General features: G+C 42.4%; 10 protein-coding genes across 16 annotated transcripts; 6 read left to right on the plus strand and 4 right to left on the minus strand.

Moving 5' to 3' along the window:
- Nucleotides 1–1249: 1249 nt before the first annotated feature.
- Dlat (dihydrolipoamide S-acetyltransferase) lies at nucleotides 1250–28463 on the plus strand. Its single transcript, XM_042682750.1, has 14 exons — nucleotides 1250–1629; nucleotides 1988–2089; nucleotides 2702–2826; nucleotides 2975–3125; nucleotides 5958–6084; nucleotides 8812–8999; nucleotides 9939–10098; nucleotides 16758–16825; nucleotides 17502–17594; nucleotides 17926–18033; nucleotides 20543–20658; nucleotides 23250–23412; nucleotides 24483–24619; nucleotides 26941–28463. Exons 1-14 carry the CDS (start codon nucleotides 1348–1350, stop codon nucleotides 27068–27070), a joined length of 1950 nt encoding a protein of 649 aa, XP_042538684.1. The 5' UTR covers nucleotides 1250–1347; the 3' UTR covers nucleotides 27071–28463.
- Nucleotides 28464–30823: 2360 nt separating this feature from the next.
- Pih1d2 (PIH1 domain containing 2) lies at nucleotides 30824–38563 on the minus strand. 2 transcript variants are annotated; one of them, XM_042682751.1, is made up of 6 exons: nucleotides 38497–38563; nucleotides 36995–37189; nucleotides 35710–35833; nucleotides 35112–35360; nucleotides 34143–34402; nucleotides 30824–31878 (listed from the first exon to the last, which is right to left on the minus strand). In XM_042682751.1, exons 2-6 carry the CDS (start codon nucleotides 37169–37171, stop codon nucleotides 31735–31737), a joined length of 954 nt encoding a protein of 317 aa, XP_042538685.1. In that variant the 5' UTR covers nucleotides 37172–37189; nucleotides 38497–38563; the 3' UTR covers nucleotides 30824–31734. The 2 variants fall into 2 exon arrangements, with proteins under 2 accessions (XP_042538685.1, XP_042538686.1); XM_042682752.1 differs by lacking the exon at nucleotides 38497–38563 and adding an exon at nucleotides 37924–38180 and having other exon boundaries at nucleotides 36995–37192.
- Nucleotides 38234–47750, plus strand: Nkapd1 (NKAP domain containing 1). 2 transcript variants are annotated; one of them, XM_042682754.1, is made up of 6 exons: nucleotides 38234–38305; nucleotides 39784–39860; nucleotides 41723–41823; nucleotides 42621–42770; nucleotides 43810–43863; nucleotides 45409–47750. In XM_042682754.1, exons 2-6 carry the CDS (start codon nucleotides 39792–39794, stop codon nucleotides 45911–45913), a joined length of 879 nt encoding a protein of 292 aa, XP_042538688.1. In that variant the 5' UTR covers nucleotides 38234–38305; nucleotides 39784–39791; the 3' UTR covers nucleotides 45914–47750. The 2 variants fall into 2 exon arrangements, with proteins under 2 accessions (XP_042538688.1, XP_042538687.1); XM_042682753.1 differs by lacking the exon at nucleotides 38234–38305 and adding an exon at nucleotides 38624–38838.
- A 200-nt stretch (nucleotides 47751–47950) lies between these two features.
- Timm8b (translocase of inner mitochondrial membrane 8 homolog B) lies at nucleotides 47951–50080 on the minus strand. Its single transcript, XM_042682760.1, has 2 exons — nucleotides 49933–50080; nucleotides 47951–48328 (listed from the first exon to the last, which is right to left on the minus strand). The coding sequence occupies exons 1-2, from the start codon at nucleotides 50014–50016 to the stop codon at nucleotides 48161–48163; spliced, it is 252 nt and encodes an 83-aa protein (XP_042538694.1). The 5' UTR covers nucleotides 50017–50080; the 3' UTR covers nucleotides 47951–48160.
- An 88-nt stretch (nucleotides 50081–50168) lies between these two features.
- On the plus strand, nucleotides 50169–55045 carry Sdhd (succinate dehydrogenase complex subunit D). Its single transcript, XM_042682759.1, has 4 exons — nucleotides 50169–50277; nucleotides 52320–52436; nucleotides 53015–53159; nucleotides 54103–55045. The coding sequence occupies exons 1-4, from the start codon at nucleotides 50226–50228 to the stop codon at nucleotides 54266–54268; spliced, it is 480 nt and encodes a 159-aa protein (XP_042538693.1). The 5' UTR covers nucleotides 50169–50225; the 3' UTR covers nucleotides 54269–55045.
- Nucleotides 55046–57753: 2708 nt separating this feature from the next.
- Il18 (interleukin 18) lies at nucleotides 57754–73694 on the minus strand. Of its 3 annotated transcripts, none has more exons than XM_042682757.1 (6): nucleotides 73539–73694; nucleotides 66563–66643; nucleotides 65036–65047; nucleotides 64111–64248; nucleotides 61676–61809; nucleotides 57754–57986 (listed from the first exon to the last, which is right to left on the minus strand). In XM_042682757.1, the coding sequence occupies exons 2-6, from the start codon at nucleotides 66639–66641 to the stop codon at nucleotides 57759–57761; spliced, it is 591 nt and encodes a 196-aa protein (XP_042538691.1). In that variant the 5' UTR covers nucleotides 66642–66643; nucleotides 73539–73694; the 3' UTR covers nucleotides 57754–57758. The 3 variants fall into 3 exon arrangements, with proteins under 3 accessions (XP_042538691.1, XP_042538690.1, XP_042538689.1); XM_042682756.1 differs by having other exon boundaries at nucleotides 64111–64245; nucleotides 66563–66647; XM_042682755.1 differs by having other exon boundaries at nucleotides 66563–66647.
- Nucleotides 73695–78954: 5260 nt separating this feature from the next.
- Tex12 (testis expressed 12) lies at nucleotides 78955–84853 on the plus strand. Its single transcript, XM_042682978.1, has 5 exons — nucleotides 78955–78981; nucleotides 81612–81690; nucleotides 82713–82815; nucleotides 82910–82961; nucleotides 84448–84853. The coding sequence occupies exons 1-5, from the start codon at nucleotides 78956–78958 to the stop codon at nucleotides 84602–84604; spliced, it is 417 nt and encodes a 138-aa protein (XP_042538912.1). The 5' UTR covers nucleotide 78955; the 3' UTR covers nucleotides 84605–84853.
- Nucleotides 84854–88735: 3882 nt separating this feature from the next.
- Bco2 (beta-carotene oxygenase 2) lies at nucleotides 88736–109044 on the plus strand. Its single transcript, XM_042682793.1, has 12 exons — nucleotides 88736–88896; nucleotides 92304–92508; nucleotides 95263–95474; nucleotides 95650–95765; nucleotides 97445–97547; nucleotides 101044–101172; nucleotides 102416–102576; nucleotides 103975–104142; nucleotides 105744–105881; nucleotides 106630–106812; nucleotides 107437–107547; nucleotides 108822–109044. The coding sequence occupies exons 1-12, from the start codon at nucleotides 88875–88877 to the stop codon at nucleotides 108933–108935; spliced, it is 1662 nt and encodes a 553-aa protein (XP_042538727.1). The 5' UTR covers nucleotides 88736–88874; the 3' UTR covers nucleotides 108936–109044.
- Nucleotides 109045–114354: 5310 nt separating this feature from the next.
- On the plus strand, nucleotides 114355–121852 carry Pts (6-pyruvoyltetrahydropterin synthase). 3 transcript variants are annotated; one of them, XM_042682833.1, is made up of 7 exons: nucleotides 114355–114515; nucleotides 115572–115651; nucleotides 116793–116815; nucleotides 117233–117289; nucleotides 120828–120898; nucleotides 121063–121208; nucleotides 121370–121852. In XM_042682833.1, the coding sequence occupies exons 1-6, from the start codon at nucleotides 114436–114438 to the stop codon at nucleotides 121184–121186; spliced, it is 435 nt and encodes a 144-aa protein (XP_042538767.1). In that variant the 5' UTR covers nucleotides 114355–114435; the 3' UTR covers nucleotides 121187–121208; nucleotides 121370–121852. The 3 variants fall into 3 exon arrangements, with proteins under 3 accessions (XP_042538767.1, XP_042538768.1, XP_042538771.1); XM_042682834.1 differs by having other exon boundaries at nucleotides 121063–121185; nucleotides 121347–121852; XM_042682837.1 differs by lacking the exon at nucleotides 121370–121852 and adding an exon at nucleotides 121250–121301 and having other exon boundaries at nucleotides 121063–121185.
- Nucleotides 121853–127036: 5184 nt separating this feature from the next.
- Plet1 (placenta expressed transcript 1) lies at nucleotides 127037–136776 on the minus strand. The gene is made up of 4 exons (XM_042682902.1): nucleotides 136552–136776; nucleotides 131318–131537; nucleotides 130920–130978; nucleotides 127037–127891 (listed from the first exon to the last, which is right to left on the minus strand). The coding sequence occupies exons 1-4, from the start codon at nucleotides 136751–136753 to the stop codon at nucleotides 127689–127691; spliced, it is 684 nt and encodes a 227-aa protein (XP_042538836.1). The 5' UTR covers nucleotides 136754–136776; the 3' UTR covers nucleotides 127037–127688.
- Nucleotides 136777–138195: the final 1419 nt, after the last annotated feature.

Raw genomic sequence — 138195 nt, forward strand, 5'->3', positions numbered from 1 at the left:
GTGATAACCAGTTTTAACTGCCTGTACATACTAAATTTGTAAACGAATTAAACACACACACAAACTATGAATAAAATGGAGTTTGCAAACTAAATCCCATTAGTCATTTTCATTTGTGTTTATTGACTGAGATTAATGTACAGTAAGTGAATTACATTTAGGGAAGGTAAATTCCCACAAGTGATCTCCCTGGTAACTGTGTTTACTCACTAGGAGACTGGTGATAAGGGTGGCTTTACTGGCTCAGATGTTTTACTATTGGTATTTCTAATGTAAACACAAGCACCTAAGGATTAATTTCGCATTTCTTTTGAAATTATATATGAATGTACAAAACAATAAACCTAGGAGTACATTATACAACAAAAGTCTAATTTGCAGACACTAACAGTTCCCAAGACTGGATCTTAAGCAAAATAAAGCTTTTGCCTAATTAAAGGTATCTATGGTAACTGGGCAGTAACACATCTATTTGCAAATCTATTGTCTTCGTGGAAGGAGGCCGAGTACACAGCGCCCAGCTTTGGTCTGTCTACTTGGACTCGTGGCTGGAGAACCGCTTACCCTCCGTCCCGAGGGTGCTGAGCAAAACTAACTTGAGATCTTTGTAACCCAAGCCCAGCCTAAGCGGGGCGGGGCCCGGGGATCCTTTTCCTAACTCAGGGGAATGAGATCCGAGGGTCTAAAGTTCGAGGCCAGCTTTAGCAGAAAAGCCTGGAGACTCCTCTCTCCAGTTAGCCACCAGAAAGCCGGTCGTGGGGCTGTGGCTCCAGTGGTGGAGGGATCGCCTTGAGCGAGGAAGCCCAGGGGCAGCGCCCAGGCCCTGAGTTCGAGCCTCAGGACGGACACACAAAGGTGCCAAGGGCAAACCGCTTAGGCCTTTCATTGCCCCGGCCTACAGCTTCGGATGGCTTGGCCCATCCGATGTTCGAGCTCATTTCCGCGCGAAACCCTCGGGGTCCCCAGGCCCCAGCCCCCCCGCCCCCCATTCACCTCGCAGGCCCCGCCCTAGCCTGTAGGGTGCAGCTCCTGACACCCCGCATTCTCTACCCCTCTCCTTTTACACACTTCTCCCGAATTTGGGACGCAGCCCCGTCCCGCGAGGTTCCAGATGAGCCTCCCGTGAGAGCCCCGCCGCCCCGGCCGTGGAGGAGGAGCCGCCGACGCGCGCGCTTCCGGCCGGGGGCGGGGGGGGGGGGGGAGTGTCGTAAACCGTGTCGGCCGGCTTTGCGACAGCGCGCGACAGCGCGGAGTGGCTGACGGCAGAGCCGCGCTGCTCTTGGAGAGGTCACTGCGGAGACACCGCCTAGGTTTTGGGGCGTGCAGGGGTGGGGGGCCCGTGGCACTATGTGGCGCCTCTGTGCGCGACAGGCCCAGAGTGCAGCCCCGAAGATAGGACTTGGGGCTCGCTGGACGGCCTTGAGAGAGGGACCCGGAGCCCCGAGCGCGAGCCGGCGGGCTGGTCCCACTTTGGTCCGTTGCCGCAGCGCGACCACCGGGCATGGCGGGGTCCGGGCCCTGTGTCGCTGGGGCCCCAGCCCCGGGCCCGCTCCTCGGAATCGCCTGCTGCTGCTGCAGCTTTTGGGGTCTCCAGGCCGTCGCTGGTATAGTCTACCCCCGCATCAGAAGGTGAGAGAGCCCCCCTCCCGGGACCCCCGCACCTCTCGGGGCCGTCGGGTACTTGGGCCTCAGTGACCTGTCATCGCCCTTCTTTCCCAACCTCGCTTGGCCGGCGTCCTCGAGCTTGCCCCGAAGTCGTGGTTCTGTCCCATTGAAAGAAGCGGCTCCAGAGCCTGGGGCTCTAGGTAAAATGTCTGGCCAAGTTCGTGCCCTGCCAGAGCTACAGGTTACTGGAAATCGTCCGGGTGCCAGGAATTCTCTTTGTGTCCAATGAGACTTAGTAAACGTCTTCTTCTTCTTCTTTTTTAAATGTTGAGTAGCCCTTTTTAAACTTGGTGCTTTTTTCCCCCCCCTCCTTCTCCTCTAGGTTCCGTTGCCTTCTCTTTCCCCTACTATGCAGGCAGGCACCATAGCCCGTTGGGAGAAAAAAGAAGGGGAGAAAATCAACGAGGGAGACCTAATTGCAGAGGTAAGTTGTACAATCTGTAGGTGGACCTTAAAGGACTGGCTTGGCTAAATGGTTTGCACTTTAGCTTTCTGGAGAGTAGTTAACTCTTTTTTGCTTAAAAAACTGATTTCTCTCGCTGCTTGATGTTGGATATATGTTTATTTATTTTGGTTTGTTTTGGCACTGGGGTTTTTAAGTCAGAGCCTAGGCACAGTCCTTTAGTTTTTTGCTCAAAGCTGGTGCTTTATCATTTGAGTCACCCACTTTTGGTATGTTAGTGTTTAATTGAAGAGAAGAGTCTCATAGACTTTTCCTGCTTGGGGCTGACTTCAATCTTTGAATCATATATCTCAGCCAACTGAAGTATCTAGGATCATAGCTATGAGCTGCTCACTGGTGCTTGGCCTCATAATGGCTTGGTATTAGACATGATTGGTTAGATCAGTTTTCAACACTTGCCAAACTAATTTTTTTTAAACCAAGGTTTTGGGTTTTTTTTTAATATAATTTCTTCTTTGAAATCTGTGATAGTAGCTTTCTCTTCACGTGACTGTTGAAGTGTGTCATTCTGGGTGCATGCTAAGAAACTTCACATTGGCATGACAAACCTAAGATACTGCTTTATGTTAAAAGGTTGAAACAGATAAAGCCACTGTTGGTTTTGAGAGCCTGGAAGAGTGTTATATGGCAAAGATACTTGTTGCTGAAGGCACGAGAGATGTTCCTGTTGGATCCATCATATGTATCACAGTTGGAAAGTGAGTAGAACCCCTGTCGTTTGTGGATGATCAGTGTTCTTTTAATTCTAAATTGAAAAATTAGGACTCAACTACTTCCGAAGACCTGTGTGAAGACCACATCTGCTTTATCACCCTCTCGTATTTATGCATTCTTTCTCTTCCTTAGGCCAGAGGATATTGAGGCCTTTAAAAATTATACATTGGATTCCTCAGCAGCACCGACCCCACAGGCAGCCCCAACTCCATCGCCAGCCGCTGCCTCAGCCCCTGCATCTTCTGCTCAGGCTCCCGGCAGCTCATATCCAACTCATATGCAGGTGAGGCTCAGCTTCTCATAGCTTGCACTTGATGACTGTTTTTCATAAGTGCTATTAGAGCCTGGAAACTGGCTTTAAATCGGGTTGGCTCTTGTCATTTGGGAGTATACAGAGATTTAACCATGAAAACTGACCACTTTACTGCTGCTTGCTGGTTTTTTTTTTTTTTTTTGGCCCGGTTGTGGGGACTGAACTCTGGGCCTGGGCACTGTCCCTCAGCTCTTCAGCTCAAGGCTAGCGCTCTACCACTTGAGCCACAGAGCCACTTCCGGCTTTTTGCTTATGTGGTGCTGAGGAATTGAACCCAGGGCCTCAGGCATGCAAGGCAAGCGCTCTACCACTGGGCCACCTTCCCAGCTGTGCTTGCTGTTTTTAAATGTGTGAATTTGGACAGATCCCCTAATCTTTCCCAGTCTCAGTGTAGTACATAGGCTAATGCTTTAAAATTTCTCACTCAAGGATATTGTGTTACAGAAGATAATTTGTAATTATGTTTTACTCCTGTACACATAGTTTAATCATTGGGTGCCATCCTTTAAAGGAACATTCCCAGTTGGTGTTTGCCTTTCCCTTTGGTAGTACTAGGGATTAAACCAAGAGCCTTATGCTAGGCAAGCATTCAATCACTTGAGCTATGTTCCTATCCCTCCCTCCCTCCCTCCCTCCCTCCCTCCCTTCCTTCCTTCCTTCCTTCCTTCCTTTCTTCTTTCCTTCCCTTTCCCAATCCTGGCACTTGAACTCAGAGCCTGGGCACTGTCCTTGAGCTTCTTTTTGCTCAAGGCTAGCACTCTTATCACTTGAGCCATGGTACCACTTCCTGCTTTTTCTGTTTATGTGGTACTAAGCTTTATGCATGCTAGGCAAGCACTTTACCACTAAGCCACATTCCCAGCCCCCCACCCCTTATTTCCGAGACAGAATCTCACTACTTCTTGCTCAGACTGGCATTGAACTCTTGATCCTTTTGCCTCTTCATCCTGAATAGCTGGAGTTCCTGGTTTGTGCCATGATACCTAGTCTTCCTTTGATATATGGTAGTCTTTTCTAAGAGTAGTGGCAAAATTCTGGTAGTTTATTATTTGTTTTGAAATCTATACCTGGTTGAATAGCTTAATTGAATTAACATGTGTATGTTTTCTACCTTTTTGTTTGATATTTAAAATCATCTCTCTAGCAGTTTTCAGGAAAATACTATTAACTATAATCACCAAGGAATACTATCTGTAGAATGCTAACTAGTCACCAGAGATTTTTTTCCCCTCCAGTGCTAGGCATTGAACCTAGGGCCTCATGCATGCTAAGCAAGTATTCTGCCACTAACCTATTTCCAGCCTGAAGATGACTTCTTTTTTGACAATCCTCGAGTTTGAGATCTGGGCCTTTCACTTGCTAGACAGGCACTGTACCAATGGGCTACTTCCAGCCCATTTTTTGTACTGGTTATTTTAAGATAGGATCTCACTTTTAACCTGAATAGCATCCTATTTTATACTCGCTGCTGTAGCTAAGATGACAGTGTGTGTCAGCATACCCATTTTCCCCCAGTTGTGGGGGAAAACTCTGGCCTGGATGCTGTCCCTGAGCATTTTTGCTCAAGGCTAGCACTCTTACCACTTGAGCCATAGCTCCACTTGTAGCTTTTTGGTGGTGGAATTGGAGATGAGAATCTCAAGGACTTTCTTGCTTAGGCTGGCTTTGAACCACAATTCTCAAATCTCACCCTCCTAAATAGCTAGGATTACAGGCATGAGCCACTGGTGCTCAGCCCATACCCAGCTTTTTATTGGTTTAGATGGGGTTTTGTAGACTTTTTGCCCAGACTGGCCTTGAACTGTTATTCTCCTGATCCCAGCCTGTTGAGTTGCTAGGATTGTGAGTTAGTGGACCAATCAACAAGAGTATGTCTTAATTTAGTTTTTCTCTGTGTGTGTGTGTGTGTGTGTGTATTCTGAGAAGTTTGGAACAAATGTAGCCTCTTACGCATGAAAAGATAATAATGCTATTTGAAGAATTGTGTGGGCCAAGATCATTTTGTGAAACAAATTTCCACATTAAATCTATACTTTTTTTTGTTGTTCCAGTCCTGGGGCTTGAACTTAGGATCTGGATGCTGTCACTTAGCTAAAGCTAGTGCTCTACCACTTGAGCATATAGCTTTGCTTCTGGCTTTTTAGTGGTTAATTGGAAGTAAGAGTCTCACAGACTTTCATGCCTGGCTGGCTTTACATCTTGACCCTCAGATCTCAGCTTCCTGAGTAGCTAGGATTATGGGCGTGAGCCACTAGCACCCAACCTTTTTTTTTTTTTTTTTTTTTTTTTGGTGGATGGGTGGGGGAGGCCTGGGCAGTGTCCCTGAGCTGCTATTGCTCAAGGCTAGCACTCTACCACTTGAGCCACAGTGCCACTTCAAGCTTTTTCTGTGTATATGGTACTGAAGAATCAAACCCAGGGGTTCAGGCATGCTAGGCAAGCAATCTACCACTAAGCCACATTCCCAGCCCTCTAGCACTCAGCCTTTTAATCTGTGTTTTATGAAAAGATGAAAGATGGTTTGGGCCTCAATATATATTCAGGGATTAGTTTTGTCTGGAAGACATCTTTGCCATCCCTCTTTAAACTCCATCTCTGCTTCAAACCTAGAGAGTAGTTCAGCGTATCAGTGATAAGCTTGGGATCTGAAGGGCAGTTTAAGCAGTGGGAAATGACAGAGGCTGCGATGGGCGTATGTGGATTGTCATAGTCACTAGCACTCCCTGAAATTGCACCTGCTTAAGAGCTTTCATGTGTAATGATTCCTAGTATTAAGCAGACCATATGTATTTGTCTCTACAGGTACTTCTTCCTGCCCTCTCTCCCACCATGACCATGGGCACAGTTCAGAGATGGGAAAAAAAAGTGGGTGAGAAGCTAAGTGAAGGAGACTTACTGGCAGAGATAGAGACGGACAAGGCCACTATAGGTGAGATTTGTTTTCAGCTTCTAATAATGAGGCACTGAGTTTCGAGGTTTGCCATCCTGGTCTATACTGGGTGAGTAATAATATGAACATTTTACTGTTCTTAGGATGTACTTCCTGAGATGTTTTACAACAGTGACATGCACCATCAGATTTTTCAATTCCATGTTTTGTACTTATTGAATCAAGGACTTGTCAGTTTAGCAGCTGTTCTTAGGCCAGAATTTTCTTCTTAGTGTATTTTTATGTTCCTAAAAACCTGTGTCAGAATTACCATTGTGAAATCTGGACGAAGGAAGGAAAGGGGAAAAAGAAGAAAAATCACCGACAAGACAGGAAAATACCAAAGGAGTTAACATGATTTTTATCAGAAAACTGAAACTAGGGCTTAGATTGTTCTCATTCTTTGAGCTATACATACATACCAACCTTTTTAGATATATGAAATTTTCATGTACTTCATGTTAAGTGCTTTTTATGTTCTGAAACAACCCTACCCCTCCCCAATCATATATTTATGGTAGTACATAGATAGGTACTCCTAGTATTAGAAGTTTCTTACGGGGGCTGGGAAGGTGGCTCAGTGGTAGAGCGCTTGCCTTGCATGCCTGAGGCCCTGGGTTTGATTCCTCAGCACCACATAAGCAAAAAGAAAAAAGCTGGAAGTGGCGCTATATGGCTCAAGTGGTAGAGCGCTAGCCTTGAGCTGAAGAGCTGAGGGACAGCGCCCAGGCCCAGAGTTCAGGCCCCACGACCGGACCCAAAAAAAAAAAAAAAGTTTCTTACCTCTGCTCCATAATCACCAGTCAAGGGGAAGCCTGTTCATTTCATGGGGAGTTAGCTTAGCAGGAGAACACAGGCATTCTCTCCAGTGGTGGTTTTCAGGGTATGTTCTTCAAGCTCATCTTTCTTGGATAGTACCCTGGAGCAAAGAGGGGTTAAGAGTAGGATCCTGCAATGGCCTGCTCTCCTTCCCCTCTCCACCAGAGCAATTCCTTTAGCTTTTTGTATATCAAACTCCTAAGATTTTTTTTTTGTTGTTGGTCATGGGGCCTGAATTCTGGGCCTGGGCGCTGTCCCTCAGCTCTTCAGCTCAAGGCTAGCGCTCTACCACTTGAGCTACAGCACCACTTCTGGCTTTTTCTGCTTTTGTGGTGCTGAGGAATCGAACCTAGGGTCTCATGCATGCGAGGCAAGTACTCTACCACTGAGCCAGCCCCTGGTTTTTTTGTGGTTTTTTTTTTTTTGAGACAAGGTTTAGAAATTTGTCATTCTCTTTGTCTCAGTCTCCTTAGTATGAGCATTACAGGTGTATGTCACACCCAGCTTTAGTTTTCCTTTTGTGACTCAATGCTTGAATTTCTTGCAAGAAAAGCAGTAGCTGAATACAAGTTGTCAGATCATAAGAATCTAGCAATGCTGAATTTCTTCACATTGAAATATATGGTATAATACCAAATATAACCTCTTTGAAAATATTTGAATATGCTTTTACAGCTGAAATCCCCTATCACTGTCTACCTTGGAAGCTTCCTCGATTTGACTTTATGGGACTCTGATCTTCAGCAATATAGCTGATACCATCTTGAGTTCTGTGAATCTGCATGTGGATTGACCTTAGAGATATTTTCAGCAACTTTCAGAAGTATCTACCATTGGTCATCTCTCACAGTGCAAGATGCACTTTTTCCTCAAGTACCTTCAGTTCCCTGAATTGGAGGGCCAACTGTGTTTATTTACTTTGTACCACGTGCTGTGGTACAATAATAATTCACTTAAATTCTTAACATCCCTGTAAGGTAGATATAGTCATCCTTGGTACCTGTGAGGTTCCAGGACGTTCCTCCACCAAAATCTCTACATATGCAAGTTCTTTTTTTTTTTTTTTGTTTGTTGTTGCTGGAAAGTATGTGTGTGTTTGTATTTATGTGTGTTAAGAGACTGAACCCTGCTCCTGGCAAGATTTCTACCACTGAGCCTTACTCCTACCCTCTCCAGTATGTATATAATTAATATAGATATATACTATATATGTAATATAATGTGTATGTATAGACACATATATGTATATTATATAAATACATATGTGTATATTTATAATTATGTGTGTTTATATGTATAATGTAATATATACATACACATATAATTTATACACATCTATTCTTATATACGTGTGTATGTGAATAAATGTTGTCAGGAGAAGTAGTTTATATCATGTATCAAGTTTTCTAATACTCAAATACACAAAGTTAATTGTATAAATACAATGGCGGTTGTGGGGCCTGAACGCTGGGCCTGGCTGCCGTCCCTTAGCTCTTTAGCTCAAAGCTAGAGCTCTACCACTTGAGCCACAGTGCCATTTCTGGCTTTTTCTGCTTATGTGCTGCTGAGGAATCGAACCCAGTGCTTCATGCATACAAGGCAAGCATTCTACCACTGAGCCACCTTCCCAGCCCCTATATATCTTATCTACTGACATCTCTGACAACATGCCTACCTATTCTGTAACCTATGTTTTGAAAGAGAAACTGTTCAGTTCCACCACTATAGGCAGTTCTAATTCTTGGTGCAACCTAGAAACATGGAGCCTGTGAATGCCAGTCTGACTGTACTGTAATTGCTCTCATTTTGTAGATAAAATGAAACACAGGTTAGATAGTTTATAGAAAAGTGATGTTGTAGGGATAATGGTGTCTCTGAAATCCTTTAATGTATTTCCTTCTATTCAAGGTTTTGAAGTACAGGAAGAAGGTTATCTGGCAAAAATCTTGGTTCCTGAAGGCACAAGAGATGTTCCTCTAGGAACCCCACTTTGTATCATCGTAGAAAAAGAGGCAGATATAGCAGCATTTGCCGACTATAGACCAACTGGAGTAACTGACTTAAAACCACAAGCACCACCACCTGTCTCTCCCCCGGTAGGTATGCCTCTAGAATCAAGAGAATTTGTCCCATCCATGTCTAAATTAAAGGGATTTCATTAGATGACATCCTCGGTTCTTTCAGTTCCAAGAACCTATAAGTAAGAAAGGAGCTAAGTTGTTAATTTTGATGGAGCCTGTAGGGTCTGTTATACTGCACCATCCACCTAATAGTTCATAGTTTGATCCTTGTAGCTTTTTTCTCCTGCTGTCTTGAGCGCTGCTTAGAACAAAGCTTAGGTGACATGTTCGCTTTCTGCTTTGGGTGTAAATGTGCTTATGGAAGGTAAGGTTTTACTCCCTGTTGTCTGTTGATTTTACTACACGATCTTCATTATTTATATATAATTTTAGACCCTGCATATTCTTGGAAAATGTTACGACCATGACATGGCTTGTACAGAATTTAGTTTATTACTGTACTTTGTTCAGCATTCTGTATGCCTGTATTGTGAACTTGTATTAACTCTAAGCATAGATAACCCTTATAATGAAGCTTCTACAGAGGGGAAAATTGTGCATGCTTCTCAAGGACTCATTGTCCTGAGTGTATGGGGAGGGAACTGTCCAGGAGCAGTGTTAGTTTGTTTCTTACGGTACTTTCCCATGTGGAATCTTGTAATGATGAACTTGTTGGTGATGAACTTAATGAGAACTTAATAGGAAGAGATTAAAGTACAGGCAGGCTGTGAAGATTATACTGTAGTTAGCTTACATGTGCTACCATGAAGTAAGATTGTTGGATTTTGTTGGGTCTTTGACAAAAATTATTACTCTTGCTGTTCCTCTGTCATGTAGATATTATGTATTTAAGTAGGAAAAATGTGCATTGTGATATTTGGGGAAAATGTTATTTAAGTTTATGAAGTTTTTAACTTCATAAAATGTAAAAAGTCTTTGCTGTGGTGAATCAGTAATTTATAATTTTTTCAAAAGGTTGCCACTGTTCCTCCAACTCCTCAACCTTTAACCCCTACACCATCCGCCACTCCTGCTGGGCTAGCTGCTCCTTCTGGACCAAAGGGAAGGATATTCGTTAGTCCTCTTGCGAAGAAGTTGGCAGCAGAGAAAGGGATTGACCTTTCACAAGTAAAAGGTAAATCTCTAGGAAATGAGACATGAAGTTAAGATCTAGCTAAACTATAGGTTATGGTGTCAACAAGGATAATAGGGCTTAGAAGGATGAGGGAGGAAAATATTTCCCTTTTGCCTTCACAGAGTACAGAAACTACCGTGTTTTACTTACTCTGCCTCCAGTCTATCTGTATGTAGGATTTAGATGCCTTTCCTTCACTTTGCTCTATTTGTGGGAGCAACCTATTATTGATGAAAGGAAATGTGCTTATTAAGCAAAGTTGTATTATAAGGTTTGCTTGTATAATCTGAAGAACTTTCTGGTAGGACAAGGTTGACTATAAGCAATAAGTGAAATAAAACATGAAGGTGAGGGAATTGGAAATGACTTAAAATAATAAACTCAGCTGGGCGCCAGTGGCTCATGTCTGTAATCCTGGGTACTCAGGAGGCTGAGATCTGAGGATTGCGGTTCAAAGCCCATACAAAGCCAGTCTGAGCAGGAAAGTCTGTAAGACTCTTATCTCCATTTAACCACCAGAAAGCAGGAAGTGACACTGTGGCTCAAGTGGTAGAGGTTCACCTTGAGCTGAAGAGCTCAGTCCCAGAGTTCAAGCCTCATGACTGAGCCCCCCCCCCCCCCAAAAAAAAATATTCAAGTGTTGTAGTACATGCTGATAATACCAGCACTTGGGAGGCTGAGGCAGGAAGATTTTAAGTTTGAACCTAGCCTGGGCTCTAACAAGACCCTCTTTAAGAAAACTAACTAAAATAAAACTAAGCCAAACTAAAACTCCCTAAAGACAATGTCAAATGCCTTATTCATCTCTTTTTTCCCCACAGGAAAAAATGTGGCTCAGTAGTCAGAACATGTGATATGGAATTTTGGCTTTATTGTTTTGTAATATGTCTGAGTGAATTACAGTTTAGCTTATGCATGTCTTCATCTGAAATCTTTTTGTGTTGTGTGTGTTTTTGTGTATATCAGTCTTAGGGCTCGAACTCAGGGCCTGGGTACTGTCCCTGAGCTTTTTTGCTCAAGGCTAGCACCCTTACCACTTGAGCCATACTTCACTGGTAGCTTTTTAGTGGTGAATTGAAGACAAGAGTCTCAAGGACTTTTTTGTCTGGGCTGGCTTTGAACCTTGATCCTCAGATCACAGCCTTCTGAGTAGCTAGAATTACAGGTAGAAGCTACCTGTGCCCAGCTTTCCATCTGAACTCTGTAACTTACCTGTGTTTCCATCTACAAAACTAAAATAATGGTGTGCGTCATATAGAATGATGAGAATTAAATGATCTGTAAAGTAGAAGCTCTTAGAATAGTATCTAGCATATAATTGCACAAAGTATATTACTTGTCATTCATATTGCTATTATTGCCTAGCACTTAAATACTCTTTAAATAAACTTAAACTAATATCTCATGTAGATAATTAAAATACTTTTACTCCTTTGAGGACCTGGTTTGATGGCTGGAACTATATGCTGCTCATTTAATTTGCACAGCATTTCTTGAAGTAGGACTACCATTACATTTTGGATAGGAAGAGAATCTTTAAAAAGTTGTAGTTTGAGACTAGATTTGTTTAGCTATAAATCTGGTTTTCTTCTTCCCCTGTGCTGTTGTCTGTCTTTTTTTTTTTTTTTTTTGGCTGGTGCTAGGGCTTGAACTCAGGGTCTGGGGGCTCTCCTGGGCCTCTTTGTATTCAAGGCTAACACTTTATCACTTGAGCCACAGTGCCACTTCGGGCTTTTTCTGAGTGGTTTATTGGAGATAAGAGTCTCATGGATTTTTCTGCCCAGGCTGACTTGGAACCATGATCCTCAGATCTTAGCCTTCTGAGTAGGTAGGATTACAGGCATGAGCTGCCGGCACCGGCTCTGCTGTTTGTCTTGGTGCACTGCTATCATAATTGCTGAAGAAAAATGTGGTCAGTTCTGCAGTTGTCCACCTGTGGACACTTGGTGCTTGCTATCATCTACCTGCAAGCCATTATTTTCTGGCTAAAAGTTAAGCTGATCCCAGGACACAAAAATAGCTTGTACATTTTTTTTTTCAACCTCTGAGGTTTCTTTTTTTTCTTCCTCCTCTACAGTATGTTATTTCATTCTGTAGGTGATTAGAATTAGGGACTTGGCTTAGAGAGAGGAAGAACTGGTTTAATACTTAAATCTGAAGAATTTAGACATTATTTTACTAAAAAGACAAATTGAAAAGTCCCAGTATTCTTACCATGTAAGCAAAGATAGCTGATTATAGTTGATTCATTTATTATAAAAGCAAATCATTACTGAGTACTCTGTATGTATGAAGTACTTGTTCATAAATTAGTAAGACTTCAGTTTGAATTGCTCACTGTGGCCAGCAAAGAATTAAGTGAGCCAAAAGGGAGTAGTTTAGTACTTCAGAGAAGGCTCTGAAGGTAGGAAGCTTGAGTTTAAATGTCAGCTCTGCCATCTACTAACTGTGTGACCTTTTGTATCTGTCACTTCATTTGTGTATAAAAATAAAACTTAATAGGTTGTGAGCAGTCAACAAGTGCCTACAGAGAAAGAATATTAGTTCCCATGGTAATTCTTTTTAAAAATAAGACAATTTAACAGCTAGGAAAGAAAGAGAGTAATAGTGAACAGCAGGATAGATCTGTGTGCTGTCATGACTACTTTTAGACAGGAGGCTGAGGAAGACCTTCCTGATGAGGTGATGTGTGATCTGATCTGCGAGATGAGTCAGTCAGCTGTGAGTCAATCAAAGACACGGGGAAAGAGCCTTTTGGGCAGAGACTGGCAATATACAGTTTGAGCTTGGAAAAGAGCCTAGCATTTTTGAGGAGCATAAATGGAGGGGTTTAGAGGGAGGCAGGACCTAATGGTAAGAGATAAGGTTGGAAGGATAGAGATTCAAACATCAAGGACCTTATAGATCATGATGAAGAGTTTCATCTGATTTGAAATATAGAAACCTATTGAAAGACTTAAGGAGGTGAAAATAAAATGGTTTATATTTTTGAAGGATCATTTTGATTGCTCTGAGGAAATGGGATAAATGAAAGCTGTGACACTTGTGAAGATTCTGTGGTTAGAGATGATGCTGGTGACTTAGAATGAAAGTGGAAATGAAAAGAAATGCCAGATTCTGAGATTCATTATTTACATAGAACCAACAGAACTTAGTCATGTGTGTCTTTGGGAATTTGACAGCTGTAATTTCAGACGGTGGAGTGTACAAAAGCAAAATGTGGTCAATTCTATACCTGTGTCACCTAATCTTTTTTTTTTTTTTTTTTTTAATTAATCCTGGGGTTTGAACCCAAGGCCTGGGCACTGTCCCTTGAGCTTCTTTGGCTTGAGGCTTGTGTTCTACCACTTGAGCCACAGTACCACTTCTGGCTTTTTCTGAGTAGTTTATTGGAGATAAAATTTGTCACATATATACCCAGGTCTGGCCAGGGTTCACTCAAATTTTGTAGTCTAAATGAAAGACAGCTAAAAGAACAGATGTTAGGTTAGTTACTTGATAGAGCTTAACTGTTCTTGAAACTGACTCACCTCCTCCCCATGTAAAGAATACCCCTTGGAGCCAAGGGCTGATGGCTCACGCCTGTAATCCTAGCTACTCAGGAAGCTGAGATCTGAGGATCCAGCTTGGGTAGGAAAATTTGTTAGACTCTTTATCTCCAATAAACCACCAGAAAACCAGAAGTGGCACTGTGGCTCAAGTGGTAAAGTGCTAGCCTTGAGCTGAAGAGCGCAGGGACAGCACCCAGGCCCAGAGTTCAAGCCCCACAACAACAACAAAAAGTGTCATGGAGCTGGCGTAAAGCCAGGATCCTCATATCTCAGCCTCCTGAGTAGCTAAGATTACAGGTGTGAGCCACTGTGCCCTGCTAATCTTGTCATTTATCATAGGTGGAAAACTGGGTGAAGACCTGGTGATAGCACAGTGAGTAGCTCATTTCATGGTTTGCTATGAAAGAAGCTGTAGAAATGTAGGTATAGTTTTAGGGAAATGTGGACTTTAGGTTTCTGAAGATAAGTGATAATGGGTGAGGCTAGTATAATTTCTCAACTCTGGCCATATGATTCTTGGTTATGGTTATAAGGTGTGTTAAAGGTTTATTATGGGGTGTGCCATTTGCATTGTGGGATGTTGCTGACCACCAAAATGTCTCATGAGACTGTTATAGAGAATCACTAGTTTAACGGAAAGGGATTGGGCAGGATGTTTTTTGGCCAGGAACCAAGTTCTTAAGAATATGAGAGGGCTGGGAAGGTGCCTCAGTGGTAGAGCGCTTGCCTTTCATGCCTGAGGCCCTGGGTTCGATTCCTCAGCACCACATAAGCAAAAAGAAAAAAGCCGGAAGTGGTGCTATGGCTCAAGTGGTAGAGTGCTAGTCTTGAGCTGAAGAGCTGAGGGACAGTGTCCAGGCCCAGAGTTCAGGCCCCATGACCGGACCCCCCCCACACCCCCCCCCCCCAAAAAAAAAAGAATATGAGAATGAGTGGTATTGGCCTTTTTAGGAATTTGGGTTCTTTTTATCTATTCTAATGGATGAGTTTATTAGTTTGGTGGTATAGTTTGGTTAATAGAGCCTGAGGTGAAGGGATCAGCTGGAGACTGAGTCTGGGAAGGAATAGGGTTAGAGAGATTGTAAACAAGTCTTCTTAGAGATTGGAAGGTAAATTTAAAGTAAACAGTTGAATTTCTGGGCAGTTTTTTTTTTTTTTTTTTTTTTGTCAGTCATGAACTCTGAGCCTGAGCGCTGTCCCTCAGCTCTTCAGCTCAAGGCGCTCTGTCACTTGAGCCACAGCACCACTTCTGGCTTTTTCTGCTTATGTGGTACCGAGGAATCGAACCCAAGGCCTCATGCATGCAAGGCAAGCACTCTACCACTGAGCCACCTTCCCACCCTCTCTGGGCAGTTTTTGTCTGTGCATTTTAGGTTTGTGGTTCTGAACATGAGAGTCACCGTGTATGTCATTTATTCCCCCTGGTAACATTAAGCTACCCTGCTTGGTAAGAAGTCAAACATAGTTTTAGAATTTTACCCTAGAGTGATTATAACACCAATCTGTACAAGGTATTTTGGGAAAGGAAGAAAACAAAGACAAGAAGAAGGTCATGATAATGAGAGAACAGTGGAGGAGATTTTGCAGTGATGAGTTAGAGAATAGTCTAGGCTCAACATCTAGGCCTCACTCATCTTACCCACCCAAAACCCCAAGTAACCTTTAGGACTAACATATATTTTTCATTCTTTCTGTCTTTATCCATTTATGAATTGTTTGCAGATTTTTATCTAATTTTCCCGACTCTTCATCTATCCTACCTCATTCTGACACCAAATGTTTTGAGTTGTTATTCTGTATTTTGTTTGTTTGTTTGTTTTTCCTATATAACTCAATTCTTTCCCACCAACTGGGTACAAGCAGTTCAGTCCAATTCTGACATTGACCTAGATTTAGCATCAGACTCGATAGATGTATGAACTCAGTCCCATAGGTGACCCTTTCTTCAGATTCCAGTTGTAAAGCCTGGAGATCCACATCCAGGTATCTAACTCATGTCTAACCTCTCCTTAGGTTTGATAATTTACAGGAATAGCTGACATAACTCAGGAAGGTATTTTAATTAGTGTGTGTGTGTGTGTGTGTGTGTGTGTGTGTGTGTGTAAAGGCAACACCTCAAAAACAGCTAAATGGAAGAGATGCATATGGGCAAGATAGAGTGGGAGGGGTACATAGCTTCTGTTTCTTCTCCAGCACAAATGTGTTTACCACAGAAGCTCTCTGCCTTTCACAATGCAAAACTTGTTTTCCTTTTCCTTCTTTTTTTGTTCCACTGTTACTAGTAGAAGCTTGAACTTAATACCTTGAGATCTTGCTTGACTTTTTCATCCAAGAATAGTGCTAATAGTTCTCTACCACTTGAACCACACCTCTACTTCTGGCTTTTTTGCTGGTTAATTAGAGATGAGAGTCTAGGGATTTTGTCTTCCCTGACTGGCCTCAAACCCCACACCTCTATTTCTGGCTTCTTTGCTGGTTAATTGGAGGTAACAGTATAGAGATTTTGTCTTCCCTGCCTGGCCTGGAACCATGATCTTCAGGTCTCAGCATCCTTAATAGCTAGGATTACAGACATGTAAGCCTAGTGTCCTAGGCTTTCTTTGCTTAGAAGTATCATCACAGACGTGATTGATACAATCAGTGACAGTTGGTCATTGAATTTAATTTTTAGTCTTCTGCAGTAGTGGATCAGAAATTAGAGCAGTGGAGGAGGAAGATGGGAAGATGGAGATGGGAAAGGGGATTGAAACACCCTCCACTCAGGTGTTGGTATTTCAGCTGACCATCCCCTTTTCTGGTAGGGATCCAGGAGCCCCAACCTCAGTTACCTCATGAATATAAAAATTCTGTGGTGTTCAGGATCTTTTTCTGAATAGCAGAAGATACTATGACATAGGAAATGTCAAAGGTTTTAGGAGGTCCATGCCAGGAACCTAGAGCAAGAATCATACCACAATGAGGGCAGTCACAGATATGGTTGCTGTAATTCTAGATTTTGAGACTATTTAACTACCCCCAATAACATGGTCTAGTGGTTTGGTAGCGACCCTTACAGAATTGCAGGTTAGTGATATGTGATGGTTGTGTGATACTTGCTATTTCTTCCAGGGACGGGACCAGAGGGCAGAATCATCAAGAAGGACATTGACTCTTTTGTGCCTTCTAAAGCTGTTCCTGTGAGTTATATTTGAAACTTACCTTTACAAAATTTCTCCCGCAAAGCACTTTGTTTTCTCTATTAACTTTTTTATAAATAATGCATAAATGAAATAATTTAACCAGAACTGGCATTATAGCAGTAAACCTCCATGCCTCACTGGTTTCTTTTCTTTTCTTTTTTTTTTTTTTGTTGATCATGGGGCCTGAACTCTGGGTCTGGGCGCTGTCCCTCAGCTCTTCCGCTCAAGGCTAGTGCTCTACCACTTGAACCACAGTGCCACCTCTGGCTTTTTTCTGCTTATGTGGTACTGAGGAATCGAACTCAGGGCCTCATGCATGCAAGGCAAGCACTCTATCACTGATCTACTTTCTCAGCCCTGTTTTCTTTTCTTTTTGGTTGTTACTTTTGTTTAGTTTTGCAAGAACAAAATTATTTTTATTTAAGCTAGTCATTAAATATATTCTGGCACAAAGAAGATGGGTGGTGATTAAAATGTGACTTCAGATTCTAAGTAATAACAAAAAGTTATTTAAAGTTCTTTAAATATAAGCATTGTAATAATTCCACTATCCCTAGGAATAGAGCTAGCCATTCTGCAAAACTCTGATTTTTCTGTCTGACATGTATATGTAGAGCAGATGTTTACGCTAAGATTGGGGCACAGTTATTAAGAATCTTTTTCTCCCCCATAGGCTGCAGCAGCTGCTATGGCTCCCCCAAGTCCAGGTGTGGCACCAGTTCCTACAGGGGTCTACACAGATATCCCAATCAGCAACATTCGTCGAGTAAGAACATTACCCTTTTCTGGAGCAAGAACTGTTGGGCATCTTCCCTCTCTTTGGGTTCATACTGAAGCAGAGGTCTTTTCAGTTGGGAATATTAGATTATAGGTTTAAGGAAGTTTAGTTTGGTCAGTTAAGCAATGGGTAGACATTTAAATACTGGGAAGGAAGAAAGAAATGTGTGATAGTGAAATCTATTAGAATGTCTGAAGTTGTGCAGTCCTCATCGCTGTGTCTGATAATGTGTGGGTAAGCCTTGCCAGGGAGCAGACTGAATCACGTACAGCCTCCTCTCAGATCACGTTTAGTGACTTTTGGATCTCTTTCTCTGCAGGTTATTGCACAGAGATTAATGCAATCCAAGCAAACTATACCTCATTATTACCTTTCTATTGATGTAAATATGGGAGAAGTTTTATTGGTACGGAAAGAACTTAATAAGGTAAAACTTTTGGCAATTCTAATTTTCTAAATTATAGAAATAGTCTTCCACCACTGAACATTTTATTTTTGACTATAGATTTTGTTACAGTATGCTAGTTGAATATATAGAGAAAAATAACTCATTTTTAACTTTAACTTTGAGAGAGCATCCTGGAGAATTCTCATCTTGCAACCTCATCTTGCAATTCTCATCTTGTTTAAAGCTTATCATTTTAAGTTGACTGAGCCATTGATAGATTTAGTTTAGTGAAATCACTATGATGCTGTACTCAGGTATTCTTTGGTAAGTGAGAATCATGTTTATAGTCAGATGCCATGTACCTAGTTAGGTTTAGTAGTTTACAACACAAGGACATAAGGCATAATCTTCCTTCATTTACAATCTAATTGGAGAGATGATTCATGTACAAAGGAGTGAAGGCAATTGTTATGAAAGTGAAAATAAGTACTCATTTGTGGATCAGTCTCTTTACGGTAATGTGTAATTGTCTGCTGAATGACACTGTAGAGTTTTGTTGAGGTGGAGACAATGGGGGGAGACCTATGAGAGTAGTTGGGAAATTCACAGTAGTATAGGACAGACTTGTTGAGCTAAAGTGTTTGGATTGGCAGAGGTTGAAGAAAGTTTATTGTAAGTATGGAGAATCAGTGCTTTAAAAATGGAAGGAATATAGCGTTTGTGGGGGATAGATTATCTGACATACACCATAAGCCAGTTTAAGGAAAACCTTGATTTATAAGAAAAGTTTGAACTTGATGATTTAGACACTAAGAGTCTATTAATGTGTTTTTTAGTGTTTTTTTTTTTTTTCGGTTGTGGGGCTTGAACTCTGGGCCTGGGCGCTGTCCCTGAGCTCTTCAGTTCAAGGCTAATGTTTTACCACTTGACCCAGAGCGCCACTTGCGTTTTTTTCTGGTGGTTAATTGGAGATAAGAGTCTCATGGACATTCCTGCCTGGGCTGGATCCTCAGATCTCAGCTTCCGGAGTAGCTAGGATTACAGGCATGAGCCACTGGTACCCAGCAATTAATGTGTTTTTGGACAGTAAAGTAACAGGATAGCAGGATTTCAGAAAAGGCTAAAGTGATATATATATATGGACATATAATAGCAAACACTAGTTTTGCTTCATTGTAAATAAAGCATGAAGTTATGTAATAAGTGCCTACATTAACAAGGAAGTAGGAATCTGCGCATGGTAATATATGTGTGCCTGTAGTTCTAGCACTCCGAGGCTAAGGCCAGAGGATTGTGAATTCCCTGTTTCCAGAACAAACAAACAATCCCTGCATTTGATCCCCAGCAATACTGAAAACAGAAATGGATATAGGAAAGATTTTTTTCAAGGAAGTGAAAACTAAAAGCTGAATTTCTTGGAGTAGCCTACATGGAAGAATATGTCTGACCTCTCTGATCTCCTCTCCTACTGTTTTCCCAGTTGCTTTATTCCCCTGTAGGTGCTGTAATTGTCTTGCTGCTCCTCCACACTCTGGCCCCGGGTTCCTTGCACTTGTCTTTTTTTTCTGTGTTGCCTCTAGTATCCACATAGGTTTTCTCCTTCCCCTCCTAAGGGTTTGACTCTATAGCTCTGTCTCTTGTTTCCCCTATTCTAAAATTGCAACTTCTTCCCTCCTCCCTTCCTTAGTTTACCTTCCCTACTTCTTTTTATACTTAGCATGATCTAAAGTATCATGTCTCATTCATTCATTATTTGCCCTCTCTTTCCCCCTGTCCCCCAGCCACAGTTAAATGAGAGTAGGACTTTATCCATTTTGTTCAGTGCTTCATACTTAGAGCTTTGGCATTATATGCCCAGCCTGGAGTCGACACTCACATATGAGTCATGTAACTGAATTCTGTTCCACTCATTTGTTGAGTCCTCCCCTCTCCTCTCCTCCCCTCCATTATTTCCCTTTTTGCCTGCCTGCCCGCCCTCCTTCCTTCCTTCCTTCCCTCCTTCCTTTCCCTCCCTTCCTCCCTTCCCCCTTCTCTCTTTCTTTCTCTTTCTCTCTCTTTTTCTTTTTCTTTCTTTTGCTCAGGGATAGTGCTCTGCCACTTGAAACACAGTTCCACTTTGAGCTTTCTTGGTGCTTAATTGGAGATAAGAGTCTGACAAACTTTCCTTCCCAGGGTGCTGCTTTGAACTGTCATCTTCAGATCTCAGCTTCCTGAGTAGCTAAGATTACAGGTGTAAGCCACTGATTCTCAGCCTCCACCTTTTTTTTTTTTTTGCCTAATTGCTCTGGTTAGCATCTCTTATATAATACTGCACTGAATAGAGTAGCAAGAGTGGATAACCTTGTCTTGTTCTTGATCCTAGTTCGTAACTGTTAAGACTTATATTAAACAAAGTGAAAGAAGCAACTTTAGATTTCATTTTGCTCTTTTTACCTCACAATATTTGTGTATTTTCATTTCCATAGTGTCTTTCTTAGGGTTACGTAGTCTGGTTCATTTCGGGGTGGAGAAAATTTAAGAAAACTATAACCATTTCTTGTCTTCACAGATTTTAGAAGGAAAAAGCAAAATTTCTGTCAATGACTTCATCATAAAAGCTTCAGCTCTGGCATGTTTAAAAGTTCCTGAAGCAAATTCTTCATGGATGGACACAGTTATAAGACAGTAAGTAAAACTGGAGAAGCTACATATCAATCTTTATGTTTTTCATCCCATCTAATGTGTAAGTGGGAGTTAAAGGGAGAGATGACAGTCATTGGTAAAATAGTTTGAAAATAACACAAGAACACTTGTAAGATAGTACTAAGTTTAGTTTGTAAAGACTACAAGTTCTCTGAGTTGAGTGAAGAGAGCAATGTAAAAATAGTCTAATTAAGCTAGTAACAACTCACAAAGCAAGGTTAAATAAATGGGCTTTCAGAGCAATGTTGAATACAGTATTTGTCAATACTATGGTGACATCTGTCATGGTGCTTTGTGTCACATGTTTTCATTTAGTTCTTTTTTTTTTTCTTTTCTTGCCAGTCCCATGGTCTGGGCACTGTCCCTGAGCTTCTTTTGCTCTACCACTTGAGCCACAGCGCCACTTTTGGCTATTTCCGTGTATGTGGTGCTGAGGAATCAACCCAGGGCTTCACGCATGCGAGGCAAGCACTCTACCACTGAGCCACCCTCCCAGCCCCAGCCTGAGTATTTTCTTGTGTGTAGATTAATGCTTTTTAAAGTTTTATCATCATTCTCATCTATTTGGGAAACAACCAAAACCCAAACGAGTTTTCCTTCCTGCTCTACCCTCACATGCTCACGCCGCCTCTGTAGCCAGTTGTGTGCACACGCTGGCGGAGGCCCCTGTGTAGGAACCAGTTCATTTCACTGTCCCTGGAGGAAGTGTGGGAGCCCACACACTGGGGGCTGAGCAGGCTCACGGGACTGCCCTACTTCAGGTCAAACTCTGTCCCCTTTAGGCTAAACTCTGACCAAATGGGCTGCAAACTCAAGTCCCCATGACACTGTCTTTGGGTTTGATTTGTTAGTTAGGACAACTCACAGAACTCAGGAAAACACTAGATGTAGTGAACTGCCTTGCTGTAAAAAATATGGCAAAGGATATAGATGAATTGCAGGTAAAGAGATGGTCAGGGTGAGGGCTGGTGGTTGAACTAATATGTTGTCTCTGGGCATACTACCTGCATTTTAGTAACTTAATGGGATAGAAATTTCTAAAATTGAATATGTTTTTGTAAACCCTGGAGACCATCTATATAAGACCATTTATATAAGACATATTTTGAAGAAAATATGTCATATAAATACAATGGTAATACAACTTTTATTAACTAAATTTTTAATTGTGCTTATGAAAAGACATGTAGTATACCATGGATACAATAACCTGATTTTAATTATTAAGGTAGGAACTATATATATTTACTAAGTAATATTCTAAATTTATGTTTGTATTCTTACAAAAGTTCTACATTATTTCTCAAAGTGGTTGCAGTATTTTACTTTCCCACCTCCAATGGATCAGGATTCCAGTTTGTCCAGTCCTCACCAACACTTGTTTTTTTTTTTTTTAAAGAGCACATTTCTTTTTTTGGGGGTTCAGTCATGGGACCTGAACTTGGCCTGGATGCTGTCCCTCAGCTCTTCAGCTCAAGGCTAGCACTCTACCACTTGAGCCACAGCGCCATTTCCGGCTTTTTTCTTTTTGCTTATGTGGTGCTGAGGAATCGAACCCAGGGCCTCATGCATGCAAGGCAAGCGCTCTACCACTGAGCCACCTTCCTAGCCCCTCACCAACACTTGTTAATGTGTTATGTGTTTTAAATAGCTATTCAGAAGGATACGAATAAGAGCCATCTGCTTTTAGGACTATGCAGTGGGGAAAAAATACTCTTAACAGGAAGGATCAAGGGCATGGCAGGTTCTGTGAACTATTGATTCTTACAAAATGCCTTTCATTCTTACAGCTATTCAACAAATACTGAACACAATGTTTGCTGGATTCAATGGTGAATAAGGCAGGGAACACAATGTTTTATCAGAAGGCAGCTTACTAAAATCTATTGTGGGGCTGGGAAGATGGCTCAGTGGAAGAGTGCTTGCCTTGCATGCATGATGCTCTGGGTCCGATTCCTCAGCACCACATAAGCAGAAAAAGCTGGATGTGGCACTGTGGTTTAAAGTGGTAAAGCACTAGCCTTGAGCTGAAGAGCTCAGGGACGGCGCCCACGTCCAGAGTTCAGGCCCCCACTGACAAAAAAATAAAAATCTATTGTGAAAGGATGATTTTTTGAGCCATATTTTTATTTTCATTTCATAGATAGTTGTACATGTTTATGTGGTACAGTATGGCATTTCTTTTTGTTGAGAATATTCTAGCTATTTTAAAACATCCAATTATTGTGATAATGGTATAGTTTAATAAGAAAGTAGTATTTGCTTGGCACTAGTGCTCATACCTATAATCCTAGCTGTTCAACAGGCTGAGATCCAAAAACTGTAGTTGAAAGCCAGCCTGGGCAGACAAATCCGAGAGACTCCTATCTTCAATTATTAGCAAAAAAACTAGAAGTAGAGTTGTGACTCAAGTGGTAGGGTACGGCTAAGGGAGAGTGAGACTGGTAATTCAAGCCCTACTACCAGCACAAAAAAACAACTCTTTCCCCCTCCCCTGCCCCCCCCCCGCCCCCAAACCTCAGTGTTGATTATTTGATTTATTTTTTCTTTCTTTCTTTCTTTTTTTTAAACAGAAATCATGTTGTTGATGTCAGTGTTGCAGTCAGTACTCCTGTAGGCCTCATCACACCCATCGTGTTTAATGCACACATAAAAGGACTAGAAACCATTGCTAATGATGTTGTTTCTTTAGCCACCAAAGCAAGAGAGGGTAAACTGCAGCCACATGAGTTCCAGGTAAGACACTGGAAGGATTTTTTTTTTGTTGGGGGGAGGGCTTTTTTGTTGGTTTGTGGGACACTGTTCCACTATGTAGCTTAGTCCTGAAAAGAAAGAACAATGAAGTCACACATCAAAAGCTGAAAAAAAGATACTATCCAACTATCAATACAAATAACTGGCTTTTGTTTAGATTGTATTGGTTATTTTCCTTTTTTTTCAGTAATATATATTCTATTCCGGCCTTTCTTAATACACAGTAAAAGATTATCTTAAGGCATTTTCCCAGAACATTTCTTTTTTCTTTTTTTTTTTGGATCTGGTTGTGGGGCCTGAACTTTGGGCCTGGGCGCTGTCCCTCAGCTCTTCAGCTCAAGGCTAGCGCTCTATCACTTGAGCCACAGCGCCACTTCCCGCTTTTTTTCTTTTTGCTTATGTGGTGCTGAGGAATTGAACCTAGGGCCTCATGCATGCAAGGCAAGCGCTCTACCACTGAGCCACCTTCCCAGCCCCTCCCAGAACATTTCTAATGCTTTATAGTTTATTGTGACAAGCAATTAGTATGATCTTTTTTTTTTTTTTTTTTTTTTTGTCGGTTATAGGGCTTGAATTCTGGGCCTGGGCGCGGTCCCTGAGCTCTTCAGCTCAAGGCTAGCGCTCTACCACTTGAGCCACACAGTGCCACTTCCAGTTTTCTGGTGGTTAATTGGAGATAAGAGTCTCATGAACTTTCCTACCCAGGCTGGCTTTGATCAACTATCCGCAGATCTCAGTCTCCTGAGTAGGATTACAGGCGTGAGCCACCAGTGCCTGGCTGATTTTTTTTCTTTTTTTTTTTTTTTCCAGTATCCTAGCCCAACTCAGAGCCTTACTGTTGCTTAGCTTGCCTGCTCATGGCTGATGCTCTACCATGTGAGCAATGCCTGTAGTCCAGGTTTTTACAAGTTTTGTTTGGAGATGACGTTTCATTGTCTTTTCTGCTTGGCTGGTTTTGAACCTTGATCCTTTTATCTAACCCTCCTGAGTAGTTCGGATTACAGTTGTGAGCCACCAATGCCCAGACTAATATTCAATCTTTTTTCCTTTAGGGAGGAACTTTTACAATCTCCAATTTAGGAATGTTTGGAATTAAAAATTTTTCTGCTATTATTAACCCACCTCAAGCGTGTATTTTGGCAATTGGTGCTTCAGAGGATAAACTAGTTCCAGCAGACAATGAAAAAGGGTAGGTGCCTAAATGGAGAGGGAGTTACAAGTTCATTTTCATTACATTATGCTTAGTCTTGTGCATCTGCTTTACCAAGTTACTGGCATGGGTATTGGAATTTCAGGTAGAGTCAAATGTAAATGTGGTTTGATAGTCTGTTGGGTATTGTTTATCTGGGGTCAGATTTTGTTGGGAGCATTTAAATCTAGATTAGAGTTTGGTTGTGTTGAGACGCTGTGATGTTAACACTTGTCTATCAATTGAAAAAAAAAATTGAGATTGCTAGGCAGGGTAGGTTTGGAGAGTACTAGTTTTTCAGAGATAACTATGGGTGAGAGAAATCTAATGTAATAGATTTAGCTGAAGAAGGATGAAAAAGAGAATAAGTAATGGCTGCAAAGAAGGAAACAAATGAGCTGGGTGCCGGTGGCTTATGCCTGTAATCCTAGCTACTGAGGAGGCTGAGATCTGAGGATCTCGGTTCAAAGCCAGCCTGGGCAGGAAGGCCCATGAAACTCTTATCTCCAATAAACACTCAGAAAACCAGAAGTGGTGCTGTAGCTCAAGTGGTAGAGCGCTCGCCTTGAGCTGAAGAGCTGAGGGACAGTGCTCAGGCCCAGAGTTCAAGCCCCATAACAGACAAAAAAAAAAAGAAGGAAACGAATGAGGGTGAGAGACCTTGTAGTCCTTACCAAGAAGAAGAAAATCAAGTTGAGAGTCTATGCATAAGACACCCTAAACATTAATTATTGCCTACTCTTAAAAAGCTTGTCAGTGGTAGGTATTCCCCTGTTTAAATACACCGTTAGTTTCAGGTGGAGAAGGGTGTTGTGATAAAGAAAAGATTAGGTATATTTGTTAACTAATGAGCAATTCAGTTCTAAGAGTCAGTATGAGCCAATGCAAAATAACACTAATGAAAACAAAAGTGCTCAAAAGAAAACCACAAGATAACACAATATAAAGTAAAAAACATAGAACCCTACAGTTTCATACACTTTAGAGGTTTTAAATCATGGATTGGTATTTCCCTATCTAAATTCGTCTCCACTTTTGTTTGGGGAGGGGTATTATGGTGTAGAAAGGAGATTATATCAACTGGTTGATCAATCAAACACAGAGAACAAGCTATTAGTAAGGCTCCCCAAAAAGTTAAACCAAAAGGTTTTCCAAATGGGCAGAATAACCATATAAATGCAAGAAAAATGGCAAGTCAAGAAAGCTTAATTCCCACAGAAAATAACCAGGCAATAGAGTAGACAATGAAGGACTTAGAAGATAGTTCTCAAAATGCTTTAAAAATAGTGCTGATAAAAGTATGATTAATGAGGAGATGGGAAGCCTACACAAGGCAATTTGTGAGGGTGGTGAAACTAAATAGTATTAGAAATCACAGAATTCTTCTAATTCATGTAGAATTCATTCTGTAAACCTAAAGGAATTCCAAGAGAAGGAAAAAGGAGTCTAATGAGGCAATAGTCACTCAGCTAAAGGATATGAGATAAGACTCAGATAAACAAATCAAGGAAATGAAGTCCATACAGGACCTAAAAAAATTCCATAGAGATTGAAACCATTACAAATGACCAATTAGATGGCAGAGAAATAAAAAACAGAGTAGAAAGTCTTGACAGCAGAATAAATGATGTGGAAGACAGTCTCAGGGATCAAAGATAGATTAGATATAATAGAGGAAGAGGAGACAATTTTCTAGAACAAATCCAAGAAATAAGAAGCTTGCAAGAACTTCCAGATTCAGTCAAAAGGCCTAATTTAAGACTAAGAGGTATTAAGGAAGGAGAAGAGCAGGCAATTAAAGGGATAGGACACATTTAACAGAATTCTAACAGAACTTCCCAAACATGCAAATGTAAATAAATGTGGAATGAAATTCCTCAGGGCAACAACTTTTATGAAATGAAGTTAATCCTGTTTGAAGTGGGATTCTCTTTGAGATTTACTTAGATGAGAAGGTAACAGTTTTTTTTTTTAAAGAGATAGTAAATATTTTAGTTTTCTGGACCATGTGGTCTTCATTCCACATACCCCACCATTAAAATATGCAAGCAGGCATGAAAATGGTAAATACTGTGTAAATGAAAGGCTTTCTCTATAAAAAGAGGCAGAAGGCCGGATTGGACCAGGTTGTATAGCTTGTCACATATCTACTTACCTGCTACCTGGTCTGTTTAGCTCTTTGAGCTGAAGATACAGGTAACATTAAAAGTAGGAGGAAAGTAATATTACCTGGGTGGGATTAAGGGCAGGATAAGGATGTGATTAGCTAAAATCCATTCTTTTCAGAAAATCTAATTTATTTATTTTTTTTTTTTTTCTAGATTTGATGTGGCTAGTATGATGTCTGTTACACTCAGCTGTGACCATCGAGTTGTGGATGGAGCAGTTGGTGCCCAGTGGCTTGCTGAGTTTAGAAAATACCTGGAGAAACCTGTAACCATGTTGTTATAATTTACTGAAGAACTTCTAGACTCCCAAGTCACTTTGGTTCATTCTTATCAAGATATTTATATGTTATTAAACAGGTGGTTCTTTGAAAGTTTAACTAGTTATTTTTATTATTGAATCTATCCATATGCATTGTTTGTAATGGGCATTACAGAATGTTTTTTAATGTCAGTTACATACGAATATTGTGTACATTTAATGTCAGATTTTCAGTTGTGCACTCCTAGTCAAGAGAGACACATGGCCTTGTTCTTTGCGCGATATGTATTTGCACTAGAATACAGAATAGATAGGATGTGGCTCCCTAGAGACCAGTATGCGGAGGGAACACAGATGTAAGTAACCTTGCCTTTCAAATTGCGTACATGTGAGAGCAGGAAGTTAGAAAAATTGCTTCTCTTGGGGGAAGGGCTAGGGTTTGAAATTTGGAATTTTACCCTGATTCTTCTATGGTTTGTCACACATGGGAGTGGTAGAGAACTTCAAGGAGAGTGAAATTTTTACGGTCCACATTTTCCTAAGCTTCCTCAATCAACTGTCCTTTAAAATGAGTTTCTACATAAATGATTGTTTTCCTTAAGGTAAGGACAAATGGGAGTGGATATGTGGCTCAAGTGCTAAAGTGCCAGCCATGAGTGAGAAAGCTCAGTAAGGCTGGAGGCTTGAATTCAAGCCCCAGAACTAGCATCAGCAAAAAAAGATAATAAAAATTTAAGTCCACTTCTTGATAGAACACCTTACGTATTTATTTAAGCAGCTTAAGTGTGTGATTCTGAGAGAACTCTATAGTTAATTCCAAATAAAAGGACATGCGTATGGAATTGAAGAGAAGTTCTGGGGGGCAGAGGTATCCAAGATCGACTGAACGTTAGCTGTAAATGAACTTACCAGAATTTATTACTTATATAACCTGAGAACTCTATGAAATAACTGTGGAGTAAATGTACATAATGTAAAATAGGATTACTAGAGTTGGATGTGTGCCAAAGTCGTCTTAGCACCAAATCTTGTTGGCAGTGGGGAACACTGGTAAATGGCTTGGAATTCTAGCGGAACTCCCAAGCCACGCACCAGCACTTGTCCTGTCTCCTTAAGAGCTAGAGTCCAGAGGATCCTGGGCACAGGTGCTCGAGGCCAGCCCAGGCAAGATAGCAAAACTCCATCTCAAAAACAAAGCAAGCATTAAAAACAAATGATGCCCAAAACAAAATGGTAATTTCTTGTTGGAAAAAAAAAATCTTAAAAAATAGTGAAAAGTATATAAAAATCATTCTGTTTCTCTTCCCAAGCATTGCCTTAAATAAGATATCCCTAAAATCCTTTTGGAAAGACAGACTTCTTCCCATTTTACTATGTTTGCCTTTTAGAGGAATGAAGGAGGTGATATCAGGATAATCAGAATGAACTGGGAACATTATCACAATTCCAGACTTTCTACTGAGCTGATATGTTTTAATAAATGTATGGGATTATTTATGACTATTTCAAATAAACCTTGTACATGTACTATATGGAGCTGTCCCCTGCCCTTGCTTTTAAGTGTTTCAGCACAGAATCCATCTTTCTACATGTTCGTTCTCCCAAGTATTCCTCATGTAGTCCACCAATAGTCAGCTTGCTGTGTGACGAACAATTCAGAACATCCATCTGATTTTTTGGTAGTTAGTATTTTTAGGTTGAACTGGAAATTATGAAAAAAGAATTAGCTCATCATGAGAGGGCTGTCCTTATTGTGAGCTATATATGGTCCCAACAAGTCAAACTGCAAATAAAATTCCTTACTAATGTTTATGGCTTTACTATTACCTTGAAAGAAAAATAAAACAGTTGCCATCTAATGCAAATTGTGGAGTTAAGAGTTAATCTCAGCTATGGTTCAAATAAGACTTTAAAACTTACATGTTTTCAATGTGTCTTGAAGAATCTTATTTTTTTCACCTTAAAAAATTAATGTTAAGTGTCACCTTTGTGCTTATAGACTCTCAGTACATACAAATTTTTGGCTGGACTGGTAGGCAGAGACAGGTGGATTGCAGTTCAGCCCCTGTAAAACATCGAGATCCTTTTGCATACGCTGGTTGTGGTGACCCATACCTACAATCTCAGCTACTTAAGAGGTAGGAGTACCGTAATAACTCAAGGAGCCATGGCACTTATTCCCAAAATAGGAGTGATCTAGCTCTGTTAGATATTTAAAGGACTATGAAGTTCCTGGGTCCAAGGGCATGGTTTGCACAACTATTAGGCAATCATGTGAAAGTTGAAAGTAATGGTAGTACAGTTCTCGGACACCTGGGGAAATTGCCACTAGTGACAGGAATATGAAACTGGTTAAATTCAGCCAGGTGCTAGTAGCTCACACCTATAATTCTAGCAGCTCAGGAGGCTGAGATCTGAGGATTGAGGTTCATGGTCATCCTGGGCAGGAAAGTCCTTGAGACTCTAATATACCACCAAAAAGCCTGAAGTGGAGCTATTGCTCAAGTAGTAGAGTACTAAGCCTTGAGAAAAGCCAGACAGTAACCAGGCCCTGATTTCAAGATCCAGCCCCTCCTACCATCACCACAAAAACAAGTTGAAACTTAAAATTAGTATGTACTTCATTTTTAATGTTTTTCCTGGACAGTGTTTTGCTTTTTGTACAGAGGTCATTATTAATGAAAAAAACATTAAAAATAAATACAAGGGGCTGGGAAGGTGGCTCAGTGGTAGAGCGCTTGCCTTGCATGCCTGAGGCCCTGGGTTCGATTCCTCAGCACCATATAAGCAAAAAGAAAAAAGCCGGAAGTGGCGCAGAGGCTCAAGTGGTAGAGCGCTAGCCTTGAGCTGAATAGCTGAGGGACAGTGCCCAGGCCCAGAGTTCAGGCCCCATGACTGGACCAAAATAAATAAACAAATAAATAAATATAAGTGGCTCATGCCTGTAATCCTAGCAACTCAGGAACTTGAGATCTGAGGATTGCCATTCAAAGCCAGCTGGGGCAGGAAAGTCTGAGACTCTTATCTCCAATTAATCCTCAGAAAATCACAAGTGTTGCTGTGGCTCAATGTGGTAGAGCACTAGCCTTTAGTGAAAAAATTCAGAGGAAGTGCCCAGGCCCTGAGTTCAAGGCCCATGACCAACTAATTAAAAAGTATGGATAGGGGCTGGGAATGTGGCACCGTGGTAGAGCGCTTGCCTTGCATGCATGAGGTCCAGGGTTTGATTCTGCAGCACCACATAAGCAGAAAAAGCCAGAAGTGGCGCTGTGGCTCAAGTGGTAGAGCGCTAGCTTTGAGCTCAAGGCGGAAGAGCTGGGGGCCCAGAGGGGGGAGGGAAAGGTGTAGATAATTTGGAAGTTAATCAAAGTTTAACATTGGGGGTGTGTGTGTGTGTGTGCGAGGGTGCAGTATGCTTTTGATTGGCTATTTTGGAAATAGAGCCTAGTGGCCTTTTCTGTTCAGGTTGTCCTCAAATCGATTCCAGTTCTCAGTCTCTAAACTACAATTTCAGGCCTGAGCCACGGGCACCCAGCCTCAAGTTTAACATTATACTGGAAGTATTTTATTAATAAGTACATAAACATAATGGAAACATCTACATATTGAAGGTAAAAGTAGAAATTCAGCTTTATGTGGTCATTATGTAGAGAGATATCTGGGAAATAGAATTTGGCTCTGTTGGTGAAGGCATGCCTGTGTTTCTGAGGAGTGAAACAAGGGTAAGTTTTAGTTTCAGTCTTAAAAAAATAAATTATTGCTAGAAGAATTCAAATGTACGTCAGGTTTAAGATTTTATTTGCTTTTATATATCATAAATTATTCTATTATACATGAACATTACTTCCTAAAGGCTTGATTTATAAATTTTATGTTGAAGTATACATTAATAATTATAAGAAAGTTATTTTTTTAACCTAGAAAAGGCAAAGTGATATTTAAAGTGTGATGTGTATTGTGCTACCCTGGGAGGTAAATTGGATAGATGGTACATTTGTCTTTGACACCTTGCAGGAGATGGAAGCTGAGCAGTGTACCATTAATTTCTCTAGGAGAAAAGTACTTGTCCCAAATTAGCTCAAATTTGCATATGTTGTGCCAAAACATCAATTGCTGTACTGTATCCAGTTCACAGAAAAGTCCTACTGATGTTAAAATCAGACTCATGGCAGAGCTGTCTTATTGAAACGTAGTTTCCTAGAAGCAGATTGGTCCTATGTGTTAAATGCTGGAGGAAGCTTATTGCTACAGCCCATCCTGGTGATAGCAAACTTTCTGTAGGTCTGGGATTTTTTTTCTGATGAAAAATGCTAGAGATCTTTTTTTTTTTTTTTTTTTTTTTTAAGTAGCAAACCAAGAGTTCCCATGTGTTCCTTAAAACAACTTTAGAATTTTTCCAATGACATGTCTTAGGATTGATCGGAGTATATATAAGATAAATAACTAATTTTTTGAAATCCTACTCTTTCAAAGTTTCTGGTTAATATCAAAACTGAGGAGAAAAAGTAGTTAAAAGTAGTTTCAGCTGAAGGGATAAATCTTTCTGTCAAAGGGATCTCTTAGAAAATACGGAATTTGGGCTGGAGTTGTGGTTCAAGTGACAGAGTACTTGCCTTGTAATTTGTATGATCTCATACAGAAAAAATATAAAAGAAATTGCTTAAAATAAAAATTAAAAATCCAAAACATCAAGCTGTTGTTTTCAATGGCATTGTGATGATTAATGTAGACTTGTCTTTGATAAATTTTGCTGTCGTCATTTCAGTATCAACAGATTCTGGAAGATTCAGGTGTAATTGGTATTTCTCCGAGACCATGATTAGTAAATCATCCTAAGAATAACAAGATATTTTCGGAACATGAGAACTGATTTTAAAAAATTTGTGCTATTAAATTTCTGCTTTTTTTTCCCCACAGTAATTACTGAGTTCAAGTTTTCACTTAGGTAGGAGGATCCTGTTTTCTTGTACAAGTTACTGGGGTTTGAGCTCAGGGTCTGGATGCTGTCCCTGAGCTTTTGAGCCACAGCTCCACTTCTGGCTTTTGGTGGTTAATTAGAGATAAAAGTCTCATGGACTTTCCTGTCCAAGGTAGCTTTGAACAATGATCTTCAAATCTCAGCTTCCTGACTAGCTAGGATTACAGGCCTGAGCACTGGCATCCAGCTGTTTTGAGATTTTTATTGCTGCATAACATCAAATGTTAAATGACATTGTTCCAAGAGTAGTGTTGTCATCCTGAATTATGTGGTACAATCGTTGGAGTTAACTAGCAAAAGGACAAGGAAATGGAGTAGGGGCTGAAAGATATTAGGGGATGTGTGATCTGATAAAGCCCCAAGAAACTAACAGTGGTTTGGGAGGCAAATAATGTACTTAGGTAATTTGTGACTGGAGTGTGGAGTGTGAATGGAGTGTCTAGGCGAAGGAGTGGGACATAGAATGTTGCTATTATGTGTGCTTCTGTTGGCTACATTTCCTTTTTCTGAAGTGAGGTTAACTATTATCTTCTCCCTATTCCACAATGTATCACGGATTGGGTTTGGGCACTTGTCATTGATTTGTGGTTGAAAGGACATAGAGGGTTGGGATGTAGCTCAGTGGCAAAGCATTTGCCTAGCAAGTACAATGTCTTAGGTTGAATCCCCAGTACCAAAAAAGAAAAAAATACAGCTAAAAAAAAACCAAACAAATAAAAATACCCTTAGCAGGTATTAGTGGCTCACGCCTGTAATCCTAGCTATTCAGGAGGCTGAGATCTGAGGATCATGGTTTCAAACCAGCCTGGGCAGGAAATACCATGAGATTCTATCTGAAATTAATCATTCTACTCAAGTGGTAGAGTGTTATCCTTGAGCAAAAGTTCAGAGACATTGCTCAGGCCCAGAGTTCAAGCCCCGGGACTGGCAATATATATGTATGTGTGTGTGTATATATATATATTTACACACACACACACATATATATCATATATATATATAATTGGCAAAAATATATTTTAGAGTTTGTTACTGTGATGAGGGGTGCTTCCTTGAGAAAACCAGCAAAATATCTGTAACCAAAAGGACAGACTGTGGCTGACTAGGACTGCTCCCAAATACCTGCTCTTCTGTAAGACAAGAGGATTGCATATCCTTGCTATATGGCTTCCCATGAATACCTGTGAGACTATACTTCCAAGTCCCATTTATATAAGACTTGGCCTTCTCAGAAGTGATATATGCTGTATCTCAGTTGAAGTTTTAGATCCATTGTATGGGCTTGTCATTTCTGTTTTCACTCTACAGTGAGTGAGAAAGACCTATATCTCAGATGTTCAGAACTGTTCCTTCACCTCAGCCTAAGGATCTATAAGACTCATGAAGCAAAGTGGCCTAGCTAGTGTGTAACATGAGTAAATAATTATAAGCCCTAAAGTGTTGGAGTTTATTACTGCTACAGTATAGTAGTGTGTAATGACAGATACAAATTTTCTGTATTGTTAGTCTTCTGTACCTGGAGGTTCCACACTTGTGGGAGGATTTAACTTATTTGGGATTAGAAATGTAGTAATGTTTATAATGGTTGTATCTCTACTGGTGTAAACTTGAAACAGAATTTAAACAACAGTCCAATGTAACTCAGTCTAGTTTGGATCTTAGGTGCCACCCAAAGGTCCATGTGGTAAAGGCTTGCTCTCTGCAGAGGCACTATTACAGGGAGGTGATGGAACTGTTAGGAAGTAGGGTTCACCGGGAGGTCTTTAGGTCATTGGGGAGTGGGACCCTGGTCACTTCCTTTCTCCCTGGCCATGTTGATAAGTGGTTTTGCTTTGCTATGCACTCTTGCCATGATATGTTGCCTCAGATTGGCCTAAAATCAATGGGGCCAACTGACTATGTTAAAATGGAAAGTGAACTAAATAACCATATGTATTGGATTTACATATATAACTAGGCACTATAAAGTGTATGGGTATATGGGCATAGATTATTTGCAAATACTGTGTGGCTTTATATACAAGACTTATGCATCCATGGGTTTTGGTATCTTCAGGGGTTCCTGAAAACAAATCTCCAGGGATACTGGAAGACTACAGTATGGTCTATTCCACTGACCTCAGAAACATGAAGGTCACAGAGAGAGGCTGAATTAACACCAGGTAATTCAACTTTCAATTCAATTTTCAGAGGTTTGTCATTCTGATCCTTTGCAATTTTTAATTTATAGGCTGGAATCTTCATGTCCGCCTGGATTTCAGTGCTAGAAAGCTCCTCTATAAGAGGTTTGCCTGAAACTTGGTCTTTTGGCAGCAACAATTGAGGACAGTGATCTGGACTGCTCACAGCACTGGTTCTTATTTCTCCAAGAGTATTTTCTGTACAGAAAAGAGACAGGAGAGAGCAAATCACAAAATGCTCTGTCTGTGATATAGAAGGATGCACAAGTGTTTCATATGAAATGACAGTATTTGCAAATAACCTTGCCCATTTCCCCATATAATGTATACTGTGTGTATGTGAATATATGTATATATATGTAGATACATTCATACATGTATTTCTATATACATATATAATATGACTTGGAAAATATGCTTGGCTATGGTTACATAAGTTTGGAAATACTAATCAAAAGAGTCCTAAATGAAGCTGGGGATATAGATTAACAGTAGAACTCCTGCCTAGTAGTGGAGGTCCTAGGTTGGATTCATCCCCCAGCACATCAACAAAACACACAAACCCCATCACCACCACCACCACCAAAAAACTCACAAAATATAAAACGGCTTAAAGAATTTGACTGGAAAAAAAACGTTTATGGAGGATTGGGGGCAGGGCTTCAGTGCTAGTGTACCAATTGGGAGTGAAAAAGCTGGGGCACATAGGAGGTCTGAGTTTAAGCACTGGTACTACCAAAAATCAAACTGTTAAAAACAAGATGGGTATTCTTAACACTTCCGAAAACTGAAATTTTATATTTTTCTTAAGTGTCTTATCTTTTGAGAGAGTTCTAGATTGCAAACTTTACATAGGTTACACAATAATGAAACTGGTTTAATTTTGAACTCATATTCAATAACTTACCCTTCCTCATTTTCTCTCTTAAGTCTGTGAAGTCACTAGTCTTTAGTCTCATCAGATTTTGCTTCATTCTTTGAATGCTTCCTTTCATTTTAAATTTGGTAACATGGTAAGAGTGCGAGAGGGTGATCTCGAATCTCTGCTCGATGCATTCCATGGCCATCCTGATTAACTGATCTTTTTGCACTTGGTCCTCTTCTGCTTCCTGTAGAACCCCAGGGTTGTAAGCAACATTGATGACTGTATAAGCATCTGTGTGTAACCCAGAGAGTGTGAAATGAGACCATCTGTTAATGATATTGACAGGTCATATATTAAACCATATTCCTGATGAAGATACAATTCAAAGGCAATGACAGTGGCATTATATACACAAAATTCCAATTAAGGCATGGCTGGTATTTTTACACAGGTTCAAAGCAGCTCATTATTAGAAAAACTGAACAATATTATATTTTGCATGAAGGTAGACCAGTTTGTCATTAACTGTGTTACCACTAAAGAAAATCTTTTACTTGAAATTCAAACCCAACTAAAACCTAATCCATGCTTATTCTAAATAAAATAATAAAAATGTGTTCTCTCCTTTAATTCTTTGTACCTGATGCCTCAGAGATATCTTCTGGTCTGCCAACACTTATAGGTACTGGGTGAGTAGCTGACTGGGGAGCAGGGATCCTTTTCCACTGACACAGGTTGATATAAAGTAGTTTTTCTTTTGGTTTCTGGAAAGTGAATCATTTTAATAGCTCAAAATTCTAGGTTTTTAGAAAAGTTTTAAGATAATATCTTAAAAGCAACTCTTTTTTTCCATTTCCTGGAATTCAGTTCATAAATACATGATCAGAAGAAAAGCAACTCTCTACCGGATGGGAAAAAGGAGAGTTTTGTTTTTTTTAAATTTTATTTTGACTTGTGGTGCTGGTGATTGAAACTAGAGCCTTACAGATGCTAAGCAAGTGCTCTACTACTGAGCTACATTCTCCAACCCAGAAGAGGAGAATTAGAGGTGCTAGATCATTCCAAATACTAAAACCGTGCTTGAGATTCCTCAAGGTAGTTGGCTTATCATCATGAATCTGATTTCTGCCCCTTTCCTCTGGAAAAGACAGGAGAAAGGGTTGCATGTTGTTGTTCTACCAGATATAGCTGACTATTTCACCACTGCATGATCTCTCCAATTCCATGATTCTTTATCAAATCATTATGCCACTTTTCCTTTTCCTTCTACCAGTAAGAAATGACTCATTTTGACATCTTTTTTTTCACCCAGTGCTGGGGCTTAAACCCGGCCTGGGCACTGTCCCTGAGCTTCTTTTGCTCAAAGCTAGTACTCTACCACTTGAGCCTCAGCACCACTTCCAGCTTTTTCTGTTTATGTGGTACTGAGGAATGGAACCAGGGCCTCATGCATGCTAGGCAAGCACTCTACCACTGAGCCACCTTCCCAGCCCCTTGACAAAATATATTCTTACTCTTTCAACAAATCACAAAACACTGAAATTTCATTTTTTTTTTGTCGGTCGTGGGGCTTGAACTCTGGGCCTGGGCGCTGTCCCTCAGCTCTTCAGCTCAAGGCGAGCGCTCTACCACTTGAGCTACAGCGCCACTTCCGGTTTTCTGGTGGTTTATTGGAGATAGGAGTCTCACGGTCTCTCCTGCCCGGGCTGGCTTTGAACCGCGATCCTCAGATCTCAGCCCCCTGAGTAGCTAGGATTATAGGCGTGAGCCACCAGCGCCCGGCTTGAAATTTCATTTTTTTTAACAGAGGCAGTTTCCGCCAAGTTTTCTTGTGTTACAGTAGCAATAGTCGAGGGTCAGATATTCCCCACTTATCCTAGAAGCCCATTCAGTGTCTCCCAATCCCTTAAAGCAATTCTACATACGAGAATCCTGGTCCTTAGACAAAGCTGTGGTTCTGGGCCAGCAGAGAGCTCTTTCCCCTCTTTCAGTTCTTGTTGAATGAAGTTCTTATAACACTCAGGGTCATTTTCAGCTAAATCATCTAGGAGGTTCCAGAATTGAGTAAGCTGGGACAGTAGACCCTTTGAGGATGTCTCCATGATTAGGGGTGCAACAGGCTGCTGTGGAAAGATGTTAATTAGAGGGGGAAAAGTTTATTGATTAGTTTTTTTAGGGGAGGAGGAATGGATGAGGAATTGTGTCTAAAGGATTGGTGTTCTGAACTGCTTTATCTTTATTAATGCTATTCTATAACTAACAACCCTTCTTAAATTACCAAGTTGTCCTCTCAGATGAAGCCTTCACTCTGTTGGAAGCTTCACAAACCCCAAGGGAGCAGAGCAGTGATTTTTAAGTCATCGATTCCTGATGTTTATCTTGTTCAAATACCTGGACATTGGGTAGTAGATGGTGCTTTCCAAATCCTGAAACTGCCAGACTTGTGTATGTGGGTGAGAGTCACAGAGGATTTCCTTAATCCTCAGTATTGTTTAGTAGTTTAAGCACATAGATTCGGAGCCAGCATGCCTTGATTCTGATCTTTGCTCTATCTCCAGCTAACAGTGACACAGTGAGCAAGTCATGTATATATGTGCCTCATATTCAGATGAAAATGAAGATACCTCGTGGGATTATTGGGAGGATCAGGTGATCTAGAGAGGCTGGGACAGTTTGGTAAACATCATTTGTGAGCAATAATCCTGGGGATGACTCTTCTAGTCCCCCATTCCTCTAAAGGAGAGGTGTTCCACACCGTGCACAGAACGAGAGAAAAAGAAGAGGTTTTAGATTCTTCGAATATTCTATCAGGATTAGACTGGACGACAGTCAACTACAAAGTCAGGGGACCCACCTCTGCTCCCGGGTCCCACCGCGACTCCTGTTACCCGGGTAACCAGGGCGGGTTCCTCATCTAAACGAGTCCGGAAGGCCGCGGACAGAAAAGTCTCCTTACATCCCAGTTCCGGAATGTCCTCCCCTATAGCAGGCTTGCTTTGCAGCGGGTCCCGACTCATTTCTCTTCCAGACGAGCTCCTGCTTCCTTTATGAGCGCGCCGGCCTCCAGAATGTCCAGCAAAACTCTCCCACGGGGAGCCTCCGGGTCTCGCGGTCGGAAGGAAGGCTTTCTCGGGAGCACAACTTCCGGTCTGGAGCGGAAGTCTCCCCCCTTTTTTTTCTGCCGGGCCGCGCGCTTCCTTCCCCCCCACCCCCGCCACGCGAGGCTGCGGCGCACGGTATGGGTGTGTTTGTGTGTGTTTGTGTGGGGAGGGCGTTTGGAGGGACGGTGACCGGGAGCTCTGAGGCCGCCGCGGGGCAGGGATCCCGGTGACCAAGATGGGGGTGTGCTTTTTGTCTTCCATTTGGAAGCCCCATCCCCCCCTTCGGACACCCTAGATACTTCCCAGGGCCCAACGGAAGGCCTTACCCGTCCCAGGCGTCCCCGTCCCCCTGTGGGCAGCGAAACCCAACCGCCGGGGCCGCCGCCCCGGCCGGGCGCGCGCGGGGGATGCGCGCGGGGCGTGCGCGCGGCGGCCCGGCCCCCTCGGGCCTCGGTCCGGGCGAGAGCGCTGCCCGTCGGGCTGGGCTGGGCCTCGGGTGAGGGCAGAATAACCGGTGGGAAGGCTGCGTTTTCACGAAGGACTCGGGTGAAGCTGCAGAGCTGCCTTTGAGCCCTGACTCCTTGGCTTCCTGGGTCGGAGGAGATCTTGTAATGGAGTGGTTCTTCGTCTCACACTAACAAGATGCCTGATTTCCTCAGGATCGAGGGGTGAGTGAGTGTTGGGGTGCTCGCACAAAGCCCCTGCCAAGCTTCACGTGTGAATATCTTTGTCATCTAGTGTTTTTTTTTTTTATTTTTTAAACTTCTGTACGAAATAAAGAAAAAAAGAAATGCCCCCGGCTTGAAAATTTTAGGTCCTTTTGCATTTGATGTTTTCAGGCGTCAGTTTTTGTAACTAGTGACGTATGGTTTCTGACACGCGAATCTAGGTATTTGCTTTGTGCACACTGATTTGAGGATTGGAGATTCGATTTCTCATCGGGCTGTGGATGTACACGATTTATCTGGGATTATGTAGGAGTCACGGCTTTAAGCGGGGGAACTTCTGGTATCCCAGGGTTCAACATCTTACGAGTTCAACCCCCGCCCCCCACGCCCCGCCAACCGAAAACATTTGGGGAAACAAATTGCATCTATAGTAGCCATGTACAGACTTGTACTTTTTTTTTTTTTAAATTAAGTCTGCTACCTACTTAAGTAGCATTTGCATTGTATCAGGTATTGTAAATAATGCAGACCTGATTGAAAGGGTATGGGAGGTTGTGTTTTGGTTATATGTGAGGACTTTTTACCATTATAAATGTGAAAGTTGAGCACCCGTGGATTTTGATGTGGGTTTGGGTATGTGTCCCAGCACCACTCTCCTGTGGATACTGAAGGATAGATACTTGCCTCATTAAACACGGAGTTTAAGTAAAATGCTGCTCATGAAAATACTTAGTTTCATGCAATTTTAAGGAGCTTTAGTGTGCCATTATCCCTTTCACCCCTACATTAATTGTGGTCAGGCATTTAAGTGGTGAAAGAAAAACTGTTCTTTAAGATTTTTGTCTCCTAGTTGAGTGATTTTCCTTTACCTTACACTTCTTTATACTGTTTAACAGAAAACTAGAAGAAGGAAATAATGAAATGTTCTTTTTAAATTTATTTCAGGTTGAAGAATGTCCCGGGTTCCACTGGGGAAAGTCCTCCTGAGGAATGTCATCCGACACACTGATGCTCACAATAAGGTATGTGTTGTGGGGGAAGGTTGGTGTGTGTGTGGGAATACCACCCACTCATTCTTAAACACTTGAGGCTACAGAGTGTGCCCAGTGTTACTGTGACACAGCAAGAGAGATAGCAAATAGAAATAAATAGGTAATTATGCTTTGTTAATTACTATGGAGTGGAGACAATTACAAAGTACTTTAGAGCTCTGAGGTAACAATAATGAAATCTGCCTGTGGAAGTTAGAAAAGATTGCCCAGAATGAGTGGCAATTGAGGTGCTGATGTTTGAACTGGTTCTTGTACAATGGTTTAAGTTTACCAGATATGAAAGATTATTCTGAACAGAGAGAACATCTTGTACTAATACGTGGCAACAAGAAAGAGCATGAGCTGGTAAGGTTAGGTCAGTGGTAGTGTACTTGCTTAGCATGTAAAAGGTTCTGGGTTCAAATCTTATCACTACCAATAAGAAATGAAAGCATTAATCACTTGGGTATGACACGAAAAAGGGGCTTATAGGAGATAGTGGCAGAAGATAAGGTCTCAGTGGAAAGTTCAGTTATTGTGGTACTTGGAGACAGATGTTAACTGAAAAATGTAAATGTAGCATAGATTTATCACAGTTGTTTGGGAGAACTTAAAAGCAAAAAATATGTTCTTGTTCTTTTTGCTACTTATAGTTTGATATGTAGAAAATTCTCTAGCCAACAGTATGGTTTGTTTTGTTTTTGACAACCTTAATGTGTAAAGAGATTCAGTCTAGAGAATTTAAAAAGCTGTCTTCAGTAAGCTTTTGTTGTTTGGTTTTTGGCAGTACTAGAATTTGAACTCAGAGCACACACTCAGAGTGTGTGCTAGTCAGGAGCTCTACCACCTGAGCAAATCCCAGTTCACTTTTTTTTGTGGGTCCTGGGGCTTGAACTAAGGACCTGGGTGCTGTCTTTGAGTTTCTTTTGCTCAAGGCTAGCGCTCTACCACTTGAGCCACAGTGCCACTTGTGGCTTTTTCTTAGTACTTTATTGGAGATAAGAGTCTCACAGACTTTCCTGCCTGGGCTGGCTTTGAACTGTGATCCTCAGATCTCAGCCTCCTGAGCAGCTAGGATTACAGGGACAAGGTACCAGTGCTGGCCCTGATTTACTTTTACTTTAGTTATTTTTCTCTCTCTCCCTCCCTGCTTGCATGCGGGCGCTCTCTGTCTCTGTCTCTCTCTTTCCTTTGTAATACTGGGTATTGAATTTAGGACCTTGTATTTGCTTAACATGCTTTAGTTATCTTTCTAATTGAGTTTTCAGTTCTTGAATAGCCAAGATGACAGATACATGCCAACATGCCTGCCTTTATATTGGTGGAAATGAGGTCTTTGGAACTTATTTTTGCCTGTGCAGGTTTTTAAATACAGTCATCATAATCTCTGTCTCCTGAATGGCTAGGATTAGAAACATGAAGCAGTGCTTACAGCACTAGTTTTGTGGTTTTGTTTTTGTTTTCACTTTAGGGTAAAATCTCGAGTTTTGGCTTCTTAGTAAAATGTACTAGTAATTCCCGCATTAATTTTCTTATAAAATTGTTTAAGGTTCTGTTGTGGTGATGCAGTTAAACTCTTAGAAATGTGGGATTATTATTTGTTAATTGTACCATGATTTTAAAATTGGACATGTGATAAATGTGTCTGTTCAGAGTTACCCACTCTTGCTGTAAAATTTGAGATTTATTGTTTATCCATGTTCTTGAGAACTCAGAATTGACTTTCCAGGTCTCTGATCATAACCCCATGTGCAATACACTACTAGTGCAGACTGTATTTTCAGCTTGTTATTTTTCTGTAATACAAAGTTACTTTAAGTGACATTTTGTTTCTTTGCTTTTCAAAAAATTAGATTCAGGAGGAATCAGATATGTGGAAAATCAGAGAACTAGAGAAACAGATGGAGGATGCTTACCAAGGGACCAAAAGGAAAATGTTACCCAGCAGTTCAAGGTGAAGCTCAAATCTCTCCAGAACCAAAATAATTCTCATCTGTTTCAGTGTCATCACTTTTGTTTAACAACATTTTAATATTTTAAGGATGTATGACTTCAGTTCTGTGAGTCATTAAGCTTTCCCTGTTTGGTAAATCTAGATGGAAGCATAAAGATACAGTGGTGATTGATTTGGAGAGACTATTTATTTGTAATGGGAAATTTGCCATATCTGTCTTGGAATTGTAAATGTTCAAGATTCTTTGAATTCCAGCTGCCTGACAGCTTTTAACTTCAGATTTTCTTCTGGTTACTTAACTGATGAGTCACTACTTTCGTTTGTAACCACTTGTTATTTTAGACTTTGTTTTGGTACTTACTGGGGCTAGAATCTACTCTGGGTCTCGCCCTCTTGCTTGCCTTTTTTAGTCAAGGCTGGTGTTCTGCCACTTGAGCTACACCTCCTCTTCAGTTTTTTGGTAATTAACTGAAGATAAGAGTCTCCTGGATTTGTCTGTTCTGGCTGGTTTTGAATCATGATCTTCAGATCTCAGCTTCCTGAGTAGTTGGGAATACAGGCCTGAGCCACTGGCTTCTGGCTAGGCCTCACTTCTTACAATTACCCTGACTTCTCCATATTCTTACACACCGGTCTCTGGGGACATTCCAGATCCAAATTACAGTAAAGAGCAACATAGGGGGTCTTCATATAATGCTACTTTTTTTTTAAAGAGTAAATTTCAGTTGTTTTATTGTCCTCTTCTAATACATGATGTTCCATAAAGTAACTCTTAGAAGTTGTGTTTTCATTTCTAGTCGGATGCGGAGTGATGGTTTTGATGAAGAGAGTCAGAGAGACTACTGGAGGCCAAAGAATGAAATTTCTGGAACAGTGGAAGATGATTTTCTTAAGTCTAAATCCTGGAACAAGAAGTTATATAATTATGAAGCTAATATGCCAGACAGGTTTGTGACTAAATTTCTGTGACTTGCATTGATACTTGACTTGAGGCTATGTATTTGCAAAATTAGTTGTTCCTAACAAAACTGAACAGAAGTGTTCATTCATAGCAGCATTATTGATAATTCCCCCAAAGTGGAAACCAAATATTAACTGTTAAACAGATAGACAAAATGTGAGGTAATCTTATTTACCAGACTGTTACTTGGCAGTAAAAGACACAAAGTACTGGTAATACGCCACAGCATGGGTAAGCCTGTAAACCTTACACAAGGTGAAAGTAGCCAGTCATAAAAGCTTTACATCATATGATTCTCTTTCTTTGATGTCCAGAATAAACAAATCTGTAGAGACAGAAAACAGGTTAGTGGTTGCTGTGGGCTAATGGAACTGCCTTTTTTTTTGGTTATTGTTTCCAATTCAGATGTCCTTTATTTCCAGGATTTCTACGCTTTTTAAAAGAGCAAATTTCTTGTTATGTGAATTACATTTCAATAAGTATTTCAAAATTATTATATAAAAACTTTCCCCAATGTAGACAGCGTTCTGTAAGGCAGTCTATGTAGAAAAGAGCTTCACAGCTAAAGAACAATGTATAAATCCTTTACTGTTTCTTTTTGTATGTTGGTTCTGGGCTTGACCTCAAGGTCTGTGTACTGTCCCTTAGCTTTTTCACTCAAGATTGGTGTTTTACCACTAGAGCCACAGCTTTGCTTCTATCCTTTAGCATTTCTTGAAGAATACAGAAAATGCTTTTACAAGAGGACAAAGATAGAGGTGAGGCTCAAGAGATAGGGTGCTTATGTACCCAAGTCAAGGCCCTGAGTTCAATCGTTAGTACTTCCCTACTACATACATGCGTATAAATGAACAGAGGAATCCTTTGTGTGCTATATAGTGCAGAAAATGTAGCTGTTTGTGTCTCTACTATGTCTATTTTCTTGGTTCTGTGTATGTCTCTTGGTTCTATACATACACTTTAATAGTTTTATTTCTTTTTTAATTTGTGCATTGCTTTAACAAATGTGATATGTCATCTTACAGATGGGGTCACAGTGGATATAAAGAGTTATACCCTGAAGAGTTTGAAACAGACAGGTAAGATAATTACTAAAAGTAAGATTAGTACATAGTCTGTATTAGAAATTGAGTTCTTTTTACAAGCCTTACCACTGAAAATTCATGTAGAACCTGGTATGCTGGTGTATACTTACAGTCGCAGTACTTGGGAGGCTGAGGCAAGAGGATTGCTTGAGCCTAGTAGTTTGAGGCTATCTGGACAACGTAGGGAGACCTTGTATTTCCCCTCCTCCAAATATGATTTAATTAGGAGGTGATCCCTTCTAGGCGTTTCCATTATTGATGGATGGAATGTCTGCCAGCCTTTTGGTTTCTATATATAGTGGTCCCCCACTATCTGTGGAGATATGTTCCAAGACTCTCATTGGATACTTGAACCCTCAGATATTACTGAACCTTTTATATTTTGTGTTTTCCTGTTGATACATAGCTATGATAAACTTCCATCTGTTTAATTCAGATGTGGCTTTCTTAGCTATATTTGAGTTGTCAGCATTACTTTTGTGTTGCTTTGGGCCTTAGTTACTAAGTACATTGTTGCCTGATATATGCACTGTTTTACTGTGGCAGTGAATTGATAACCCAGATAGCTAATAAATTACTAAGAGGTAGACAGCTGGGTGAAAGGTAGCTGTCCCAAGTGGGACTGAAAAGTTTTGTCATGTTACTCAGAATGACGTGCTACTGAAAGCTTTTTAAAACTGTTTATTTCTGGAATTTATTTTTGAACTATGATCAGCCACAAGTAACTGGTACTGCAGAGAATGAAGGTGGGTAAGGGCGTGAACTATGATCAGCCACAAGTACCTGGTACTGCAGAGAATGAAGGTGGGGAGGGCGTGCTAGGTGAGCGTCGTATAGTCAGTTACTGTGCCTTTTTTTTTTTGGGGGGGGGTTGGTCATGGGGCTTGGACTCTAGGCCTGGGCGCTGTCCCTTAGCTCTTCAGCTCAAGGCTAGCGCTCTACTACTTGAGCCACAGTGCCACTTTTGGTTTTCTAGTGGTTTATTGGAGATGAGTTTCAAGGACTTTCTTGCCCAGGCTGGCTTTGAACCGCGATCCTCAGATCTCAGCTTCCTGAGTAGCTAGGATTACTGGCATGGGCCACTGGTGCCCGGCTTTTATCTACATTTTTTAATCACTGATTTTGTTTTTAAAATTTTTATTTATTTTTGCCAGGTTTGGGGCTTAAACTCAAGGCCTGAGCCATGTATATCCCTGTTTTTTGTTTTTGTTTTTGTTTTCTTAGTGCTCTACCTCTTTTTTTTTTTTTTTTATATTTTATTTTATTTTATTTGAGAACATACTGTACAGAGGGGTTACAATTACATGGGCAGGAGTGCTCTACCTCTTGAGCCACAGCTCCCTTCCTTCATCTTCATTTTAAAGATGAGAAAACTAAAACTCAGGGTATCAAAGTTGGTTAGTTTCAAAATTGTATGTCAAAAGTTCTGAATTAAAATTCAGGTGTTATTCTAGACTTCCTGTCTAGAGTACAGAATATTAAAATAAAAACATACTTTTTATTTTCTACGTAAGTTTATCTGTACTTTTTTATTGGTAGTGATCACCAAGATATTACCAATGGGAAAAAAACATCTCCCCAGGTCAGATCATCTGCCCATGAATCCCGCAAACATAAGAAGTCAAAGAAATCTCACAAAAAGAAGCAGAAGAAAAAGTCACACAAGAAACAGAAGAAAAGCAAAAAGGAAGCCACAGATATAACAGCAAATTCCTCAAGTGAGTTCTCAGAAGAAACTGGGCCTTCTTGTAACAAGAAAAGGAAGCAACCACACAAGCGCAAGAAAAAATCCAGGAAAAAGTCTCTCAAAAAACCTGCTTTATTAGTAGAGGCAGAAAGTGACACCTCTCAGTCAGATGATTCAGCATCCAGCAGTTCTGAGGAAAGCGAAGACGGAGGCACTGAGAAAACCAAAAGGAAAAAGACAGACACAGATGTCCATGTCCCTGTAGCTAACAGTGAAATACACGAGAGGACAAATAAACGCACAAATTGGAAAGTGGCTACAGATGAAAGGTCTGCTGAGAGCTCAGAGGATGACTAGATAGGAAAGAAACACTTTTGCTTCCCATTTGATTCTGGGTATTTATAACTCTTACTCCTTGGAGTTGTGCCAGTGACTCTTTCAGCACAGGGGTCTGAGGTCAGAGGTATCTTGTGCCATCTATGTTTTGCCAGACTTAAACTTGATCCCCTTTTCTTGTCTGTGGGGAATCTGGTATTTTGTTATGAAGGTTTCTTGAAGATTATTTTTTTGCAATTAATCACTTTTAGGGTAAAGTGACCTCTGTAGCAAATTAAAGGACCCAGGAAACTGAATTCAGTAAAGACCTGGGTACACCGGTTGAAATGAGTTTGGGGACATGAAGGACTGGGATGAAGAAGGGGATTGAAGGAGTGTGGTATGTAGGATGGCTTGACAAGAGAACACTTCTTTGTTCATATAGCAGGTGTACTATCGACTTGTCCTCAATCTTGGTGCTTTGAGCCTTCTGTATTTTGACCCCACAGGTGTGGTCTAGTTTACTTAAAGAGGAAATGGGCATAAGAATAAACCTTTACCCTTCTTGGTAACATCCACACAACTGTTAGAAGGAACTACCGTTTTCTCAAATTTCCCTGCTGGACAGGGTAGCTATTAGTATACCCCTAACACATGCTAATTGGATAGTAAATGGTTTTCTAGTTTCATTGCTATAGTCTAAATGCCCTTGCATTTGAAATTTGTCCTTCAATTCAAATGGGGAAAAATTAGGAATTGGTCTTGCTATCTTAATGATGCTCTGAAATGGATTCAGGGCAGCAATAGCCATCTAAACATTGTCTTCCTGGTTCCCCTCTCCCCCCGGGCTGTGTTGAGGATTGAGCCCAGGTTCTTGCGCATGCTAGGCAAGTGCTTTACCACTGAGCTACAATCCCTAGCTCTGTTGTCTTGTTGTCTTCCTTGTTCATTTCTAATTCTATTAATGAACTTTAGATTTTCCCTGAAACTTAAGTTGAATCAGTTCCAAAATGAAACAGGCTTCTCAGGGACATAACCCGTTTCTTTCCCGTCTTGCCTTTGGGTTAAAAGCACCAAGCAGAGACCACATTATTTCCCTTTGCTGTACTGTGATTCCTGTATTCACAAGAAACCAAAATATCACTGAAAAAAAAGGCTGGCAGAACATAAGTGAATTTCTCATTATTAGAGGAAAGATCAAGTGATGCATTGTCAGTTTTCACCTGGCTGTTACTTTATCAGCCAGGTTAAGAAGCATGACTTTTGGTATTGGCTCTGCCACTCAGTTATGAGTTCTGGAGCAGGTTAAGTTAAAAATCTCCCTCGCCTTATTTTCCATATGTGTTACACAAATACTTCATGGAAAGGTGACAGTCTGAGACACCAGCAATAGAATACAACTATGATGACATTCCATGAAGTGATTGCTATTTTATAATTTTAACTACTAAATTTGTCTTTATCAAACAGATTTCTAATAAAGTGCTTGGTCTTAAAATACTTTGTTGGCCATAGGTGCTCAATCCCTTGACTATGAATAGGTGCTGCCTTTTGGGGATTTTGAAATATTAGCTTGAGACCTCAATTGTCCTTGGTAAAAGTGGAGGTATAGTGAGGGAGGAAGAGGGAGCAAGTTGGAAGTAGTTTTAAGCCCCCAGCCTCGTTTGGTACAACTCTAATAGCACCTATTCCAAGCACAGCTTCAAGAAAATGGGCCAATAGAATATGGCAACTCAAAGAAGTTGGCTCTGTTTGGGTCTTAACCTATCCATCTTCCTACACTAGCATTTTTTTCTCAAAGAATACACTTTTTTTTTTTTCCTCCTAATGTTTCTTTCCTTGGTCATGTATAAGCAATAAAGTTGTTTTCTGTTCTTCACTTTTCTCAACCTCAAGTTCTTTTCTATGCCTTAGAGAAGCCCTTGATGGTTACTCTTAATACCCTTTAGATATGGCTTAGGATGGCATTCCAAAACATACGTTCTCTCCCATGTGCACTATCAGCCTTGGGACATATTTATTTCTAGTGTTCCTATCAGACTAGAGTAATCATAGAATGAGATTTAAAGGAAAAAAACCTGCTAGAGCATTCACATTTATTGACTAACTGATGTGATATAACCTGGAATTGGTAATTCCAAATAAAATTCACATTCTAAACATGTGATGTTACTGCTAGCATCAGCTGATGCTAACCTGACCATGGGTTGACAACTGTTCCCCCAGTGACCCTTCAGTTTGTTTAATAGCAAGTCCTTTGCTGCTTCTGTCATTCTCTCAGGAGATGGTCTACTGCCCTCCTTTCTGTACAATCTGGGCAAATCGATTGGTGATGGCAAGAGTTGTGTCAATGAAACGGTCCACACAGCTAGAGAGACAGTTTTCAGTGCGAGAGTCTAGGCGATTTCCTGGCTTTTCCACACATTTATCCCAACATAGCTCCATGAAGTGATGCACCTAAGAAAAAAAGAAAAATCACTGGGGTCTGCACATAGGCTCTAATTGTTTTATTTCTGTATTCAGGTTTCCATGACTATAAAACCATGGAATTCCTTTACTCTTTCTTCATTTCTCACCAAGATTTTTTTTTTTTTTTTTGCCAGTCCTGGGGCTTGAACTCAGGTCCTGGACACTGTCCTTGAGCTTGTTTTGCTCAATGCTAGGACTGTACCACTTTTTATGTGGTGCTGAGGAATAGAACCCAAGGCTTTATGCATGCTGGGCAAGCATTCTACCACTAAACCACATTCCCAGCCAGAGGGGAAATTTTTTTTTGTTGTTGGTCGGTCATGGGGCTTGACTCTGGGCCTGGGCGCTGTCTCTGCCCTCGTCAGCTCAAGGCTAGCGCTCTACCGCTTGAGCTATAGTGCCACTTCCGGTTTTCTAGTGGTTTATTGGAGGTAAGAGTCTCGGACTTTCCTGCCAGGGCTGGCTTGAACCACGATCCTCAGATCTCAGCCTCCTGAATAGCTAGGATTATAGGCGTGAGCCACCAGCGCCCGGCAGATGGTAAATTCTTGATGGGTAGCTAGCACCAGTACAAAATGGGAAGGCAGAACACTAACTCTGCCAGACCACTGCACTAATCTGAACCTGTATACTTGACACAAGGGTTAAAGGGGGAGGTGTAGGGGGGCAAATCACAGATAAACTCAATTTAGTGAGCTGGGTGCTGGTGGCTCACACCTGTAATCTTAGCTACTCAGGAAGCTGAGATCTGAGGATCATAGTTTGAAGGCAGCTCAGGCAGGCAAGTCTCAGACTCACTTCCAAAAAGCTGGGAGTGGAGATGTGGCTGAAATGGTAGAGTACTAGCTTTGAGTACAAAAGCTCATCGGGCAGCATTGAAGCCCTGAGTTTATGTCCCAAGACCAGTATCGATTTCTTCCCCAGAAAAAATACACATACAACTGCAAAGAAAATGGTTCCATTTTCAGAATGTTCAGCACCAGGTTTCTTTTTGCTCACCCCAAATGGGCAAAATTACCATTTACCCACGGAGATTATGTAAGGTATGGGTACTATTAACTTCAAGGTCATACCCGGATTTAGTTCATAAGGGCCACGCACAGGTTCGAACCATACCCAAAAGATTCCAAAACCCTTGTCCTAAACCAACCAGTCCCCATCAGTTACTTAAGAACCCACTGATGGGAAGACATCGGTGTTGTTACGGCATTGCTATCTAGTCAAACACACTGAGACATGACTCTCGAAAGCCAAAAAGGCAGTGGGTGGCAGCGAAACCAAACCCCACAGCCGATGCGTGTCTTGTCCAGGACACTCAACCTCCAAGGGGCAGGGGCACGATGAGAACCCAGATCCTTGGGCCAGCTCCGACTGGTGGCTGGCTGAGTAGGTACCTATGCTCGTACGAGGCCCAAACCCCTGTCTTCTTCTTCTCGTGCAGTGCCTGCTTCACCCGGGCCCAGTCGGTGGGTACACGAAGACCACACCTGCGCCCCGGCGGGATCCAGCGCCCGCACCGCCGGCGTGCGGAGAAGTCTGTGACTTCACCCTGCTTCCCCTCCACCCGCCAAGGGTGGTCCCGATCCTCGCACCTGAGCAGTGAACTGTGCCTTCTGCTGTTCGGCCGCCACCAAGCGCTGCAGCTCCGCTTCGTCCGCCTCACCCAGCTCCGCCATCGTCGGGGCAGAGCCCAGGACCTGCAAAACAGCGTGTGCGTGCGGGTGCTCGCGCGCATGCGCGGCAGGTGTGCCCCGCCCCCCGATTTCCGGGATTTATTTCTCCATCTCCGGACGGGTGGGGGGGGAGGGGAAAGGAGAAAGGGAGGAAGGGTTTACAGCATAACTACTTCCGGGTTGTCGGGTGACCTTGATTCCTGAGAAGCAAGATGGCGTCTCTGCTGAGGCTGAGCGTCCTCTGCGGAGCCCGAGGAGGCCGAGGTGAGGGGGTCGGGCCGACAGAGGCGTTTCCAGCAGCCAGTTCCCGAGGAGGGGGGCGGAGGGGGCAGGGAGACAGCGCGAGAGAAGGGACTCCCGGTTTGTTTCCGGCCGCTGAGGCCGCAGAGAGACCGTTGCAGCTCGCGAGCGCGTCATCCGTGGCCAGACCCGGGTGGGGACGCGGTGGCCGGAGAGGAAGCGCTGGGTGGAAGTTCCCGGAACGCCGCGGTTAGCCCTGTCTGGAGGTTAGCCGTGCCCCTGCGGTTCGACCCCGCACGACTGACGGCGTCTCTGCCCCGAGTCCGAGCCGGGCAGCCCCGTCCCCACTGCCTTCCCGGGCCGCGGTCATCGCCCGGCCTGTGCCGCCCGCCCCGGGGCGCAAGTCAGGCCGGCACACACACCGCAATAAAACGCAACTGGCTTCAAAACAAGCGCTCGTCTCCTCGTGTTTCTTTAGAGAAGAAGTGCATACATGCGATGCACACAAAGCAAACACTGCTGTGCCGCACAGCCCCCAGAAAGGGCGTCAGGTGTGTGACAGTCGTGTTGGGGAAGGATTCTCCGTGGTTCCTAACGAGGTGTGCCTAAACTTCAGTTTTGAGGATAAAGAAAGCCCAAGAAAAGAAACATGTTAAAGGAGCAAAAATCGTGATGAAAGCATTAAAAAAAAAAAAAAAAGCATGGTATGGGAGCAGGGCAGTTAAAATATAGGATGAGGGGAGAAAAGTGTAGTGTCACGAAATCACAGAACTTGATAATGAATGTGACCTTTACCTAGTGGTTTTTGAAGGGTAGTCTTTTTTTTTTTCTTCCTTGTGTGCCAATACTTGGGTTTGAACCCTTGATGGGCTTCCCCTCACCTCCCACCAACACAGTTGGAGCTCTACTACTTGATACATACTTCCAATTTGGGCTTTTTTTTTTTTTTTTTTCCATTTCTGGGGCTTGAACTCTAGGCCTGGGAGCTGCCCTTGGGCTCCTTTTGCTCAAGGCTAGCACTCTACCACTTGAACTATAGTGGTACTTCTGGCTTTTTATATGATTAATTGGAGATAAAAGTCTCAGGGACTTTCCTGCTCGAGCTGACTTCCAACCTTGATCCTCAGATCTCCGGCTCCTGAGAGCTAGGATTACAAGCATGAAGTGTTCTTCTGTTTGGGATTGCATTTTACTATGTGATTCAGGCACAGCTCCCAACTCTTTGGCTCAAGAGATGTTGAAGGGGCTATTGAAAGTTTGATAGATTTGCGGTTTAGACTCCATTGTGTAGTTTTGAGACTGGTGTCTTACTGTGTTGCCCAAGCTGGTCTAAAACATGCAGTCCTCTAACCTCAGCTTCCTGAGTACCTGGAATTATTCCAAGATACCACAAGGGCAAGCAGTCTCCCTGCCTCCCCTACTTCTTTTTTTTGGAACCTACAGCCTCTTGCATGTTAAGCTCATGCTCTGCTACTGAGGCCAGCTGGGGCAAAGTTAGTGAGACTATATCAAAAGCAGAATAAAAACAAAAGAATATAGAAGTGCAAGATGCATAGCTGTAATTACAAGTGTTAGCCACCATGCCAGTCCTAGTAAGTAGCCTTTTTTTATTTTTTATTTTATTTTATTTTTTTTGGTCTGGTTGTGGGGCCTGGGCACTGTCCCTCAGCTCTTCAGCTCAAGGCGAGTGCTCTACCACTTGAGCCACAGCACCACTTCTAGCCTTTTTTTTCTGCTTATGTGGTGCTGAGGAATCGAACCCAGGGCCTCATGCATGCAAGGCAAGCACTCTACCACTGAGCCACCTTCCCAGCCTGCCTAGTAGCCTTTTTTAAAAGGGGATTTATTCTTCAATAATTCTCTCAATAGCTATTTAGTATCACTTCAGAGTAACCCAGTGAAATAGGAACTGCCTTCATTTTACAGATGAGATATTACATATTACCTTTGTGCCATATTTCATATATGCAGTATAAAATAGAAATAAGTGGCCTGCATATGCTCATTTAGAAAGTCTCACTCCTTTGAAGAATTGCTTACAATCCCTGTAACATTTCTTCCCTCAGCTCTGTTCCTCCAAATCCCAGTGGTTAGACCTGCTTATGTCTCGGCATTTCTCCAGGATTCTCCTACTCCAGGATGCTGTGGAACAAAGCACATTCACCTGTCACCAAGCCGACATGGTATATATTCTCTCCAATGTTGCTGCTTTCTGGGCTCTGACCTTTGTCTCCTGAGTAGCAAGGATTACAGGCATGAGCCACTGGCACTAAGCTTGTTTTGGACTTTTTTTGTAACAATGGTGAAAACTGCGATCCTAAAAGTTGATTTCAGACTTTGCCTCTCTTTGAGTTGGCTGCTTTAACTTTGTTTGGGAGAATGATAATACATTCCTTCCAAAGAGTAGAAGATGCAGATATACAAATATTGTTTTAAAGGAGTTTATCAGGCATCACTGGCTTATATTTATAATATGTCTATTCCACTCAAGGGTTTATTCCACAAAGATACTTTGTCTAGCCTCTAAGCAAAGTGGATTTATCTTCTAATCAAAACATGCAGGAAGGGAGACCTCTGTGTTAAAAGACTTCAGTAAAGGGATACAGCATCTCTCAATTACAGATTTTTATTCTTGTATTTTAGAGTTAAATTTTATGTGTATCCTGTTTGCCATTCTGTCAGTTTAGGTGATTATGCAATAAATGTTAAATGTGAAAGTGTGTGTCTTCTCTCAGCTAAGATGAATTTGCTCTGCTTGTAGCTGGTTCCACAGCTGCATCTCTCCATTGGACTGGTGAGAGGATTCTTGCTGTTGGCCTCTTGGGCCTGCTTCCAGCTGCATATTTGAATCCTTGCTCTGCGATGGACTACTCTCTGGCTGCAGCCCTCACACTCCATAGTTACTGGCAAGTACAGGAGTCTTTTCACTTCTGTGTTGGCTACTCAGTTGTTTGTTGTAAGCTTGTCTTGTGTATTGTATATAAGGAAGAAGTTGACCGAGATACTCAAGACCTATTAAAAAACAAATACAAGCAAAACACCTTACATATCCATCGGAGGGAGGAAGACAGGGTCTTGCTGTGTAGACCAGGCTGGCTTTGAATTGTCCTGTGATCCTCCTGTTTCTGCCTCCTGTGTATACTACCTCCTGTGTGCACACCCAGTCCATATCATGCTCTGGGGGTCCAGAGTTCAAGTCCCAGTAGTGGCACACACACAAAAAAAAACAATTGCCCTTTGGGAAATTGAGTCCAAAGACTAAAGTTATCTTTATTATATATTAGGGTTTTTTTTATTATATATTAGGGTTTTTTTTATTATATATTAGGAAACTCTTGATTTCTTCATTTTAATTTACCTTTATTAGCACGAATGCTTTGGTTTATCTCACAGAAAGTATAATTCCACATGTAAAATGGTATACATAATCCAGGGGCCAGTGGCTCACACTTACAATCCTAGCAACTCAGGAGGCTGAGATCTGAGGATCACGGTCCAAAAGTTTGTGAGACAATCTCCAATTAACTACCAGAAAACTGGAAGTTTGTGAGACAATCTCCAATTAACTACCAGAAAACTGGAAGTGGTGCTGTGACTGAAATGTGGTAGAGTACTAGCCTTGAACGAAAAGCTCAGGGGCAGTGCCCAGTCCCTGAGTTCAAGCCCCATGATTTTCTCTCCCCTCCCCGCCCCAAATACATAAAATCCTTGAAAGAAGCTGACAGTTAATGGAGTGACAGATAATGACAGATAACCCTGTGCAGCCAAATTATCTGTATGGCCTTCTAACTTCACTTGTGCTTTGTGTGTGTTTTGTTGTGATTTTTTTTTCACTTTTTTATTTTTTAGGGGCCTTGGACAAGTTGTTACTGATTATGTACATGGGGATACGCTGCCGAAAGTTGCCAGGGTGGCCCTTGTGCTCTTCTCATCTGTAACCTTTGCTGGCCTTTGTTACTTCAACTATCATGACGTGGGCATCTGCAAGGCTGTGGCCATGCTGTGGAAGCTCTGACCTCTCACTTCATCCGTTAAGAATTGATTGTATGCACATTTGTCTCTGTCATGCCATTCAGCTTGCAGTAAAGAAATAACAGATGAGTACACTGCTGGATAAACCTTCTCCTGATTACATGATTACAGAATTTAATGTGGAGGAAAGATTTGAGAGGAATTAGATCTAAGAAACTGAGGCTCCGTTTTGTGTTGTGGCGAGTGAATGTGTTGTCTCCCACCTCACAAAACTCATAGTGTCTGCAGTACGTATGGTTGGGTTTTTTTGTTTTGTTTGAGGTTTTTTTTGCCTTTTTTAACTTGTCAATTTATCAATTTCTTAAAAGAATTTAGCTTTACTGCTATCAGCACGTAATAATACTTCTGTTTTTGTCCTGGAAATAATGGACAGAATAAAAGCCTATTCATTCTTGAGTAAAGACTTGACAGAAAATTGGAAAGTATATAAGTTTTGGAAGTGTCTTTCAGTTCTATTGATACTGGAATTGGTCATATGTTCTATGGAAATTTTAAAATTCGAAGGTGCTTTATCTCACATTACAAATTTCTAAATGCTAGAAGGGAACCTGAGAGCTTCCCCAATAGATGCACTAAAATTTAGGAACAAGATTTCCCCTGTGGATGTACTAAAATATTTCAGATTCCAAACAGATATCATCCTCAAAAGTAAGTAACAAAGTTGTTTTTCCACTGTGGGAATTGCTAATGAGAAAATGTACTCTATGAAAAGTTTTTTTTTTTAATAAATTGTATAATAAAAATATATTCTGTTATTTTATGTATTAGCTGTTCCTAATGTTTTTGGTTTTGGGATTTTTTTGTTTTTTAGAGATGAAGTCGTTGTTGTCTACATTATCCTCAAACTCTTGCACTCAAACCATATTCCTGTCTTAGTTTGTTGAGTTACTGGGACTACAGGAACCCTCTACCATAACTTTTTTCATTACAGTGAAGTGTTGTATCCACAGCTCTCAAACAGGACTGAATATTTAAATTTCCTTCTGGAGCTTAATTGAGAACAGACACAAAATACTATAATACAGAAAAAGAAATAGTAGATGGAAACAGTAGGTATAAATTTGGTATGAGTATGAAGATTTAGTAATAGGAATTAAAATTCCTGGTGTTCCTGTGAATACCAGCCTTTGGAATTGTTACATTCCATATGTATTTAGCCTGGGCTAAGTGTTGTACTGTGAGGCTTGATGTTTTTTTCTAGCAATGTAGGTATTGACACTTAGCACTTTCAACTCGCCCTGAGGGTTTTACTAGGATTTTACCTAGAAAGGGTATGTCTGCTCTTGAATGTCTGTGTGGAAGTTAGAGATGCCCACCCCATAAGGTGCCTCTGGTCTTGTCAGATTGAGGTGTGCATCGAGGGTTAGGAAGAGGGATTGTTTCAGGATAGGTCATAGGCTTCAAAAGGGCGGGACTCGTGTAGCAGTGGCTTACCATTTGGTGGTGGTGGGACTATTTTACCCTCGTGAGGGACCATTTCCCCAACTTTAATTACTGACTTGTCTAAGAGTTACTGTTATTTAATGATGATAAAGAGCAGATGGACTTTGAGTCAATTTTGTTGCTTTAAAATTCTCCACAGGTAGTGACCCCACTTAGTGTTCACATTCCCTCTTGCCCAGGCTCCCAGTATACCACTGTTCTGATATAGTGGTGAAGTGAAGATCCCCAGAATTAATGGGGAGGGTAGTGCCTACGTAACAGGCAACTCCTTCAGTCACTTCCAGCATCAGCTCCCAGTTTGGCTCTGGAAAGTGGTCAGGTGGCCATAAGCATTAGATGGTGAGAGAGAACTGTGCCCCAGGTTCCAGCTGAATTTTTTTTTGTTAGCTAAGTAGGATGTAACAATACAGCAACAGAGAAAGTGAGGCAAGAACTAAATGGTCAGGATTTTCTGAGGGTACATAGGATATGATCAAACGTACTGTTCTGGAAGGAGATTAGATGACTTGAAGGAGTACTTTCAGGAAAGTTGGTAAGCCAGAGGCAGGAGGACAGGTAGAAGAAAGGGCTTGAATTTCAACAGTGGCAGAGGAAGGAATCAACTACTAAAGTATTAAATATACATTTATTCAATTCTGCTTGAGCCTACATAGCTTCCCTCCAACCTCTCCTTTTGCTGAGCTTTGCTATTCTTAGCAGCTTCTCTGTATCACATAACAAACTTGTTCTAGCCTATGGCCTATGTGCTGGCTCTTCTCTTTGGAATGCTCTTCCTTCTATTCTTGCTATAGGAACTTTGTCTTGGCCTTCATAGCTTAGTTTGACTGTTACCTCATAGAGAATTATCCACAGAGCATTTTTCACTATGATACTTTGATCTCTAAAACCATTGTCTAGGCCTTATTTTCTCTCTACTAGAATGCAGCCTCCTTAGCTATAGTCTATTTGGTGAATCCTTAGTGTATTGCCCATGACTCAAAGAGCGTGGCCCATGGTGGGTGATCAATAACACTTGTTGGAATTTTGCAAGACACTGAAGTGATTGTTAAATTGTTTGCCTTCTGCCTGCTTGTGGGAGAAAATAGCATTTGAGCTTAAGGGAGGTACCACAGGATGTAAGCATTACTCAGCAGAGTGAAGAAACTACCCTGCCCCTAACCTTCAGGCTGTTGCTTTCTTAAGGAGTTTATGAGCACCACCCATCAGTGACTGCCCTGAGCCTGTGCATTTAGGGACTTGATTTATGAATGTTGATGCAGTTGGCACATAAGACATTATGTACAGGTACATAATAGATATCTAAAAAGGAGTAGTTTTCATCCCTTGCCTGGGGAGAACCAACCCTGTTAGGAAGGGCGGGTAGTACCTTTCTAGCTACCGGGAGATTTGGGTGTGAAGGGTTATCAAGGTGGGAAAGGAGTGGCGAGCAGGTCCTGTGTCGTTTGTACACATTTTGTGCCACTTGAACAGCTGACCTCAGTCATCATTGGTCCAGTAGCCATTGGCAAATATTTAACCAGGACACACAGAGTTGCTATTAAATGAGCACAGTCCACAATCTACATGAGACTTGTTCCTTTCCAACAATCTTCCGTGTTATACTATAGCCAGAACCGTAATCAGATGTTGCCTGTTTGCACCCTCCAGCCAGTAGAGCCTTGGGACAAACCTCTTAAGTTATCCAGCCTCACATGGTTGTTACAACAGTCCAAAGTGGGCAGTATTAAGGCTCAGAAAAAAATTCCAAACACAAAAACTAAAAAGTTGAAAGTGTAGCATTGTATTTTAATTAATTGGTTATTTGTGCTGGTACTAGGGTTTGAACTCTGGGACTCATGCTTTTATTTGGCTTTTTTGCTTAAGGCTGGTGCTCTACCACTTGAGCCACACTTATATTTCCTGCTTTTTTGCAGGTTAATTGGAGATGATTCATGTTTTGTTTTTTTCTTTCTGCTGGGCTGGCTTTGAACTGTGATCCTTAGACTTCATAGGAATGAGCCACCAGTGCCAGGCTAAAAATGTGTGTAATTTTAGTATCTAGTTTCATTTTGCACAGTGAACATTACAGAATTATCCTCAGAGTCATCAATTCTTTTCAAAATAGGCTTGAAAAGTTTACCCTCTTGTTTACAAGCTAGAAAGTATCCTTTATACAATGAAGACTCAAATTGCATCTTATCATCATGCCCTGGAACACTTTTCTGAAAGAATATGATATCACTCTTCGTATCATAGATGTTAATAGGAGGTTCCATTTCCTATAAAGAGAAATAAAAAAATTCATTTTTTTAAAGGACAGGAACAATTTAAAGACATGGAGTTTATTTAGAAGTATGGTACTGACCAGAAATAAAGTAGTTTTTTTTCTCCCTCTCTCAAGAATTAAGGCAGGGGAGAGGGAGTATAATTCCTAGTCTCCTGTTCTTTCTGTTTTCTATGACTCTTAGCATCATGGGATGTACACATGGGTGCAGGCCTCTTGATTCTCCAGTCACAGGATGACCCCCCTCCCTTATCAAGGAGAGTCCGCATCTGCTCCAAATGACCTGGACCGTCACTTCTCTAGTTCGTTAGTTCTTGTCTTCTCCAACGATATGGCTAGTCACACTAATGTCTTCTATAAGCCTAGATAGCTCTAATTTCTGACTCAACTGTGAGAAAGTTCTTGTCAGGACATTCCAAGAATCTCAGAGCCTTTCAATGGAGGCTGGATCTTAAATGTAGAATGTGTTTCTAGAGCTGAGTTGCTCCACAGCCCTGCTGTGCCAGCTCAATCAACAGCCTTTGTCTTTCTCTCCCCACCAAACATGCTGGCTCATAGTAGTCTCTCATTTGTGCCCTCAACAGTCTACCTGGCCAGGCCTTGTTTGTCTCAAAGGTCTGTATGTCCCTCCTAGAAGAGGGTGTTGTGACTGAAACTATAACCTTGCAAGCCATCTAACTGTTGCTACCACATTTTCCTATTGCTACATCATGTTTGCTTTCGGGATGGGCTAGAAAAGGCAAGACTGCCTGAGGTTCTTCCACGTTAATCTTGAACCAGATGATATTTTGGACTGCATCTTGACCCCAGGGTAGCAAAGATCCCCGTGATCCTAAGGACTGATGGAGAAACCCTAGACCTAAAATAGCATTCTATCCTACTAAGACAGATGGCTGTGGTCATACTCTCAATAAAACCAATTATAGAATTGATATTCATAACTTTTTTTTTGGGGGGGTCCAGTCGTGGGGCCTGAACTCTGTGCCTGGGCACTGCCCCTCAGCTCTTCAGCTCAAGGCTAGCGCTCTTCCACTTGAGCCACAGCACCACTTCTGGCTTTTTTCTTTTTGCTTATGTGCTGCTGAGGAGTCGAACCCTGGGCCTCATGCATGCAAGGCAAGCGCTCTACCACTGAGCCACCTTCCCAGCCCTGATATTCATAACTCTTGACCTTTATCCTTCACCAACAAGAGTGGGTCCTGATTTGGTGACAATATAAACCAGTCCCTTCCATTGGTATCTATTTCTGTAGTTGACTACAGCAAACAATTTAGAACTTTACCTTAAATTGCACAAGTCAATTTGAGACGAAGCTGAAGTCTAATATCTAAATGAGAAATAATCCTTAGTTGAAATGTCAAAAGCTCTAGTAGTAGGACCAAAGGAAATGAGTCTGTGAGATCAAACCTAACACAGAAAGTTATAGTTGAAGGTGGGGCATGTGGATGGGTAGAACAGGTGTCACATTTAAGGCAGAAAATTCCTGGGATATTCCTTAGTCTGGGACATTTAAAGCTACCACTAGGCAGAGCCACCACAACTGAATGTGGAAAGGATCCTGGTGTCTTTGGGAGTACCTGAGGATTCTGGTGGTTGTGTGTGTGTGTGTGGTGTGTGTGTGTGTGTGTGTGCGTTTCTGGTGTGTGTGTGTGTTTGTGTGTGCTAGTCCCGAGGCTTGAACTCAGGACCTGGGCTCTGTCCCTGAGCTTCTCTGGCTCAAGGCTAGCACTCTACCACTTGAGCCACAGTGCTGCTTCTGACTTCTGATCAGTAAGAGTCTCATGGGCTTTCCTGCCTGGGTTGGCTTTGAACTGTGATCCTCAGGTCTCAGCCTCCTGAGTAGCTAGGATTACAGGTGTGAGCCACCAGCACTTGGCACAAAGGTATATTCTTTACATGGGGAGGAATTGAATCAGTTTCAGGGAAAGTTAAACTCTATTAAGTAATTAACCTAACATCTATTCTTTTAGCTGTCTTTAATTTAGACTACAAAATCTTAGTGAACCCTGGCCAGACCCGGTGTATATGTAAAAAACCCCTTGAACAAAGTCCTCTGGGTAAAGATTCTTTCCCACAAGAACTTTGCAGCTAGTAACTAACAGAGAGTGGTAAGAAGAGAACAGTAGCCAATTGCATCTCATTATCTGGACCTGGGCTAAGATGACCGCTGCTAAGGTGCTGCTCCGTGGAGAAAGGAAATAAAAGAGCTAAGGCTGATATGGATCCTAGCCTACATTTCCCTCTTTTCTTCTTCTCTCTCTTCTCCTCACTCCTCCCCTTCCTTTAATTCTCTTTCCACTCATTCATCTAATTAATATTTACTAAGTTTCTTCCAGAAGTAGACTTGTTATGAAGCTAATGAAATTTCAAGGTTAGAGCCACTCTTGTTCTTTTCTAAGGCTCCCCCCACCCCTCTCTATCTGTCTTTAATTTCTAAGTAACTAACAGAGTTCATATCTCTGGCAATGTTGTGTTCTCTTTTATAGGGCCACCAAAATCGTACAAGCTATAGATTCTTTATGTGTGTGTGTGTGTGGGGGGGGGGGGTCATGGGGCCTGAATTCTGGGCCTGGGCACTGTCTCTCAGCTCTTCAGCTCAAGGCTAGTGCTCTACCACTTGAGCTACAGCACAACTTCCAGCATTTTCTGCTAATATGGTGTTGAGGAATTGAACCCAGGGCCTCATGTATGCAAGGCAAGCACTCTATTACTGAGCCACCTTCCCAGCCCTATACATTCTTTTAAATGGATTTGCCCCAACTCCTACTATGTTCTAAGCATAGTTTCAATCTTCTTTGACACTTAGTCCCTCTCAACAAGAACCTGTGTGTGGTTTAGGCTTAGCCCAGGTAATTCAGGTTTAGCTCAGGTTCTGAGTCTGCCTCTGCAGCTAAATCAATTTTCCTCTATCTCACATAGCTTGAACTTGGCCCTCTCCTTCCCTCTGCTTCTGCTGTTCCATTTGCATGCTTAACCCCTTCTATTCCAGGGCTCTGATGTCATTCTGATAGCTAAGCTCACAGCCTATCCGGCCTATAGTTGGGAGTCAATCTAATTCTAGTTAGAAGGAAATGGCAAGGAGTTTGTCTGGAGGCTATTATCTGTTGCATATGCACTGTTATTATTTGGTTTTTAGAGTGGCTTTTTTTTGGGGGGGGGGCAATTCTAGGGTTTAAAATAACCAAGGCCTTGCACTTACTACATAGGACTTACTCTCTTAAGCCATAGGCTATTCTTTTTTTTTTTGCTAGTCCTGGAGCTTGAACTCAGGGCCTGGGCACTGTCCCTGAGCTTTTGCTCAAAGGTAGTACTCTACCACTTGGGCCACAGAACCACTTCCAACTTTTTCTGTTTATGTGGTACTGAGGAATCAAACCCATGGCTTCCTGCATGCTAGGTAAGCACTGTACCACTAAGCCACACTCCCAGACCCCACAGGCTATTCTTACATACATGTATCATTTGCATCTACATTTTCATACTATTTTTATATATGGATTGGTGTTCTTCTGAATATGAAGCAAGTGCGTCCCCGTCAGTCCTAGAGGTCATAACGTTATCATAGTTAACTACCCGTTTCCATAGTTCTCTATTTCTTACTCTAGACAAAAGATTGAAATGATAGCTGCATTTTCTAATTTTGTTGATTAATTTGCCTAAAAACAAAGTAATGCTCAGGCTTACCTTAAAGGTAATAGTTTTGTTCTCACAGGAGAGAGTGTAAACTTTGTTATATTTTGCAGAGATGGTCACAGCAAAACCTCTAGCTTCACTATCTTTATACATTTGTATTAGTAATATGGTCTGGGATGCATTATCTGAAATAAACAATAAGTGAGATCACAAATGAGACTTTTTTAAAGCAATAAGGCAGTTTCAGGGCTCCAGGCTTGCCACACCCTCAGTCCTTTTTGTTCTGGTTGTTTTTGAGATCAGACCTTGTTTATGTCTTTGTTTTTGCCAAAGCTAGACTGAACTGCTATCCTCCTGTTTATGGTACCTGCCCTAACTGGAATGACAATTGTGCCCAACAATTTTTTTTTTGCCAGAGCTGGGTGGAATCTTAGTTCTTCTAATCTCAGCCTCCTTTATAGTTGGAAAGACAGGTGCACACCACCTTGGCCACCTGTGACAAGAATCAACATTTGTGGAAATTTAACAAAAAGAGAGTCCTTAACAGATCAGCTGCCAATCCTGCACCCTAAGACCTTACCATACAAGAGAAGTAAACTATATATAGCTAGCCAGATTTATTTTTTTGTTTGGGTCTGGTTGTGGGGCCTGAACTCGGCCTGGGCACTGTCCCTCAGCTCTAGCGCTCTACCACTTGAGCCACAGTGCCACTTGCGGCTTTTTTCTTTTTTGCTTATATGGTGCTGAGGAATCGAACCCAGGGCCTCATGCATACAAGGCAAGTGCTCTACCACTGAGCCACCTTCCCAGCCCCAAGCCAGATATTTTTTAAAAGACACTAAGGCTTATGTTGTAACTTCTCCTCAGGAAGCTGAGATCTGAAGATCAAGGCTCAAAGCCAGCCTGGACAGTCTAATCCTTGAGACTTTTTTCTTTTTTTGGGGGGGTCGGGTCGTGGGGCCTGAACTCGGCCTGGGCTCGGCCTGGGCGCTGTCCCTCAGCTCTTCAGCTCAAGGCTAGCGCTCTACCACTTGAGCCACAGTGCCACTTCCGGCTTTTTTCTTTTTGCTTATGTGGTCCTGAGGAATTGAACCCAGGGCCTCAGGCATGCAAGGCAACCACTCAACCACTGAGCCACCTTCCCAGCTCATCCTTGAGACTTTTATCTTCAGTTAACCAGCAAAAGGCTGGAAATGGAAGTATGGCTTAAGTAGTAGAGAATCAGCTTTGAGTGAAAAAGCTTAGGGAGAGCTGAAGGCCTTGAATTTAAGCCCCTGTACCAGTACACACATAAAATAAAACAACCAATAAAATAGATTTGAACATCAATGACAACCAACATATGACAACTTTTTGAGCTTATAAATATATTCTGAATTCTAAGAGTTTGTCTTTACCTTTAGAGTGCTAAATATTTTGAGATCCACGTTAAAGTGAAAGTGCACATTCACTACACTTTTTTTTTTTTTTGTCAGTCGTGGGGCTTGAACTCTGGGCCTAAGTGCTGTCCCTCAGTTCTTCAGCTCAAGGCGAGCACTCTACCACTTGAGCTACAGAGCCACTTCTGATTTTCTGGTGGTTTATTGGAGATAGGAGTCTCACAGTCTTTCCTGCCTGGGCTGGCTTTGAACCGAGATTCTCAGATCTCAGCCTCCTGAGTAGCTAGGATTACAGGCGTGAGCCACCAGCGCCTGGCCACATTCACTACTTCTATCTGGTCCCAAAGTGTGATTTAGAATTCATCATCTTAGGAGGCACAGCAAACATGCTCACTTTCTAAGGCACTCTGATTTTCTGATGGGACACAGACTCAATTAAAATGTTGTATTTGTGTTTAATTTTCAAAAGATATCACCTGTATTTTTAGCTGAGATTAAAGATCTCTCTCTACAGAGATCTTATACAGTAAATAAAATTAAATTAAGGACTGATGATCCAAATGTTGGTTCACAGCAATATGATCTCTAGTGATTTTTTTTTTTTTTTTTTTTGGTTGGTCATGGGGCCTGATCTCTGGGCCTGGGCACTGTCCCTCAGCTCTTCAGCTCAAGGTAAGTGCTCTACCACTTGAGCCACAGTACCACTTCTGGTTTTCTGAGTGGTTTATTGGAGATAAGAGTCTTTTGGACTTTCCTGCCCCAGCTGGCTTTGAACAAAGATCCTCAGATCTCAGCCTCCTCAGTAGCTAGGATTATAGGCGTGGGCCATCAATGCCCAGGTCTAGTGATGTCTTTATTGCACCCAGTATTTCATCTCAACTAACTATATGGATGGCTAATGTTTTTTTTTTTAATGAAATTGTTACTCTTATGACTTCTCATCTCAGATTGGGTCTGGCATAGAAAAATGCAGTCAGTACAATGGAATGGGAAGAAGTAGCTAGTAATCTCTGTGTCTGCAAATAGAAGAGCTGAGGGACAGCGCCCAAGCCCAGAGATCAGGCCAACAAAAAAAAAAAAAAAAGAAAGAAAAAAAAAAGGAAATACCTTTACAGTCAGAGTCGGGCATATCCTGAAATACAGGCTTAATTCCCGGGGAAATGAGGAGAACTTGGTTATCCAGATTTCGTATGATTGAATATTTAGGTTGTTCAAGTTGGCCAAAATAATCTGATTCCAGGTCTGCTGTAATACACATTAAATCTTATTAAATCTTATTTCCTTTTCTTGAATAGATAGATGCACTATACATTTCCCTCTGTAATCTCTTCCTCTCCTATTCAACTGAATCTTATAGCTTATCATTTTATCTAGCTCATTCACAGTATCTTGAATCCTTAACTCATTTATCTTTTCACTACAAAACACCAGAGCTGACTGTTAAGTGCTGCTCATGAGCAATTGTACAGATACTTGAATAGTTGCCATTATGGCACCCATCAGGTGTCAGTACTACATTTCCCGATTGTATCTTCCATAATCCACAGCTGCAAGTTCAAGTCTTCTTCACTTTCATCAGATCCTCTACACTATCACTTCTATTTCCACTTTCAGAAAACTACTTCCTGCTATTCTCCCTACTTGCCAGGACACTCTGTCCCCCAAGAGCCTCCCAGGCATCATCCCAAAGCACTTGTGAGAGATGTGGTTGAAGAAAGGCGATACTGACTTTGGAAAGTTCTCATGCATCAATCTCCTTTTTCTATGCCTTTCAGAGAATCCATGGATTCCTGCTAATCCTAGGACTTAGATAAAATCTACTTTGCAGCTTCCAAGAGCTAGATGTAAAGGTTCTCATGTGTTTTCATTATGGTCATCTTCATTCCTAATGTTGTGGAGTCTGAAAATTCCTTTGGGAAGGCTGGCTTCCCAAATGGATAGTATCATATGGACAGCTTCTCCCTGCTCATAGTGTATGTGTCCTAAACAGCTATTTATTTTGCAAAGAAAGAAAAATATATTTATACTTTACCATCATTTTCAGCTAAAGGGGGGAAAGAGAAAGAAAATACGTTAAATATTTCAAGTCCGCATTCCTCCCTTCCCCTACTCTTGACTACTCTGTCCCGCCACTCTCTTTCTGACCCCTGTGTGATGGAGATGACCTTTATTGGCTCCGTCAGAAACAGGTAATTATCCACAAGGTCCATACAATGATGCTCATGAGAGTTTGTGTATTCTCAGGTAAGTCAGATACTTACTCTTATTTAAACTGAAAGATGTAAATCTTAAAACTTAAAATCTTAGCTGTGTCCAGTGGCTCACACTTGTAATCCTAGCTACTCAGGAGGCTGAGATCTGAGGATCATGGTTCAAAGCCAGCCCTGGCAGGAAAGTTTGTGAGACTCTTTTTTTTTTTTTTGTCGGTTGTGGGGCTTGAACTCTGGGCTTGGACGCTGTCCTTGCACTCTTCAGCTCAAGGCAAGCACTCTACTGCTTGAGCCACAGTGCCACTTCCGGTTTTCTAGTGGTTTAGTGGAGATAAGAGTCTCACGGACTTTCCTGCCCAGCCTGGCTTTGAACTAGACCCTCAGATCTCAGCCTCTTGAGTAGCTAGGATTACAGGCGGGAGCCACCGGCACCGGGCAGTGAAACTCTTATCTCCAATTAACTACCAGAAAACCAGAAGTGGCACTGTGGCTCAAGTGGTAGAGCCCTTGCCTTGAGCTGAAGAGCTGAGGGACAGTGCCCAGGCCCAGAGTTCATAGCCCCACAACCGACAAAAAAACCAAAAACTTAAACTCTTAAATCTTGATTTAAGAGTAGCTATTACATAGAAACAGCTAATATATAGAAATTTTATGATTTTACAAGTGATAAATTTTACTATTTAATGATTAAATAGGAAGATACCTAAGAATATTTTTTTATCACAAGCCAAATTGCCCATGGAAGGTTAATTATAACGAATCATTATCTATCTATCTATCTATCTATCTATCTATCTATCTATCTATCTATCTATCTTTGAGGACAGGAGTTTAAATTCAGGGTTTCACTGTTAAAAGATGGGTACTCTCCTGCTTGAGCCATGCCTCTGTCTGAGAATCACTTTTTATCAAATGCATTTACATAACATGGTATAATTCACCATTAGGGTGGTAGAACTTCTGCTTTGCAAACATGAAGCCCTGAGGTTGGACACTAGTACCAAACAGAAAAAGAATGGTATAAGTCAATTGCAGAGCTCTAGATTTAGGCTACTATGTATAAGTTCCCAATTTGCTTTGGGAAATAGTATTTCCTCAATATACACACTTTTGTGGGGTTTTCATAATGATGGTGATCTACTGCTCATCAAAGTCCCAAGCCATTTGGGGGTCAAGGTGGTGGCACCTAGGAAATGCTATGGTTACTTTCTAGAAGTTTGATTTCTTTTCCAGAGATGAGTCAATAATACTACAATGAGTTTTGGTGACAGGAAGTCACTTAATAGTCACTCCCCAGCTTCTTTTCTAGTTGAACATAGTTACCTATGTGTATTATTTCTCATACTTACCGATGAAGTAGAGCATACCATCAGTAAATTTCATTTTCAGAAAGTTGATGAAACTGTGTTCTGGAGGGACAGCAGCCATCTCTACCTATGGAGAGCAAGAGTGATGCCTGCTCATCTTCTAGAGAAGTCTTTTACTACAACCTGTAATACCTCCAGCTTCGGAAGTCAGCTTAACCCTCAGGATGCTGACTAACACTCTGGATCTTTAGTAAGTGCCACAAGTATCTGCTTGTAATACTTGTTTAAAGGCTCTCTTACAAACAATTAGATGTTTGGAATCAGGAAAGCATTTTCTAATGACACAATATTATAAAGGATGAAAAGCTGGGCACTGGTTGCTCATGACTGTAATCTTAGCTACTCAGGAGGCTAAGAACTAAGGATTCAAAGTTCTAAGCCAGCCTGGGCAGAAAAATCTGAGAGACTCTTGTACCCAATTAACCACAAAAAATTGAAAGTGGAACTTTCAAATGGCAGAGTACTAGCCTTGAGCAAAAAAAAAAAAAAAGACTTGGGGCGGGAGAGGTGGGAGGGAAGGGACAAATTGGGAGAAAATGAGGGAGGGGTGGCAGTGTTCAAAAAGAAGTGTAACTGTAACCCCTCTGTACATCACTTTTACAATTAAAAAATTTGTTTTTTTTAAAGGTCAGGGACTGTGCCCAGACCCTGAGTTTAAGTCCTAGAACTAGCACAAAGAAAGGATAAGGACAAGTGGCTCTATTGAACTGAATTACTATTCTAATATTCTTTGGGAAAATACCAACATTTTATCCATATAAGTATCCATATAAGTATAGCAGCATCTGACGTTGTCAGAAACACATCTAATCCTACCATTTTTTCTAGGTTCTGGTTCTATTCTGCTTCTGGTTCCATTCCTTAGAACCAATTATTTCCCATGGATGAGAAGCTGAAGGTTCATGACTCCACTAAAGGTTAAAGGCAAAACAGTGAGCAAAGTGGTGTTTTTCTAGGTGTTGATAGTTCACACATGCAATCCTAGCTACTGGGGTGGTAGATATCAGTAGGATCATGGTTCAAGGCTAACCCAGGCAAAAAGTTCACAAGAACCCATCTCAGTCAATAGTTGGGTGTTATAGCATGTGCCTGTTATCCATCTACTCAATAGTATCTTGATTTGAGGTTACCCAGGGCAAAAAGGTTGTGAGAGCCCATCTCAATCAGTTAGTTTAAAAGTTTAAGGCATATTGAAGGGACAATAATATAACAAAGGAGGCAAAAGTTGCAGAAATACATCTAAAAACTTTACAAAAGCCAAACCAACTTTAAGTGATACATGCCTGTAATCCCAGTAATCAGGATGCCAAGGCAGGTAGGTAGTGAGTTTGAGGGCAACATGGGCTATATGGGGATACTTTGTCTCAATCTAAAAAGCAAAAGAACCATGGTTAGAGTGATTAGATTGTGAGTGTTATGAGGGCATTTTCTTTTTCTTTTCTTCTCTCTTTTTTCCTTCCCTTCTCTTCCCTCTCTTCCTCCCTCCCTTCCTTCCTCCCTCCTTCTCTCTCCCTTCCTATCTCTTCCTCCCTCCCTTCCTCTCTTCCTTCCTCTCCCTCCCTCCCTTTCTCCCTCCCTGTTTCTTTTTCTCTCTCTCTCCTTCCTTCCTTCCTTTCTTTCTTCCTTTCTTTCTTTTTTCTTTCTTTCCGTTATGGGGCTTGAACTCAGGGCCTAGGCATGTGCTGAGTTCTTATATTCAAGGCTAGTGCTCTACCACTTTGAGCAACAGTTCCACTTCTGGTGTTCTGGAGGTTAGTTGGAGATAAGAAGCCTGCCAGACCTGGCTTTCAACTGTGATCCTCAGATCTCAGCCTCTTTAAGTAGCTAGGATTACAGGAGTGAGCCACCAATGCCTAACTGAGAACATTTTTGTATTCATCTTCCTGGCTTTGTTGCTTAACACAATACTTGTTATGGTATCAGAATTCAGTTGAATTCAGTCAGAATTCAGAACTAGGAAGGAAGACATTTGTTAATCCAGGACTTTTCTGATTGGCTATTAGTTGGGGGAATAATGATGAGAATGGGCTTTTCTGCTTCAATATTATAGAATGTACACATCCATTGAAATAATTACTCAAGTAGTAAGGGCTAAATGACTAGCATTTTACAATGGGCATGTAGTTGAACCACATGTAGATATAGGTAGAGAAGTACAGTTACCTGAAAAATACTAAAGAAAAATACTACAAAAATACTATTGCATTCATCCTTGACCTCATTCATCAGTGAATTAGGGAGTCCCACTATGTCTCAGGAATATATACAGAAACGAAATACACAGAAATGAAACTTAGCTCTTATACTCACAGTGACTCAGACACCAGTGGGTGACAAACACATGGTTACAAAAACAGCAGAATGAGTGTTGTAAGAGCTGCATTTACAGATGACCCTCCCTGGTAGGCCTGGTGAAGACTTCTCAGAGGAAGTGATAACAGTGTGGTTTGGGGCAGCATCTTCAGGGAAGGGAAGACTTCCAGCAAAGCCAGAACAATGACAGCAAAGGCCAGGACAGAAGGAGGGTCAGAGAAGTCAGGTTCATTGACTCCTCCTCATCATTTCTCCTGAAGTAATGCCAACATAGTCACATTTTACAGGAAAGACTCATTTCTGAGGCTCTTACTTTACTTGGGATTACTTTTTCCTTGGGAACAAATGTAAAAACAGAGATGAGATATTCTTGAAGTACAGGTACCTTCAATCACCAAAGTGTATGTTTGCTTTCTTTTTGTTCTCTTTCTCAGCATTACTTGTAGTGCTTTGTACAGTGCTTTGGTCATACCGAATCTTGGTGTTACTTTGGCCTTTTTAATCCTGTTTAAATTAGTTTTTGTTCCAATTTATATCATTTTTTTTTGGTTGTGAGGCTTGAACTCAGGGCCTGGGCACTGTCCTTGAGCTCTGTTTTTGCTCAAGGACAGCACACTATTACTTTGAGCCACAGCTCCACTTCTGGTTTTCTGGTGGTGAATTGGAGCTAAAGGTCTCATGGACTTTCTTGCCCAGGCTGGCTTTGAACTGCAATCCTCAGATCTCAGCCTCCTGAGTAGCTAGGATTATAGGTAAAAGCCACCAGTACCTGACTTATAGTTTAAAAAAAATTTTTATAACACTTTAAAAAAATAACATTATCAGATATAAAAATGGTTAACATTATTATACTAAAAAACACTACATTAATAGCCAGTGTGTCTGTAGGACTTCTGAGCTATTTAAAAAATAACTGAACTTAATACTAACATGTGGGCAGATAACTCCACCAGGTTTGAGACAATTCCATGTGGTAATAGTGTTAATGTTTTACAACTCACTTGGAAATCATGCCATTATAGATTAGGTATTTAATCCAAAAGAACTGATATAAAGTAAGACTAATATTATTGTTATCTTACATTTTTTTCTTTTCCTAATTTAGTTAGCAGAAAATGCAACTTGCAATGTTGACCTGGGAAGGAAAGTCTGATTATAAAGAGATAAAGCAGGCAAAAGAGATGGAGGTAATTTTTTCTTTTTAATCCTGGAAAAATAGTGACATTTTGAGTAGGAGAAACATATTATTAAAACTATGTTTTAAAAAGCTCACTGTGTCTGGGTGTATGTAATCCTAAACTGATATCAGAGGATTGCAGTTTGGAACCAGTCCTGACAAAAGAAAGTCTGTGTTAGCCAGTGTCCAAGGTTAATGCTTGTAATCCTAGCTATTCAGGAGGCTGAGATCTGAGGATCACAGTTCAAAGCCAGCTCAGGCAGGAAAGTCCATCTCCAATTAACTACCAAAAAGCTAGAAATGGCACTGTGGTTCAAGGTGGTAGAGTGCTAGCCTGGAAGCACAAAAGCTCAGGAACAGTGCCCATGCTCTGAGTTCAAGTCACAGGCCCAGTGCTCTGTCTCTGTCTCTCTCTGTATCTGTCTCCCTCCCCACCCCACCCCCTTTCTCACACACACAGACTACGTCTGTGAAATTTTGTTTCTAATTAACCATCAAAATTCTGGCTAGGGCTGGGAAGGTGGCTTAGTGGTAGAGTGCTTGCCTTGCATGCATGAGGCCCTGGGTTCGATTCCTCAGCACCACATAAGCAGAAAAAGCTGCAAGTGGTGCTATGGCTCAAGGGGTAGAGCGCTAGCCTGAGCCGAAGAGCTGAGGGACAGCACCTAGGCCCAGAGTTTAGACTTCACGAACGACAAAAAAAAAAAAAAAATTCCGGACAGCTGTGTATATCACACTGTGACAATAACAATACAAAATTATTAAAAATGCTGGACAGGGCTAGGAATGTGGCTTAGTGGTAGAGTGCTTGCCTAGCATGCATGAAGCACTGGGTTCGATTCCTTAGTACCACATACACAGAAAAAGCTGGAAGTGGCGCTGTGGCATAAGTAGTAGAGTGCTACCCTTGAGCAAATGAAGCTCAGGGACTGTGCCAGGCCCTGAGTTCAAGCACAAAGCCCTGGATTTGATACCCAGTACTGAAAAAAAGTAAAACATATAATAGAAGCTGTCCACCAGTGGCTCATACCTGTAATCCTAGCTATTCAGGAAGCTGGAATCTGAGGACTGTGGTTCAAATCAAGCCCAGACAGGAGAGTCCATGAGACTCTTACTTTCTTTGTTTTCTTTTTGGTCTGATCGTGGAGCCTGAACTCTTGGCCTGGGTGCTGTCCCTCAGCTCTTCAGCTCAAGGCTAGCACTCCACCACTTGAGCCACAGCACCACTTCTAGCTTTTTTTCTTTTTGCTTATGTGGTGCTGAGGAATCGAACCCAGGGCCTCATGCATGCAAAGCAAGCGCTCTACTACTGAGTCACCTTCCCAGCCCGACTCTTACTTTCTTCTAACCAGTAAAACGCTAAAAGTGGAGCTGTAGCTCAAGTGGTAGAATGCCAGCCATGAGTGAAAAAACTAGGGGACAGTACCTAGGCCCAGAGTTCAAGCCCCAGTAATGGCACAAGAAAAAAAAATGTAAATGAAGAGCTTTCGAGAGGAAAATTAATGTGACAACAAAAACAGTATTGTGCTAGGAATGTTGTTTTTCTTCCTTCCTTCCTTCCTTCCTTCCTTCCTTCCTTCCTTCCTTCCTTCCTTCCTTCCTTCCTTCCTTCCTTCTTCCTTCCCCTCGCCCCCTCTCTCTTTCCTCTTCTTTTTGGTAGTTAGTGGGTTAGTACTCAAGGGCTACCTGAGTATTTCCTAGGCAGGCATTGTACCATTTGATCTATTTCCCTACCCTTCATTTTGACTTTAGTGAACAGTTATATTGTCCAGAAGTAAAAGTTCTATACTCAGGTGGCTATTATCTGAGGATCACAGTCTGAAGCCAACCTGGGCAGGAAAGTCTGTGAGATTCTTAACTGTAATAAACTACTCAGGAAAGCTGGAAGTGGCACTGTGGCTCTAAGTGGTAGAGCACTAGTCTTGAGCACAAAGAAGCTTAGGGACAGTACCCAGGCCCTGAGTTCAAGCCTCAGGACCGGCAAAAAAAACCCCAAAAAGTTATATGGAAGAGTCAGAATTTAATCTTATAAGCAATATGAAAACACTGCAGGGGGTAAAAAGATATTCAATTGAAGGAGGATTCAATAGCACATGAATAGCTGAATGTAGGCAAAAAATAAAGAGAACCTTCAGGATACCCTAAATTTTTTTGTTGTTGTTGTTATTCAACTTTAAGTAGAGATAATGTCAGTTATTTCCTTATTGTGAAATAAAAGTCTCCTGGAAGTACTGCCCTATTATTCAAAGGTAGCCCAGCCCATGGGTGCTGCTCCAGATGCTAATAAACCTTGTGCAAAGTTTTGGTTTGCTTTGAATAGAATTAATTTGGACTACAGAATTCCTCTAAAGAAAAGCTTATTTATTATATCACTTTGCAGCAAGGATTCTTGGAGGTTTACAAAGTGAAGACATGTGCTAACAATTCTAGGTTGTCATTTTTCCTTTTTACTCTCCTCTCTCAGAGGTGTAAGGAAGAGTTTACTAGAGCCTAGATTCCAGGTGGCATTGCAATAGAGAGAACAAGATCATGTAGATGAAAATCCCACTATCTTCTATTAAGCCAGACATCCAAGAGATTTGTTAAGATAAAAATAACCTATTCTTCGTATTGAATTTTTTAAGAATACATAGCTTGCTTTAATTAAGAATGCCCTTTAAAAGAAAAAGAACTAAGCAACCCCATAACCCTACAAAAATGCAAAAACGAAATGAAAAGGAGAAATGCAAAAAGGAAAGAAACAAAAGCAAGAAAACAAACCCCCAAACACACAAACAAACAATCATTTATGGGCTGAGGACATGGCTGAAGTGGTAGAGCACTTGCCTAGCAAATACGAGACACTGGGTTCTGTCCCCAGCACTGGGGGAAAAATAGTGATTTAGATAACATGATTGATTTATTTAAAGTAAGTTACGGGTATTTAAAAAATTCTCAGCTTTACTTTCTTTCTTTCTTTTCTTTTTTTTTTTTTTTAGGTCCGGTTGTGAGGCCTGAACTCTGGGCCTGGGCGCTGTCCCTCAGCTCTTCAGCTCAAGGCTAGCGCTCTACCACTTGAGCCACAGCGCCACTTCCGGCTCTTTTCTTTTTGCTTATGTGGTGCTGAGGAATCAAACCCAGGGCCTCAGGCATGCAAGGCAAGCACTCTACCACTGAGCCACCTTCCCAGCCCCTCAGCTTTACTTTCTTTACAGTAAAGTGAAGTAATGTAATAAATAGCCTAAAGACATAAACATTCTTCAGGGTACCCAATAATTTTTTTTAAAGTAAAGGGGAATGAGACCCAAAAATATGAGAATCTCTGACCTGAAATGAAAAAAAGAGAAAAGGTTTCTGCTCTGGCTCTGCTTATATTCCTCATGCTGTTCCTGACTACCTGTCTTAGTTACATGAACAGTTCCTTCAGTAGCTTTTTAGCTACCTCTGATAGTCATGCTTCAGATTTTAGATAAAGAGGAACATTCTTACCTGTGCCATGTTGTTTCTAGCAAGAGGAAGAGATCTGGAAAGTTTGAAGTGTCTTCTTTTCTTGAGCCTGTCGAGATAGAAGGTGGAAATCTCTTCAACAGCCAGAGCAGGAATGCAGAAAACTCAGAACTCCTTGCTGCCAGGCAGGATATAGCAGCTGTGTCAATGAGGAAGAAGGTACTGTGAGGGGAGGAGACTGCCCAGGCACGCCTTGGACCCGCCTTCCAATGTTGGCTCCCTTCCAGTGCAACAGGACTTGCAGCAAAATGTTATAAACAAGGACCAGAATGTGTGTGTGTGCGCGCACGTGTTCATGCGCACAGTTTTTTTGCTCAAGGATGGCACTCTACCACTTGAGCCATAGCCCCACTTTCAGTTTTTTGGTGGTTAATTGAATATATACATAGAAATATATTTTTTAAGAAAATAATTTCTTTTGGGCTTGGAAGGTGGCTCAGTGGTAGAGCGCTTGCCTTGCATGCCTGAGGCCCTGAGTTCGATTCCTCAGCACCACATAAGCAAAAAGAAAAAAGCTGGAAGTGGTGCTGTGGCTCAAGTGGTAGAGGGCTAGCCTTGAGCTAAAGAGCTGAGGGACAGCGCCCAGACCCAGAATTGAGGCCCCACGACCGGACCCAAAAAAAAAAAAAAAAGAAAGAAAATAATTTCTTATATAAAAATGAAGATGGGGTCTGGCCCTTTCTAAAACCTGAACTTCTTTAGAAGTATATTTGAAAAAAAAAATTTAAGGGCTGGGAAGGTGGCTCAGTGGTAGAGCCTTGCCTTGCATGCCTGAGGCCCTGGGTTTGATTCCTCAGTACCACATAAGCAAAAAGAAAAAAGCTGGAAGTGGCGCTGTGGCTCAAGTGGTAGAGCGCTAGCCTTGAGCTGAAGAGCTGAAGGACAGCGCCCAGGCCCAGAGTTCAGGCCCCACGACTGGACTCCCCCCCCAAAAAAAAAATTTAAAAAGTGCATCTGCTTAGTTGGTTAGAAGTATCTTCATTTCTTACCTTAGTCTCTCTGTGCTGAGACTTTCTGGTCACCTTTCAGTGCCAGAAAGTTTTTCCTTATCTATTAGTACTGAATGATTGTTTATACTGGACTAATTTCTACATTACAATCATAATACCTAAAATCTATTTAAAATGTAACTTTGTTTTGGAAAGAATTTTTCCCCAGTACTTTCCTTCTTTCACACTTAGACTTCATTCAAGTTCAAAATGGTCTCAAACAATAGTTGATAGAGGACACTACGATTTATTTCTCAGTGGAACAAAACCAATCTGCTTTATCTGTTTTTTTCCCTTTATCTGTCGTTAACAATTGCAAATCATGATTCATGCCATTAGAGTTGTGTGGAATAATTTTTCTATTTTCTTCCATGCAAAGTAAACTTTGCTCTGATACCAGACAAATATCTGCTTGCAGTTTCTGGGGCTAAAAACTTTCTGTTCCTGGAATGAGGTTAAAATTTTTTATGTAAAATAATTGAAATATGATTTAGGAGGTTGAATTTTCAGGTTTATATACAGCTCATTGAAATATTCTAAAATGTGCCAGGCACCAGTGGCTCACACTGGAAATCCAGGGGGGTAAGATTTGAGAATCACAGTTAGAAGCCAGCACTGCTGGAAAGCCCATAAGACTTATCTTTGATAACCTATCAAAATGCCAGAAGTGGAACTGTGGTAGAGTTGGTAGAGTGCTATCTTTAAGCAAAAGAAGCTCAAGAACTGTGCCTAGGCCCTGAACTGTGTAGGCCCCCAGGACAGGCACCAAAAAAATTAAATCTAAAATGTAACTGATGGATTGACTCCTACCCTATTTGCCCAGGTACATACAGATACCAAGAAACCCACCAAAGATAAGTTCAGACTGCCTGACTCCAGCAGGGTAATCTATCGGAACCTGGCTGTAACCATTTCGTCTTGGGCCCAATTGAAAAGCCCCACCTCCCTAGACCATTGGCTTTTGCATTAACTTCTGCCTCCTTGCTCAAAACCTCATAAAAACCTAGCTCTTGTCCCAGCTCTACACTCATAGTCTTCAAACCTGAGGGAAGGCTGTGTCCCTCGCTGTTCTATCTCAATATTAACAGTCCTCACCTGTGGAAGATTGAGTCTGGCCTGTTTCCTTCTTTTCTCCTCAATTTTCCTAATAGTAACTAGAGAAATGTTATAGCCTTGAAAGAATAGAAACAAAAGAATAGAACAAAATTCCTTTGGGATGTGTTTTTTTTTTTGAACTTGTGCTAAATTGGATTACTTTGCCAGCAAGAAAGGTAACATTTTTGTATTTGTTTTTAGCCAGAAGGGAAATGATATGAAAATGGAGGAGTTTAAAATTAGGAAAAAAATGTACATATGAGCAATTTTTAAGAATTTTTTTCTTTTAAGAGCACAGTGTTTTTCATTTCCTAATGTCATAAATGTATCATGTCTGTAGCAGTAATTACAAAAGAAGTTTGTGGTTGGAGGTGCTTGGTTGGTGGCTCCTCAGAAGAAAAACTAATAGCACTTTTGAGAATATGATAGTAATATATATATATATATATATATATAAATGAATTTGAAATATAAAATTTTCATTCTCCAACTGAGCAAATTAACATGAAAGGCTAAATAAGTTGGGTTCAAAACCAATTAGGAAGGGAATGCCAAAGAAGTTGTAATTTTGTGCTTTTTTTTTGTTGATTGTGGGGCTTGAACTCAGGGCCTGGGCACTGTCCCTGAGCCTCTTTGTGCTCAAGGCTAGTGCTCTACCACTTCAGCCACAGCTCTACTTGGGGTTTTTGAGAGGTTAACTGGAGATTAACAATTGCACAGGAGCCAGGCGCTGGTGGCTCATGCCTGAATCCTAACTACTCAGGAGGCTGAGATCTGAGAATCGAGGTTCAAAGCTAGCCTGGGCAGGAAAGTTTGTGAGACTCTTATCTCCAACGAACCACCAGAAAACCGGAAGTGGCGCTGTGGCTCAAGTGGTACTCACCTTGAGCTGAAGAGCTCAGGGACAGCGCCCAGGCCCAGAGTTCAAGACTCACAACTGACCAAAAAAAAAAAAAAAAAAGATACTGGATAGTTGGAACCCTTCATACCATGTCATTTATCTTACCCCTTTAGCTTATACAAGGAAAATAGATTTTTTTTTTGACAAGCTTTGGAATTATGTTAATCAGATGAATGATTTTACATGTTAATAGAATATTGGGAATCTTCTAAGAACCAGACATATAACCATTTGTTTCAATAAAATGCAGTGTGAGAAGAAAGAGAGTATCTCCAAAACTTTTTTTTCTTTCTTTTTTTTACCAGTCCTGCCACTTCAGGCTTTTTCTGTTTATGTGGTACTGAGGAATTGAACCCAGGGCTTCATGCATGCTAGGCAAGCACCCTACCACTAAGCCACATTCCCAGCCCATCTCCCAGACTTTTGTATAATGGCTTATTAAAAATAACAATGCTTCACTGCGCGCTGGTGGTTCACACATGTAATCCTACCTACTCAAGAGGTTGAGATCTGAGGATTGCGGTTCAAAGCTAGCCCAGGCAGGGATGTCATGAGACTCTTATCTCCAATTAACCACCAGAAAACCAGAAGTGGTGCTGTGTGGCTCAAGTGGTAGAGCACTAGCCTTGAGCTGAAGATCTCAGGGAGAGCACCCAGGCCCAGTTCAAGCCACACAACTGACATAAATAAATAAATAAATGTCTGGCCAGGTAGCTGGGCGCCAATGGCTCATGCCTGTCATCTTACTCAAGAGGATAAGATCTGAGGATCCCAGTTAAAAGCCAGCTTTTAACACAGGAAAGTCTGTGAGACTCTTCTCTCTAATTAACCACAAGAAAACATAAGTGGAGTTGTGTCCTAAAGTGGTAGGGTGCTAGTCTTGAGCAAAAATTGCTCAGAAACAAAGGCTAGGCCATTGCTCATGACTGACAAAACAACTAGCACCATCCAAAGAAAAACAGTATTAATGATCATGCAAAAATAAAGCAGAGGCAGGAGGATTAAGTAAAACTGTTCTTGGTTCTGTAACAAGATCCTGTAAAAAAAACAAATACAAGAACACAAACACAAACAAGAGAGACAGACAGACAGATGGTGGAGGGAGAGGTAGAGAGGGGGAGGAGAGAAACAGAGATAGAGATGTAGTTGTAGGTGAGGGAGAAGGACAATTTTCTAAGGACATAAGAAAAAACATTTTTTTTAATCACTACAATTTTATTTCATGAAAATTTATACCTAAAAAAAGAAAACACAGGAACAACATAGCATCATATTAAAGGACAGTTCTTTAGCATTCTTTAAATGAAAAAATACCTTCACCTTCATTTTACTACTAATGGTAGAAATTCCAACAGATAACTTTATCTTTAGTGATCCTTTGGAGACTGTTAATCATCTATTCAATACTTAGTAGATGAAGGCTTATATTTCACAACATTAGCAAATCAACTCCCTCCCCCAACTCAAGATCTTGCACATGCTAGACAAAATGTCTTACTACTTGGCTACATCCCTAGTCACTTCCAAGTCTTAATAGTAACTCAAGTTTAAATCAGCAAAAGGCGAAAAACTGTTATGTATTAATAGTTTATGAGGCGTAAAAGGTGTGTAACTGACTTTTGTCCTATTTAATATGTGTATAACAGGAAATGAATTTAGAATATCCAAGATCAAAGATACCATGATAAAGCACCTAATCCTGCTAGGCCACAAGTAGCATGTGCAGTCACTGGTATTATAAATCCCTTGGGAAAGCTTTTGCTAATTAGTAAACTTACGGACACATTCAGGAAGGGATTTCCCCAGTCTGGGGCTGGGAAGGCGGCTCAGTGGTAGAGCGCCTGCCTTGCATGCATGAGGCCCTGGGTTCGATTCCTCAGCACCACACAAGCAGAAAAAGCCGGAAGTGGGGCTGAGGCTCAAGGGGTAGAGCTTTGAACACGAAAGACACAAGAAACTCAGGTTCAGCTGGCCCAGGCCCCGAATTCAAGCCTCATGGGGGGGGACTGGAACCCCCCCCCCCAATCCACCTTTGGCTACCCTTCCCCGAGTTTTCTTCAGAGCATCTTCGCTTTGGCTTTCCACATGTTCAGGAGAAAAAGAGATTTCTCGAAGCTTCCACATGGACCTGGAACAGGATGAAGAAAGGCGCCTTCCGGAATGAAGAAAGGCGCCTTCCGGAAGTGGTAGGTTTTTCAGTGGGGGGGGGGGGGGGGGCGGTAAGGAAGGGGAGGGGCAAAGGCTGCATGTGACCTCACGTGGTGTTCGCACTGCCTGCTGGGAGCTGGTCTCGTGGAGCTTGCGCATTCGAGCACCTGCTCAACGGTCGTCTTGTCCTCCCGGCGTCGACGACGACACTGAGGAAAGTGCCGAGCACGCCAGGCCCTGGGAAGTGACTTGGTGTGACAGGAGGGATGAGCTCTCCGGACAACGAGACCAAGTGTGAAAGCCGGCCGTGGGGCAGGACTGGGGCGTCTTCTTAGGGACTTTAGGGGAAGCCCAGGGGCCGGAAGCAGAGGCCGGCCGCCGAGGTGGGATGGGAGGTGGGAGAAGGTGCTGGGGTACGCCCCGGGGAGCCGGAGCAGGCTGACGGAGCGCCCGGGGAGCCGGAGCTGACAGAGCTGATAGAGCGCCCGGGGAGCCGGAGCTGACAGAGCTGATAGAGCGCCCGGGGAGCCGGAGCTGACTGACGGAGCGCCCGGGGAGCCGGAGCTGACTGACGCAGGGCCGGGGGAGCCGGAGCTGACTGACGCAGGGCCGGGGGAGCCGGAGCTGACTGACGGAGCGCCTGATAGAGCGCCCGGGGAGCCTGAGCTGACAGATAGAGCGCCCGGGGAGCCGGAGCAGGCTGATGGAGCGCCCGGGGAGCCGGAGCTGACTGACACAGCGCCCAGGGAACCGGAGCTGACTGATAGAGCTGATAGAGCGCCCGGGGAGCCGGAGCAGGCTGACGGAGCGCCCGGGGAGCCGGAGCTGACTGACGGAGCGCCCGGGGAGCCGGAGCTGACTGATAGAGCTGATAGAGCGCCCGGGGAGCCGGAGCTGACTGACGCAGGGCCGGGGGAGCCGGAGCTGACTGACACGGAGCCCGGGGAGCCGGAGCTGACTGATAGAGCGCCCGGGGAGGCGCCCGGGGAGCCGGAGCTGACTGACACAGCGCCCAGGGAACCGGAGCTGACTGATAGAGCGCCCGGGGAGCCGGAGCTGACTGACGCAGGGCCGGGGGAGCCGGAGCTGACTGACGGAGCTTCCCGGGAGCCGGAGCTGACTGGACGTAGGGCCTGTAGATTAAGAACAGGCCAGAAGTAGGACCCTGAGGAGTCGGAATGGCACTAGGAAGAAAAAGACTGTTGCTTAAAGCGCAAAAAAAAAAAAAAAAAAAAGTTTTGGCAATAGTCTTGTTACCAACAGCCTAGGATTGCATAGCCCAGGGTTGTGACTGTGGCAGATATTTCCACAGGCTTGAGGATCACACCCGGATTAGGTTGAAGCTTTTTTTTTTTTTTTTTGCCAGTCTTGGGTTGGGTCTTGAACTCAGGGCCTGGGCGCTGTCCATGAGCTGCTTTTGCTGAAGGCTAGCACTCAACCACTTGAGCCACAGCACCACTTCTGGCTTTGTTTATGTGGTACTGAGGAATTGAACCCAGGGCTTCATGCATGTTAAGCAAGCATTCTATTAAACCTCATTCCCAGCCCCAATGCTGAGGCTTTCAATAATGACAGAACAAGTTTTCTTTTCACAAAGGCAGAATTAGCTACTTACACAGACTTTTGATATATTGTACATATTCTGTCACTTTGGGAAAGGAGAGGAGATGCAGAAGAAGGAAAAGGGAAAATTAGAGGGGAAGGAAAAGAATTTTCCTGTAGGATCATTTTTCTGAATCATTTTTCAACTTGCAAAGCAAATGCAAATGTATTTTCTGAGTATTACTATGATAGTACTTACGTTCATATAAAAAATAAATACAAATAGGAATGCAGAAGTAATGTATTCAGTTTGCTAAAACTCCTTCAGTACAGTCTGCTTTTCCTCTTATCATTCATATACCTGTTTATAAGATAGGCCTAGTCAGAGTCATCAGTTATCCAAGTCAGTATAATTTAAAAAACAACGAATCATTATCTTGAATACAAATAGAGTTTATCTGAGGTATAGACTATCCTTTTACATTCCAACACATTTTTCTTTAACTTTGAGCTTATTACTAGAGACTCCTTAAGAAAAACATCTTTACAATTTATGGGAAAGCTCTTTGATGTGCTATTAAAGTAAGGTAGCAACATAGAAACAATCTCAAAAGTGTGAGGACATATTTCTTTTTCTGGTCTAGTTTTGTTAAACTCTTGTCAGCCATCTTGCTTTTGTTTTCTTATTTGTAAAAAAAAAAAGGGGGTGATGGTGGTGGGGTGGGGACAGTGAATGAAATGAGCTTTGAGGTCTATTTTAACAGTGGGATTTTCTGAAGATTGAAGAATCTTAACTGAGCTAATCCTAAAATAAGACAAATGCCTAAGAGATTGGTTTGGCTGAGTGTATGTATTGGTGTAGTTGCCCCCAAATGATGATGGAGGACTTTAGACACCATACTATGGAATTTGCATTTATCTTGCCTGTTTTTTTTTTCTCAATATGTTTACCTACACTGGTAAACATACTCAGGGCCTGAGTGCTGTCCCAGCTCCTTTTTCTCAAGACTAGCACTTTACCACTTGAGCGATAATGGCTCTGCTTATGGCTTTTTGGTGTCTAATTGGAGAAAAGAGTCTCACAGACTTTCCCATCTGGTCTGGCATTGAACTCCTATCCTCAAATCCCAGCCTCTTGAGTAGCTAGGATTACAGGTATGAACCACCAGCCCTGGAAGGTTTTTGAGTGGAAGGCTTGTAGTAATTAAATTTTTGAAAGATTAGCACCTAAATATCTGTCCATAGGATTAAGAAGGGAGAACTTAAGTGACAGATAAAAGCTTAAATTAATAGTACCACTAGAAAACGGAAAGGAAAATATTTACAAGAGCTTTTGCATGGAGTTTGTACTTAAATTTGCCACTGCTCTAAACTTTATAGTTCCTGCCTCCAAAATATGATGGCGAATCACCTTGTAAAACCTGATTCTAGAAATTGCAAGAGACCAAGAGAATTGGAGGTAAGTTTTTTGTCCTGGAGTCTTAATCTTTTATTCTATTTTACATATTCCTCCACTTTTTACTAATGAATGTTTTCATATTCTCAAAGCTAAGGTTACCTCAGAAGGTACTATGTTGACTCTATCCAGTTGTTTTTTCACTAAGTATAGACCTCAAAGAAATGATTGCAAGATTTCTTTTTGGTAGACTATGATCTAGAAATGTAAGAGAAGTCCATGACTTTATGATACATAGGACTTTAGGTAACTATTTTGTTAAGATAAATACCTAGATATAAATACCTAGGGTATAGTAGTTATTGAACTTTAAACACATTTTATCTAGTCTTTTTGTTGCTGCCCCCACCAGTTGTATGAAGGACATTATTTAATCCCTTGAAGATTATATTATTTTGCAAAATTTTGCAAGCACTTGGCTATTGTCCATATTGGAGTTGCTGTATTATTTTGAAAAAATCCACTAGTTAATATACAAAACACTTTTTGTAAGGAGACTAAAACCATTTTTAAAATTGAATTTAAAGACCAAATTCTAATTTAAAATCAAAGTAGGATATGTTGAGCAAAGTATTTCTTGGGCCTATAAGTTTCCTTGATGATAAAATTTTAAGTAATTAGAAAAATATAATTAGGGTATATAATTTCTAGCATGTTTGCTTTCTTTTCTTTTCTTTTCATTTTTTGTGTCGGTTGTGGGGCTTGAACTCTGGGCCTGGGCGTTGTCCCTCAGCTCTTCAGCTCAAGGCGAGCACTCTACCACTTGAGCTACAGTGCCACTTCCGGTTTTCTGGTGGTTTATTGGAGATAGGAGTCTCATGGTCTCTCCTGCCCGGGCTGGCTTTGAACCGAGATCCTCAGATCTCAGCCTCCTGAGTAGCTAGGATTACAGGCGTGAGCCACCAGCGCCCGGCTGCTTTATTTTCTTAATAGTCTATATGTCCTAAACATCTTATTATTACTCATATATATATATATATATATATATATATACACACACACACATAATAACTTTTTTCTATTAGCCTGAAATGCCACAGCTGTCCTCTCCTGAAAAATCAGATGCATCTTTTTCTGAGTGTTCTGGACTATTTTATAAAGATGAAGCTCCAGAGAAAGATTTGAGTGGTAATGTATAAAATGCTTGTATTTCCATATATTTATTATGTTATACAGAAAGTTTGTTACATTTCATTACTTACTCAATTATTTTTTTAAACAGATATGAGCAAGGAAATTAATCAGATGTTGTCTACATATGCAAAGATTTTAAGGCAAGTACTTACAGTGTATTCTGTGGGTCTTTATGTTAGTAATAGTTTTCTTCTGGAAACCTTGTAATGAGAAATTTAGTTCAATGAATCCCATGGCTAAAAATCATATCATGTTAACTGGCCTTCAGTGGCTCATGACTGTAATCCTAGCTACCCATGAGGCTGACATCTGAGGATTGTGGTTTAAAGCCAGCCCAGACAGGAAAGTCTGTGAGACATTTTGTCTCCAGTTAACCAAAAATTTGGAAGTAGAGCTGTGGCTCAAGTGGTAGAGTGCCAGCCTACCTACAAAAGCTCAGGTACAGCTTCCAAGCCATGAATTCAAGCACCTAAAAGAAAAAGAAAACAAAACATCACATAATTTAAAACTTCAGAACTTTCATTCTATCAATTCTTTTTTATTTTTATTTTTTATGGTACTGGGGTTGAACTCAGGGTCTGATGATTGCAAGGCGTGTTCTTTTCTATTTGCGCCATGGCTCCAGCCCCCTTCGGATTTTAATTATATTTTGGATAGGGCTTTACACTTTTACCCAGTGCTGATCTTGGATTTTTAAAAATTATTTATTTTTTTGTGTGCTATCACTGGGGCTTGAATTCAGTGCATCTTGCTTTTGCTCACAAACCACATACTCCAGTTTCAGCTTTTTGCTGGTTAACTGGAGAGAAGACTCTTGAGGTTTTGTCTTCCTGGTTTGGTTCTTAACCTCAACCTTTAGATCTTATCTGGAGTAGCTCAGATTACAAATGTGAGCCATTGGTGTCCAGTTGGCCCTGGACTTTGTAGCTAGAATTGTATGAATGAACTACCATGTTCAACTTGTTGGTTGAGATGGGGACTCACTAACATTTTGTCCTAACTGGCCTAAAACTACGATCATCCTCCCAGGTAGTTAGGTTTACAGGTATGTGTAATCATACTTGGCTCTATCTCAAATGTCATAGTTTAGTTGATTGTCTTTAGGGAGTAGCCCCACGTTTTCCACTAAATGTCCTTTGTTTTGATATTGCCAGAATATATATAGCCTGAATATATCATTGTCTCTAACTAGATAGTACATATAACATTTTGTGTGACTACCTTTTTGAGAAAGGTATTTTTAGTGAGATTTGTTAATTGATGGTATACTTCATGTAATATACATCTTAAATACTTAACTATTTACTGACCTGAGATTAGGATGTATTTTAAAGTAGTTTTAAAAAGTGTTTGAATAATGATTTGTATGGATGTGAAAATAATTTATATAATTTAATTTTAAAGTTATAATGCATAGCATATAGTCCAGTATGTTCAGAGTAGCCAAAATTATTTATGGAACTAGTTTTTTTTTTCTTGAAGAGTATTTGTAAATTAATGAGACACTCATGTGAAAACCATTTAAAGAAAAATAGATAATAATATGGTATAATAAAGAACCATTATCACTGGGGTCTATTTAGACTTTATAACTAGTTTAACATAAAACTTTTTCTTTCCTGTTAGTGAAAGAGCAGCAGTAGATGCATCTTACATTGACGAGATAGATGGACTTTTCAGAGAAGCTAACACTATCGAAAACTTTCTAATACAAAAAAAAGAGTTCCTGAAACAGAGGTTTACAGTTATTGCAAACACGCTGAAGAGTGATAATTATACTTAAAATACACTGAGAATTTAAACCTGTGGTTGTGATGAAAGAATGACCTTTATGCTCTGAAAGCTCTAGTTAAAGAAAATGTATATCTTTAGGGGAACTACCTTGAATATTTTTCTAGACTTAAAAGGACTTTTAAGCTGCACATAATGTGAACAGTCTGTTACTTTGGTTTATCAAATATTTTGTGCATTTATCAAAATTTTAAATCACACATAGGTTTTTTTTGGTTTCCCTTAAATTTCATTTTAAGCTTAATTTCATTATTTATCAATATTGTCTTTTTTCTCTTAGAATTTTGTGTTTAAATAGCAGGATTAGAGATAGTTTAAAATTTTTTCGCCTAGATGAAAATTGTTTTTATCTAGTCAATAAAATATAACTGTACTATTTGTATTTAATATTATTGGACAATTTTCATTATTGATTATTATGTGTGACTAATACAAATGTTGTTTCAAATTTTTTCTTTGTGGCAAAAGTAGGAAAATAAAATAAAAAAACTACTAGGACCTTCTCAGAGTGATTTTTAAAAAAAGACTGGCTCTTGCTATGTATCTCAGATTGTTCTTAAGCTTATAAAATATTCTTGTGTCAGTTTCTTGAGTGTCAATTACAGGTGTTCTCCACCATTCCTGACTGTGTAAGTGGCTTCTTACTCCTTATCCACATCAGTGTATGTAATATTTAGTAGTCCTAGCAGCAGTTTAATGTGGAATATTATAATAATACAAAGGTAAAGACATCTGCTTAAACAAGATGACCTTGGCAAGTCACTTCAAACCTGTGATGACTTGAAAATGAATTTGGTCTACAGGATCTGTTACTCAACAGGCTAAAAATTTCTTCCTTTGATACAAAGTCCTGCTATGATTTTATTCAAAATAATCCATATGCTATGTAGCTAAATGAGATAACTATTAACCAATTTTTAAAAATCACAGTACCCATTTTTGCTCAGATAGAAAATTCAGTCTCTTTCTATATATAAAATAAGCAATCACGAATTTGGGCACATAGGCCAACAGTACCATAGGGAATTGTTCTTCTTAAGCAAGATAGCATATTTGCCTTGCTGCCTTATAAACTTTAAAATAAACTCATCAGATTTTATTTTAATAATGAACATCACAGTATATAAATATATAAGAAAATATGAGAAATATTTGTTTTAAAAATCAGTTAAGTGCAAAAAATTATTAGGTTGGCAGGAGAACACACAAATGGGATACAGGATAGGCTGGAGGTTAACAACTATTACAAGTAGGATTTATGAAAACTAAATGCAGCCAGAAGTCTGGGTGTTGAGTCATTTTGTTTTCATGTTAAATATAGAAGAATGGTTCAGTTGACCTACCATCATTAAGAAATGTTTTTGGATTATTTTTTCTAAGCATTTACTACTACATTACCATTGTTATTACTATTACTATTATTATTATTATTATTGTATATATGTGCATGTGTGCACATGCACGGACAGGTCCTGGGTCTTGAGCCTCAGGGCCTGAGCACTATCCCTGACCCTTTTGCTCAAAGCTAGTGCTCTGCCTTTTGGGCCACAACTTCATTCCAGCTTTTTGGTGGTTAATTAAAGATAAGAGAATCATAGATTCTCCTGCCTGGCTTGCTTGGAAACACAATCTTTAGATCTCAGCCTCTTGAGTTGTTAAGATTACAGACATGAGGCACTGGTACTCAGCTCCATTGTTTTTTGAGACTAAGATTCATTATGTAGCCCAGACTGGCCTGAAATTCAAAATCCTCCTGCCTCAAGCCCCTGAATACTGGGATTACAAGCATGTACTACCATGTCTGAGATCATTTATTATGAATATGAAAATAACGCCTAAAGGTTATTTCACAATACACAATGTATTCTAATGATCTCATCATGCTTCAGTATGTTTCTTCCCTTTGCAAGTTTAGAAATTGATTAGATCATTTGGCCTGAGTAACACTAAAGAACTGTTTTTTTTCTTTTTCTTTTTAAATTGTTTAAGTTGTTGTACAAAGAGGTTTTAATCCAATGCCAGTTTATGAGTGTATTATGTTTTGATCAATGTCATCCTGAAGAACTGATTACTAGTTTATAGAATATTTACTCTCCAGAGGAGCCATGTGTCTGAAAATTGTTATTTTGTTTTATTGGTAGTAGGGCTTGAGTGCTCTCCCTGAGCTTTTGTGCTCAAAGTTAGCATTCTATCACTTTGAGCACTACTTCCAGTTTTCAGGTGGTTAATCTGAGATGAGAGTCTCAGGAACTTTTCTGCCCAAGCTGGCTTTGAACTGTGATTCTCAGATCTCAGTCTTCTGAGTAGTGAAGATTATAGGCAACAGCCTGGCTTGAAAATTAATTTTTAAGTCACAGTTTGATGATTTTGGTTTCATCCATTTAAACAATAATAACCCTAGAAGCTGGGCACTGGTGGCTCACACCTGTAATCCTAGCTACTCAGAAGGCTGAGATCTGAGGATTGTGGTCCAGAGCCAGCCTACCTAGGCAGGAAAGTCCCTGAGACTCTTATCTCCAATTCATAAGCAGAAAACCAGAAGTGGTGCTGTGGCTCAAGTTGTAGAGTGCTAGCCTTGAGCTGAAGAAGAGCTGAGGGACAGCGCTCAGGCCCAGAGTTCAAGCCCCACAACCAACAAAAAGAAAAAAAAATAAACCTAGAGCTAGTGATTTGCTATTGCTGGGAATATCATTACCTTTTAACTTATAACCAATATTCCACTTGAGTCATTTCAGTAAGAATTTACAAGTTTGCAAGTTATTATTATTTTTTTTTTTGGGTCCGGTCGTGGGGCCTGAACTCTGGGCCTGGGCGCTGTCCCTCAGCTCTTCAGCTCAAGGCTAGCACTCTACCACTTGAGCCATAGTGCCACTTCCGGCTTTTTTCATTTTGCTTATGTGGTGCTGAGGAATCGAACCCAGGGCCTCAGGCGTGCAAGGCAAGCACTCTACCACTGAGCCACCTTCCCAGCCCTGCAAATTATTTTTTATTGACACATTAAAATAGGATATCGAACCATTTTTGTGCTAGGCACTAGGCTGACTTCTGATACTTTTTATTACTCCATTCTTCAAAGACACAGCTTTGCTAGGAGGATGCAATATGTCAGTGTCAAAGCATCTGGGGCAATGTTGTGGGAGTTACCCGATGGCCTTTGACAAGGGGCTCAGAGGAAGACGTTTGAATTGGGTTTCTGAGAAGGAAAGACGGATATTTTGCCAGGCATTGGTGGCTCATGCCTGTAATCTTAGCTACTCAGGAGGCTGAGATCTGAGGATTGTGGTTTGAAGCCAGCCTGGGAGAAAAGGTCTGTGAGAGTCTTATCAAAATGGGATTGTGGCTCAAGTGATAGAATGTTAGCCTTGAGCAAAAAAGGGCTTGGAGACAGTGCCCAGACTCTGAGTTCAAGCCCCATGATTTAAAAAAAAAATTTTTTTTTTCATAGAAAAAGTTTGCTTCTTTTCACACCCAGGTATGTTAGCCACTTCACTGGGATGAGGATTCACAAAGCACAGAGCAGTGTCATCTAAATTGGGGGAAAGCAGGAGTTGAATTGTTTCCTGGCATTACTCTGTAGCACAATATTTGATACATTAGTTCCCAGCCATATTTGTTAGTATAAAATCATATATGCTTACACACTTTAAAAAGGCCTACCTTATGTATTCATACTACATCGCCAGAAAAATATTTGTAAAATTAATGAACAGAGAAGAGGAGGAAGGATGAAATTATGGAACAGCAGAGGACAAAAGGTAAGCCTCTTCTGCCTGATTATGGAGACCTTTATTGACAGTCTAAAATTGGGTGTTACTCTCCATCTTTCAGAGACAAAGAGTGTCATGATGCAAGTCATCAAATGGGTCCCTCTGACTTGACAGAGTCAGGACAGTCAGGAAAGTCAGGGGGTGGGGTGGGGAACACCACCCACCACTAGGGGTCTCATTTTAATGTTTAAAGATAATTGATAAATGGTTTACTAGGATACTTGCCTGGGAAATGAGATGAGGAGATTTATTGGTGTTCTGAAGCCCCGCCCCTTAATCCTTTCCCCACCCTCTTCTGTCCCTGAGCCAAGGAGAACCCAGGAAGTTCTGTGCATGTTTACTGTTCAGCAGTGCTTAAAGCTGCCAGGGAGCCTGAGGATTTGGAGAACACTGGATCTGCTGTTGCTGCTGCTGAACTGTATTCAAAAACTGTTTCCTTGAATCTGTCTCCGTTTTGTCAGCAGTCTGTGTACCACCACTGTGGGTTTTCTTTCTATGGTAATGCGCCAGCTCTCAGGTAGGGGACTTGGCCCCTACCCCTTCTTTTTCTTCCCCTTCCTCTTCCTACCAGTTTGTACTTAGACTTATGTGTTTGTTTTCCGAAGATTACCGACAGCTTCTGAACCTTTCCTTGCAGTGTAGAGAAGATAGAAACAGCAGCTCTGCCCAGCTGGAAGCGAAAAGAGGAAGAAACAGATTCATTTGTTTATTGTTAGGGAGAACAGCGTTTCCCGTTATACACTTTCTGTTTGAGGATTCTTTTGTTTGAATGTGTAATAGGAAAGACAACTCATTAGTCAGACTTTTCTTTTGTGTGTCAGTCCGCTCTTTAGCTCAAGGCTAGCGCTCTACCACTTGAGCCACAGTGCCACTTCTGGTTTTTTCTGCTTATGTGGTGCTGAGGAATCGAAGCCAGGGCCTCATGCATGTGAGGCAAGCACTCTACCACCAAGTCACCTTCCCAGCCCTTAGTCAGACTTTTCTAAATGAAAATTAGTTCCAGCTGTTCTAATGTAATTGTTTTTATCTACTGGCATTCTGGGAGACTACCTTGAAATCTGTAGTTTTTTTTTTTTTTTATTGTAGCTTTCTAAGTAAATTACTTGATTTTTTTTTTATATTTTGAAATTGAGAGCTATAGAACTATCAAATCACAGCAATGCATTGTAATTTTGAAATTATGAAATCCAACAATTCAGTGCTTTCATTATGCAAGTCAATATGTTAGTAATATAAAAGGGCAGACAAAAACTAGACTTTGTACTCAAGGAGTACTGATAGTAGAAAATATAAAGTACATTCACCTTTATCATATAAAACAGAATAAGATAGGGCCATAAGAGAGCTATCAGCAGCTGTGGTATGAGTTCTAAGAAGAATCAGTTCTTGCTATGGGGATGTAGAAAGATGAGTTGGATGCGTGAAGGAGTTGGGAAATATCCTAAGTAGAGAACCGTGTAATTATGAGAAGAAAGTGGGACTGGTGTGGAAAACAATGAGAGCCAGAACTGGCCAGGTAGTCTGGGATAAGACAGTAGAAGATCTTCAACACTTTCTGCCAAGCAGTTTAGACTGTACTTGGTTGACAATGACAAGCCATTTGTGAAGATTTTCTGGAGGGCTATATGATACAATCAGATATATACTTAGGAAAGTTAATTCAGTCACAGTGTTTTCCAATTGGTTTCATAGGGTACATATTACAGGCAGCATATATGGTAATACCTTTACTGTATTGGGTTATATTGGCTGGGATCTGGAGTTCTGGTGGGTTACTTAGGGAAATTGGGCTGGGGCCTCTGGTCAATCTCAAGAGCCTAGGGGATCAAGTGGCTCACTGATTAGAAAGCTCTGATGTAAAGGGTAGTTTGATCCCCTATCTAGTTTCTCCTACCAAATATAAGGCAGTGAAATATCCTAAATTAGGATATGTAGGCCCTAAATTAGGACATAAGAAAGGAGGTGGCAGGAAAGAGAAATTGAGGCTTTAGTGTGGTAGGGACAGGTTCAGGCCAGGGGGAACAATTTTTGAATCTTCTTAGGAAGATAGAACTTGTAAAAGTAGAATGGGCTCTCCCCTACACACACTTGTGGACTTCTTATTCTTGTCTTTTTTTTTTTTTTTTTTGGTGCTGGGGATTGAATCCAGGGCCTTATATAAGCTAGGCAAGTGTGCTACCACCAAGCTACAACCCATTCCCATACTTTTTGAGCCCTAGTAATATATAGAGGCTTCTCTATGTTGTCTCTTAGCATCCCCCCTGGTGGCCCAGTGAATATAAAAGACAGCAGAGAAGGCCTTGAGAGATCTTGAAGTTAGGTAATGTAGCTGGTAGAAAAATTGACTTAGAAGGGTGAAAATGAAAGATTCTATTTTGAAATATTGAGAGTCACCTCTTAGAAGTAACCAGTGCAGGGCTGGGAAGGTGGCTCCGTGGTAGAGCTCTTGCCTTGCATGCCTGAGGCCCTGGGTTTGATTCCTCAGCACCACTTAAGCAAAAAGAAAAAAGCCAGAAGTGCCACTGTGGCTCAAGTGGTAGAACGCTAGCCTTGAGCTGAAGAGCTGAGGGACAGCGCCCAGGCCCAGAGTTCAGGCCCCACAACCAGACCCCCCCCCCCCAAAAAAAAGAAGTAACCAGTGCATTGAGATTAGATGAGATTACAAGGAGAGAGTGCTGAGATTAAAGAGCAAGGGTCCAAGGTAATGCTTTAGGGATATTAATGATAAGGAAGAAAAAGAGCCAGTCACGGAATTATTTATTCTTTGGGAAGTATCAGTTGTATTTAATTATGATGAGAGATATAAGCTGCAAGTATTTGCTTCATTCCTAATTCTAATTTTCTTGGGGAGAGATTTTAGGAAGGGCAGTCAGAGAAAAAGTGAATTTTATTTGGGAAATCAGGAAATAGCTGGACTTACCTAAACTGTAGGAAAGTTAATGAACTCTTAATATGCTCCAAACTGAATGAGAGATTGAAATGAAATTGGATCATAAATATAACACTGCAACATAATGTTCTAAAAGAATGGAAAAAAGCCTGACGAGGGAAATAATATCATTGTTCATTTTTGTGTCTAAACTTTGGTATCACTGTTACATTTTTTTTAGTAAGGGAGGTTTTTGCTGGGATGTGAACTTAGGGCCCTGACCTGATTCCAAAATTTTTATGAAATAAATGATTTTATTTATTGTAGTACTTTGGTTGAACTTAGGGGCTTATACTTGCTAGGCAGAAGGCCTGTAGTGTACTCAAATAATTATATATTTACTTACCCCTCTGCAATAGCTAATCTTGTGAATATTCAGTAAAAATGAAACAATAGGGTCAATTTTCAACTCCTTGTATATAGTTAGACATTTTAGTTCTTGTGTCTTTTGGACTTGAGGTAATTTCATAATATTGTATAGTTTAATTTATGATGCCCTCTAGAATAATGCATGTACTTTCATGTATAAACCATTCAAATGGAAGAAATTAAATTTCACATCCTGCTAAATGCACAAAAGTCACTATGTTCACATTCTTGTACTAGGATGAATGTAATTATGATAATTTTGAATGAGGGTCTTTTTAGAAAACATGTAACAGTGAAATTGCTAATTCTCATCTATAGTTAGAATTTAGAATTATTCCTGTGAAAAAGACAAGCATTGGCCAATTATAAAAAATAGTCATAGTCGTATAATTGAAGTCTCAAGTTAATTCTTTGGCAGATAAGTGCTACAAGGAATGCAATTTGAGCCACACTGTTGTGGTTCAAAACTGGAGAATCAAAGCACCAGGAAATCTAAGAATAAAATGTCTTATTTTTCATAGTTGTTGTCAGGTTCACATTTCATTCAAGCCATCAGTCTATGAGGGAAATGTCCATGTTTCTAGAACCTGGTAACATTTTCTGTGCTTTCGGCTTGCTTTCTGCAGCAATGAAGAAGTACACTGGGAATACTCATGTGAAAAGCACTATCTCGGGACAGCGGCAGAATCTGCCATGCATTGCACCACTGGTGACCACGGTGGAGGAGACTCTACAGACCATCTCTGCTCAAGTCCAAGGGCATATTCCTAAGTGGCTCCATGGCTATCTCTTTCGAGTTGGACCTGGGAAGTTTGAGTTTGGGAAGGATGAGTAAGCCTAAATTTCCTGACATGGACAGAGTCTATGGAACATACATTCATACCTATTTCCTTTCTGAGGTGGACGCAGCCATTTGATCCTTGTGGTTGCAGATAGGAAAACCATAACCTACAGGAGAATAAAAAAAAGAGAATTATTTTTCAAAAGTCTTACTGTTGCTGGGTTGCAGTGGCTCATGCCTATAGTCCTAGCTACCCAGGAGGCTGAGATCAGAGGATCACCCTTCAAAGCCAGCCTGGGCAGAATAGTTTGTGAGACTCTTATCTCCAATAAACCACTCACAAAACTGGAAGTGGTGCTGTGGCTCAAGTGGTAGAGCGCTAGCCTTGTGCTGAAGAGCTGAGGGACAGTGCCCAGGTCCAGAGTTCAAGCCCCATGATTAACAGTCTGTTCTACAGACTATTGTAAACTTGAATCTGTCTGTGGGTTTAATGCCAAAAAGAAGAAGGGATCAGGAGCTCTGTATGTGACTTCTGAGCACTTTCACAAGTTCTGAAGGAAGGGCATGGCTTCCCTTCCTACCACCCTCTCCCTCACCTCAAATGTCCCTGCACAGAGGCCTCTTTCAGTTTCTCCTATTGGGCATGTTTTTATTTTTATTTTATTATTTATTATTTTATTTATTTTAATGGTACTGAGCTTTGCACTCAGGCCTTGTGATTGCTAGGTAGGCACTCTACTTTTTTGGCTTTAGACTTGTTTCAGGCAATTGCAGTCATGTGGAATTTTTTTGGCTTTGCTTTAAAAAAAAAAATCACCCTATTATAAGCCTTTTACAATTGCTACACAGTGTGAATGACCATTACTTTTAGGAGCTGGCTGACATTTTATGTTCTTTACCTCTTGAGAATCATTAGCAGGACCCAAGAATTAGCCTTTCACCTGTCAGGAAGATTAATAGGAAGAGAAGGGCACACACATTTTCTTTAGTAATTTTTACATGTTCCTCACAAGAAAAATGATGACCTAAAGCTTGCATACTATGTTAGGTAAAGAGTAGTGCTTGTGAAAATGTGACAAGGTAAGGTTATAGAGGAGGGTACTTCCTTGGTTACAGGGAAGTGGCTGAAAGTAGGGTTAATTTAACAGAGCTCATTTGTATAGATGTCTGTCCCCATCTCCAGGGATAATGCCTTTCTTCTGGTACAGGGAGGATGCTCTCACATAGGACTTTTATTTTCTGCTTTTGGAAAAAGCCATTAGGAGGTCACAATGCTCTTCTTGCAACTGCTATTTTTCAAGTGTTTCAATGCAAAATAACCAGTCTGTCCAAGTGGTATATATTGAAGAGGCATGCTTGAACCTTTGTGAAACATTTGGTTTATTTCATTCAACTATTGATGGACATTTGAATTTCTTCCATCTTCTGGTTTTTGTGAATAGTGTTGGTATGAATGTGAATGGCCAAATCCCTCTTCTAGTCCCGTTTGTAGGAACCATTTCCTGTGTGTGTGTGTGTGTGTGTGTGTGTGTGTGTGTGTGGTGTGTGTGTGTGTGTGTGTGTGTGTGTGTGTGCGCGCCAGTCAGTCCTGGGGCTTGAACTCTGGGCCTGAGTGCTGTCCCTGAGCTTTTATGTTCAAGGCTAGTGCTCTACCATTTGAGCCACAGCTTCATTTCAGTATTTTTTGGGTAGTTAATTGTTAAAGAGTCTCACAGGCTTTACTGCCCAGGCAGACTTTGATCTAGGTGATCCCTAGATCTCAGTCTCCTGAGTAGCTAGGATTATAAGCGTGAGCCACCAGCACCAAGCAATCACTGCCTTTGAAGACAATGCTGTTAGAGTTGCTTATTCCTACTGAAAGTATGAGGCATTTAGTCTGACAAACATGTGAAAGAAAGGACCACATGATAAACTCAGTTAAAAAGCAAGGCCACCAAGTTTTCCTGCCAGTTTTTCAATATCTTATTATTTAAGCACATAATTTCTAGTATAATCGTAAGGACCAGAATAACTTGTGTAAGGTCAAGCATAATTGTGATAAAGTTGAAAAAAGAACAGAAAGGAGACCGACATTTTTTTTATTATTGTGAAAATACCATACAGAGGGGTTACAATTACATGGGCAAGGTAAGAGACAGACATTTTAATATGCATAACATATGAAGGTAACTCTTGGAAAGTGCCAAACTTTCCTATGTCCTCTAGTTGTTTTGCTTTTAGTTATAGAGATCAGAATTATCTCAGGAGTCACCACTGGAAGGTGTTTCTTCAGCCCCGTGTGGAATGTGAGCTTTTTGATAGGGTAAGGTTGTCTGGAATAGGTTTTTTTTTTTTTGTTGGTTGTTGGCCTTGAACTCTGGGCTTAAGCACTGTCCCTGAGCTCTTCAGCTCAAGGCGAGCACTCGACCACTTGAACCATAGCACCACTTCTGGTTTTCTAGTGGTTTATTGTAGATAAGAGTCTCATGGACTTTCCTGCCCAGGCTGGCTTTGAAGGGTAATCCTCAGATCTCAGCCTCCTGAGTAGCTAGGATGACAGGTGTGAGCCACTGGTGCCCACTTTTTTTTTGTTTTGATATGTTTTATACTTGTGTGGAAGTGTTACAATACCCGCCCCCCACAACTATGCTAGTAAGTTTTTTGTTTTTTTAAATTTCAAGTTCTCTGACCAATCAGGTGGTGCTGGAAGAACAGGCCATCTTCTTATCTCTCTATCTGAAACGCGCTCCATCGTGCCAGCCCTCATGTTAGCCTTCCACTTTCCCTACTGTTCAGTGTTTTCTGTTCCTTGCTGCTATCTGCAGGTACAATCACTGGTTTGATGGAATGGCTTTGCTTCATCAGTTTAGGATGGAGGAAGGCAGAGTGACATACAGGAGCAAGTTTCTACAGAGCGACACATACAAAGCCAACACGGCTGCTAATCGAATTGTGATCTCAGAATTTGGCACACTGGCTCTTCCGGACCCATGCAGGAATATTTTTGAACGTTTTATGTCCAGGTTTGTACCTCCAGGTAAGCAGTCTTTAACATGTCTGGAATTGCCAGTGTTAGAAATGACTCTTTAAAGGATTATGATGCATGACAATCTACACGAATACGAATCTTCAGAAGTATTTTTTTGGAGAGTGGGAGGGTGTTGCAATGGCTTTTTCTCAGGTAATAAAATAGTTGGGATGTTTGGTTTCAGTCATGACGGACAACACCAATGTCAACTATGTGAAGTACAAGGGCGATTACTACATTAGCACCGAGACCAATTTTATGAACAAAGTGGACATCGAAACTCTGGACAACACAGAGAAGGTGGGTATTGGTTCAAATTAGATCATAACATTTCTTTCCATTCAAAAATGCTATTTTGAATAGTAGATACCTGAAGCAAGACATTGGGGCTTTAATAACTACACCACGGAGGGTGAACAAATGCAACAGTGGTTGGTACTCACCAGACACTATGTTGAAGATGAAAGATACAACTTGAAAGCAGGGATAGGAGGGGAAAACTGGGAAAGAGTGAGGGGAAGGGGTGACATTGTCCAAAAAAGAAATGTACTGGGGCTGGGAAGGTGGCTCGCTGGTAGTGCGCTTGCCTTGCACGCATGGGGCCCTGGGTTTGATTCCTCAGCACCACATAAGCAAAAAGAAAAAAAGCCGGAAGTGGCGCTATGGCTCAAGTGTTAGAGCACTAGCCTTGAGCTGAAGAGCTGAGGGACAGCGCCCAGGCCCAGAGTTCAGGCCCCACGACCTGACCCCCCCCCACCAAAAAAAAAAAAGAAAAAAGAAATGTACTCATTGCCTGACTTATGTAATTGTAATCCCCTTGTATACCATCTTTATAATAACAATAAGAACTAACCATACCAAAACAAAGATATGTACTGATTTAGGTTATCTTGGCTGTCTGTTCTGGTTAGAATGGTTTATGTGTGGTTAATTTTCCTTGAAGATAATTTGAAAAGTTTTCCTTAAGTCTTGATATCTGAAGGCCAAGGAAAAGGGGAGTACTGTTCACTTTGACAGGCCCATTTTCACCTGAAAAATACAATTTCAGAAGAAAATTCAAACTCTCTGTGTATATGTATGGTGTTTTTTAAAATTGATTTTATTTATTTGTAGTGTTTATATGGTACTGAAGAATCAAACCCAAGGCCTCATGCATGCTAAGCAATCACTCTACCACTAAGGCCACATGTTTTTATTACTAGGGTTTGAACTCAAATCCTTAGGCTTGCTAGGCAGGTACTCTACTACTCAAGCCATGCCTCCAGCCTCCAAATTAAGATTTTAATTGGGAAGTTAAGGTGTAACTTAGCTGGTAGAATGTCAGCTTTGAGTGCAAAAGCTGAGAGTGCAGACCCCAGATGTGAAGACCCAGTACTGGCACTACAAAAATAAAATAAATACATCAGTATTGATAAGATTCTGTGACATAACTGAACAAAAGGTGATTTAATAGCAAAAAATCCATAAAACAAAATTGTAATTGCTGCTCTTTTTTTTTGAACTTCTCTATAATCTTGGCCAAATCTACTCATGGCTTTTCTTTTCTTTTTTTCTCTCTCTTTCCTTCCTTCCTTCCTTCCTTCCTTCCTTCCTTCCTTCCTTCCTTCCTTCCTTCCTTCCTTCCTTCCTTCCTTCCTTCCTTCCTTCCTTTCTTTCTTTCTTTCTTTCTTTCTTGCTTGCTTGCTTGCTTGCTTGCTTTCTTGCTTTCTTTCTTTCTTTCTCCCTTTCTCTCTTTTTTTGGGGCTGTTGTTCTGGTTGGCATGTTTTTTTCTTGTGGGTTTTGTTTTTCAGTCTCATTTTCTTTTTACTTTAATTAGGCAAGATACTTTGGATTTCTCAGAGAAAAGAAATTAGGGCATATACTGCAGTTTTCACTTGTTATTTTTACTGTAGTTGATGTGTCCCCGTAGTCATGAGTATCGTTGACAGAGTTCTGCACGTGGGACACTTAACAGTCTCTCATGGTCTTAACCCCATAGGTGGACTGGAGCAAATTCATTGCTGTGAATGGAGCAACCGCACACCCTCACTTCGACCCTGATGGAACAGCATACAATCTGGGGAACTCCTATGGGCCACGAGGTGAAATGGGAATGGAGCTTTGGGGGGAGGTTGTGGCTTCTTTTTCTTAGAGATAATTGGGAAATCGGTTGTCTTCTCATGGTTCCATGTTGGCTAAGATGGAAACATGAAATTTCATTCAAAAGGCTCAGAAGGATCAGTTGTGCTCACTGGACACTATATTGAAAATGAGCTATACAACTTGTGGGGGAGGTGGAAGGGAAAAACTGGGAGAAAGCGAGGGAAGAGGTAACACTATCTAAAAAGAAATTTGCTCATTACCTGACTTTCATAAGTAACCCCTTTGTATATCACCTTTGTAATAACAATAAAAACATTTTTAAAAAAGACTCAGAAGGAAGCATCCAAAGTGACATTACTGAACTTAAAATATACAATATTTAGCATCTGTTTAGAGGTCCTTTAGCACCTGATTTTGTAGCTTATTTTTTTCCATTTGTCCCTTAAAAATATCTTTAAGTAGTTGTACCAAGGAATTGCCATTCAACAGAGTAGTTTATAAATACAATATATCTTGATCCATGTCACCCCTTTTTCCCAGTGTCACCCCTACTTCCCATTTGTGCTTTTCAACATAACTTTTTTTTTTTTTTTTGGTAAGTGCTGGAGACTGTACCTGGAGCTCACACTGGTCCAGCTAACACTTTACCATTTGTATAACTTAAATTTTTATGATTAATAGCGTGAAAGGATTTCGTGTGTGTGTGTGTGTGTGTGTGTGTGTGTGTGTATGTGTGTGTATTGGGTGGGACTGGGGCTTGAACTCCAGGCCTTGTACTCTCACTTTGTTTTTTTCACTCACTCAAGGCTGGCCATCTACCACTTGTGCCACCACTTCCATTCTGGCTTATGCTGGTTCATTGGAGATAAGATTCTCACTGATTTATCTTCCTGGGCTGACTTGGAACCAAGCTTCTCAGATCTCAGGAAGCTGAGATCTCAGCTGAGATTACAGGCATGAGTCACCAGTGCCCAACTGAGAAGCTAAAGTTTTTAATGTGAGTCTTGAGGTCTCACTGAGAAACTTGGCCACCAGTCACAAGGGGAAGTGTTACCAGAGGTTGTGTTCGTTACTTCCCTTCAATTTGTTGTCTACACTGATGCCTGGAGAAGTCAATTAGAATTAGACTCACAGTCTAGGGGGCAGGGCAGATTTTCCTGGACATTCATCCATTAGGTTTTCTGAGTATCTGTCTTGCTTAGTGCCTTCAAGACCTGTAGTTAGAAAAGTTCAGTGACTATGAAGTGTTCAATGCAGTGAACTGAATAATCACCCTTTCATTGAATTGCCAAGACAGGAAATACTTCTCATAATGTCTAATCCTAATTCCCAATGAATGAACTTCTTTTTCCTTTCCCCTTGATTATCTCATTCAAAGAGAGGCTTTTGAAGTGGAGCTCAATATACATGTAACTGTGGGAAACTTGACTAACTTGCCCTAAGCTACATTAGATTTAGAGATTCTCATAGCAATAAAATAAAAATTCCTGGGTTTCATTTCTACTTTTAGGAACTAAAAAGCTTTTCATTATTTTAAACTTTCCAGATACCTAAAAAAAACCCTTTTAAAAATTAGGGGCTGGGAAGGTGGCTCAGTGGCAGAGCGCTTGCCTTGCAATGCATGAGGCCCTGGGTCCGATTCCCCAGCCCCACATAAGCAAAAAGAAAAAAGCCAGAAGTGGCGCTGTGGCTCAAGTGGTAGAGTGCTAGCCTTGAGCTGAAGAGCTGAGGGACAGCGCCCAGGCCCAGAGTTCAGGCCCCACAACTGGACCCAAAAAAAAAAAATTAATAAAAATGCTTTACACATTAATCAGCCCAACTAGTTTTTAATGTTTATTTAAGACAAGTCTTCATATTAATCAGTTTGGCATTCAGTGCTCTTTTACCACCATAGAAAATATGATGTTTTGTTTGTTTGTTTTGTTCCAGGTGCTAGGGTTTGAACTCAGGGACTGGGCACTATTGCTTAGCTTTTTTTTTCACTCTACAGTTAACCACATCTCCACTTCTTCGCCATTCTATTTTTTTTTTTTGTCAATCGTGGGGCCTGAACTCTGGGCCTGGGCCCTGTCCCTCAGCTCTTCAGCTCAAGGCTAGCGCTCTACCACTGAAGCCATAGCACTACATCCTGCTTTTTCTGTTTATGTGGTGCTGAGAATTGAACCCAGGGCCTCATGCATCCAAGGCAAGCACTCTGCCACTGAGCCACCTTCCCAGCCCTCACCACTCTATTTTGAGCCCTCTGTTACTGAACTCTTACCTCTCAACTATTTCATTGCTACTTCCACTGCCCCATGCAGCGTATACTCAATGTAGCATCTAGATTAGTTGTTTGCACTTGCATCCATCTCTGGCTCAGATCTTGTGCTCTCCTTACATGTTATGAACTGGTTTCCTTGCTGGTATTTGAGCCTTCCAAATTGGTTAACATGGGTCCTGTCTAAGAACCTCTGTAGTTCTGATTCCCTTTGCCTTGAAGGCGTTCCTCCAAGTGTCTTTAAGGTTCTATTCCTCATCTCCCCCAGGTCTTTACCTCAACATCATCTACTTAGTGAAGACTTCCCAGACAACCATATTTAAAAACACAAATAGTGGGGCTGAGAAGTTGGCTCAGTGGTAGAAGCGCTTGCCTTGCATGCCTGAGGCCCTGGGTTCGATTCCTCAGCACCACATAAGCAAAAGGAAAAAAAAAGCCGGAAGTGGTGCTGTGGCCCAAGTGGTGGAGTGCTAGCCTTGAGCTGAAGAGCTGAGGGACAGCGCCCAGGCCCAGAGTTCAGGCCCCACGACCGGACCCAAAAAAAAAAAAAACAAAAAACACAAATAGTGGCTCCCAACCTTTTCCAATCACTATAGAGCCCCATTCTCTGGCTTCTTTTCCATTAGACTTATTCTCATCTGATGCATTGCATTTTTAGTATATGATTTATTAGGATTTAAGCCTTATAAAAGACCAGATTTTTTTTCCACACACTGCCATATAGAGTACCTAGAGTATAGCATTTAGAATCCTTTAGGGTAATGTTTGGAATATACTCAACAAATTGTTGCAGAATGAGCAAATTGAAAATTACTTTATTTCCTTGTTCAAAAAAGATTGGAACTGGGAATGGTAATGCATACCTGTAATCCCAGCAGTTGGGAAACTGAGGCAGGAGGATTAAAGGTTCAAGACCCTCTTTCAAGGAAGGAAAGAAAGGAAGAAAGGAAGAAAGGAAGAAGGAGGAAGGAAAGGAGGAAGGAAAGAAGGGAGAGAGGGAGATTGGGAGATTGGAGACTACAAAATTCCATGTTATCCAAATTTGTCATGACCTACACTGGTAATTCTAACACCAACATGATAATTCAGTATCTTCTAACTAATCATTTGTCCAGTGGCTACATAACCATGCTATTTGTTAATCTATCCATAGCTGTGCTTACAAATATGCCAAGTCTTTGACAAAGGCAGTTTATCTTTTACTCTGTATGTAAAACAATAAAAAAATCTGTTTTCAGGTTCCTGCTATAATGTTATTCGGGTTCCCCCAGAGAAGAGCAACCCAGAAGAGACAATTCATGGGGCTCAGGTGATATGCTCTATTGCTCCTACACAAGCAATGAAGCCATCCTACTACCACAGCTTTGGTGAGCCTGCAGATAAGACACAGTGAATTGGGCCTTGGCTTAATGCCTTAATGTACTTTTATGGGAGGGGCTTGTCTTTTCAAGTTCTATGCTGGTAATGTGTCAGAGTATGGTGATAATGAGACCAGGCTTGCATTTTAATGTTAAATTTATTCTGTTTCATCATGTACTTTTTTTTTTTTTTTTGCCAGTCCTGAGGCTTGAACTAAGGGCCTGGGCACTGTCCTTGAACTTCTTTTGCTCAAGGCTAGCACTCTACCACTTGAACCACAGTGCCACTTCTGCCTTTCTGTTTATGTGGCTGAAGAATTGAACCCAGGGCTTTATGCATGCTATGCAAGCACTCTACTACTAAGCCACATTCCCAGCCCTATCATGTACTTCTTACTAGCTTAGATGCCTAAAGAGATAGAGTTGCTTTAAATAAGCAATTAATAAAAATTTGAGTGACAATTCAAAATTTTAGGGTACACTGGGTGCTGGTGGCTCATGCCTATAACCCTAGCTACTCAGGAGGCTGAGATCTGAGGACTGTGGTTCAAAGACAGCCTGGGCAGGAAAGGCCATGAAATGCTTGTCTCCAATTAACCACCAGAAAACCAGAAGTGGTGCTGTGGCTCTAGTGGAAGAGTGGTAGCCTTTAGCTGAAGAGCTGAGGGACAGCACTCAGGCCCAGAGTTCAAGCCCCATGACTGACAAAAAAAATTAGGCTACTTTAAAGACTACAAATAATATTCATACATGAGAAGGTCCTGATTATATTTTGGGAGGGAAATTGTAATGGTTTCAGCTCTGACCCAGATTTTTTTTACTTCTTCTATTGTAAATTGTTATTGCCAAATTACTTCTGAGTGGGATGATCATAATGACTTATCAAGAAGTCAGTCTCAAAAAAAAAAAAAAAAAAAAAAAGAAGTCAGTCTCCCATATTAAATAGGAAGGGACTTGAGGAATAGACACACAAAACATAAACAATACTTTAACATTATACTTCTTTGCTCCTAAACATAAATAATTTGAAAAGAAACAAAAGATACAGAAGTTAGTGAGGACGTTGAACTATTTTTAGCAGTTCCCTTTTGTTGCATAGGAACGAGAAACACATACAGCAGGGCTAGTGCACAGTGAAGTACTTTGGGCCAGTTGCTACTTAGGTTGGCATTCAGAAAGAACCTTGAAATGGTCACATTCTGACCACACCAGTTTGCTAAATAACATGTGATTGTTTCCTGGAATATTGTAGGAATGACAAGGAACTACATAATCTTCATCGAACAGCCTCTAAAGATGAACCTGTGGAAAATTGCCACTTCTAAAATTTGGGGAAAGCCTTTTTCCGATGGGATAAGTTGGGAACCCCAACAAAACACACGGTTTCACATTGTGGATAAACACACTGGGCAGGTAGAGTATTTTGAGTGTACTTGATAATTTCTTTTTTTGGTCTCAAAGGTGAATTTCTATAGGATTGATTTTTTTTTAAACCTTCATCAGGAGTTATTTTTAAGATCCTCCTAAATAAGGATATTTTGTTCTTCTGTTGGCTAGGCTATCTACTCATTAATTAGTATAGTGGATTTTGCATACTGGAAAATTATAGGAAATGCTTTTATTCTTTTAGTTATCTGATTCAATTAGATTGGCATCTAAGAAACTCTCTTGGCATGGGTTTTCCATATCATAATAAATGTAAAGGTGGGTGCGGTTTATGTAGAGATCTAAAACTTTTGTAATGACATTATAGTTTCTTTTGTGACTTCTGGATAGGTCATTATGATCATCCCATCAAAGTTCAACCCTGTTGGTTCTTTTTTGTTGGTTGTGGGGTTTGAACTTAGAGCCTAGGCACTGTCCCTAAGCTCTTTTGCTCAAAGGTTAGTACTCTACCACTTTGAACAACAGCTCCACTTCCGGTTTTTGAGTGATTAATTGGAGATGAGAGTCTCACAGTGATTTTCTACCCCAGCTGGCTTTGAACCATGATCCACAGATCTCAGCCTCCTGAGTAGATAGGATTATAAGTGTGAGCCACCAATGCTTGGCTTGGTTGAGTATTTTTTATATTCTCGATTAAAACTAGTGTTGTTATATTTATTTGTTTATATTTTATCTCTGTAAGTACATAATATTCTAAATTTACTCTTCCCAAATATCATGATGAAAATTTTAGAATATATAAAGTATAGAATTAATTGAGTATGTTTTTCAAAGATCAGTTACTTCATTTATCTTATCTATACTAAATAGTAATGTTTTCTATTTTACCTTGCAGTTAGAGTCGAGGATTTTTTATCCTTTAAAATGTTAGGCTACATTTAATGAGAAGTTTTTAAAGTTTTGGAGCAGTTGATTGGTCTATATCAAATAGTCTCAGTTCATTGATTAATATGTTGACTTAGTAGGCAGTGTTTATGAATCAAACAGATTTGTTTCTATATTCTAGTCCACCTTTTTTTTAAAAATAATTTTTTCTCCTACATTTTCTTTCATTTATTTTCTGTTTATTTGGTACTCAGGAATCGAACCCAAGGCTTCATGCATGCTAGGCAAGCACTCTACCACTGAGCCACATTCCCAGCCTCCACCTTTTTTTTTTTTTTTTTAAACATCTTTTAAATGTGTCGTGTAATGAGGAAAATTCAAAATAGGGATGTGCCTTCCTAGCAATGGGAAGAATTTGAGTTCAAATCTCAGGACTTCCTTCTCCAAAAAAAAAAAAAAAATCACCCAAAACAAAAAACAAAACAAATGAAAAATTAGGAAAAGAAATCTCTTAGAGCTTGTTTTTGTATTCCCTTCCAGCCTCTTCCAGGGAGGTACTACAGCAAATCTTTCATTACTTTTCATCAAATCAATGCCTTTGAGGACAAAGGTTGTGTTGTGATCGATATGTGTTGTCAAGATGATGGAAAAGTTCTGGATGTCTACCAACTGCAGAATCTCCGGAAAGCAGGTGAAGGGCTCGATCAGGTAAACATCTGTGATTTATCTGGTATTATTAGGGTGATTTTGAATAGACAAGATCGGGCTTTGGCTTGGGAATTTCCAGTTTATCTTGTTCCCTTGTGGCAAAAAGGAGGTGGAGTAGTTTTAAAGAAATAGATTTATCATTTATTAATGTAATCTGAAGTAGACTATTTAATACCTAATAAATAAAAAGCAGGGTAAAAAGGCAGCCTTTGTATGCAGTAGAATGCAGTTATAATTCATTCTACATTACATGAAAGCACTAAACATATTTAAGTTTCCTGGAAGGGATAGAAAAATAACATTCCCAGTGTATCAGCGCATGTAACTGAAGGGAATCAGTTCTTCCCAACACTGAATCTGAGGTAACATTTTCCCTTGTATTACAAAATGTAAATTGGATCTATCAGTAGTTTTGTCAGCTATGATTTTTATTTTTAAAATTTTTATTTATATTGGTTTATTTTTGTGTGTCAGTACTACAGCTGGAACCCACTCATGGCTGACGCTCTACCATTTGGGCTATGCTTCAGTTTGGGCTCTTTTTTTTTTTTTTGCTGGTTAAATAGAGATCAAAGTTTTATGGCTTTGTCTGCTGAGTTTGCCCTTGATCCTTGGACCACAGCCCCATGAATAGAAAATCCTGTTATTTTCTCTGACTCTTCCATGTATACATCATTTCAGTAGAAAAGGAGTTGCTGGGATTAAGTCTCAACCTTAGTGATTCACAAGGAGAACTCACCAGACTCAGCTTACTGTTACATTCACGCTCTGATTGAGCAAACACAAAGATCCAAAGCAAAGTGAGAAAAAGGAAAAGGTGCACAAACTTGTAACAGTCGGCTCCCAGTGGAATCCCACAGAGCATACTTAATTTCTCTAGGAGCTTGTCATAGTAACGTGTATGCAATATTATCTGTCTGGAATGCTCACCCCAGCCTGGCTAGGCCAAGTTTGTGTTGGGAATCAATAGTGAAAACATGCAGTCCTCCCTTCATGACTAATCCTACCAAAGCTGCAGACCTCCACCCAGGGGAGTTCAGGTGTTCATAAACTCTGTGGACTCTCTAGTACCACGTGATAAAAGGCCTCACACAACTTATTGGACAGAATGTCCCCCAAATTCAGTTCCCAGGAGCCAGCCACGGCTGAGTGCTGAAAACAAACTTTTTCTCAATAGTGGGCAGTGTTAGAGCAATCCGGGCCTGCTAGATTCATCTTGCTTCATAGAATTTTGCCTGGATCAAATCTCAAAAAGTGAGCATCCCTTGTTACTTTCTTGTCCCTCAGACCTTTGACTAGCTAGTCATTTGTTTGTGTGATGCTAATTAAGTAATATAAAAAGAAATCTAAGTTTTGGATTTCTCATTATTCCATTATACCACTAGTTCCATGAGGCCAAACACTGCTTTGCTCGTTGCTGTATCCACATTGTCTCCCACCTTGTAGTAGGTGATCAATAAATATGTGTTGCGTGGATGAACAGCAATGATCATTTATGTAATTAGCTTAGGTATGCCAGTGATGTTGACAGAGTTGAAATGACTAGGATGGGCTTTGAATGGTATTTTTTTTTTCCACCTGTTTATTTCTCTCCTGTGTAGGTGTATAGCTCAGTAGCCAGATCTTTCCCCCGAAGGTTTGTCTTGCCCCTTGACATCAACAAGAATGTCCCGGATGGACAGAACCTCAATCCCCTCTCCTATTCGTCAGCCAGTGCTGTGAAGCAGTGTGATGGAAAGGTATGTTGCCAATGGACATTAGACCGATTAAAACTTTGAACTTCAGTTGTGTTACTTGGCTGTTTTCCCAAGCTTTCTCGACCCATGGGTTTCGTAACATGCAATTGAGAAGGAGGGTGAGGTCAGGGAACCTTGTTTGTTCAAGAATCACAGAAACTTGGCTGGGAACGTACTCAGCGTGGACGCTCCCTTCAGAGTCTCAAAACAGGGGCAACTTCCTCGTGGTAAGCAGTCTAAGAGCGTGAGATTGGCAGGGACCAACCCCATCTTCTAGATAAGTTACCTTTACCTCAGCATTTTACCTATCTATGAGTTATCTTTAGCAGAATAATGAAGCACTTCCACCTCCTCTGGCATCTCACAACTTACATACAAAACCTGATAACAGATGAACTTCAGACTCCTGAGGGTTGGGTGCTGGCAGCACAGGCCTGTAATCCTAGCTACTCAGGAAGCTGAGCTTGGAGGAGCCCAGTTCAAAGCCAGCCCAGTCCATGAGACTCTTATCTCCAATGAAGCATCAGAAAAACAGAAGTGGAGCTGTGGCTTAAAGTGGCAGAGCACTGGCCTTGAGCAAAAGAGCTCAGGAGTAGCACGTAGGCCCTGAGTTCAAGCCCCATGACTGATAAAAAGTAAAAAAGTGTTATAGAACCTTAGTGTCCAACCCCTGCCATAAACTGAGTATTAGCCCCCTTTACCGACCTACTCTGAAGAGGAGAATTGTGTAACCACTTCAAATCCATTTTAGATCTGGTGCTGTCACGAAGATCTACATCATGAGGATCTAGAGACAGAAGGGGGAATTGAATTTCCTCAGATCAACTATAGCCAATTCAATGGCAAAAAGTATCGTTTCTTCTATGGCTGTGGCTTTCGGCATTTGGTGGGGGATTCTTTGATCAAGGTTGATGTGGTGGAAAAGACTTTGAAGGTAAGGAAAACTCCTTTCCTTTTTTCAGTTTCCAAAGATCTCTTCTGCCATTTGACTTTGCTTCAGTTTTATTTAAGCTAGTGCTTCAGAGTCTTTAATATTTAAACTGCTCCACCACTTTCCTAAGTTGGAGAACCATAGAATCACTTAATTTAGGGATGTTTTTCTCTAGAGAATCTAAAGAAAAATTCAAGCCCAGGAAAATAAACCCTAAGTTTGATGCTATTTTAGGAGAACTGCAGGGTTAAGGTTGTTGGGACACCTGTATTTTCAGGTTGATGGAAATTATAATTGCGTAAGTTATCTTTGATGGTGATAGAATCTAGGGGTTGCAAAAGGCTCCTCCCTCATAGCCAATTTAGCAAGCTTCATTTTTTTTTTTTTTTGGTTTGGGTTTTTTTTTTTATTGTATTTTTTTTTCTTTTCTTTTTTTGGTCCTGGGGATTGAACCCAGGACGTTGCACTTGCTAGGCAAGTGCTTTGTCACTGAGCTATATCCCAGCCAAAGTGTCCTTTTTTTTCCCCCAACTGCTGGAATATTCTGTTGAAGACCAAATAAATTTATGCGGGGTGTAACACAAGACTACAGAAAACTTCCCAATCAAATGCTTTTTTTTGGGGTAGGTTTGGCGAGAAGATGGCTTTTATCCTTCAGAACCGGTGTTTGTACCAGTACCAGGATCTGGAGAAGAAGATGGTGGAGTTATTCTTTCTGTGATAGTGACTCCCAACCAGGTAAATGTATCTCCCTGTCACAAATCAAAAATATGTGGCACTAAGTCATTTGAGGGTGACATTCAGTGATGCCACCCATAGTTTATTTTGATGCCTATATGCTATCTTCTCCTTTCTCTTTCCTTCTTTACTGTTACCTACCCTTTGAAATCACAACCCATACTTGGTGATTGTTTTGAAGCTCACTTGTAGCATCATTTAACAATTTACTGCTGCACAGGAATTTGTTATTTACTAAGTATTTTCATATTAATCTCAGTCATGAAGACAATTTGATGAGATAGCATTCTACAGATATAGAAGAGGTTGCAAGGGACATGACATTCCTTCATGGTACAGCAGTGTTGAAATCTTCTGGCTTGTTGTCTAATGCTCATACCACCACCTGTGTTTCCAATTTCAGCTTACTGGACTTCCAAGTCCAGTATTATAAGCCCAGGCTTGGTATCTCAATAATGTTAGTCGCTAACTGACTGCTTGTCTGCAGCAGTCTATGACAAATAGGTTCACGTCAGGTGCCAGCTTTGATCAATTATTAGTGGCTGCCTGTGTTGTAGGATTCTGAGGGCTTTTAATGGTTTGACGGAGAAAGTGCTGTGGTCGATTAGTGATGTCTGACATGGGCTCAATCCTGGTGTCATGCATTCAGCATTTCTGCTGCTTGGTCATGGCAAATCCCAGTCTACTTTGAAATGCTGCCATTTAGGTAGCTCTGAAGTAACAAAGTGGAAGCATTCCTAACATGAAGAAAGAATCTCCTTGTCTCATAGGAAAGAAAACTCAAATAGAGCCTAGGAAAGTTATTGGGATGAACAATTTTTTCCTTTGCTTTAGGACTAAACTTCAGCCATGATTTCCTCGTTAGTCCTGTTCAGCAATTGAGCCAATGGGTAGAGGGATGGTCCTGAGGATAGATTAAAAAAATATAAGTCCACTGGGCGCCGGTGGCTAAAGCCTGTAATCCTAGCTACTCAGGAGGCTGAGATCTGAGGATCATGGTTCAAAGCTAGCCTGGGCAGGAAAGTCCGTGAAACTCTTATCTCCAGTAACCCACTAGAAAACCGGAAGTGGCCCTGTAGCTCAAGTGGTAGAGCGCTGGCCTTGAGCTGAAGAGCTGAGGGACAGCGCTCAGGCCCAGAGTTCAGGCCCCACAACCAACAACAACAACAAAAAGTCCAACATGGGCCCTTCATTAGGAACTCCACAGCCAGTGAAGATAGATTTTTTTTTTAATGAGAAAAGGGGAATTTTCAGTACTGCTTTTTCTCTCCTAGAATAAGAGCAATTTTCTTCTTGTCTTGGATGCCAAGAATTTTGAAGAATTAGGCCGAGCAGAAGTACCTGTGCCAATACCTTATGGGTTCCATGGAACATTTGTACCCATCTGATGGAACAGCCACGGGGTCTGGGGACTAGACTTACACGAGATTCTCCCTATAGAAGACACACTCCAGGCTGGGAAGGTGGCTCAGTGGTAGAGCGCTTGCCTTGCATGCCTGAGGCCCTGGGTTCGATTCCTCAGCACCACATAAGCAAAAAAGAAAAGAGCCGGAAGTGGCGCTGTGGCTCAAGTGGTAGGGCACTAGCCTTGAGCTGAAGAGCTGAGGGACAGCGCTCAGGCCCAGAGTTCAGGCCCCAGAACCGGACCAAAAAAAACAAAAAGACACTCCCTCCCAAACCACTGAACACTGGTTTTAAAATTTTGATTAAAGTATAATTTGTGAGACAATTGTGGTTTTATATTTTCTTAAAATCATTAAGTGCTGACAGAATATTTTAAAGAGAGTTTAAAAGGTAGACTTATTGTAGATTTGTTATACTTTAGATACAAATAAGAGAGAAGCCACCTCTAATCCCAGCTACTTGAGAGGCAGAGGTCAGAGAATTGCAGGCAAAGTTCGTGCAAGACCCGATCTGAAAAAAACTTCAAAGGACAGGAGTTACGGTGAGGCACTATGCTCGATCCGCAGTTAGGGAAGGAGGAAGAGAGGGAGAGGGAAAGGAAGAGGAAGAGAGATGGGTGGGAAAGGAGGATGGACTTTTTTTTTCTTTCCTTTTTTTTGTCAATTGTGGGGCTTGACCTCAGGGCCCAGGTGCTGTCCCCTGCAAATTTTGTGCTTCGGGCTAGCGCTCTACCACTTGAGCCACAGCTCCACTTCTAGTTTTCTGGTGGTTCATTGGAGATAAGAGTCTCATGGACTTTCCTGCCTGAGCTGGTTTTGAGCCAAGATCCTCATACCCCAGTCTCCTGAGGAGCTAGGATTACAGGCATGAGCCACCAGTGCCCGGCTGAGGATGACTGTTTATAATCATCAGAAAATCAGCAATGTGGAAGAAGAATAGAAATAATCATGGATAGTGGGCTTAGAGTCTAGATCTGAAACATTGTGTACTTCCTGCTACCATGGGCCCTAAACTGCTCAGAGGGCTGGAAGCCAGCTCTGCCCTGCTTAGTGGCCTCCTCAGTGCTGGCTGTTTCTCTGTTATCCATGGCAGATGCTATTTTATCTGCTGTACCTTGCTGCAGAGCACGGGTGGCCATCCCCCTCTGTCCTCCAGTTCAGCCTTCCTTTGGAGGTCACTGAAATCAGGCAGGTCCCAACCTCTGTGGCTAGTTCTCTAGGGGCTGGTGGAAGCCAGCAGTTCTTCACCTAGGTGGACAACAGGTGGCGCTAGAGACCATATAATATCCATGTTCTACCCCTCACCAGGTTTTACTAAACAGCACTGAGCTCCTGCTCATCTCCCATCTTAGATCAGTTAAACAATTCAGCCTTCTGTCTGCCGATTGTTGCTGAAGTCCCCCCAGATATGCAGTTTGAATCATGGGTAGATTTCTCCACACAGGCGTAGACTGCTAGTTTCCTCTTTAATTTTCCTTCGGAGTTATTTCAGGCTCCACAAGCCCTCTAGGCTCCGCAGTGAAGTGTTCACCCATAAATGTATGGATGAAGGTTTGCACAGTGGCAGTAATGCAAAAGTACTGGGTTTGTGACATGAACAACTGGACAGAGGTACACAACGGCAGGAAGAACTGGACAGCAGGAACATAGCAGAGCTGGGGGCTCAGAGGCTGAGATGAACCATTCTCCAAAAGGCATTCCTTATAGGCAAAACATGGATGCGTGCTAGGAAACTCTGGCCTCTGGGAAGCAGAGAGGTCTGATGGCCTCTTTTGCCTGTCTGTAAACGTTTACCCCATACGTACACAGGGAGTGAAGTTCAAATGTGCAGAAGGTAGCTGGATTCATTATATGGCTTGATCCAAGGCCCTCTGTAAGGTTCTTAAAGAATACATGCATACACAGACACACACAGACCAGGAGGCTCAATAGCATTTATGGTCTAGGCACAGTGCCAAGTAATCAAATACAGAAATATTTTTAAGAGTTTTTTACCCATCGTGAGGCCTGGGTGCCATCCCTGAGTTTTTTTATTCAAAGCTAGTATTCTACTGCTTTGAATCACAGTGCCACATCTGATTTTCTGGTGGTTAATTGGAGATAAGAGTTTCGTGGAGCCATGCACAGGTGGCTCACACCTGTAATCCTAGCTACTCAGGAGGCTGAGATCTGAGGATCGTGGTTCAAAGCCAGCCTGGCCAGGAAAGTCTGTGAGACTCTTACGCCCAATAAACCACTAGAAAACCAGAAGTAGCACTGTGGCTTAAGTGCTAGAGCACTAGCCTTGAGCTGAAGAGCTAAGGGACAGCGCCCAGGCCCAGAGTTCAAGCCCCATGACTGACCAAAAAAAAAAAAAGAGTTTCATGGACTTTCCTGCTGGGGCTGGCTTTGATCCATGATCCTCAGATCTCCGCCTCCTGAGTAGTTAGGGTTATAAGTGTGAACCACCAGCTCTCAGCTAAAATTTTGCAAGATGGAGTGAGCATATAACCGTGGCTCCAAGCACAAGCAGGATCTTTATTTTCTTCCTAAGCCCAACTCTTATTACTGGCCAATGTCAAGAGACTCAAAGAAAGGGAGGAGATGGGGCACCAAGCGAGGGAAGAGGAAGGTGAGTTGGCCAGCTCTGGGTCACCATATCAGAGGCAAGCAAGAGGCCCATGGCAAGCAAGAGGCCCGGTGGACCGTGGGTGACACTGCCAGGGCTGCCTGAGGCGGGGAGTTTGCACTCGGGTTTGTGGGATGAACATTGCTTCAGGACAAATCATAACTGTAAGCCACCACTGTCATCTTTGGGATGGTCACACCTTGGGATCTCCCCTGAGTAAACAACGCTGGTTTGTGCCTTGAAATGTGAGGACCCAGGTCGGAGACCCAAGGGTGGGACCTCCTTTCCTGTACTCTTGGAGTGACATTTGCAACCCTTGAAAATTTGGTGTTGGAACAGTGTTTCTAGCATGAAGCCATCCTGCTTCTGGGTAGCCAAGAACGTGCCAATGTGGACGGCACCCCTCCACATTTCCTTTGCTTACAGTCCTCTGGAATCCTCTACCTCCACATCTGGAGAACATCTCTGCTTCCACAGCTGGAGAAGAGCTCCATGCTTGTCTTCTTTCTGGAGGTCTTCTTTTGCTGTCAGAGGGCAGACTTAGGTGTTTTTGGATTCATTACATTAGTTCAGTTGAACTCTCGTCACAAACACGTGACTCACAGCTATGCTGCTGACACCTGCGCACAGCCATCTAGGCGCTAAGTAAACATTGACTTCACAGTGAGTAATTTTGCTAATATGTACACATTTAAATACCTTCTGGTGTTCCATGTTCTTCGAGACAGCAAACTAGCCTCAAACTCAAGCTCCCAAGCTGTGATTATAGACATGAATTCCAGCACTTGGCTTTTCACTGGGACTTTTTTTTTTTTGGCCTGTCCTGGGGCTTGAACTCAAGGCCTGGGCACTGTCCCTGAGCTGCTTTTGCTCAAGGCTAGTACTCTACCACTTGAGCCACACGGCCACTTCTGGCAATTTCTTTTTATGTGGTACTGAGGAATAGAACCCTAGGCTTCGTGCATGCTAGGCAAGCACTCTACCTCTAAGCCACATTCCCAGCCCATATGGGGACTTCTTAATGGAAACTAACCTCAGGAGACAACGGAGCCAAGCACAAAGCCAGTGTATGCTGAATGGGTGATGTGGTATGGGGGAGGGGATATACCTAAATGGCTTTTGATCTCAACACTGAAAGCTAGATGTTGGAAACGGGGTTTGTTCCCTTGGAGGGTGCTAAGGACAGATCTGTTTTCAGGCCTTCTTGGCCTTTGTCTCTACGTCTTCGGATGGCATTCCTTTGCCATATACTTGTCTGTTGCTGTGTTAAAAGGTTTTATTTTGTTAAGGTCTTGCTATGTTTCTCCCAGGCTGGCTTTGAATTCCTAGACTCAAGCAATCTTCCTGCCTCAGCCTTCCAAATAGCTGGGATTATAGCTATGCACCACCGTGCCCAGCTTTTTTTTTTTTTAATGAGGACACTCTATTGATCACATTGGATTAGGATGCACTCAAATGACCACACCCCAAGTAATTACGCCTGTCTCTTTCCAAATAAAGTTACATTCAGCGGTTTGGATATCAACTTTTGAATTTAGGACAGGGCAAAATTCAATATGTGAATATCCTTGTGCAGACGTACCCTTCGTAAAATAATCCAGAGCAAGAATCTGGAACCACAATGAAACATCTTACTAAATAGGCAAACTGAGGCAATCGCTCAGAAATTCTTTCTTCCCCCAGGTGGGTGAGTATTTACACTGTTTCTAGAGTGTTCAGTTAACCATTGACATTTAGAGTGTTTTTATCTCCAGTGTAGTCAATATTTGGGAAATATGGTTTCTATTTAGACCACGGCAGAGAGATTCACTCTTATCTTGGCCTGGGCTTCTTATCTGTAAATGGAGATGTTGAATGAGATAGGCTTTATCTCAAAAATCTCTCCAAGTTCTTGGTTCTTGGAGGTCTTTTATAGCCCAAGGGGGGTGGGAGTTAGAGAGACACACAGTTGAAAATATGTGAAGAATGGTGTAACAGAACATTCAACATTTTAATGCCTGAACAAACACAAGAGGCAGCTCGCTTGGAAATCACAGTGGGCCTCGCCTCGGTGGCCTTCCACGTATCACCTGCATTTGACTGTTCTCATCTACAAACGCTCAGCTAACCTCGGGCCTGTACCCGGCACAGCGCCAGCCCGAGCCGGTGCCTCCAACACCCAACAAGCAGAGAGGCCCCTGCTGGCAGGTGCTGGGAACTCTGGACATCCTGGCAAGCACCGTCCTGGCGCTCCCAGGCGTGATTTGCTAGGATGCCTGTCAGAGGGTGTCTGGGCTGTTCCTGTTCTGCCCGATCAATGGGCTCGCGCCTGCTGGAGGGCAGTGCGGAGGACGGAAGCATTTTTCTTGGGGAGAGTTGTCATCCAACAGTCCGCAGAGCACGTGGTCCTGCAGGTGCCCTCAAATCCCAGGGGTGGTGTTTGTGAGACAGGGTCTCCTGAGGTAGCTTTCCAACTCCAGATCCTCTCCTCTCCAGCTCCAGAGTGCACGCTCCCGAGCTAATGGTTGGGACCTCCTTCGGGGGGCCTAGAACCGCGATGCTCAGGATCTCAGCCTGCAGCGTGGCTGGGACGCTAGGCAGGAGCCCGCAGTGGAGACTGCGCTCTGACAGTGGCCCCCAGGGCTCGAGCCCAAGGCTTGAGCGGGAAGGAAGCTCAAAAGCACCCCTCGAGGACACGGCAGGTGCCCCTCGGGCCTCGGACCCCAGAACCACACCCACAGGTCCAAGGTCCGCGCACCCAGACCGCGAGACAACTCGGCAGCTTCCGGCGCGAGCCCTCACTGCGCAGCCGCGGGGAGGCCCCGCCCACCGGCGCCAAGCGGGAGCGCGGGAGCTGGGGGGGAGCAGGGCTGGTCACCCGCGCGCGGTCTGGAGACCATGGACGCGGTGGGCCCGAGTCGCCGCCGGGCGCGGGTGTCCCGCCTGGTCTCCTTCAGCGCCAGCCACCGCCTGCACAGGTAGGGTGTGCCCACTGGCGTCAGGGACGGGGGCAGCCATGGTGGGGTGTGTCCGCAGGAGCCCGGGCCGGAGGCGGCACCTGCGCTGGGACGCCCTCGGGGCGTGGCCTCGGCTGGGGGCGTGGCCTCGGGCTGGGCGTGGCCTCGGGCGGGGGCCCAGCCAGGGGGTTTCGGATAGTCGCCCCCTGGTCGCTGAGTGCAGGCACCCTAGCGGGTGGGCCAGGCTGCAGACTGTGCACAGGGGTTCATTTCCTGTTTGTAAGTGACCGGGACACACTTGTCCCTGGTTTCTCTCGGCATCTTGCCATGTGGCCCATGTTGTGGAGGGTAGGAGGGTACAGGGAGATAATTTAATGCAGAAGCCCTGTGAACTAAGGTTCTGTGTGTCCTTGTACAATACCTAAAGATCTTAAAGGGATGATAGTGGGTGTGGCACTTGGGTGAGTACAGAGGCACAGATTCATAAAGTAGATTGCTTTCTGTCTGGAGCAATAGCTAAGATTTGTACTTTTACATTTTCACCTGATTTGAATATCCCTGGACCGGTTGGTGAGGTTTTTCAGTAGGCAGAGTTGAGCAAGATTGTTAAAACAGGTTATCCGAGGTCAATACAGTTCCTTTCTGGGAGGAAAGTAATTTTAGGTTGCTTGAGGACTAATAGCTTCCTGTGTGATTGCTATCTGGGCTCTGGTTTTATTCTGTATTGCCTTTTACACAATAGGTGTTCAGTAAACGTTTGTTGAATTGAAAACTAAAAGGAATGATTATGTAAGTTAGAATCTTGCTATGGAACGAAGGGCCTGAATTTTGAGACGTTTTGTTTTTATAGTGCCAAATTGTATGGAACAGTAGTCTAATTACAGCATGTCTATTGGTTCCTGATGTCAAGGTAAGTAATGAATAAAAGTGATTTCTCAAGTTGATGAACTAACATGATGATCAGTGATTATACTTTGGAAAGATCAGGGCAAATAATAAAATGTAGGGAACAGAGAAGGAGCCCGAATTCAAACAATCTTGGGTCACGCTGACTGACTTTTCTTTTTCTTTTGTTAGCAAGTCTCTGAGTGAGGAAGAAAACTTGAAACTCTATGGGAAATGCAACAATCCCAATGGCCACGGGCACAATTACAAAGGTGAGAGGAGACTGGTGTAATGCCAGCTCTTCAGTGAAGGGCGCTCAGCTGGGGTGGATGGGAGGGGAAGGAGATTCTTGGACAGGATCGGTGCTTTGAGCCCTTGAATGAAAGTAAGTAATATATGCAAGGATAAGAGACTCTGGAGCTGATGCCACAAAAACCAGCCACATAAACCTCAGTGTAGGAGGAAGTAGTATAACGGCATTACAAAAGTCAGGACAATTAATGCTGGCAGAATGGCTCTAGTGACAGAGCCCCTGCCTAGTAACTGTGAGGTTCTGAGTTCAAACCCTAGTATCCCCAAAAGGAAAAACCAGATCAGGTGTTGGAAGATCCGTTTCTGCTGCCTCTTTCTCTCCTATCTCTCAAACTCAGGAAGTACCTAAAAATACAAATTGTTTTAAAGTCATTAATTGGTAAAGTACTGATCAAGATTTTAATGCTCTGTACAAGTATTTGTTTTGCAAGGCATTAGTCTCAAGTGAATGTGTAGTCCTGGAAGGAAAGAGATAAGAATCAATAGTAGTTTTGCTTCCTTGGAAAGGTCCTGCCTATAATTGGCCAGTTCACTGTGTGGCCAGACTCCTGAATGCACATTCCCTGCTTTTGCAGGTACAGACTGAGCAGCAGTTTTGTCTTCCCTGACAACACTAACGTCCTAAGCAGGATTTAGACCCCTTTTTGGCCTTGGCTGACTTCTGCTTAGCCACAGGCCCTCCTAAGCTCCTCTGTGTTGGTTGAGTCTTGCGTTAGTTGGACAAAAGATCATAATTAAAAGGACAGATGTGGGGCTGGGAAGGTGGCTCAGTGGTAGAGTGCTTGCCTTGCATGCAGGAGGCCCTGAGTTCAATTCCTCAGTACCACATAAGCAGAAAAAGCCAGAAGTGGCACTGTGGCTCAAGTGGTAGAGTGCTAGCCTTGGGCTGAAGAGCTGAGGGACAGCGCCCAGGCCCAGAGTTCAGGCCCCACGACCCACAAAAAAAAAAAAAAAAAAAGACAGATGTTTTGTGAGAAAATATACATATAGCTTTGGGGGCCAGAGATCTAAGGAAGAATTGACATTGCTGATTTGTATGTAGATGTATAATTGGTTGAAAGTCTAGCTTGTTCTTTTGGTGTTTCGTTTTCTTTCCCATAGTTGTGGTGACAGTATACGGGGAGGTACGTGCTGAAAAAAACATTATTGTTTTTTTTGATACTGGGGCCTCACGTTCGCTTGGCTTTCTTGCTCGCGCTGGTGCTCTACCACTTGGACCATGCCTTCATCCCTTGTGCTGAAGATATTTGTGTGCTCTGTTTAGATTGCTGGGGCCTCCCTCTGTGTCCAGTGTGGCTTCCGTTGCTTTGTTGTTGGCCTCTGTGTGTGCCGAGCTGCTTGTGGTCCCGGCCTCTCCCTTCCCAGCCTCGCCTGCAGTGTGCCCTGGGAGGAGGGGGGAAGAGCAGCCGGTGACTGCCGGGGCTTCAGTGCAGTGTGGGCAGCAGCGGGCACATCTGCATGTTCAACGGCCTTTAATCATTGCCAATGGTTTCAATGTGGAGAGCCTAAAAGAGCAATATTCACCCTTGTTTCTTCTCTAGATTGATCCTGATACAGGAATGGTCATGAACTTGACTGACCTCAAAAAATACATGGAGGTAATGCCATAGTGGTACTGCCAACACGCCTTCTTTTTCTCCCCCTCTCTCCCCCTCCCCCCTTCCCCCCCCCCCCCCCCCCCCCCCCCCTCTCTCTCTCTCTCTCTCTCTCTCTCTCTCTCTCTCTCTCTCTCTCTCGTACTGGTCCTAGGGCTTGAACTCAGAGCCTGAGTGCTTTCCCTGAGCTTTTGTGCTCAAGGCTAGCACTCTGTTACTTGAACCACAGCTCCACTTCTGTCTTTTTTGGTGTTTAATTGGAGATAAGAGTTTCATGGAGGGCTGGGAAGGTTGGCTCAGTGGTAGAGCGCTTGCCTTGCATGCCTGAGGCCCTGAGTTCGATTCCTCAGCACCACATAAGCAAAAAGAAAAAAGCTGGAAGTGGCACTGTGGCTCAAGTGGTAGAGTGCTAGCCTTGAGCTGAAGAGCTGAGGACAGCGCCCAGGCCCAGAGTTCAAGCCTCACGACCGGACCCAAAAACAAACAAACAAAAAAAAGTTTCATGGACTTTGCTCCTCTTCAAACTGTGATCTTCAGATCTCAGCCTCCTGAGTAGCTAAGATTATAGGTGTCAGCCACTGCTGCCCAGCTTTTTCTTTTTTTTTTTTTTTTGGGTCTGGTTGTGGGGCCGGAACTCTGGGCCTGGGCGCTGTCCCTCAGCTCTTCAGCTCAAGGCTTAGCGCTCTACCACTTGAGCCACAGCGCCACTTCCGGCTTTTTGCTTATATGGTGCTGAGGAATCGAACCCAGGGCCTCGAGCATGCAAGGCAAGTGCTCTACCACTGAGCCACCTTCCCAGCCCCCCAGCTTTTTCTTAAACAACAACAACAACAACAACAACCTTCTTTAATTGTTATTATAATGGTGATATACAAAGGGGTCTAGTTACCTAAGTCAGGTAGAGTACATTTCTTCTTGGACGATGTCACCCCCCCCCCTTTTTTTTTCTTTTTTAACCACTGTTGGGGTTTGAGCTCAGGGCCTCACTGACTGGGTTTCTTGGCCTGGACTCTTATCACTTGAGCCATACCTTCACCCTGGCTCTTTGCTAATAATTGGAGATGAAGCTTCATGGACTCTCCTGGCTAGGCTGGCTTTAAACCTTGATCCTCTGGATTTCAGCCTACTGAGTAGCTAGGATTATAGTTTGACCCACCGGTGCGTGGCTGTATTTCTTATGTGCTATCTCCTCTATGAATTTTGCTGACTTAGTTCTTGGGGTTCCGTGGCTTTATGGCGGGGATAGGAGGGCATAGTTGGAGAGACTGCTCTTGCTCTTGGAAGGTCTTCTTAGTAGGAAGTAATTCCTTTGTGTTGTGTTATAGCTTTGGGAGACCTGTAGCATGCACACCTGGTATTTCTCACTGAAAGAGCCTTGTGTCCTGCATAGAACAAATCTCTCTTCTTTCAAATCATAGCTTTTCTTCTCTACTTCTTTTTTTTTTTGGTGAGGTTTGAACTGGGGACCTGGGCAGTGTCCCTGAGCTCTTTTGCTCAAGGCATCACTTTTGCTACAGCATCACTTCTGGTTTTCTAGTGGATGACTCTCCTGCCTGGGCTAGCTTTGAATTGTGATCCTCAGATCTCAGCCTCTAGAGTAGCTAGGATTATAGGTGTGAGCCACCAGTACCCAGTTCCCTCTCTGTTTTTCTGTCTTTGTCTCTGTCTCTTTCTCTTTCTCTCTCTCTCTCCCTTCATATATATATATATATATATATGAAACACCTGAAAACTAATCCAACCAAGGAAAGGTATATAGGATGTGGCTTGAATGCTGAAGTACCTGCATAGCAAACAAACCCTGTGTTCAACCCTGTGGGTATAGCCAAAAAAAGAAGACAGGACAGCTGGTGAGAGTTTATTTCTTGGACAGTCTGAATACACAGACCTGCAGTCTAGTATAAAAGAGTAGTGACCTCGAGGAAATACATAAGATGTCCCTTGAGGTTATGGCCTCCCTATTATATTCCTAATTTAAAAACACTTAAAAGAACATGATAAATTACACAGGACTATAGGCATTCACACACAGTAGGACCAAAGAGTACTCTTAGCAAAGGAATAAAAAGGTATAATGCCTAAAAAAAAAAAAAAAAGAAATTTCCTGGGCAGTTCCTTGTAGAGACAACACAGAGGAAGGCATTAAGGGGGCTTATTGGTTGTGTTAGCTAACTGTTCTTGCGTTGTGAGACCTCCCAGAGATTATACAGATGTCTCTTCCTCCCTAGCTGCAAGCTGAGGGAGGCCTGCCTTGGCCCAGGGCACCGGGCAGAGCTCGGGACCTTTTTCTGCCGCTCTGGCTCTCTTGTTCCTCCTCCTGAGCCAACGTGCTTTTTTAGCGTCCTACTTCCACTCTGCAACTGAGTGTTATTCTGATCTTTGACTTTTGTTTCCTAAAAATGAATGATCAATCGTGCCTTCTTGACACTACTACTATGCATATACTAAGTAGAGCGGCTTACTTGCGTCATTTTTTCCCAGCTAAGTCCTAGAAACAATGAAGTGAGTGAGATGTAGCCATGAAGTGTGTACTTTGCTTTTTGTAAGAGATAAAGAAGAGTGAGTACTCTAAAATTGAGATAAAGGCTACCGAGTACCCTAACATTGTTAGTTGGGTCAATGAATGAGGAATGAGTGAATAAATAGCACAGTGCTCAAAGAATTTAGGTAAAGACTGGGGACACAAAACACACATATGCAAGTAACAAAGTCGGGACACAAAACATGGACACACGGAGACCATGTGTGAGGTCACAGGGAGGTGTGCCGCTGGATTCTGTGATTGATAAATAAATAACTATATATATAATGTACTCTATATTTATTTAAATTTATATGAGTATATAGGTATATATATTTATATGGAATCTATAATATATAACTTATACAATATATAATTAATATACATAATATATAACTTAAATTATATATAAGTTATATATAATATTTATAATATATAGATTATGTGTACTATATAATATATAAGCATATAATGTATAAAATAGGGAATATATATACACTCAATACAGTCTATATACTATTTATATACATATATACTCATATAAAGTGTATATATATATATATATATATATATAAACAATATATATATGAAGACAAAGTCCATAAGAAACAGTGTTTATATATATTTATACATTTAAATATATATATAAGCACTGTTTCTTATGGGCTTTGTCTCCTGCAGCATTGCTGTGGGTGAGACTGGAGAAAGGGCATTTCTAGTATCCTGTTGTACAGAGCTTAGGAAGTGTTGGATTGAGTTCTGAATGGCAGTGGCTTGTGTTTGGAGAAAACTCCAGGATGCTCTGGTTTTTGTTTTCTCATGTCTTCACTTTGAGTAGCAAGGACACTCAGCATTACGGGGAGCTGTGGCAGACTTGATTTTGCAGCCCTAAACCTTGTAGGCCTGCTTTATTGGTCCCAGAGAGAACACTGAATGGCATGGAGTCCCAAGTACGGATGGGGTAAGGTTCAGAAACTTAGGGGCCTTGCGTGCTGAGTGGTGGCTCTGTTCTGCCCATAGGAGGCCATCATGGAGCCCCTCGATCACAAGAACCTGGACCTGGACGTGGCGTACTTTGCGGACACTGTAAGGTGGGCATCCCAGAGCTAACATTTCATCTGATTGCTGGGTGACCAAATTTTTAGTCTAGTGATACTTTTCAGTCAAAATTTGTTCTCTGTAAATATTCAACAAGAAATTTGGTTTCTTACCATGCACCTTGAACTTCTTTACTTTTTTCCTTTTCTCTCTACAGCACAACCGAAAATGTAGCTGTGTTTATCTGGGAAAATCTCCAGAAATTGCTTCCTGAGGGAGCTCTTTATAAGGTCAAAGTGTATGAAACTGACAACAACATTGTAGTCTATAAGGGAGAATAGTGTGTGTGTGTGTGTGTGTGTGTGTGTGTGTGTGTGTGTGTGTGTGTGTGTGTGTGTGTGTGTGTGTGTGTGTGTGTGTGTGTGTGGTGTTACTGCTGTCAGAAGACTGATTTTTATAGTGTGTGTGTGTGTGTGTGTGTGTGTGTGTGTGTGTGTGTGTGTGTGTGTGTGTGTGTGTGTGTGGTGTTACTGCTGTCAGAAGACTGATTTTTTTTTTTTTTCAATACTGGGGAAAGATCTTTAGTCCCTGAGAACATTAAGTAAACAATCTCCGGTGCCTTCGCCTCGTGTTCTGGAGTGTCTGTCTACTGAAATGCTTCTAAGAACTGTTGGAAATGTACATCTGTTATACCATCAAGCTTGACGCGGACTCTGAAGATGTATCTGCAGCCGGGGAGGGGACCCTGGCCTCGCACTCACTCATGCAGTGCGTGCTCTCCCCCTCCCCGGGGCGTACCCTGGCCCTTCTGCACGCCACTTGGGGCCTTTTGTCTGTAAATCAAACATGATGTTATTCCAGCAAAATGTCTTGACATGAGATTATCCGAAAGCAGAAGAAATCTATGTGTGTTACATTCTCTGTCATCCCCCTTTTAAGCATTTTTTTTTCCCCCTTGGTATAAGTGGAAAAAAATGTTTCCCTTTAAATCTTATTAAAAAAAAATAAAATTCAGGCGACCACAAAGTCTGGAGACAATATGTTTATTTCTTAGTAGATTGAGCTTGAGGTGTGATTCAAGCAACAGAGCCTTGGCCTAACAAGATAGTCATCATATCTTATGAGTAGCTGCCATTTTGTGTCAACTTAACTGATAGTAGAGTAGCCGCCCGTGGGTCATAAACCTGGCCAGAATGCAAAGGTCACCTGCTTGCCTGGGAAGGATGCTAGTGTACCTGACCTCGGCTAAGTGATCCACCCAGGCTTTCACTGCCTTCTGGAACTGGTAGTGCCTTAAAGATGGGGAGCAGATTGTGCCCATTTTGCTCTTAATATGTGTGAGCTACTTTCTCGCCTCCTTCACACACGGAATTGGTTTCACACAATTTAACTTTATAGCAAGGTTCTGTGGCGGCGCACTTCTGGAAGATGTCCCAGATAAACACTGCCCCGGGAATGGGCCGTGATGCCCAGAACGGCTGATCTCGCTGGAGAAAGATGGACCAGAGTGTGTGTCTCCTCCCCTTCGGGCTGCACAGAGCCAGAGCTCCGCCTTCCCACCGGTCCCCTTTGCTTCCTTTAGAAATCCCCCTTCCCACGTCCACCCTAGAGAGCCAGGCAGGCTCAGAATTAATTGAAAAAGGGAACTGAAACGGGATTCTCCCTCCTCCTTTTCTCCTCTTCCTTTGTTTTCCCCTCCTCTTTCTTTTTCTACTTCTCTTTCTTTTTCTCCGCCTCCTTTTCCTCCTGTTCTTCTTTCTCCCCTTCTTCATCTTCCTTCTCTTTCTCTTTTTCCTCCTCCTCATACTCCCTGTTGCTTCTCTTCCTCTGTTTCTGTTTCTCCTCTTCTCCCTCTTCCTCCTCCCTTCTTCATGTTTGACTTAAGATATGGCAATTTAGGTTTGTGTTCTTAAATATACTCAAGAAGTAAATCCTCATTATTTGAGGCAAGTTCACCCCGCTTTTAAATGCCAGTACTATCCCGTTCTTCAAGACAGAAAGCTGGAAGTTCCATTCCTTCTCCTCTATGAGTCTTGTCTGCCTCTCCCCTCCCTCCCTCCCTCCCTTCTTTCCTTCTCTTTCCTCCCCTCCATTTCCCCCTCCTTCTCCTTCTCTGCTTAAACTCAAGGCTTTGAGCTTCTGCTTAACTTATTTTCACTGGGATTCAACCACTTGAGCCATGCCTCCAGTTCATCTTTTTTGCTGGTTAAGTCAAGATAGAGTCGCTAGGACTTTTCTGCTCAGGCTAGAGTTGCAGCTTGATTCTCATATCTCAGTCTCCCGACTGGCTGGGTGTCCAGCGACCTCTCTATTTCTTTTGTTACCACCCTCATCCGAACTGCTACCATTTCTTTCTCATCTGGATTGCTGACATCACCTCTTAACTGGTCTCCTGCTTCCCCTTTGTTCTCTTTCATACTCCAGTGGATTTTTCTAAAAGAGCAGTTTGGACCTTGTTCCCTACCCCATGCTGTCCCTGAAGCTGCCTCTTGCTTTTACCATGTCTTCTCCACCCCCCACCATGTTCTTTCAGTGAGGTCCAGCCATTGTGTACGCACAAGCCCAAGTCCCTCACTGCATCCTGGTCCCAGGGTCCTTTTCTCCATTCCTGCCCAGCCGTATTCCCTGTTGCCCTAATCCCTTCAAAAAACCCAAGCACTTTTCAGATTTCAGCCTGGTACTGTCTGCTAGGGCCTTCCTTGACCACCCTGAATATGTGTGTGTGTGATATATGTGTTTATATATATATACATATATATATATATGATACTATACACTTCTCTTTCTGACACTTTAGCGATTTATAGTTGTTTCTCTTTGTCTTATTTCTTTGTACAGTAGTTTACTGCCTATCCCAACCACAATGTCAGTTTCCTGAGAGCTTGGGGCCCTGTTTGCCTCATTCATTCCTATTTCCCCAGGTCCCAGCCCTGCTTCCTACACAGCAGATGCCGAGACCTGAGACCTGTCATTCCTCTGTGCCCTTGGGAGATTGGTCTCCAGCCCCCCTGCAGATACCCAAGTGCATCAGTACTCCAGACCCTCTAGCATGCATATAACCTACACAATGCTCTCGTGTCCTGCCAGCCATCTGTACATTACTTGTAATACCTAATCCAGAGTCTTGTTTAGGTGGTCTGCTGTGTTTGGCACAAACACATTTTTTCCTGATAGTTTGGATCTGTGGTGAAATGGTTGAGTCTGAGGGTGTTAAGGGCAGCCTGCAAGTATTTACTCAATAAAGGAATGTGCTTGTCATCTCTAAAGAATTGTCTGGGCCTGTGTTTGTTTATATATGAATATATATATATTAGATTTAAATCTCTTGAGCATACGTCAGATAGCAGCATACTTCAGCAATTCTTTCATGCTTCAGCTTAGAAAATAATCACTGTGATAACATAAACTCCCCCCTAAGAGTTTCTTCAAACAGATTTATCTGGCTTTCTCATAATCCATTTGCATTCTGAGTGAAATCAAGAGAAGCTGGAATTCACAAAGCTGTTCAGGTAAAGAGCTGTCCCCACAGCCTCTGGACGCGGACCTCAGACGCGTCCCTCAGCAGGCCCCACCGGAACGTCCCAGTAAAGAGGGTGCATTGAGATGATTTTCCCTCCAGATTTCGGAGGCAGGATGTGCCCCCAGGTATAAAGAGCCTTAGGCAAACTTGCAAAGATCTGTGGATACCATCAAATTAAACAATGCCTGTCTAAATTATTTCCAGAGGAGGAGAGAGCTCAAAGAGTAAGGAGATAATGGCTGAAAACTTACCAGTTGATGAAAGACATGAATGTGTGCACTGAAGAAACTTAACCATCTTCGGGAATACGAACTCAAAGAGATGTACACTAAAACACTTCACTATGGCAGCTACACTTTATCGAGGAGTATTCACTGTGGCCAGTGCTGTAGTTTGTGTTCCGCACTCAGTGGAGCAAGATGGGGCTGTTCTTCTGTATCAGCCAGCCGAGGTCCTTGTGTAAGGCAAGCGCTCTACTACTGAGCCACCTTCCCAGCCCCCGTCCTTGTGGCTAAATGGAAAGCCATCTTCGGAGCAGGTAGGTGTTCTTGTCTGCTTTTTTTTTTGGGGGGGGGGGGGGAGAGGGTTTGGGTGGTGTTGGAGATTGAACTCAGGGTTTTGGGCGTGCCAGGCAGGTTTCTTACTTAAGCCACACTTCCAGCCCTTTTCTGCATTGGTTCTTTCCAATATGGAGTCTTGCTTTAGGCCTGGGCTGCCATCTTCCTGCTTGTGCTTCCTTGTGTCACTGGGGTTGACTAGCCCTTGACACTGTGCCTAGACATTGTGCTTCCCAGAAGCCAGGATAGCGGGCGTGTGCCACCTCGCCTTACTTGTTGGTTGAGATGGAGTCTCATAAAACTTGTTTTGGCCTCAGCTGGTCTCCCTCCTACCCCAGCCCCATGGCTGCATCTCCAGTAGCTAGGATTACAGGCCAGTGCCACCAGACCTGGCCCTGGGCTCTCTTTTCCTAGCTCCATGGTCTAGGCCAGTTATCTAACATCTCTGAACCTCTGTTTTCTTCTTACCTTTAAAAATAAAATGTACAATAAATCGGGCATCTTTCAGGGCAGTACATTTTTGTGAGCAGCTCACCCATGACCCTCGTGAAAGCACCTTATAGCGGCAGCACATGGAAGATGTTTCAGAATCAGTCTGTCTGTGAGAGATTCTTCAGGTGGGGATCTACGCCTTGTATTAGAGTAAAATAGACACAGCCAGAAAATCATGTGGACATCCAGGTAGGCAGAACAAGGGAAAGGTTCACTGCCAGGAAGGGGACAGGCAAGACCCCGTCTCACCAGGTGAGAGGAAGTGAGAAGAAGTGTCAGCTGTAGTCTCAGATGACCTTTTATTATCTCCAGGATTTGGGGGCTCTCCCTGCCTTACATAGTCATAGCTGTCCTGATAGAGCGCTCTCTCAGGGATAGGGGTAGGGGCTGATCACCTGCTGCCTTTACTACATGGCCTAGTGTTGTCTAGGGCAAGAGCCTGTGAAGCCCTGAGGGAGGAGGCTTCTGGGCTGACACCTTGTGTAAGTGCCCCAAGTACCTTCTGGCCCAGAGAAGGTGTTCAGTTCATATCTGCTGATAAACAGCAGGGTTTGGCCATTCTCTAGATCAGAGAAGTGTTGTCTGGGGAAGTTCCGAGTACTGACATAGGATATCTTACACACACACACACACATTTATTTTTTAAAGGGGAGAGGATATAAATGTTAACCAGGTAAGAGCTTTTGTAGGACAAAAACTATGATAACGGTATTTTAAATACATGCTGATCAAATGGGCATTCATGGGATTTTTCCCATTCCAGAAAATTGCCCGACCTTTGGGGATAGGGGTGAAGGGCCATGGTTGCTCCTCTTTCAGGGCTGGTGTGGACCCTGCCCCTCAGGCAGCGTTCTGACAAGGCCAGGAGCATGCCATTTTGGATGGAAAGATTTGTCGTGGAGTTCTTCCTAGTGACTTTTCTTTCATGCTGGTACTAGGACTTAAATTCAGGACCTAGCATTCCCACTTGGCTTTTTCTGCTCAAAGGTGGCTGGCACTCTACCACTTGAGCCACATCTCCACTTCTGGCTTGTTGGTTGCTTGGAGATAAAAGTCTCACTGACTTCTCTGCCCAGGCTTGGCTTTGAACTGAGATCCTCAGAACTCAGCCTCTTTAAGGAGGCAGGATGACAGATGTGAGTCCCTCCCTCCTCCCCCAGGTCCTTTTTGGATGCTAGAAAAGAATGGTAGCCAATAGGTCTCCACAGCATTTAACCAGTCAAGCAGAGCACGCTTGAGTAAGCAGCCTGAATAGCTGCCCAGGAGGCATTCTGCAGGCAAAGCAGGGAGCGTGAGGAATGTCACAGGGTGTCCTAATAGTGGGAGAAGGAGCAATAGTGAGCAATCTGAAAGCTATATCATGTTAGGGTGTCAGTTCTCTGGAAGATAGCCTAATTATTAAAGGGAAATTTGCTCCTTATACCATGCTCACTGTTGGAAATACCAGGCTTTCTTTTGGTTTCACAATGTATTCTAAGTCTTAGAAATACCTTGCCCGTTTCTTACTGGAAATTGCTATTAGGTAGCAAATGACCTGTTTGTATGGGAAGACAATGAACATTTAGGTCTTTAGGACTTGTCTTGAAAACATAATACACACTCATCATTCCATTAGTTTTTAATATGTAAATGAGTAAAATTAGATACCATCCTCTATTGAAAGTCAATCACTCATTAAAGAACTGCTTGAATTTAACACACTCATTATTCTTGTTCAAAATACCATTTCCTTGAAGTGATTTAGAAAAATGCCCGTAGAGCGTAAGTTTCCCTGTAGTTAGCTGCTCACATGGTACCTTCCTAATCTGTTGCCCTTCAAAACCTACTGGTGTGGAACCTGGGAACTGCCAGAAGCCAGTTCTCCTTTTTTCCTGTCTTCCTGGAGTCAACACAAGTCAGAAGTTGTGTGTAACCAGAGTAGCTTGGGTCAGGAACCTGAGATCATCCTGAAAGTTAGGAAGCATTCTTCCTCCAGAAACTCACAAGGGCCGGAGGAATCCTTTGGCAATGCACAGAAGTTCAGAGCTGCTGACGACATGTGAATCTGACAGGCAGATTCCGTGTCATGACAAGGGCAGGTGCTTTGTGCCCTGAGAAATCTGGTGGAACTATCTGTGTCACCCAAGTCCCCCGTGAGGGCCATGAGTCTTTGGTCTGCAGCAGTGGCCGGTAGTGGAGTTGCACGTTTGAAAATTCAGAGCCTTCACTCGCATGCATTGAAGCCCTGGTCTGAGAGATGCCCAGGAGGCCGGACAATGGCTTTCTTGGGTTTCCTTAGAAGAGGAGTTTGCTGATGAGGAAAACGAACAAGATGTGAATGGCACCAACAATGGGGCTACTGAAAGCTCGGACGGCCAGACTTCTTGTGCTTGTGGTCGTGGTTTTGGCCCTGGGTTTGGACATTGTGATTGAGACAGTCTTGGTAGTTGGGCTGGTGCTGGAAGTCATGGAGGAGGAGGTGGAGGTTGTCATCATGGCTGGAAAACAAACAAAATCCCCATTGTATCAGAGAGACCCTCTGTGGGGTGGTGGGTGGGGCTAGATGCAGCAGGGACGCTGACTGCTGGAGCAGAGTTTAGTCTGGGGTGTGCACAGCAGGGTCACAGCAAGTGGAAACAAGGGTAAAGTAACCAAAATCATTAAGTCCCTACCCACAGTCCTTTGAGGCTCCAGGGTGACCTATTGAATGTCTATGAATTTATTGTTGGGGTGAAGAGGCCGCCCTCAGATACCTTCATGTCTTTCCTGTTCGATTAAGCAGTACACAGATCCAATCCAGAGCGGCACAGTGCTATAGTTTTTCTTGCTAATATCAAGGGCTAGATCTGAGAACTGCCATCTCTGCTTTCAAGTTAGGAGAAAGATGCACGTTCCAGGTCCCTGACTGTTTCAATGGCTTCTGAGGTGCTACCATTTCTACATGCAGGGATCTGACCAGATAGACACGAGTTCTCTGAGGAGAGCTCTAGGAGAAGCAGCGAAGCCAGCCCTGTAGTCCTAAGGCCTTGTGTGATGCCGAGAAAAGGAGCTGGGGACTTGACACTGCAAGGATCTGAGTGACCATAGAGATCACCCCTTTGAAACAACTTCAACCAATGGAAAACTCTTTGGTTAGAAGAAGGAGGAGGAAGAGAACCTGTCGAGTGATTTCCCAGCCCTGGGCAGCCTTTGGCATTCTAGTCTGATTGGTATGGTCTTTAGGCCATTTAGGGGGAAACCCCCAGGAGGAATATTTCTCTAGAATTTGTATGGAGCCAGAGTTGGACCCATAACTTTCTTCTTTCAACAAGATCTCATTATGTAAGACTACCCAGACTAACTTCAAGCTCTCCATCCTCCTACCTCAGCCTCCCTAGTGTTGGGATTATAGGCATGACTCACCATGCCCTGCCTCTTTTTTTCAAACTCGATTTTGTTAGCATGGAGTTACTAGGGCCTGGGTTAGAAACAAACATCTCCTTTAGCATTTACACCTCTATGCATCTTGAAACTGTTCTTGAGGAAGAAGACATCTTAGTCTTCTCCAGAGAGAAAGCCACCAAGGAAGCAAGTTAAGACTTTTATGTCATAGTTGTTCTAGGTATAATCGCTTTAAAAGTTGTTGTTGGAGGGGCTGGGAAGGTGGCTCAGTGGTAGAGCACTTGCCTTGCATGCATGAGGCCCTGGGTTCGATTCCTCAGCACCACATAAGCAAAAAGAAAAAAGCCAGAAGTGACGCTGTGGCTCAAGTGGTAGAGAGCTAGCCTTGAGGTGAAGAGCTGAGGGACAGCGCCCAGGCCCAGAGTTCAGGCCCCATGACCGGAACCGCCCCTCCCCCCCCCCAAAAAAAAAGTTGTTGTTGGAAATAATTATCCCCCTTGAACACACGTTTACTGGGTGACTGGTAAGACAATGGGTAACTTTCAGTATTCTGGGGCTCATGAGGGAGTCCTGTTATTTGGACATTGAGAAAGACTTAATTATTCCTGTTCTGTGAATCATGTACTTAAAAATACCATTAAATCTGTCATTTTAGTTTTGATGTAAGTCTAAGTAAGCCTAAGATTAGAATTAGGGTCCTCATTTTGCTATTGACTCTTTGTGTGGTATTGGGAACATAGATTCTTTTCCTTTTTTTTTTTGTCAGTCGTGGGGCTTGAACTCAGGGCCTGGGCACTGTCCCTGAGCTTCTTTTGCCCAAGGCTAGCACTCTACCACTTGAGCCACAGAGCCACTTCTGGCTTTTTCTGTGTATGTGGTACTGAGGAATCGAACCCAGGGCTTCATGCACGCTAGGCAAGCACTCTACCACTGAGCCACACTCCTAACCGGGAACACAGATATTTTCTAAGTCTGTGTCTTTTGAAGTCTTTCTGTTTTAACTCTCTGCAGGGGGGTGGGTGAAAGGGCAGGGGCTAGAAGGGAGAGGAGGGGTGAGGAGCCTTAGTAAAGGATGAGGATGGGGCTACAGCCTGTAAAAAGCCAGTGGAAGCTCCTCCTGTTGGCGGTGGTAGTACTGATGAGACCATCAGCATTTGTGTGGTACCCTCCCTTTGTGGGCAGCTCTTCCCACTCACCCCCATCGTTTAAAAAGTCTGTCCCTGAGCTTTTGTGCTCAAAGCTAGCACTGTACCCCTTAAGCCACAGCTCTGCTTCTGGCTTTTTTTTTTTTTTTTTTTTTTTGCCCATCATGGGGCCTGAACTGTGGGCCTGGATGCTGTCCTTCAGCTCTTCAGCTCAAGGCTAGCGCTCTACCACTCGAGCCAGAGCACCACTTCTGGCTTTTTCTACTTGTGTGGTGCTGAGGAATCGAACCCAGGGCTTCATGCATGCCACTCTACCACTTTCCCAGCCCCTACTTCTGGCTTTTTAAATTTGTTAATTGGAGATAAGAGTCTCATGGACTTTCCTGCCTGATCTGGCTTTGAACCTTGGATTCTGATTTCAGCTTCCTGAGTAGTGAGGATTTCAGGTGTGAGCCACCGACTGGCCCCTTGCAGAGTGGGGATTCTTTATGGAAATCGGGGCTGTTGCTTTTCATCCTGATGTCTATGTGGTTCGGAACAGAAATGTCTCTTTTAGAAGCAGAGGTTTTGGAGCCAGCGGTAACTGTAAAAATTTCTTGGAATTTGCAGAAATCTTGGGGATTTTTATTTTTATTTTTGCTAGTCCTGGGGCTTGAACTCAGGGCCTGGGCACTGTCCCTCAGTTTCTTTTACTCAAGCCCAGCACCCTACCATTTGAGCCACAGTACCACTTATGGCTTTTCCTGTGTATGTGGTACTGAGGAATCAAACCCAGGGCTTCATGCATGCTAGGCAAGCAATCTACCACTGAGCCACATCCCCAGCCCTGGGAACATATTTTATGTAGGTTGCAAGGTGCAGGGGTGCTGGAAGAATTAACTGGTATCGGGAATGCATGATTCGAAGACCCCCTTCCCTGTCTCCTTTTTTTTCCTTAGGGCATCCACAAAGAACATTTCCAGGCTGATTGGGTATGCAAATGGGCAGGAAAGCAACTCACCTCTGTCCAGTGTCCTGGAAGAGAAGGTGGCCGTGTTGTTGTGATTGACAATGAAGACCCTGGAGGGCAAATCAATGAGAGATAGGGTGAGGGTCTCTGGAATTCACACGTCCAGTTCCCATTTCTGCCTTTGTCTCTCTGTCTCTCTGTCTTTCTCTCTCTCTCTCTCTCTCTCTCTCTCTCCCTTTCTCACCCTGTGTTTATTTCCTTTATGGCTCAGTGAGCACATATTAATTCCTGATTTGTTCTAGACTGTCTTTGACTAAATTCCTCCAGCCAGGAGGTCAGGCACCACACACCCAGACTGCAGTTTTTGTCCTCTTAGGTTAATGCCAAACCCCACACAGCCCTCATGAAATGGAAACGTGTGAAGCAAAAAAAAGCTGGGAAGTCCTTACTGTATGTTGATCTGAGATGGAGGCACGAGACTGGGGATTTTCCAGGAGGCCCTGAGCAGCGTGGCATTCGGCGTGTTGATGTCATAGCGCCCAATTGTGCTGAAAAAGCATGTCTTGCTGGCTCCAAGCCAGATGCCCACTGACCGGCCGTAGAAAGAGCCGTTGTTTTCCAGAGCTTGCAGGACCACCGCGCTGACTTGGTCATTCACAGGAACCAACACTAGGAGGAGAGGGTGGGGAGAAAGCAGTTAGCCATCTGTCGGTGGGAGCCCAGGGATGAGGGGGTGAAGTTAAGAGGAGACGTGTGCATCACATGGTCCCAGTTTTATGAAGAAGTTGAGGAATGAGTCAGGTGCTGGTGGCTCATGCCTGTAATCCTAGCTCATCAGGAGAGATCTGAGGATCACGGTTCGAAGCCCACCCCAGTCAGGAAAAAAACCCATGAGACTCTTTATCTCCAATTAGCCATCAGAAAACTGGACGTGGAGCTGTAGCTCAATGTGGTAGAATACTAGCGCTGAGTGAAAAAGCTCAAGGGCAGAGTGCCCAGGCCCTGAGTTCAAGCCCTAGGAAAGACACCCCCCCCCCCCCCTAAAAAAAAAAAGTTAGGGAATGGAAGGAGACATCTATGGAGATATTGACTGTGATGCTTTCCTGGTCATGAGATCACAGCTCACTTCTGTTTTCTTCCCAGTGCTTCTCTGGTGTTTCTAAGTGTTCTGCAATACAAGGCTCATGAAGGAGCCTCTTCCCGCCGTGGTGTTGCTACATAGCCGGTGGAGGTCCTGAACGGAACACCTCACTGAGCCAGGGCCTAGCTGTAGGAGGAGAGGATGAGGGGAAATGGGGGGGGGGGAGGGAGGGGGCAGGGGTCCTCGCAGGGAGAGCTAGGGGATAGTCAGGAAAGGGCCAGGTGGGCTCCTGGGAAGTGTTCTATAAACATCTGGAAACACCTTTGCTAAGTAAAGCCAAACCTTGTTCCTGGCCTCAGGAACATTGTGACCCAACAAGAGATCAAAATGTCTGAGCCCAAGGGTCTCCTCCAAGGAGCAGACAAATACACCCCCTAGACGAGTGTCCCCGGTGACCCAGCCTGGCATGCGCTCCGGGGACTGCTGATACCTGCACCGTGCAGCATTCACACTTGAAGCAGGGTGAACTGCAAGCCTGCCTCTTCATTTTCTCCCTTCCACGAGCCCTGTGAATAAATTCCCCCATGCTAGCCTTCCAGGGCCACTCAGCCACCTGGAATCCCTCTGGAGATTTCTCGGTTGTGAAAAGGAAATGGATTGTGTGTCACCACAGGAATACAACCTGACACAGAATTTTCCGGCTTGACATTTAGAAGCAAGCCATGTCACCTCCCGGCTTTGGTTTGAGTGTGTGTGTGTGTGTGTGTGTGTGTTGGTCCTGGGGCTTGAACTCAGGACCTAGGCATTGTCCTTGAGCCTCTCTGGGCTCAAGGCTAGTACTCTATTACTTGAGCCACAGCACCCCTTCTGGCTCTTTCTGAGTAGCTTATTGGACATAAGAGTCTCATGAACTTCCTGTCCTTGTTGGCTTTGAATGGTAATCCTCAGATCTCAGCCTCCTGAGTAGCTCGGATTACAGGCATGAGCCATCAGCAACTGGCTGGTTTCATTTTTTTTTTCTTTTTAAAATTTGTTGAGCAACTACTTTGTACCTGTCCTAGTTAGGGGCCTGGAGTTAAGGACATGATCTCTTATTGTCTGGGATAATGATACCTAATCTGGAAAGGTTCCTTGGAGGATTAAAAAGAAAATTGTAAAGGTTTTTATTATGTGATAGATATGAGATAAATTACAATTACAATTGTTCTTGCATTGTTTTTGGCCTGTTCTGTTTCTCTGGCCTTGTTGTTCCGCTTTAAGCAAACGCAGCTGACTCAAATCCCGTTTCTCGTCATGCTCAGGGAGGACCTGACATTTGTCCTACATGTGTGCATGAGGAGGAGGATGATGCATGCTGGTGTCATGTGCAGTCATAGGAATCTGTCATAAGAATGTCACCCCTCCAAGGACATTTTCCTGCCTGCCCCTTCTGTTTTCCCCCTCTCCCCTTGGGCGAAGTCCTCCTTTCTCCCTTTCCTGTGTTCCTGGATTTCCTGCCTGAGGTTCTTCTTCTTAGCCTGCATTGCAACACACGCTAGTTAGCCACACCAGATTTTATCCTGCAGCCCAGCCAGCAGGACACGCTCCTGGCCAAAGCCGCGCCATTTCTGCCTCTGTCAGTGATAATGGCCAGCTGGTGATTTCAGGACCCGATGAGTCTGGCCTCTCTCTGCTGTTTGCGTTCTTCTCTAGGACAGCTGCACTCCCGGTTGTGCAAATGCACCTGGCCCACACCTGGCCCACATCTAGCCCACACCTGGCCCACACCTGGCCCACACCTAGTCCTGACCTTACTTCAGGCTGGGCTGCCTGTCTGAAATACTTCCTTCTTTCTCATGATACATCCCTCTCCACGCCCACCCCTCAGGTCCTGCTCAGGTCCTGCCTTTGGACTGACCTAGCCCCCCTTCCCTCTCACACATGGGACATTTCTGTCTTTCGCTGTGGAGTCAGATACTTTGTTACATTCTGTGTTTTCAGCTGTGTCAGCATCCGGCCAGCCCATCATTGGGTACTTGGAGGCCACCTAGAATGTGGTGTGGTGTTCTTTAAGCTGAGAGTTGAGGAAGAAGGGTGGAATCATGTCCCTCTGGCCTGTAGAAGCTGAGACTGGAGATGGATGCTAACCCGTGCAATCTTCATGTAAATGTTATGGTATCAAGGGCTCTTTTTCTTTTCTTTTCTTCCCTCCCTCCTTCCCTTCCTCCTGTCCTCCCTTCTTCCCTTCTACCTTCCTTCCTTCTCCCTCCCTCCCTCCCTCTCTCCTTTTATCTCCCCTTGTCTCCTTTCTTTCTCTTTCCCTTCCCCCTCCCTCCCTCCCTCCCTCCCTCCTCCCTCCCTCTCTCCCTCCCTCCCTCTCTCCCTCCCTTCCTCCCTCCCTCCCTCCCTCCCTCCCTCCCTTCCTTCCTTCCTTCCTTCCTTCCTTCCTTCCTTCCTTCCTTCCTTCCTTCCTTCCCTCCCTCCCTCCCTCCCTCCCTCCCTCGCTTCCTTCCTTGACAGGACTCACTAGGTAGTTCAGGCTGGCTTCAAGCGCATAGCCCTCCACCACAGCACCCCAAATGCTGGAGTTACAGGCATGCACCACACCCTATTTGGTTTAAGCATTTATTTTCCTGATCTCTAACAGGCCTAGGTCACCTGTTCTAAGCTATTGCTTCGGCTGCAGCGCTCTCTGGGATCTGCTAAGCTATTACACACATGATTTACCGATGTCAATACAACGTTGAAATGGAAAAGAATTTCAAAGCCAACATAAGGAGAAGTGGTTGGCTTGGTGAGCATCTCCCAAAGGCCTGAATGCTGGCAATGGAGCGTTCGTGGAGCCTGCTGTGTACCTGTGTGTGTGATACCCAGATCTCCTCGTCCCCCCGGGCAGACGATTTGCACCCTCCATGGAACTCATTCCTAAGGTGCGGCAGATTCCCGCAGACAGCCTCCCAGTTTTCAGTTGTGAAATGGGATCTGATGAAGCACGCGCACGCGTAGCACGGGCAGGCTTCCGCCTCAGGATGTGTTTTCTTACATCAGGGCCTTCACTGGCAGCCCCCAGGGAAAAGGAAGAAAGAAGAGAAGCAGGCTGAGAGTGTGCAGGCATACCACGACCTCTGACCAGCGGCATGCCGAATCCATAGCCCAGGGTATGGCGATGGCTCTGGTGGTCTCCGCAAGATCGGTTAGACTTTTGAGAGAGGTGGGATGGCAGTTAGAGGTAAGATAAGAAGTAGGATCAACCTAGGCTGTGTGACTTAGGGTCAGATATGAGCTCTGTTCTAGTCTAGTGACCTTGGGGAAGACTTCACCTTATACACGCCTCCGTTCTCAATGGGAAACTGGGAGGAGAGTGGTGTTTGCCCCTCGATCAGTTTCCAGCCTGTAGTTGGGAGTGGCTGCTGCCTTTATGCTGGTGGTGAGATGTACAGAGGGCCAGGGCTGGGTCTCTGAGGCTGGAAATCTGGGACACCTCCCGTGTCACCTCTCCCAGAGCTCTGTGACTGAGTACAGTCACTTAGCCTCTGTGCCATTTTCTCATCTCCAAGACGTGAAAGATAGTGGGATCTGCCTAGTAGATTAATAGGAGGCCTAAATGCACTTATAAGCAAGCATTCAAGACGCTGCTGCTCTTATAAAATCAATCAGCTTATTTCTTGACAGGTAGGTTTGGCTGACCCCAAAGGGTATTTATACAATGTGTTCCAGAAACTTCTAAGAAAAACATTAGATTACGAACGAGCTGGGGAGCTGGCGGCTCAATGTCTGTAATCCTAGCTACTCAGGAGGTTGAGATCCGAGGATGGAGGTTCAGAGCCAGCCTGGACAGGAAATTCCATGAGATTCATCTCTGATTACCCCTCATGAAGACCAGAAGGGGAGCTATGGTTCAAGTGGAAGAGCTTGAGTAAAGAGGCTAAGGGAGAGGGTGAGGCCTTGAGTTCAAGCCCCAGTACAGGCATGCATGTGCACTAGCATGCAGGTGTGTATATATATATACCTATATATGTATATGTGTGTATATATGTGTATATACATATATATATATGTATACACACACACACACACACACACACACACACACACACACACATACAGTAATGTAAAGACAGATTTAAGAGCCTGAGTGAGCATTGACCCCAGGCTCCTTTACTAGCACTAAGTCCCCGAACAAGTCGTGGAATTTCTTAGAAAAGGTGACAACCTTTTTCACCCATAGATTAAATGCAAATAGTTCCTTCTAGAGAGGGCCCTGTGCTTGCCGCCACCCACAGTGGAACTGTTCTGTGCAGCGGGTGGGAAGAGACTATACTCTGCTCTGGTGCAATTCCTATCCTCCAGGAATCCAATGCCCCGCCCTTTCTTCCTCCTCCTCTTCCTCCTCCTCCAGCTGTGCTCTCATTGGGGTTCAGATAATCTGACCACGGGAACTTTATGCTTCCCGAGGTTCAAGTGTGCATGGGGGAAACAGACAGAAAGCGTCCCCACACACCGACTTCCCATCTCCTACCTGCTTCAGAGATAGCTTATTTGGTGTAGCTAGGGGAGGGATGGAGTTTCAGTTAGCTCTGCTAGGAGACCTTGGGGCTGGCTGACAGCCTGGCCGCTACTCACCTGTGTAGATGTGGAAGTTTGACTGCTCTTCTTTTTCAACCCTGATGTTCGGATGAGTGGTGTTGAGGACCATGCTAAAGTTCAGGCAGTTCAGTTTGTTGTTTGGGAGGAGGAAGGGGGGGGGTTCGGTGGCAGAAGAGAAGTGGAGTCCCAGGTACAGGAACAGTCCCAGCCCTGGCAACATGGCACAGAGCACCGCCATGGTTTGGCTTTTGCTTAGGTCACCTGGGCCTGGAACAGGTAACCGTGGAGGCCCTGCTCTCCTTCTGTTTATATGCTCCGGGGCTGGAGCTTCTGGGTGATGTCAGACATGCAAATCCTCTTCCCACCCCGCCTGAAAGTACACTGCCTTCTGGAATTCGGCCCAAAGTTTCACCAGGAATGAATCACTAGTCTCTGCTCACCTACCACCAGCGATACTTTGCCATTCCAGTTTTACTCAAGAAGGAGGATGAGCAAACAGTGGCTTTGGGCTGCCTCTCATTCCCTTAGGCATCTGTTGGTAGAGGAAAGCCCGTGACAAGTGCCGATCGCTGGCAGAGAGAAACTCAGAGTGTAGCGGCTCTCCCAAACCGGCCTGTGTGGAGGATCTGCTCCTCATGCAGCGAACCCAGGCATGCAGGCTCTCTTTTCTTGGTATATTATGTAGCTTCTTATTTTCTTTTGTTTTATTATGTGTTCTCCTTAATTGAGCATGCAATCCCACTTCCAGTAAATCTCCTGCCTAGCACAGAACTGGAATGATATGTCTGAATTAGATACATATATATTTGTATCTATCTATATATCTTCAGAAAGAAGCTTAAGTCCATCCCGCTCCTGTTGTTCTTCTCTGTAGCACTATAGCAAAAGGAAGCTGCATAAGTAAATGTATATACATACATATAACTAAATACATGTGGGCTGGGAAGGTGGCTCAGTGGTAGAGTGCTTGCCTTGCATGCATGGGGCCCTGGGTTCGATTCCTCAGCACCTCAAAGCAGAAAAAGCTGGAAGTGGCGCTGTGGCACAAGTGGTAGAGTGCTAGCCTTGAGCTGAAGAGCTGAGGGACAGCTCCCAGGCTCAGAGTTCAGGTACCACGACTGACACAACACACACACACACACACACACACACACACACACACACACACAAACTCACAACTACATGTATTCTAATTTTTATGCATCCACACATGTATATATTATATATTGTATATTACTATATAGTATAACTATATATTATGGTTCTTAAAGTTGAACCCAGAATCTGAATGTCTGGGCCTTATTTATGCATGCTAGACAAGGCCTCTACCACTGAGCTGCATCCCCAGTTCTGACCAAATGATTTATGCAAGACAACTTAAAGTGGGAGGAAAAATGATCTTTTTAAACAAATAGTGTTTGATAACTGAATATCCATATGCAAAAGAATAATATTGCATCCTACCTCATACCATATACAAAAATGAAATCCAAATGTACTGACTGAGGACTTAAATGTAAAGCTATAAAATTCTTGGGAAAAAATATAGATATAAATCTTTATGGACTGGGAAGGTGGCTCAGTAGTAGAGCGCTTGCCTTGCATGCATGAGGCCCTGGTTCGATTCCTCAGCACCACATAAGCAGAGAAAAAAAGCCAGAAGTGGCGCTGTGGTAGGGC

Source organism: Dipodomys spectabilis, unplaced genomic scaffold (genome assembly GCF_019054845.1).
Source record: "Dipodomys spectabilis isolate Male_0828 unplaced genomic scaffold, ASM1905484v1 ptg000076l, whole genome shotgun sequence".
NCBI lineage: Eukaryota > Metazoa > Chordata > Mammalia > Rodentia > Heteromyidae > Dipodomys > Dipodomys spectabilis.

What these genes read in the sequence shown, in the direction of transcription:
- Pih1d2 (XM_042682751.1), bottom strand. Translation starts at nt 37,171, where the DNA reads ATGGAGACATCCTCAAAGGGTCTACTGTCCCAGCTTACTCAATTCTGG. An exon ending in AGATATCTCTGAGGCATCAG is followed by an intron (nt 35,361 to 35,709) that starts GTACAAAGAATT and finishes GGTTACACACAG; the next exon opens with ATGCTTATACAGTCATCAAT. An exon ending in GTGACCTTCATGTTTCTGAG is followed by an intron (nt 31,879 to 34,142) that starts GTCAGTGGAATA and finishes TGTTATTCTTAG; the next exon opens with GATGATTTACTAATCATGGT.
- Tex12 (XM_042682978.1), top strand. Translation starts at nt 78,956, where the DNA reads ATGAGCTCTCCGGACAACGAGACCAA. An exon ending in TCTCCGGACAACGAGACCAA is followed by an intron (nt 78,982 to 81,611) that starts GTGTGAAAGCCG and finishes TAAACTTTATAG; the next exon opens with TTCCTGCCTCCAAAATATGA. An exon ending in TCCAGAGAAAGATTTGAGTG is followed by an intron (nt 82,816 to 82,909) that starts GTAATGTATAAA and finishes TTTTTTAAACAG; the next exon opens with ATATGAGCAAGGAAATTAAT.
- Pts (XM_042682833.1), top strand. Translation starts at nt 114,436, where the DNA reads ATGGACGCGGTGGGCCCGAGTCGCCGCCGGGCGCGGGTGTCCCGCCTG. An exon ending in GCCAGCCACCGCCTGCACAG is followed by an intron (nt 114,516 to 115,571) that starts GTAGGGTGTGCC and finishes TTCTTTTGTTAG; the next exon opens with CAAGTCTCTGAGTGAGGAAG. An exon ending in ACCTCAAAAAATACATGGAG is followed by an intron (nt 117,290 to 120,827) that starts GTAATGCCATAG and finishes TTCTGCCCATAG; the next exon opens with GAGGCCATCATGGAGCCCCT.
- Dlat (XM_042682750.1), top strand. Translation starts at nt 1,348, where the DNA reads ATGTGGCGCCTCTGTGCGCGACAGGCCCAGAGTGCAGCCCCGAAGATA. An exon ending in TGCCTTCTAAAGCTGTTCCT is followed by an intron (nt 16,826 to 17,501) that starts GTGAGTTATATT and finishes TCTCCCCCATAG; the next exon opens with GCTGCAGCAGCTGCTATGGC. An exon ending in CCAGCAGACAATGAAAAAGG is followed by an intron (nt 24,620 to 26,940) that starts GTAGGTGCCTAA and finishes TTTTTTTTCTAG; the next exon opens with ATTTGATGTGGCTAGTATGA.
- Sdhd (XM_042682759.1), top strand. Translation starts at nt 50,226, where the DNA reads ATGGCGTCTCTGCTGAGGCTGAGCGTCCTCTGCGGAGCCCGAGGAGGC. An exon ending in CGGAGCCCGAGGAGGCCGAG is followed by an intron (nt 50,278 to 52,319) that starts GTGAGGGGGTCG and finishes TTCTTCCCTCAG; the next exon opens with CTCTGTTCCTCCAAATCCCA. An exon ending in CCTGTCACCAAGCCGACATG is followed by an intron (nt 52,437 to 53,014) that starts GTATATATTCTC and finishes CTCTGCTTGTAG; the next exon opens with CTGGTTCCACAGCTGCATCT.
- Bco2 (XM_042682793.1), top strand. Translation starts at nt 88,875, where the DNA reads ATGGTAATGCGCCAGCTCTCAG. An exon ending in GGTAATGCGCCAGCTCTCAG is followed by an intron (nt 88,897 to 92,303) that starts GTAGGGGACTTG and finishes TGCTTTCTGCAG; the next exon opens with CAATGAAGAAGTACACTGGG. An exon ending in ATCCTACTACCACAGCTTTG is followed by an intron (nt 101,173 to 102,415) that starts GTGAGCCTGCAG and finishes GGAATATTGTAG; the next exon opens with GAATGACAAGGAACTACATA.
- Nkapd1 (XM_042682754.1), top strand. Translation starts at nt 39,792, where the DNA reads ATGTCCCGGGTTCCACTGGGGAAAGTCCTCCTGAGGAATGTCATCCGA. An exon ending in GAAGCTAATATGCCAGACAG is followed by an intron (nt 42,771 to 43,809) that starts GTTTGTGACTAA and finishes GTCATCTTACAG; the next exon opens with ATGGGGTCACAGTGGATATA. An exon ending in GAAGAGTTTGAAACAGACAG is followed by an intron (nt 43,864 to 45,408) that starts GTAAGATAATTA and finishes TTTTATTGGTAG; the next exon opens with TGATCACCAAGATATTACCA.
- Timm8b (XM_042682760.1), bottom strand. Translation starts at nt 50,016, where the DNA reads ATGGCGGAGCTGGGTGAGGCGGACGAAGCGGAGCTGCAGCGCTTGGTG. An exon ending in AGGCACAGTTCACTGCTCAG is followed by an intron (nt 48,329 to 49,932) that starts GTGCGAGGATCG and finishes TTTTTTTCTTAG; the next exon opens with GTGCATCACTTCATGGAGCT.
- Il18 (XM_042682755.1), bottom strand. An exon ending in GCCCGACTCTGACTGTAAAG is followed by an intron (nt 61,810 to 64,110) that starts GTATTTCCTTTT and finishes TGTTTATTTCAG; the next exon opens with ATAATGCATCCCAGACCATA. An exon ending in ACAAAACTATTACCTTTAAG is followed by an intron (nt 57,987 to 61,675) that starts GTAAGCCTGAGC and finishes TTCTCTTTATAG; the next exon opens with GAAATGGAACCTCCTATTAA.
- Plet1 (XM_042682902.1), bottom strand. Translation starts at nt 136,753, where the DNA reads ATGGCGGTGCTCTGTGCCATGTTGCCAGGGCTGGGACTGTTCCTGTAC. An exon ending in CCATCTCAGATCAACATACA is followed by an intron (nt 130,979 to 131,317) that starts GTAAGGACTTCC and finishes TTTGCCCTCCAG; the next exon opens with GGTCTTCATTGTCAATCACA. An exon ending in TTCCAGGACACTGGACAGAG is followed by an intron (nt 127,892 to 130,919) that starts GTGAGTTGCTTT and finishes TTTGTTTTCCAG; the next exon opens with CCATGATGACAACCTCCACC.